This window comes from Aristolochia californica, unplaced genomic scaffold (assembly GCF_029961685.1).
Source record: "Aristolochia californica isolate CCGP_79_NKW_82.1479 unplaced genomic scaffold, dmAriCali1.0.hap1 SCAF_9, whole genome shotgun sequence".
In the NCBI taxonomy this organism is placed as follows: domain Eukaryota; kingdom Viridiplantae; phylum Streptophyta; class Magnoliopsida; order Piperales; family Aristolochiaceae; genus Aristolochia; species Aristolochia californica.
Window position 1 is genome coordinate 1494298 of NW_027182290.1, and position 106204 is coordinate 1600501.

At 37.5% G+C, this 106204-nt stretch overlaps 11 protein-coding genes and 2 non-coding genes across 20 annotated transcripts; 5 read left to right on the plus strand and 8 right to left on the minus strand.

Annotated features, from left to right (window-relative positions):
* Window positions 1-17619: 17619 nt before the first annotated feature.
* LOC137941673 (uncharacterized) lies at window positions 17620-21314 on the minus strand. Its single transcript, XM_068787179.1, has 5 exons — window positions 21116-21314; window positions 20948-21021; window positions 19415-19550; window positions 18932-19240; window positions 17620-18199 (listed from the first exon to the last, which is right to left on the minus strand). The coding sequence occupies exons 1-5, from the start codon at window positions 21251-21253 to the stop codon at window positions 17927-17929; spliced, it is 930 nt and encodes a 309-aa protein (XP_068643280.1). The 5' UTR covers window positions 21254-21314; the 3' UTR covers window positions 17620-17926.
* Window positions 21315-23475: 2161 nt separating this feature from the next.
* TRNAV-AAC (transfer RNA valine (anticodon AAC)) lies at window positions 23476-23549 on the minus strand. The gene has a single exon. It is a non-coding gene; the product is annotated as a tRNA-Val (tRNA).
* A 173-nt stretch (window positions 23550-23722) lies between these two features.
* Window positions 23723-23795, minus strand: TRNAK-CUU (transfer RNA lysine (anticodon CUU)). The gene has a single exon. It is a non-coding gene; the product is annotated as a tRNA-Lys (tRNA).
* A 505-nt stretch (window positions 23796-24300) lies between these two features.
* Window positions 24301-25035, minus strand: LOC137940133 (uncharacterized). The gene has a single exon (XM_068785065.1). The coding sequence runs from the start codon at window positions 25033-25035 to the stop codon at window positions 24301-24303; it is 735 nt and encodes a 244-aa protein (XP_068641166.1).
* A 1373-nt stretch (window positions 25036-26408) lies between these two features.
* LOC137942075 (uncharacterized) lies at window positions 26409-32943 on the minus strand. Of its 4 annotated transcripts, none has more exons than XM_068787754.1 (4): window positions 32741-32943; window positions 30583-31620; window positions 27420-28305; window positions 26409-26946 (listed from the first exon to the last, which is right to left on the minus strand). In XM_068787754.1, the coding sequence occupies exons 2-4, from the start codon at window positions 31549-31551 to the stop codon at window positions 26900-26902; spliced, it is 1902 nt and encodes a 633-aa protein (XP_068643855.1). In that variant the 5' UTR covers window positions 31552-31620; window positions 32741-32943; the 3' UTR covers window positions 26409-26899. The 4 variants fall into 4 exon arrangements, with proteins under 4 accessions (XP_068643855.1, XP_068643852.1, XP_068643854.1 ...); XM_068787751.1 differs by having other exon boundaries at window positions 30583-31631; XM_068787753.1 differs by having other exon boundaries at window positions 32587-32943.
* Window positions 32944-38077: 5134 nt separating this feature from the next.
* LOC137941274 (uncharacterized) lies at window positions 38078-40385 on the minus strand. Its single transcript, XM_068786607.1, has one exon. It carries the CDS (start codon window positions 40064-40066, stop codon window positions 38267-38269), a length of 1800 nt encoding a protein of 599 aa, XP_068642708.1. The 5' UTR covers window positions 40067-40385; the 3' UTR covers window positions 38078-38266.
* A 2718-nt stretch (window positions 40386-43103) lies between these two features.
* Window positions 43104-44357, plus strand: LOC137940135 (uncharacterized). The gene is made up of 3 exons (XM_068785074.1): window positions 43104-43211; window positions 43428-43631; window positions 43707-44357. The coding sequence occupies exons 1-3, from the start codon at window positions 43104-43106 to the stop codon at window positions 44355-44357; spliced, it is 963 nt and encodes a 320-aa protein (XP_068641175.1).
* Window positions 44358-47049: 2692 nt separating this feature from the next.
* On the plus strand, window positions 47050-52439 carry LOC137940138 (uncharacterized methyltransferase At1g78140, chloroplastic-like). The gene is made up of 8 exons (XM_068785077.1): window positions 47050-47202; window positions 47756-47856; window positions 48670-48789; window positions 49276-49357; window positions 49618-49808; window positions 51135-51246; window positions 51493-51600; window positions 52150-52439. Exons 1-8 carry the CDS (start codon window positions 47050-47052, stop codon window positions 52288-52290), a joined length of 1008 nt encoding a protein of 335 aa, XP_068641178.1. The 3' UTR covers window positions 52291-52439.
* Window positions 52440-52541: 102 nt separating this feature from the next.
* LOC137941785 (uncharacterized) lies at window positions 52542-55710 on the minus strand. The gene is made up of 3 exons (XM_068787366.1): window positions 55240-55710; window positions 53496-54247; window positions 52542-53222 (listed from the first exon to the last, which is right to left on the minus strand). Exons 1-3 carry the CDS (start codon window positions 55525-55527, stop codon window positions 52700-52702), a joined length of 1563 nt encoding a protein of 520 aa, XP_068643467.1. The 5' UTR covers window positions 55528-55710; the 3' UTR covers window positions 52542-52699.
* A 10391-nt stretch (window positions 55711-66101) lies between these two features.
* On the plus strand, window positions 66102-68920 carry LOC137941529 (uncharacterized). The gene is made up of 5 exons (XM_068786982.1): window positions 66102-66524; window positions 67250-67374; window positions 67465-67779; window positions 67889-68058; window positions 68441-68920. Exons 1-5 carry the CDS (start codon window positions 66258-66260, stop codon window positions 68842-68844), a joined length of 1281 nt encoding a protein of 426 aa, XP_068643083.1. The 5' UTR covers window positions 66102-66257; the 3' UTR covers window positions 68845-68920.
* Window positions 68921-74714: 5794 nt separating this feature from the next.
* LOC137940365 (uncharacterized WD repeat-containing protein C2A9.03-like) lies at window positions 74715-81221 on the plus strand. Of its 4 annotated transcripts, XM_068785393.1 has the most exons (10): window positions 74715-74903; window positions 75648-75809; window positions 75901-76068; window positions 76647-76733; window positions 79487-79621; window positions 79724-79834; window positions 79935-80026; window positions 80101-80206; window positions 80288-80374; window positions 80460-81221. In XM_068785393.1, the coding sequence occupies exons 2-10, from the start codon at window positions 75660-75662 to the stop codon at window positions 80871-80873; spliced, it is 1350 nt and encodes a 449-aa protein (XP_068641494.1). In that variant the 5' UTR covers window positions 74715-74903; window positions 75648-75659; the 3' UTR covers window positions 80874-81221. The 4 variants fall into 4 exon arrangements, with proteins under 4 accessions (XP_068641494.1, XP_068641497.1, XP_068641496.1 ...); XM_068785396.1 differs by lacking the exons at window positions 74715-74903; window positions 75648-75809; window positions 75901-76068 and adding an exon at window positions 77759-77806 and having other exon boundaries at window positions 76700-76733; window positions 80460-81220; XM_068785395.1 differs by lacking the exons at window positions 74715-74903; window positions 75648-75809; window positions 75901-76068 and adding an exon at window positions 77747-77806 and having other exon boundaries at window positions 76707-76733; window positions 80460-81220.
* A 3287-nt stretch (window positions 81222-84508) lies between these two features.
* LOC137941344 (ethylene-responsive transcription factor RAP2-4-like) lies at window positions 84509-86553 on the plus strand. The gene has a single exon (XM_068786708.1). The coding sequence runs from the start codon at window positions 85107-85109 to the stop codon at window positions 86229-86231; it is 1125 nt and encodes a 374-aa protein (XP_068642809.1). The 5' UTR covers window positions 84509-85106; the 3' UTR covers window positions 86232-86553.
* A 2378-nt stretch (window positions 86554-88931) lies between these two features.
* On the minus strand, window positions 88932-102406 carry LOC137940974 (uncharacterized). 2 transcript variants are annotated; one of them, XM_068786128.1, is made up of 13 exons: window positions 102083-102406; window positions 95621-95694; window positions 94924-95007; window positions 94738-94818; window positions 92143-92223; window positions 91056-91148; window positions 90773-90952; window positions 90566-90633; window positions 90398-90449; window positions 90255-90308; window positions 90074-90166; window positions 89639-89705; window positions 88932-89282 (listed from the first exon to the last, which is right to left on the minus strand). In XM_068786128.1, the coding sequence occupies exons 1-13, from the start codon at window positions 102222-102224 to the stop codon at window positions 89191-89193; spliced, it is 1161 nt and encodes a 386-aa protein (XP_068642229.1). In that variant the 5' UTR covers window positions 102225-102406; the 3' UTR covers window positions 88932-89190. The 2 variants fall into 2 exon arrangements, with proteins under 2 accessions (XP_068642229.1, XP_068642230.1); XM_068786129.1 differs by lacking the exons at window positions 94738-94818; window positions 94924-95007.
* Between the last annotated feature and the right edge of the window lie 3798 nt (window positions 102407-106204).

A 106204-nucleotide genomic window follows, 5' to 3' on the forward strand; every position in this document is an offset into this window, starting at 1 on the left:
CAAACACTCAAAACCATCAAGACACAATCATCTATAAAGTTGAAACAATAATGCTTCAAAAGATACTTAAAACAAGCAAATACAAGAGTTGCATTATGCTTAGGGCGAGCTGCAATCTGAAGGAACAACAAGGAAACCCTAAAGGCACATCTTGGACATTCTTAGAAACCTAGCAAAGTAGGATAATACAAAAGATACCAAATGCATGAATTAATTCATTTTCTCCATAAATAAACTAAATTTTTTTATCTTAAATATTTTATTTTTGTCCCAATTGACAATGTAGTATGCTCAGTAGTGGATCTATGAGATAGATTCCATTTTCCTAAAATGATAAACTAATAGGCTACAATGAGTTACTAAAGTTCGTATAAAGAAATTACCCAAAAGGATATTATGCAAGGAGATGTCCATTTGTAGAAATTTCTGAAATCAACTTTTCTCGATATTCTCCAGTTGAATGAGCAATGCAGTGCTGTAGAACACATATGTGTCGATGAGTTGCTATATCAACACAATACTTTGCTGCTACATAAAATTTGAACTGAACAAAAAAATTTAAACAAGTTTGGCTAAAAGAATGATGGGTTCCATTCTTGTTTGCAAGGAGGAAATACACCACATGCAAGCCAATTGCTTTCAGTTGGTAAAACACAAAAAATCAATCCATCATTAAGGGAGATAAACTAGACAAAGAATATTAAACGAGTTAATACTTGCACATATTACTATCATCATGTAAACTCAAAACCTACCTGTGGTGTTTTTGTCAATAAGAGATAACCTAAAAAGCAAAAGAATACAAAAGATGTCTTACAGTGTAAAGGTACATCAGAGGGAAAATACTTTTACAGACATGTAACAGAATGCTATAAGCAAACCCTAACTATGCCATAGTTACTAGTCTAGATGACCAAAAGAAAACAGGAAACACAATAGGACAAAATATGGAAGGAAAAATAACATTGCAATAATAGTTGGTCAAGTTCATTCACTACCAAGAAAAACACTTATACTAAAAATAATAAGACTGAAATAGGCATAGTATCAAGGACATATCAACTAGTTTTTTATTAAAACGGAGAATATATCCATTACTAGTCAACACCAAAACGAGATTAGAGAATTTGTTTTTATTTTTAACCCAAATTTTTTTAGCTAAATTTAAAAATAAATGAAACAATTGTTAGAAAAAGTGAACGATGAATAATAGTACATATTTGAGAACTAAAAGAGAGTGGAAGAATACATGCCATATTTTAGTTTTGGTGGCATTTTGAAGAAATTATTACAATCATCGAATAGAATAATTATCATTATTTTGATACAAAATACAACAAATAATTACAAAATAGACCTGAAAGTGAAGAAGTGATGCCTATTGTCTTCACTGCTAAGACATTGCAAGCAAAGTTGCACCATGTGATTACTGTTGAGGTCCATAATCAAATAAAAAAACCAAGTTCCAAGGCAGAGATAACTAATGAAATTTGTTGGCGGGGCTTAAGAGTCTCTATCAACTTCTGCACTGCTCATGCCCTATACAGAAATAACAAGAAAATAAGATTTTAGACATTAAATAAAAAAATAAAAGGAAAAAAAAAAAAAAAGATCTATACAAAGTTTACCCATGAGTATTTAAAGTGATGTTGACAAGCTCCCCTTGAACTCGTGTTACAATATGTAGAATTTGCATTCTTTGATCTTCATTACACATTTCCAACAATTTCTGCATAAGATAATTACCAAATATTTTCATTAAGTATTATTTTACATCTTGTGGAGTCCTTTCATCAAATTTCCTTAGCAAGAATCAACATCCATGCAGATCTTTTGCTATAAAATATATACATCCTTGACTCTTTGCCAATGAATTACATTTTATTGGAAGAACATGAGCACCATAGATCCTAGGACTATGGTGAACTTAAGAATTCAACTAAAATTTCCTGCTAACAATTTTCTTGTTCTACCGTGGCAAGGAAAACCGCTTCTCTATCTATCCATGATGTCATCCAAGTCCCCACCTTGTAGGATGAAGCTCCCCTCACAATAGTAGCCACATAGATTTTTTGGCACTTGAACTAGTGCATGAGATTGGGAAGACTAGCCACTAGGATAAGATTGAAAACCATAATGTAGCAAACTCCCCTTAGAATTTGTTGATTTTTCGGACTCCATGAATTTAGGTCATGGAGAAAAATGAGAGAGACACCATTGGAAGAAAACTGGAGGAGAAGAGGTTATGAACTTTTTTTCCTAACCCTCCCCCTGAAGCTCTATTTGTATATTAATAAAACTACTATATTACAATATTACCCCTAAACTTAGGGTTTAGTGTTTTAACCCTGGAACTTTAACTTAATTATATCAATGTCATCTCTATGAGATAACCCTTTATTTACCATCCTGCCATAATTGTATGGCGGCCTATGGGTCTTCTCCTTGATTAGTGGGCCTTGAACCCGTCTTCTATATCTCTTGGATGCATGGGTCTTCCTTGATCTTATGGGTTTGGGCCCATCTTCCAACACACTTGGATATGTGGGCCTTCCTTAGTCGTGTGGGCTTGGGCCCTATCTCCAACACTCCCCCTCAATCTGGGGGTGAGAGAACAACATCTCTCAGCTTGCTGCAGATGATGTATAAAATCTTTTTGTATAAAATGACACATCTTCCAACATTTCCCCTCAAGCTGGGGGTGAGAGAACAATATGAATTCTCAGCTTGCTATAAATGATGTATAAATTCTTTTTTGTATAAAATGACACATTTTCCAACACTTCCCCTCGTGCTTGTGCTCTCGTTCATGAGACCTAGTTGGCATAAGAAAAGTAGGAGTAAATCACTTCAAGTCGTATGACATTGCTCCATAATCCAGTACTCATGTTGGATGATCGGCACACTCCTATCTTCTGTAGGTAGTGTCACTCCTATTAATGTAGGTAGTGGGTCTATACACTGTTTGAAAGCGTAATAAAAACCTCCTCCATCACTGTGTCCCTCCACAGGACAACGACTCTCAAGTGGTAGGAATAATAAATTTTAATTCATGGGGGTAGTGAGTCCTTAGATACTGAGGCAATCTTTTCTTCCATAATAATGTCTCATCCATAGAGACATAATAGTAGTAGCTGTAATGGGCCCGGGCCCGTAGAACATGAACCAAAATAATCCTTGTAAAAATGACCCATGAAAATAAAATCCAATGCAAGTATTTGTACTAAATAATATGCTGACGAAGGAATAAACTGCCAATATTTTAAAATAATAATCCAACCATAGAAAAAAGACCAAGTTGCACCAAGTCAAATAGTAAACATATATATCCTAGTCGTGGAAGAAATATGTATAAAACTTGGGTACGTAAAACGAGGCAAAAAGTGAGTGGGACATGTTTGAGTTGACTCACTGAGTTGGCTTGAGTTAACTCGGTGGAATGGTGCTGGACAGTAGTAAGAAGAGCAGCCCGGTTCGTTGGCTTGACCCGGCAAGGTCTGGTCCAGATTGGGCTAGCAATCAATTAAAACCAGTTTCCTAAGTTAGGAAACATAAAATTTTCGAGTTGTCTTCTTCATGTGGCCGAAGGACTTAGTGGTTCAATAATTTTTTTTTTGGACTATGGACTCTTTCCCAATATCCTCGGCAATAGTAAAGATCGGGAAAACGCCTCCTTCTTCACCACGACGCTGAATAGCTCGGGACAGTAGAGTCATCCCGCGCAACCAAGCAGATCATTTTTTTTACGGCACCGAAGGACTCTCGACGGAAACAGTCCAAAAACTTACAACATCGAAGGACTCTTAGAATGCCTTCGTCTTCCTCATGACACTGAACAACGAGTCATCTTCCTCACGGAGCAAAAACTGGACTCTGCAGTCTCACAGCAGAGTCGTCTTCTCCAGTTCTGAACAAAGTGGAAAACCAGAGAGAGCAGAGACGTATTGTCGCGTCGTGGTAACTAGTGAGACTTCCTCGCAGTGAGAAGTTGTCATCTCCGATGCTATTTTCGGATCCTAGCCAATTATTTTTTGAAGGTAAGAAAAAAATGTTTCGATTGGATTTTGATATCTCAGAAAGTTACCGGAAAGATACCAACCAGCCAGCAAAAATCTTCCCACGAGATCAAGTCCTTCAATGCGACGCAGGCATAACTGAATAAGTAGCAACATAGTAGTCGAGTCGTCAACTTTGGACGACAACTTTCCAGTCAAGCAACAATACAAACACGCAACAGCAGAGACGATGAAGACCGAGAAGAAACAATAGTAGATTCAAAGCAGAAGGTTGATTCACTCATTTTTTCTTAGGCTCGTACTTTCCTCAATGGCGTTACTAGGTCTTGGGCCACCTTGGATAAAGGAAAACAGAAACTTCCCCAAAATAAATCATATTGGAACGAAAATCTTTTGATTAATCTCATAGATAGAGATGGCCAGAAATCAAAGAAAAATGGAAAAATAACTCAAGGAAATACTTATCTCCTCCATCGTCGTCTCCGTTAGCAGCAAAATATTGAGATTATTTTGAGGCTAGACAACCAGAGTAACAATATAAAAAAATAAAATGTAGTTCCCGCAATGACAAAAATAAAACGCAAAAGAAAAAATGTTTCTGGAATTCTAAAAAAAGCATACCCGAGTCCTGAAAATCAAGCTTTGATACTATGTTGATTTTCAAGACTCCATGAATTTAGGTCATAGAGAAAAATGAAAGAGACACCATTGGGAGAAAACTGGAGGAGAAGAGGTTATGAACTTTTTTTTCCTAACCCTCCCCCTGAAGCACTATTTATAGATTAATGAAACTACTGTTTAACAATAATATCCTTAAACTTAGGGTTTAGTGTTTAGGGTTTTAACCTTGAAACTTTAACTTAATTACATCAATGTCATCTCTATGAGATGACCCTTTATTACCATCTTGTCATCATTGTATGTAGGCCTATGGGCCTTCTCCTTGATCAGTAGGCTTTGAGCTCGTCTTCTATATGTATGGGTCTTCCTTGGTTTTATGGGTTTGGGCCTATCTTACAATACACTTGGATATATGGGTTTTCCTTAGTCGTGTGGGCTTGGGACCTATCTTCCAACAGAATCAATCCCTAGAGATGGTTTTGGATGCCTCAAGACTGAAGTATAACTACGTCTTATAGAATCTAAACCATTTTGATGTAAACGAAAATAATCATCAGTGGGGTAAGGACCATACCCAGACGATGTTAATTCAGGTGTCTCAACTCTCGGATGATAACGAGTCCCACCAATCATGTTCCCCATGGATAAGTGAAAAATACTTAATGTACTTGTACCTAGTTGCTCATTTCGTTGCTTCCACAGAGAATTCATAACAGAGTTGTGATTCTTACATGAGAAGAATCCATTCGATTGAAGGAAACCAAGTAAAGTGCACATTTGATAATGTTGTTGTAATTATCTATCTTCATTTGAAATTGCAAAATTCGGTACACAACATCGAGATTTACTATATAGACTAGAATAATCTTTCCAATAATCCTCGAGAGATCCATTACTAGTAACATTGACATGGTTAGCCCCAAGCAAAGATGCATAAGAGTCCAGCGGGTAATGTTCTTCTCCTTTGTCAAAAATTCCCATTTCCAAAAATTTATCAAACAACCCTGGCTCATCAATCAGTTATCTAAAATTTTTGGGTGTTGAGAGATGATTTAAACACACGACCTCAACTTGAATTTAAGACCTCAGACCAAGTTGGCCTTTTCAATGCGAGTGTTATAATTGAAACATTTAATCCATATATGTATAACAGGGAAATAGTATATTTTTTTTTCATGTTTTTTTCATCTTAAGCATATGAATTAGAAAGTTGTACATGCATATATGACTGTTTAATAATGCATATGTTAGTCAATTTTTATCAGTGAAAAATTTATCTAGGTTTTATGCAAACTTAATCTTCTATTCAGATTATGATTGGCCTAAATATTAGAAATTAATTATTGGCATAAATTTTAGTCAATTATTTTTATATCATATTTTTGTTTACATTTGCGTAATTAAGTAATAGTCACATCAGTTTTAATTATGAAAAATGTCTAGTGGCTTAGTCACATAAAGTTAATGACATAAAAAATCATAATTAATCATGAAAATATAATAATTTAAGCCCAGAGTGTAATTTTTATATTTAAGTGATTAATTAGGATGGGATGGAAACATTTAAAAAAAAATTCTAGTTATCCATAGGCCTATAAAATTATTTTAGAGATAAATTTATGATCCCGTCATAAAGTGATATAAATTGCTTATGTGTTATAATCTAAGCCGACACAAAAGATTATAATGATATGTTGATTTATTAGTTTGAATTTATTTACATGGGTAAATATTCAATATTTGGCTTCATTGCATGTCTTAATAAGCATTATTGTTTATTGTGCAGTCGTTCAAACTTTACATATTCCATAGTTTGATTCCTCCAACATTATTCCTCTGAATGGTAATAATTATGCTAAAATTCTCCTTGCATTGGGTTACATGGGCCTTGATTTGGCACTTTGAGTGGATGAACCTCCAAGGTCCACGGAATCAAGTACCCAAGTTGAGAAAATATCATATGATGTTTGGGAGTGATCTGATTGCTTAAATTTGATGTTTATAAAGCCTCACATTAGGAAAAGAATGTTGGATCCATCCCTGATTGTGCCTGAGCAAAATAATTTTTTCAAACTATTAATGATCAGTTTAAGCACCCTGATGATGAAAATGTGTGCCATAAAATTTAATGGCACCAAAAGTGTGCATGAGCACATCATGTAGATGTGGGACATAACTAATAGAGTGAAATCATTGGAGATTAAGATGTTCGTGTCACTTATGGTTCACTTCATCCTTTACTCGGTTCCATCTAAATACAATCCTTCAAGATCTCTTACAACATACATAAAGAAAAATGGTCAATTAATGATCTTTTGTCCATGTGTGTACAAGAGGAAGGGAGGCTGAATCAGGAGAGGATTGAAAGTGCATATTTGACTACTCGTGGCAAGAAACCATTTAAGAAAGGGAAAGAAAAAGTGCCTCTTAATCAAGTTAATAAGGGCAATGTTAAATGCTTATTTTATAAGAAGAAATGACATATAAAGAAGACCCATCCCAAATTCATACATTGGCTTGAAAAGAAAAGTAAATCATCTCTTTAGTGTGTTTTGAATCTAATATGGTTAATGTGTCTTATATCAGTTAGTGGATTAATTCTGGTACTATAATCCATCTTGCAAACATCACTATTTAGGAAACAAGATGTATTCACTTATTAAACCAACGAAAATCGATGAAAAGTGAATGTTTTATCTATTTAGGAAACAAGATGTGTTCACATATGGAGGTGGTTGGACCTCTAGACTTGTCTTTAATTCTAATTTTTTTAGACCTTTTATATTCCATCCTTTTCAAGAAACCTTATTTTAGTTTCTAGACTTTTACATTGTAGTTTTAGTTTCAATTTCCTTGGTGATTCCCTTCATTTGTATAAAGGAAATATTCTTGTTGGAAAACGTATTTTGGATGATGGGTTATGTAAACTTCTTTTAAATTCTACCATTGATTGTAATCTTACAACTATGCATGGTTCTAATGTTATAGTTAAGCGTGGTGTTATAAATGAGAAATCCTCCTTGGTTTGGCATAAGAGATTAATTCATATCTCTATTGATAGAATTGTGAAATTATTAAGTGATGGAGTCCTTTAGGCTCTTGACTTTACTGATTTTGGTACTTGTGTGGATTACATTAAAGGAAGACAAACTTACAACTACAAGAAAAGTGCCAAGAGGAATTCTGATGTTTTAGATATTATACATACTGATATTTCAGGTCCTTATGATGCATTTTTAAATGGTCAAAAATATTTTATTACCTTTATTGATGATTATACACGATAATGATAAAAGTGAAACACTAGATGCTTTTAAAGTCTATAAAACAGAAGTAGAGAAACAATTGAAAAGATATATTGAGATCATGAAGTAAAATAGAAGTGGTGAATATTATGCCAGGTACACTAAAAAGGGACAATTGTCAGGTTCATTTGCAAGGTGTTTCGAGGAACAAGGTATTGTGAGACAATATACAATGTCAGGTACACTATCTTAAAATGGTGTGACTGAAAGAAGATCCCGAACATTAATGGACATATTGAGGAATATAATTAGTAACTCTGATCTCCCATTGTCTTTGTGGAGTGTAGCTCTAAAAACTCCAGTATATGTACTATATAGGTTCCAACCAAGGCAGGTCACAAAACGTTGTTTGAGTTTTGGAAATGTTGGAAACCAAGTCTAAGACATGTACATATTTGGGCTAGTTGAAGTTAGACTCTAGAACAGTCAGTGGATTTTTCATTGGCTATGTAGAAAAGTCTACGAGATATAAATTTTATTGTCCATCTCGTGCGATGAGAATTGTGGAATTTAAGAATGCAAGTTCCTTGAAAATGATGAGATTAGTGGGAGTAGCTAACCTCGAAACTTAGTTTTTAAGGAGCATAATTGTTATTAACTTCTATATCTTCAAATAGATTGGTTGTGTTTCAAGATAATTATTAGGATTCAATTACTCGATTACAACTAATAGTTGAATAGCCACAACTTCATAAGAATACTCTTGTAGATCTAGTTACTTCTCAACCTGAAATGTTAAAGTAATATTAAGAAGATTTTCAAGAGTTAGGAAACCTGCAATTTTTTTTCTTCAAATTAGGTTGTGTACCTTCAAGAATATGATGACATAGACATTGGTGTTGAAGATGATCTTATTACATTTTCACAAGTTGTGAGTGGAAATAAATCCGTATTATGGAATGATGTAATGAAGGAAGAGTTAGATTCAATGACTAATAATCAATTTTGAGATCTTGTTGAATATCCTATAGGGGGGGGAAGGTCTTTGGTTGTAAGTGGTTTTTTAAAAAAAAAAAACAAAATAGACTCTTTACACAATATTGAAAGATATAAAGAAAAACTTTTAGCCAAAAGATTCACTCAACTAGAAAGAATTGATTATCACGATACCTTCTATCTTGTTTCAAAGAAGGATTCATTTTGGATAATCATGACATTGGTAGTTCATTTTGATATTGAGTTACATCAAATAGATATCAAAACGGTTTTCCTTAATAGAGACCTCGAAGAAGAGGATTACATGAAACAACCTGAAGGTTTCATTTCAGAGAAGAATGATCATTTGGTTTGTAGGCTTAAGAAATTTATATATGGGCTAAAACAAACCTCTCATCAATGGTAATTAAAATTCCATGATGTTACTTCTCCATTTGGTTTTATGGAGGATACCATGGATCAAATCATATACGATAAGATCAACGGGAACAAATATTTTTCTTAGTCATATATGTTGATGATATTCTATTTGTTTCAAGTTTTTTATTTAGGTTTTTTTCATGAGGTTATGCGATTTCTCTCGATGCAATTTGAAATGAAAGATGTGGGTGAAAGTTCTTATGTCATAAGCATAAAGATTGGGAGTTAGAGATCCCAAGGGACATTAAGATTATCTTAAGAAAGCTATATCAATAAAGTTTTTGAAAGTTTTCGTATGAAGAATTATTCATTTGGTGTTGCACCTATTGTCAAAGGTGACAAGTTTAGATTGGAACAAGGTCGTAGAAATGATTTGAAGAGGGAACAAATGAAAATTATTCCTTATTCTTCTACGGTTGAGAATTTAATATATGTTCAGGTTTGCATAAGATCTAACATTGCATATACAGTTGGAATGTTGGACATATATCAAAGTAGCCCAGGTTTGGACCATTAGAGAGCTGCAAAGAAAGTCATGTGAAACCTTTAAGGGACTAAAGATTATAAACTTACATATAGGTAATTTGATCATATGGAGGTGATTAGATATTCAGACTCTGGTTTTATTGGATGCCTTGGATTGAGAAAGTCAATATCAGGATATATTTTCTTATTAGTTGGAGGGGATATGTTTTGGAAAAGTGCAAAACAATCTTTGATTGCTACTTCTACCTCAGAAGCATGGTTTGTACCAACATCACAGGCTATACGATTGAGAAGTTTATTTCTAAGCTTGAAATTGTTGATACTATTTCCTAGCCATTGAAGATTTATTGTGATAATTCCGCTGCAATGTTTTTTACCAAGAAGAATAAGAGCAAAAGTCGTAGTAAACACATCGATATTAAATATTTAACTATTCGAGAATGTGTCAAAGCAAACAAAGTGGTTGTGGAGCACATCATCACTGGATTGATGATTGTTGAACCGTTGACAAAAGATCTACCATTTATTGCTTATAAGGGACATGTTGAACATTGAGGACTCAGTTCTACTATGTAGTTTTTTTTGTGTGATTGAGATACTCTTTATGTTTGTATCGTATTTTGTCAAAATTGTAAAACCCCATTAATTTCATATTTATCTTCTCTTATTTAGTTTATATATATATATGAAGTTTAGAGAATGACAATGTATGTTTAAATTTTGGTGATACTAAATATAAGTTCCACATATGGTTCCCATTCAAAAGGGAAAGTTGCATTGTGATATGTAAAAGATAATATTTGCTCTAAAGAACTTACCGTAACGATTCATGCAAACAAATTCTTTTATTTGGGTATAAAGATATTATATCTATGGGAAAAATGTTTTGAGAATGTATAAAAATTGAATGGTATTTATTAAGTATTGAATGGGTCAAGTTAAAGAATGTTAGTTACATTATGTTTTAGGTAGTTTCCCTTAGATGTAGGGATAAAGGGTAGTTACAACTTCTTTCTTTTGACGGGAAAGAGAATTTTGAGAAATTGTATGTTAAAAGGGATCTGGTCTAGCAAAAAAGCATGTGTTTTCTCCATCGACATGACTTTGGATAGACTAGACATTTCTTTGTAAATTCCTAGAATTTTGTTTGCCATGGTTGGAGGTATGCATCGTCCCTATCACCTGCTCCCCTTATTGCAAAAGAAATTAAGAGAAAATGGGAGAATAAACAGTGGATAGAGAGAAAAATGATGACGAATAAATCATTTGGGAGAGGAATTCAGAGTTTATTGACGAGATTTTTTTGTTTTAGCATTTTCGATTTGGTAGTTCCTATGAATCAAGGCAGGGGAAAGAAAAATCAGGATATTGTTAGCATCAGTATTTTCACTAAGAATAGCTTCAAAATCCATTTTAATCTTTTTAGCATAATTAAATAAACTATATGGAGTGAAATTCATTATTGTATTTCATGAACTTCTCTTTGGTTATCTACAACAATGAATACATTTTTTTATTTACTAAACATGTACCGAGCACATAATATATCTTAAAAAATAGTGGTTATGCTTTCATGAAGAGAAAAAAAGCATACACACAATTTTAATATTAAAATAAATGTGTATAAGATTTATAATTATTAAATCTTTAATATTAGTTATCTATATACATTTACGAAAATAATTGTTTTGAATTCAAAAAGAAACTCTATTACTCTATGTTTCAATATGTAATCTATCATCTATTCCAAATTTGTGTTTGTTATATTTCTATGACACCAATGGGAAAAAAACTACATGTTGATATTTATATAGTTGTATAAACACATAATATAAAAATAATGGGTAATCGGTAAAATAATTAATACCTGCATTTATAAATAGGATTGATAATCTCACATTTTAAACACATCAAAGGTCTTCTTGTTTGAGAAAGTTCTTCATTGCAATGCAAGCACATCATAATTCAAAGTTGCCCATTTTGGGAAATTTTAAATATAAACCAATTAAAAGACAAAGTAGAAGCCTACAAAAAAAGTTAAGTTTTAATACAATATGTTTATTTGCAAGTATAAATATTTTTAGCATCATATTCATTTATTTGCACAACAATTGCTAGGCAAACTACTAGGTTTTTATTGATATACATAATAATTCAACATTTTCGAGGGCTACGTCACCCCATAATGCTAATGGACATACTGTTGACTTGCATAAATAAAATATAAATATTAATAAATAAAATAAAATATTAATAAATAATTATAAAATTTTATGTTATAAGTATAAGTGATATCTTTTATAAAAAATCTTCACATCTTGATAATACATTTCATTGGATTCCTTCTATGTTTTAATTGCATTTAAACAGAAGAAAGTGTGAATTTGGAAGTACTTGCAACAAATGTTCTTTCTTTGTGAAACAATGGTCAAGTATGGATTTGGATATTTGACACTTAAATTCTGGTTTTAAACGGAAGAACACTTGACAAGGTGCAAAATTTCTTCCTCCAAATATTTTTATTCCGCAATCATGTGAACCTCTTTGAAAAGATCCATTGTTGAACATTGCTATTTTGCAAATAATATACGGTGTTTGCTAGGAACTTTTATTGTAAGTAACTAAATAAATTTTTGTTGTCAACACATTGAATCTGAAAACCCTATAGGAATTTTTAATTAGAATATAAATCATTTTGAAGAAAATACAAATATTAATATTATAAAATATTTTAAAATAAAAATCAACTAGATATCAATAGTATTCTATTGACTACTTTTAAGTATTATTGGCTCCAATATTTCTATTACTTTGCTATGACAATAACTTTTTCTTATGTGACAATGTATTTTGTCAAATGTAATTGGCATTTGTCTCTCTAGGATAATAATTACATTATTTATATTTAAAAGTATAATAAAATATAATATTTGTTGTGTAATATGTAATAAAATGCCAACATCTAATGAAATATATTATTATTTAAAAATATAAATACACAAATACATGATAACTAAACTATAAACAAATATTGTGAAGTATAGTTTATTCCAAAATAATTGTACCATTACAAAAAAAATTACATTGAAATTCCAATTTTATTTTCTACTTCACTCAAAATTTATGTTTTAATGTCTCTTGAATTCTTCAAGATCAATACTTTCAATCTACTTCGTTAAGTAATACGTGGAACATTGACCTCCAACTAACTAAAACTGAACACCGGTTAGACCTTGTTTTTTATTAATTGTTAATGCAATGACTAATTTCATTGGGAACGATTTGTAAATCAGGATATTGTTAGCTCTTTGGGATTGACGGGATTGAGAGACAAGGATTGATGGGTTTCCGACGTCCAACCAAATCTTGCTTCTTCTCTCACATCTCGGATGGTACATTTCTCTCTACATCTGATAGTGATACACTCCATCCAACAAGCAAGAAATCCATTCTCATGGCGACAAAAACCCCCAGCCAGTTCGTGTGATCCCTCCCCACTAAATACTGTGAGTTCAGACTTGGTTAATCCAAAACGCTCCTGAACTCTAACCCCATCTCATCAAAGGAATTTTTATCTGTGACATTTTCTTGCTGGAATATCAAGAAGTCTAGACTACTAATTAATTATTGTGTTTTATGGATGTATGTTGAAGTGATTATGTCTTTTTGTTTTTCTCTTTTCTACTACGGTGTTCCTATTCTAGAGGCTAAGGGTGACACCAAACCAAACTGGCTCGCAAACTGTCTGAGCTTTGCTCGAAAAAAGCTCGGTTCAAATAAGTTTTTACTAGAGCTTGACTTGAACTCAAACTTGAAATAAGGTTTGTTAAGTATAACAAGTCAAACTCTAGATTTTCCAAGCTCGGCTTGTTAGCTCATGAGCTGATTCGTTAACATATATTTTTTACAAAAATATCCTTCTCTAATTGCTCTTGTCAATTCCTTATTTAGTTGGTTAATAGTGTTCTTATTTACCTCAAACGTCAAAGATGATCGATAGTTCAACCATTTTGGGTCCCGTAATATCTAATGTTGTTATTTGTTAATGGAATAAATACTATTGATAGATGTATTTGATATTTCTTTTAGGTCTATTCAGCTGGTTATTATACATTAATATGATCCATTGAAAAGTCCTGGACTTCTTTACGATAGCTTACAATTCAATAATACTAAGTTCATCACAATATTCTCTTTATTTATTTTTTAATTTTTTATAGTTTTAAATGTAAGTTAAATCTCAAACCTGGTTTGAGCTGAAACTCAAACTCAATTAAAAATTTTGGGCTCAAACATTCAAACTCGATTCCAATTTTAATCTTGAGACTAAGATTGAACTTGGCATAACCCCTACTTGAGGCCAAGGGAAGTCGATAAAGGGACCGGTAATTTTTTTTGGGGAGCAGGTACGGTTCAAAGTTCTTTTTTTACTCCTGATGCACCTTGTAGGGCATAAATCAGCCATCATCCTCAACATTGAGTAAGATCCCGAATTCAAAATTTAGACATGTATGGGTCTCTTAACAACATTTAATTTCATTTAAGATAAGAATGAAAATACACCTTATTGTTTTCCTAGTACCTTGGCAGGAAGAAAGCTACCTGCTTTCTCACATCCCTCGAATCTGCCGGAGCATCGTCTAATGTCCTCATATGCCCTAGTCCTTCCAAGTAAGGGTGGCATCGAGCCGAACTGAGCCCGAACTTGCTTATGTTCGAGTCGAGTTTGATTTAAATATTTCGAGCCGAGCTTCGAGCCGAGCCTCGTCTCGAGCCTAAAACTGTTATCGAGCTCGAGCCCAACGAGTTCGAGTCGAGCTCGAGCCTCAACATACATTTAAATTTTTTCAAAAAATATATATCGAATAAAATGTATATAAAATTATGCATACATTTTACATAAAATTGGGTATGACCTCTACATAAAATTGGGCATAACTTATATATATAATATGTGTATAAGATTGGGCATAACCTCTACTTAAAATTGAGCATAATCTATATATATAATATTTGTATAAAATTCGGCATGACCTCTACTTAAAATTGGGCATAATCAATATACATAATACCTGCATAAACACTCCATAAAATTGTATATACATTCCATAAACACTTCATGAAATTGTTTATACACTCCATAAAATAATCTAAACACTCCATACACTGCATAACATTATAAATAAACTTCATACAATAATCAAACACAACAAAATTAAATAAAATATCACTATCAATTTACAATCACCCAAATAAAAATTATAAATCCTTTAAATAAAATCCTATTACTATTACTAACTTACTACAAAATTACAAGAAATATTTTAAATTTTTGTTAGGAAAGTTAAATGGATCTCTTATTGCCTTTTCTAAGGAAATAAATAAAAATTAATAATTAATCTAATATATTATTATACTTATTGATAAATTTTTAATCACATAAAATGTCAAACACAAAATTGCTATGAAAATTGCCTCATGCTCAAAGTATTATATCATCAACTGTCAAATACTTCTTCAAAAATTTTCTATATGGTTTTCTAACCCATCTTGGTAAGAAAATCTTACTTGAAAAATTATATGATTTTTTAAAAAGAATTTATAATTAGAAAAATATTTTGAAAAAATATGAGGCACTAATGGTCCCTATATTTCTATTAAAAATTTCTTTTCAACATTTATTGAAAAAACCACTAATAGTCTCTAGAAACGTATTTCTACTAAAATATCTTTTCAATTTATTCAAGAGCTAAGAGGAAGGGACAAAGAGTTTTTTTTTTCCTTGTTTATGATCTCACACTTAGGGGTGGCTTTGAATAAATTATATATAAAATTATGCATATATTTTTAAAAAATATAATGATAGGGGAGGTTCAGGATTGAATTTCAATAATGGATTAAAATGCACCAATAGTAATATTTTTTACTCCAATTGTTGTCGAGCTTGTTTTGTAATTTTTGAATCTGGCCATAATTTATTATGGCCTCCTTAGTGCCCCTAGATAAAAATTTATATTCTAGGAAAAACTAAAAATATTTTTCCTATGATACATATTCCCAAAAAAACCTTTAAATAAAATCTTATTACTATTAGTGACTTATTAGAAAATTACAGAAAATATTTTAAAATTTTCTTAAGAAAGTTAAATGGACCTTTTATTGTCTCTTATAGGGAAATAAATAAAAATTAATAATCAATCTAATATATTATTATACTTATCGATAAATTTTTAATTAAATAAAATATCAAACACAAAATTGCAATGAAAATTGATTCATGCTAAAAGCATTACAGCATCAACTGTTAAATACTTATTCAAAAAATTTCTATACAGTTTTCTACCCCATCTTGGTACGAAAAATCTTACTTAGAAAATTATATGATTTTTAATAAAAAATTTTAATTAAAAAAATATTTTAAAAAAATGAGACACTAATAGTTTATAGAAAATTATTTCTATAAAATTTATTTTTAATTTTTTCCAGAGGAAAAAGTTTTTTTTTATTTTTTATTTTTATGATCTCGCACGTGCGAGATCATCTTCTCACGAGGAAGGGGGAGATTATTTCTCCCCTGTTCTGGTTTTCCGCTGAGACGACACGGAGGAAAGGGGGTTACGGCGCCGGGGAGGACCTATCGTCAGGGATGATGGCCATGACGGAGTTGGCGGCGACAGAAGCCGCGGTGACGGAAGCAGCGGCGACGGAAATAGAGGCGACGGCGAGGAGAGGAAGAAATCGAACGAACGGCCACAGAGGCGGCCGGCGAGCAGCTGCGACGGCGGTATAGACGCCGGCGAACAGCTACGACAGCGTTAGAGGCGGCGACAACAACCGATGGGAGGGGACGACGGAGACAAGGGGGGAGGAAAAAATTTTCGCCCCCTCGCTCTCGCTCCCGCTCATGCTCCCCTGCTTGCTCGCGATCCATTCCTATTCATACCGATCCGACTCATTTCGAGCCGGATCGCGAGCCGACGAACCGAATCTAGCTTCGGTCGAGCTTGGCTCGTTAAGGTAAATGAGCCGATTTTGGTGCTTGAGCTGGGCTCGAGCTCGATAAATGACGAGTTGAACCGAGCCGATACCGAGCCGGCTCGTGAACCGGCTCAGTTCGAAGCCACCCCTACTTCCAAGAATTTCTTCCCAATTAGCAGGTCAGCCCACTGTTCTTGGAATACGTATACCAATACAGTTCAACAGCTTATACTGAAAGAACGAAGAGGTCCACTAAAGTATGGGATGGAATAAAAATGGGGAATTGGTGGCAAAAATCCGAGCATGAAAGAGAGTCATCATTGCCGACAATGACGGAAAATGGGAATATGCTAGAATCGTAAGATGAAGAAACTTGGTGAGAGATGATTAAATGAAGTTATGGGTGCTATATGTGTCAATGAGATCTGGACATTATGATTCTCAATGCTGACCGGAATAGGATTTCTTTGTGGGGCAATTTTAGCTTGAAATGTAAGTTGTTTTCGGTGTGGACGCTGAAATATGGAGATAAGGAGTTGTAATTTTGATTTCAACATCGTCTAGGAGTAGGAAAAACAACTTCTGTCGGCATTTGTCGCCTACAGGCCACAGGCCTGGAATATATTGTCCCTCACTGTCAAAGCAGAGGTTTCGTCAATTTCTAAGTGCAGAAGGTCCAAGAGAGGTCAATGCGATAGATGAAAGGACGATACAGGTGAGTGGAATGTAATGGAAGATGGGCCACAGGCAAGATGAAACATCTGAGAAAACTTGACCAAAGCAGGAAGGTGCCCTGCGACTGGGTGTAGTTCGTTAATAAGAAGACACTAGCGTAAATGCACCATAGATGACCCTAATTTGATAAGCGTGCAGTTTCCCTTCGAATTGAAGACCTCACAAAATACAAACCCATTGTTTCGGACAGAGCGACGACAACCACTAAGTTAAAATCAATTAGCGACAAGTCCATTTCCCCGACTCAGAAGTTAAACCTGAGTAATATATCACAACACCTACTCTGGAAGATCAGGTCGCCAACAATACCATGGTAAGCAGTCATCAAGCATGCCAGAATGACCACCACCCCACAATACAGACAACATTCCTCCCCATTTAAACAGAGCAGCACAACAATACTGTGAAAGACAATAACGTTAGCTCAATTTAAACCAGGGCAATGCTGCTTTCACCGCCTGGGGGCTTCCGGACTCCACCCAAGTAGTCTCTGGAAGCACTCTTTCCATCAGCAAAGATGTCACTGCCGCTCATTTCCCTGAGCTTTGCCACACTCAAGGGCTTCTCGGCTGATCCAGGCTGAGCATCACCTCTGAAGATGTCATTGCCAGTAAGCTCAGCAAATTTCTGGTTGTGAATTTTTTTGGCAGTCTTAGTTGGTGTCTCTTCGCTAAACATGATATTACTTTGACCTCCCGCAGGCTACAAAAGTAAGAAGAAATGAGAGGAAGAACTAGTTTAAGCAAATTAAAGAGAATTGCAATAGCAAACACTTCAAAGAAGTTGGATAAAAGGCCCTGGAAGAAGTTTTAAAATAGGGTAAACATACATGAAGAAGTTTTAAAAACAAAAAGCAGTAGTTTCAACTGCTAAAAAAAAAAGAATATATATAGAAGCATGAAGCTTAAAAAGATATTCCCTAGTGCACTGTCCATTGCTTAAAAGTGAATATTCTTTAGCACATCAAAGACAAAATATTTGCTTATTCCTCGTGAGAATTTGATACAATATAGTAAAGGTCATGCATAGATAATGGTTGCATCTCCACTTGTATGGGAGAATCATACAAGAAAATTTGGCTTAGTACATTTGCAGAAAGCCACTGCCAGTAGTGAGGAGAAAAGAAGCAAACTTTGCCACTGTCAAGGTACAAAGCAATGGTAGTGAAGCATTATTTTATACACACTTGCATCCTACTAGTGCTGGTCTGATTATCAGACAGTCAGCCCAGCAAAATCAAATTTCATGTCCATTGATTTTTTTATTTTGAGAAAATGTCATGTCCGTTGTTTGGGAAACCAGTTCCAACTTCAGATCAGCAGGTAGATAGAAAGGGAAGGCATATGACATGAAATATGCAGTGGATATTTTGAAAATGGAACAAAAAAAGGTGACAAAGAATATAATAAACAAATACAACTAAACTTAACTCACATTAGAGACTTTCACAGATGTGCGTACGTTTCTTGGAGCGGGTTCACCCATATCTTTGCTTTCTTTCTCCAGGGACCGTGTTGCCAATGGCCTAGGTGGGATTTCTGGTGGAGGGCCAAAAATATCGTGTCCACTCAGCTCCTTGCACTTGGCATCAGAGAACTGCTTTTTCATCGTTGCATCTGATTCGCTCTCTAAGCTACCACTTAGCTCTCTCTGTTTTGCAACCTCAGCTATAGAGGTTGCCTTTTTTGGAGAAACACTCTCTTCTGCACTAAATGATATCTGACTCATAGCATTAACTGTTTGCTGTCATAAAAATTAAACACAGGCCAGTTTATCAATATTTCCTGCAAGCAACGAAACATGGTAGAAAAGTATCTGCACAATTATATATTCTAGCCCTAGGAGCCAATTTTTTCAAGTGCCCAAGTACCATTCTGAAACATAAACTACACAAGTCAACTCTGCCAGAAAGATTACCTGGTAAATCCGGAGTCCAGTTCTGTTGTTAGAATTAGACAATGAGCCACCAGATTCAGCTGCTCCGTTTTCACCATCTCCGACAAAGATGCCACTCCCGGTCATCTCTTTCATCTTGTAGTCTGAACATGGTTTCCTGGAATGTGGAAAGAAATCCAGATCATGCAGCAAAAATTACAAAGTACTTCCACATGGTAAGATAGAATTTTCTTTCAAAATGAGGTAACTAAAGGTGAGAATACACTAGCACTGAATACAAGGAGCACTTAATAAAAGAAACTATTGGCATCAAAATGAAAACAGACCATTTTCTTTTTCTCAAAAGAAAAATTGAAACCTGAATAAAATTGTTGAAAACAAGATCAACGAAGAAATCTGAACAAAGTTTTCATTGATATTATTGGTACACATGACAGTCCCACCAGTAAAGTATCACATCATTTTATCTGGTCTCAAGTAAAGCACCAACATAAACATGCTCCCATCCACATTCTCTGGTACAATGGAGGGAGTGGTCTGAGTGTGCCCCTTTTTTCCCGAACATATTACATAACTGATGCAGTAGAGGAACTTAAGTTTTTGTTACAAAGACATTAGGAATAGCAACAAATAAGTAGTCGAATGCGGGTAGCCAAACCTCTGAAATTTAACCAGATGAAACTAAGTGGCCAGATGAAACTAAGTGGACAACCGTATTTGAATGAAAATATGCAATCCAAGGAGATACTATTACTATGCTAGTTAAGATCTTCATGCAGAGACTAAAGATTATTGATCAAGCTATAGTCAAACATTTAGGCGAATGTTCTAGACACAGAGTTTAGCGACTATGTCAAGTTAATGAGAAGTGCATAATAAATACACAAGAAGGAAACAAGACAAATAGCCATTCTTCAAGAAAATTGATATTAAAGAGAACCATGCGTACTATGACTCGAGTGGATCTGATGCTAAAACATGATCAGCACAAGTCACGAGGACTGCAATTAGATCCAAAATGTAAACAATACTGACAAAAAATGAAGAATAGAAAAGTCAAAGAAGACAATGTACATTCAATGCAGTAAAACTACCAGAAAATACTAAAAAAATTTGCGGAACCAACACTCAGATCAAAGCTTATGCATTCATCTGACTTCTAATGCGCTAAATCAGTCTTTACCTGCAATAAAACATTCAAAAACTTTTAAGCTTCAGTATATCCTAAACAATAATTTAATCTGCACCTTGCCTCTACGGATCAACAACAATCAGCGAGAATTTTCATCAAAATCTAAACAAAACAATGAAAAGGCAAATAGCTGACAGATCAAAGCTCAAACTCATCTAAACCTCCCAATACGCAAATCTAAAGCACATTCGATCCAACAGTCCCTAAACCCTAACAAATACAGGAATTTAAGCAGACGAAATGAGTGTCCCACATCTAACACTTAGACTATCCCCAATATCCGACGTACTTGTAAGCAAGACTACCAGAAACGAAAATTCGTCACGAAAAAACTAGACAAAAAAATGAGTTCCAGATCTCACCTTTTCATCAAACTTTCAGCTTCTTCTTCGGTCATCTGTCCTCCAAACAGCACCTTACTGATCCCTCCAGTTGGCTGGAAAAGCATAAAATAAACAGAACTGAGTGTAAATCACGGAACTAGCAAAAACCGGAAAAAATTGTCCATTTCCGAGCGGAGAAAATTCTACCTGGTGCGTCCGGATAGTAGGACGCGATCCCGACGTTGCGGAGTCAGCTGCCGACGAATCGGCGGACGGATTCTCCGACCACGTGAGTAGATCTGCTGTGGACGTGTGTGGCTTCCTCACCGGAGTAGTTCTCTCCATTTCCGCTTCTCTTTTTCCCTGTTTCCTTCTTTCTTTCCAGACTAGAGAGAAATATATAGAGAGATATTTTGGTTTCTCTCTCTTCACGCTCAAAAAAGCTCTTACTCGGAAAATGCTGATGTGGCAGGCTCTGGCTTCTCTTCAAATCTCAGCTGGGGGGGGGGGGGGGGGGGTAGGGGGGTCCTTTAGTCTCGACTACTACTACTACAACTACTGATATTGGAGGGGGGGGGGGCGTAGGGGGGTCCTTTAGTCTCGACCACTACTACAACTACTGAGGTTTTCTATCGATGGCCGATATTTTTATGCCCTCCGGTTCGCTAGGCTTTCAATTTGAATTTTAATTTTACATGTCAAAGGGAGAGTGACCGCCACGTGGCGATAGTTAAGCGGGATTGACCGGCTCTACTGCGTTTCAAAAATTTTAACGGCGTTAGTTTGAGCACTGTTGTCCCCTGTCCATGTTTAACTTGACCGGTTTACCGTTTTCGCCGATAAGTTTGGGATTATACGAATTAAGGCATTAATGACTCAAAGGTGCAGCATGAGCAACAGGGGGAATACTCGGAATACGTCCGAGTTGACTGGGAAGTGGGGGAAGGAATCACTCCTGATCCTCCCTGGATACTGAGAATCGCGCGGATCGGATGCCTAACAGGGGCGGCTTGGCTACAGCAAATATAAAATTATTAATTGTTAATTCTTCACAATAAGTTAATAATCAATAATATTAAGTATATTTTATTTATTAATATGTTATTATTACAAATTATTAATGGACACCTTGCAGTAGAGACGATATGTGTGAAATATAGTTCTTATTAATAAAATTACCTACAAAGTGTCAAACATTTAGCCGATATAATTCAAATGACCGGTTTTTAAGTACAGAAAATCAAATACCTAACCCATCAGTAGTGGACGGAACCACCCAGTTCTGACACCCACCGTTCCTATTCCCTACCGTTTTTGTTGGGATTCGAATATAGAACGTAGTATCTAGCTCTGATACCATATAAAATACTTATCCAATACAATCCAAATGACCGGTCTTTAAAGTACGAAACGCCAGGTACCTAACCCATTAGTGGTAGACTGAACCACCCAGCTCTTACACAAAGAACAAAAAGAATTTTTTAACAACATAAATTTTTATTTATAATAAAGGCCTTAAGCCTTTACAATTGCTGCTTAACTCGTGTTATCGCAATAACCAATCAAAGCTAAACACTTGTCCTGCCGTGGACCCACTTACTAGTGGAAATCCTAGGATTCCCTTGATTCTTTTAAGGAATGTGATGATGGGAGTTTGAACGGGACTTTTAATCGGATTAGTCATCTAATCTTAGGAAAAGGATATCTTTTAGATATCTTAAGTTTGTTTAAGTAAGATTAGTGACTAAACCCCGTGCCAAATCGGAGTGGCCCCCATGCCACACGGATCAATGATGACACATAAGGTTCAAAGTTTATTTATTTATTTATTTATTTATGATAGTGGTTGGTGATCTACGTTTGTGCCCAACTACCGGACCTGAATTTTTTGGTGGCCTTGTAAAGAAACCTGGTCCGTATGTATCACGGTTGAGGGACCCTAGAATTCCCTAGAGATATATGTTTAGTATAGGTCGAATTATTTCAAGGGAAAATCTATAAATCGGGAGATGGGTCCACCCTCCAAACACCCAAAAGAAAGGGAGGGAAAGGGGGGCATACGTCCTATTCTTAGTTCATATGTCGAGTTGATTTTGATTTGGAGTTTAGAAGGAATTAAAGCCGTCCATTAATATGGAACAAATTAACATCGTCGATTTATATCGATTAACATGAATAAACGCAACTCTAATCCTATCGCCATGAATCAACTGAAAAGGAAAGCAGCGTCGCTTGGAGTTCCTGGAAGAAAATGCGGGGCCCACAGGAAAGATATCGTATGCTTCCTCTTCTGTCCTGGTGTTAAAACTTCATTATAGTGAGACGAGTTGGCGAGAGTAAAAGGCAGCCCTTCAGAAATGGAAAGAGAATGGGGCCCACTTTGGTCAATATGCTTGATGGAGAGTCTAATGATGGCCACGTGCAGGTTAGCTTGGGAAGTACGTACACAAAAGGAATAAGAAAAACAGCTCTGAAGTTTAGAATGATTCTGGGCGGTCTTGCATTTAAAACGTCAAAGCCTGTCGGTTTCCTTTCATATTTTTAGTATAACAAGTTAAAAATAAGAATGGCGTCGCCCGGACTCGAACCGGAGACCTTCAGTGTGTTAGACTGACGTGATAACCAACTACACCACGACACCAGTTCAGAGATTCTAATCATTCAATGAACAAAATAACAATGACTATGATAAATAATAAAAATAAAGAGAAATTAGATTACCGTGTATCATTTTTCTTTCCTTTGATACAAAGTAAGAGCGTAGACAAGTGACCAGATGGTTATACAAATACAACATAAAAATAAATATATATACGCCCACCGTGGGGCTCGAACCCACGACCACAAGGTTAAGAGCCTTGCGCTCTACCAACTGAGCTAGACGGGCTACCATGTTACATTGAGGTAACATTATATATTTTATTTAACTTTAGATTATGTTCCATAAATTAAGCTCATACTTTAAGCAGATTAACAATAAATAACATCCAAATGAGACAAGTAATTGCCCTCAAAAGCCATACTTCTCATTTCACCAAACTATTATATAATTGGCTCTTCCTTTCACAGAACAGGTAAAAAGAAAAACGAATGGATTTGACGTTTGAGTCGTAATTGACTATTTCGAGTATTCTGATTAGAAGATTAAGCTTGCCTTATCAGACAGCATTTGCAAAACCTGAGAGTATCCTTCCTACACTCTCACCTCACAGAACTCTGTTTTCTCTCTCTGTTATTCAACATTTCTAAAGCTCCAAATCAATCAAGAAACTGAAATCACCATAGCCGAAATCAATGTATAAAAAGAACAACTTAATTGTGTGTTATTCATATTTTCTTTTTTCAAATCAACCAATCCAATACCCAAAGTGAAATACAGATTCTATAGGAACTTAGAACACATCTACTGCAGCAAGAATGGTAAAAAGCTCTTCATCTCTTGCATTACATGAACCGTCTCTGCAACCACACTCGTTCCACTTGGCGGAACACCCCTGTCTTCTATTCACCTTCTGCACTTCTGCTGGTCGGTTCACTCTCATACCCAACTGCAGTGCAGGCGGCTTCAGTCCCACTGGTGAACAATTCTTGGTTCCAAGTGTGACCCATCTCACCATTGACATGTCTTCTGACTCCAACACGTCTCTCCATGAGACCTCAGCCCTTCCCAAGAGTGTAGAGCTCACTATTCGACCAACAAAGGGTGCAGAGCTTCTCCACCGGAGCTCCAACACAATTTTTTGCCGTCGGAGTTTGGCGACGGTTTCTGCAGCGCCGCGGCACTCGAAGGAGATGGACTCATTCCATTGTGGCTCGCATGTTGATGGGATTTCGCAGCTGGAAAAACGGATTTTTTCGCCACTGTCGGCGACAAGGTAGTATCTGACAAAGACTTTGCCTGGGGCTATGAAGTCAAGGTTTTTGGCTCTCATGATCTTTAACTCACAGTTGAGAGTGGAGGAAAGCTGCTTGCCTGTAGCTTCCATTTGGAAGAGTTGCAGAGAAGGGATTGTGTAGGGGATGAATGAAAGAGCTGGGTTTGTGCTTGGAGAAGGATAGTGGCTACTAAGTATATATATTGGTTGAAAGCTGTTACTTTTTGACAATCGCTTGGAAGGATCCTTCATTCATAATCAAAGGAAACAAATCGCCACCCGTATCTTTGTTTTATGCTTTAGGATCACGGGTTCTGCTCTGGACAGTCAATCTGACTAAACAACCCTTGACAGTCACCAAAGGTTGTTTAGCCTTTACTGCCTGAGATCTTGAGTTCTATGGATTTCATCCCTTTACTCATCCCAGCATGTAGGCCACTCAGTGGTCTTTTAGAGAGTGGAAAAGGTTTTTCTTTTACAGGAAATAGTCTTGATCATTATATGAAAATAATGAATGAATGGTTTATTACCATCTATGATTTCTATTTTTTTCCCTGTTTATTTTTTATTTAAAAAAAAAGTGAATGGTTGATGATCATATTAGGTTTTTAGTTCTGCATTTTTATGAATTTATCTATTTTGTTTATTGATTCTTTTGCACCAAAATGATCAACCCAATATGAATAAATGATTCATAAATATTTCATTCTCTACTAATCTCTGTTAAATTAGCAGTTGGTCCCTTTATCCTACAAAAGACCCAAGTTGTCACTGCAACACCCAGATTTCATAATAGGTTACCTCAAGTGGATGCGCTCACAAGGACAAGGGGCATCCCAGTCTTTCTTCAAGTGGGCAGAATCAAATTCTGTCTTAGAATCCCTAACCCACAAATTAAGCCCTGTTGTAATCTTTTGCTTGAGAGTAGGATTTTCTTTGATTTATTTTATCAGGGATTTGATCCCTTTGGGAGATCCTAAGAGGTAAGAGGATGCCACTTCAGGGCATATAATATATGATGAAATGAAGGAAGGATTGAGGTGGATGAATCTTAAGCTTATTGTAATAAAATTAAACCCTGCTTAGTGGGTTCTAGTTAGATTTGAGCAGTGATTAACACGTTGGAAGACGGGAAAAGAGAACTTCTCATACTTATCCACCATTGCTTTCTAGTCCTTCTCTAGAATCACATTCACCACATGCGCCAGCTCATATGAAGTCTAGAGCTCTTAGTGGGAGCGCCAATTACTCTGTAGAACAAATCAAATTGAGTTTGTTTAATGAATCACAGCAAATTTGCTGAATAGAAGGTTAAGTGGAAGAGAATAAACGTCAATGGGCAGGAAAAACTAGGAAAAATTCAATGACTCGGCTGTGTTCGAGTTGGGTCAAGTCTGGAAAGTAACTCGGACGGGTTGCCTGGTGTTTTGAGTTTCTGAGCTGAGTTGCAGTCAGGATTTCTTGTTGGAAATCAATATCAGGTCTGCAGCTGGGTATGTGCAAAAGCATCATTTTATACTAAGTGCTTTCAGACTAAGCTATACTATTCTGATATTGGTGAATTAAAATGATCAATTTCTGTGTTAGAGGATCCAGATGGCTGGAATCTCTGCTCGAGAAAGAAATAAACAAGAACCAAAAACCTTCATCCATTAAGCTCATAAATATAAGTTCCACAAGTACATAAGTTTCAGCTTTGAAAAAAATAAAATAATAAAAACAAGACCACACCCACAAAGAACAAAGATACAGTGACACTCAATTCCAAGTAGAATATATTACACATGCTTCTGGATCATATGATGCAGCAAGCCGGTTCTCCAAGCTATCATGGCTCCGCTTTCTTCATGTCTTATTCCCAGCTGAAAAAATAAATAATGCCAAAAAAGGAACTGCAACCACCTTCCTTATAATGGCAAGACTCCACTATTGATAGCCGATTCCAGTTATCTGGAAGTTCACTATAGATAGGTGGGCAAAAGGCTTTTTCTCATTATGCATGAAGAAGCTCGAGGAACCGCCAAGCTGCATCTGCCCGTTAAATTTTGACTCTGGGGATTCAGACAATCAAATCCAGTGAATAAGCAAAAGAGAGAGCTCAGATCATTCAACCTAATCATGTTTCATCTTCTGCTAGTTGAACGTTGTAACCATGCTTCATATCTGTAGAACAGATTAGAGAATAGAAATGAGCATTAGGTGGTTGCAACAAAAAATTTAGTATAATTTAATTATGTTTGTGTATGGTGAAGCTCAATGTAAATTATCTCCAAAATAAGAATAATACTTTGTGTGATCAAGACATCCTGGAGGACAGTGAAGAAAAAAATTCTAAATACAAGATACAGCAGATTTGAAATTGGAAAATGTTCAGAAATTAAAAGGCAAATGAGCAACAAGGATCACATCTAAGTACCGGAAACGACACTAGGCAACAGTCAAACACCATATGCACAAATGCATGCACGATAGAGCATTTGTTTTACATTTGTTATTTCAGGGGGCACACAAGCATATAAAAGAAAGTGTTCATAGGGATAGCAATCAATGGCATTGGTTTTATTAACTTGAAGCGGTAATACAGATTTTTCAGGAGAGAAATATCAGGGTAACAAACTAGATATCGAACTGAATACCTTTTATCAGAGACTTCTCATACTTTTCTTTCCTCTCATCATCCTTTTTCCACTCACTGTCATCATCATCGTCCTCATCATCATCACCCATTCCACGTCCTCCATCATTTCCAATATCACTTTCACTTGCTGTCTCCCATTCAGAGTCATCACCCGCCTGGCCACAGATCTCCCTGTTATCACCCTCACAGTGGACCCCACCATGTTTCACTGCTGCTTCTCGAAATAGCCAGGCTGCCCTCATTTGTTTTTTCACCAATCGCTCAGCATAATCTGGGATCTTGTTTTGTCTCAAAGAAAGGTCAGGATCAGTTGATTGTGAACACTCGTTTATAAAAAGAATTGCATCTAACAAGCTTTCCTTAGCCAAGCCTAGCATGTCATAAGCCTGAGCCCGCCTCCATAAGCTTTTGGCGTGACGATTAAGAGGGTTATGGAGGCACAAAGCACGTGTAGCATCACTTATAGCAGCTAAGGGTTGTTGCAGCAGAAGATGACATTGAGCCCTATTGCTGTACAATACTACTCTCTCTTTTTTAGATCTTAGAGGACATAAGGCCAACGCTTCTGAATATTTTGAGGCTGCACCAGATATATTTCCTGAGGAGAATAAAGAGTTCCCTTCAAGCTTGACAACAAGGGCAGCTGCTTGTTTGATATGGAGATCCTCTTTTGGCATGTTTTTCTCCCGTTTCAATCTTTGTTTACAACTAAACAGTTCATCAATCAGTTCTTTTGTACGAGTGCTAAGAGGATTGCGAGTACTTCCTTGTGATTGGCTGCATTCTTGCAGAACATTAACAATGGTGTCCCCAAGCTTTTTGTGATCACCCAGAGTTGTAATTTCAGCCAAGTCAAAGAGGGCTGGTACTGCCTTGTCTATAACCTAAGAGCCAAACATGAAGTCAGCAATCATTTATGAAAAACTTGAAAAAACAGTGCCTATCTCTGTTCTCAGTACATATCTCTGTTCTCAAGGTGTCATTTTTTTACAGTTACTAAGTTTTTCATATTGAGAATGGGTAAACTAACCATTACCATCTTTAAAACGCCCATTACTACCCAAAAATTAGAAAATAAACATTTCTAGAAGTGCTACATGTACACTGTCACTAATCATGAAACTCGTTTAATCTAGGAGAAGAAGATTCGTGTTTTTCATCTCAAAGCATACATACAACAAAAAGAAGTTAACGCTTCAGTGACTTAAATAGCATTACAATCACCCAGTTATAAATTGCTTCTGACAGGCAAAAAGAAAATGAAACCAAATCCAAAAGGAAAAGTGCAAAGACAAAGTAATCTACAGGTCGTCCCTTAAAGAGCATTCCTCCGACAACTTTGAAAAGTATAATTAATGGAAGAAAACGCTCAGTTATCTTCCAGGTGGAACTTTCTATGAATATTTATACGACTTATTAACAAATGAAGGGCATAGAAACAATGAGTGAATATCATTAGAAGCCCCTTCCTGGCTAGCCACAGACCAGATCATGTACCATATAGATTTATATTCGGCACTAGGAATTACATCCCTTCTTTTTTTTATGAAATACATCCCTTCTTCTGCTCAAGAAAAACAAAAAGATATATTTCATCTATGTCAAATAAAAACACAGAAGTTTCTTTTTCTGTACACACTAATTCTGATAAAAAGAAAAAGTCCCTGAGCCATTAATTATAGGTTTTGTTTTTAATGTAACCTATTTTTACTAAAGTTATTTCAGTTCAAAATAGTTACCATTATGTTACCCCTACTAAAGGGATACCGCATAGTTTCCTTTTTATTATATTACTTTACCATTACATCTTTCAATAAATGACACATAAGTCACTGAAAAGTGTATTCTTCTACTCATCTTTATGTACACAGAAAAGACTTTTATGCTGTTGTCAGTGTTTGGTCTAAGGCACTATCAGGTTTCCTAGAAAATAAAAATAGTTGTAATGGACACCAGTATCAATCTGTACTGGCTCATCTATTTGACAGGGAACTACGTCGGTGGGGTCAATCACAGTTTATACATATTCTTTTATGCCATACATTTGCAAACCAACTCCCGGAGTTAGTACTATGTTTGACATAAATTGACTTCTGGTAAGAGTTGTTTGTTCGTTATTACAAGTTTACCTTGTAATTCTTGATGTAGGAGACCGTTGTCTAAACTTTTAATTAATTACAGACAGATACTCACAGACATATCAAGATTTAATTTGAAAATCAACTCAGTATGCTGCCCAAATTGATAATAATTCCAAAATTCTAGATACACACTCACTGGTATTAACCTTAAAATCTCCAAGATCAAAACCATCCATATTAGTCAGTAATCTTGTCCACATCTATTTGATTACATAGACAAGGCCAAGTAATTCTCCTAGAACATTTAAGTTGAACCAATTCATATATGCACTCCTAGTGAGTTATGAGAGATTTTTTTGGTAACTGAGTTATGAGAGAGATGTTTCAATAAGAGTATGTGCAATTTGGCTAAGCAAGAACAAAACATATGAGAATCATCCTTTATAACAATAATTTTTTTTGAAAAAATTATATTTTGATTAGGAAAACATATGCCTCTTTATAATAATACCTAGTCATTTCACAAAGGTATTTTCAATATTTTGGATGTTTAACAAACAATTACAAGGGTTGTAAGATGTCGACTTCTTTTATCAATCAAGCAGCTAAACACAATAATTTTTTTTTTGTTAATTGATGTTTGTTATACCTACAATAACTTCATAAATAAATTAACCTGTAAGTCTGCAAGCAATTTTTACAATTACACCACTCACAAAATAACCGTTTTCACATTTTATTGTACTGTATTTTTATTGTTGATTAATTTGGTTTCAAGAAAAGCAGTCTCATAGTCATTATTTATTTGTTGCCTGGAGCTGAAAAATATATTATTTCATGTCAGTTGTGTTTTATAGACTCACAACTGCTTGCAAAAACTCCTCATAAGCAACAATGAAGAATCTACAAGTTCCTCTTTCATTCTTCTTTTCATTGCAGCAGTCTTCTTTGGGAAATACTTATTTTTGGAAGTGTCAATTAAATTACCATTAGGTGAACAATTAAAATAAACCACTCAACTTCAAAAAAAAAAAAAAAAAAAAAAAGAAGAAAAATAAAATTAAGATATAAATATCTTACTTTATGACAAGTATTCTGATCCTGAAGCAGCCACAGAAGACAGTCGATAGCCATATATTGCCAATCATCGGATGAACGAGCAATGTTACATAAGGAGTCAATAATACTAGGACAGTTAGCAGCTGGCCCCCTACCAAGCTTATGTTGGCAAATTGTTCGCAACAAACCAACTCCTGCTGGTGAATTCTCGTTGACAAGGCCACCCCACATGCCAGGCAGTCTAATTAAAAAGTCTGGCTTGCAGATACTAGGAAGGAACTCAGGTTTAAAAGCAAAGCAATTAATTAGCTGAAGGGACCAACACTGTAACTGACTGGCCCACTCTTCGGCCTTCCTGGACTCCATCTCAACACCACCCATCCCACGGGTTAGAAGATCACAGTGGTAGCCAAGCCTTCTATCCACATACTGGTAGAAATGAGAATACACAATTTCCAATGAGCTAATTGCAAGCTGTATTGAAAGCTCAAGAATTTCACCATGATTGGATACACCCAGAAATGTACTTGGATAAGTAGCCAAGTGTCCTAGAGCCCGCACTGCCACTCTCTGTTCCACCCAAGTTAGCCGGCCTCTCAGAAGCTCAACCAATGGAGGAATCACACCTGCATGCACAGCACTTTCAGCAAATTCTTCCATGTTCATGGTATATGATCCAATGATGTGAGCAGCATAGTATGGAATATAAATGTTTTGGTCATGAGATAGCCAGCGTCTATTCTTTAGGCCCTTCCATATAAGTGCAGCCATGCATTCAAATATTCCCAAATCAATGAATTCAGGGTCATTTGGATGTGCCATTGCAGTGTTCCACAGACCACTGATGGGAAGCACCTGACCGTCATCATCTTGAGAAGGAAGCTCCCGAAAGAACTTCAGTATACTTGTTTGGCGTTTGCTAGGGTTTGCCTCCTTCATGACACAAAAGAAGCAGCCTGGGTAGGGGCAATCTCCTGTGATCTTATCCATGAAGAGAGAATCACTTGTTGTTGCAATGAATTAATTAGACTTCTCCACAGGCGATTGCGATTCAAGTATCTGAGGACATTCTAGAGAAAGCAATAGTCATTAGAAACAAGACTATCAACTGCCAAGAGATATTATTTTAATCAATAAATGTCATAAAATTGCATGAACTGAAATCCAAAAGACTGTCAACCAAAATGTAGGCAATCAGTGTTTGCAGCTAAAGAACATATAGCCACTAAAAAATCAATCAAAACGAATGTAAATGTAAATATAAACATTTCATTTTATGCCCCACACACCAATCCAACCGGCCCAACAGAATGTTGCAGGACAAATTGGAACTAGAGCTTAGATAGGTACTGTTTATCAAGTCAAACAACCCAGCAGAAGATGCAGGAGAAAAAGGAATTGTGTCTTTAACTAGACTATTACTATTCATTAAAGAATTTAAAAAAATTCAGGTATGTGGCTATGCCATAAGGAGGCCAAGGAGCACAATCACATCAAACATGAGCATGACTAAAATACATAGAAGTACAGAAGAAGAAGAAAAACGTTACATGACTCAATTAATGAATAAAGCAAAAGGTATCAATATGGCATCTCACAACGGCAATACAATTGAGCTTGGCAAGAAAAAAAAAAAAACTTATATAAAGGAAGAAAGGAAATCGCTTGTTAAGGGCTACGATGATGAACACAGACCCAGCATGCTGGATCCACCATCCACCAACAACCATAAAGAGCATCATTTCTCCAACCACAACAAAGTTGACTGTATCTTCGGTCTCCACATTCATCAACACAATTCCAAAACCCACCAAAAATTAGGATCACCGAAATCAACAAAAAAACAGCATACAGAGGAAGACTGCATTGAAAAGTTATCAGAACACAGAATCCTAGCCATTTGTCAATCGCCATAAAACTTCAAAAAAGAAATTTCTTCCTACCCACCATCAATTCAGGATAGTTGTAGCAACGAACTAACAAGTTGTGTAAAAACAAAACCCTAAGTCATAAAGAGACTCAAACCTCAGAAACACCAACTATCTCCAGCCAATCGGAAGAGCGTCAACAACTAAACAAATAATGCACCACCGCTTCCATTTTGAAATAAAGTTAAAACACTCATCGTACACTGAAACCGATTTGAGGAGGGAACAAAGAGAGGCAGAGAGAGTGAGACCTCGAAGTTGGAAGAAAAGCTATTGAAAGCACCCGAAACCGAGACGCCCCTTGACTCGGGAAGAAAAGCGAGACAACGAAATAAAGCTGCCGAAATCGCGACAACGCTCACAACTTCCTTTAAAATGGAAAGAAAAAACAGAGGGAGAGATTGAAGAGACAGAGGTTCCAGAAGAGCAATCACAGCAGAGACTTGCGTGGGATTCTGACAGGCTGAGGAGATCTCGCTCTCGCTGTCCCGAGGAGGCAGAGCAAGTACTCGCAGGACCACCGTAAACGGAGCTGCTTCGTCGAGGTTCAATTCTTCTTGGTTACCACCAAAAAGGAAACTAAAGCGCTATAATTTTCATGGGTCCCACATGTTTTTTCAATATAATAAAATACCTTAACTACCACTTCTCCTTCCATCTCCTCTCCAGGATCAGAGGATTTAATGGTATTTTCATATCGTAACGGAAGCATCCTGTACCGTACGATACTACGGTCTAATTCAAAGGCGGGCCCACTAAAACGTACGACTCCTTAGACACTAGCACTAGCCGTTCATACTCTCGGATCGTATATTCGCTTTCAACGTGGAAACGTCTCTCGGTTGATTGGTCCTAGCGAGTAATATATGGAGTCAATGGACATGGAGAGTGGTGCAGAAAATCAACCTAGAGATGGACCCACATTCCGTGGGTCCAGTTCGAATGTAAGTATTCCATTAGGTTATTGAATGGAAGTATCCGTTGGATGGAAAAGTCTCTCCAATAGTTTGATGATCTGACACTTAATATTAAATGACATATTGATCGTGGGTTGACATGGCCGAGTGGTCTAAGGCGCCAGATTAAGGTTCGTGGGTTCAAATCCCACTCTCAACACACTTTATTAAGAACTTTTGGATGAAGCAGAAATGAGACATTAATTCGAAGATAAGAACAAAACTGCTGAGAGAAACCCCTATGTCTTCGGTGCAAGTAGGTAATTTTCCTTGTCCTTTTATCACACAGCTGGATGATGGCCAGTTAGTTCTGTTGGCTTCTTCCGTTCGCCTCACCGACGCCTCTCGTTGGTCATCTTTGCTCTATTGGGATTTAGTCATCCAAAGTTCAAGATCTGATATACTTTGCTTTCCGATATTGATAATTCAATGACAGCCTGAAAGAGGTGATACAAAAATATATCATATTTATTAAAAAATTAATGAATTAGAAAGATGAATAATAGATTTTCTAAGTAGCTAGTCATTATAGATACACGCCAAAGTAGGTAATCATATGGAATTTTAGTTTTTTTTTTCATTTCTTTTTTATGAAACCCTAAAGATGACAAGATTTAGAGATTTTTTTCATTGCGGTTTTGATAAATCCATGTCAATAATTTAGTGTTGTGTATTGTTTTGTGGTAAGTGGCGAGTCATCGAGGGATAGATTAGTATCAAAGTAAGTGATCACATGGAGTTTTGGTTTTTCCATTCTTTGTTATGAAACCCTAAAAACTTCTTCTCCCGTACTAGCAACTATGTCGTATCCTATTTCTTTAGGTTATGTTTCTATTTAGGGGGAGTATGATACTTCATCATAAACTTGAATTATTCAAACTTGGTACTCATTATCCCCTTGTCAAAAAAATTTAAATCTTCTCATTTGTTTACTAATTTTTGTGTTTTTGCTTCCTCTTTGTCATTTATATCTAATTATAAGTTTGTGTACAAAGCGATGGATTGTAACTAGGAAAACATGCAAATGATGAGGAGATAGTTGTTTTGATTTCTCTAGGTATGTGAGAGTTGTGCATATTATAATACAAATAGCTCTATTTCCTTAATCCAAGGCTTAGTTGGTTATGAAAGGTTATACTCAAATACATGGTATGGATTATACTAAGATTTTCTCTTTGGTTGGAAGACAGGGCCCAAGCTTACACGACCAAGGAAGACCCACATATCAAAGTGTATTAAAAGATGGGTCCAAACCCATAAGACCAAAGAAGACCCTTGGATCCAAGAGAGATTGTAGATGGGTTTAAGGCCCATAAATCAAGGAGAAAGCCCATAGGCCCACATACATTGATGACATGATGATAAATAAAAGATCATCTCATAGAGATGATATTAATATAATTATGTTAAAATTCTAGGGTTAAAATCCTAAACCTTAAACCCTATGTTCAGGGTATTATTGTAATATTATAATTTCGTAAATTTATAAATAGAGCATGGGGAAGGTATTAGAATTCTGATTTTCAGTACTCACATCTATGGTTTTTTGGGTTAAAAAAACTCATATTTTCTTTATTGTACCGTTGCTTAGTTTTTTTTTTTTTCATCATTTTCATGTTGTTAGTTTTTTATTGATTATTTGATTAGTTTTTTTCCCGTATCTTGTTAGGTGTGATTGGTTCTTTGATTAGTTTTTCTTTCACAAGACCTCCTTTGTGTCTTCGTTGCCTTCCTTTGTGTCCAACTTACCCAAAAAGTGGTAGAGTACATTCAGCAGAAGAAAAGAGCTTTTCTTCCTGTCCACAAGAAAGATTAGTTTGTCGTCTCAACGGAATTCTAGCCATGGAAATGTTTGTTCATGCGTATGCTCGTAAAGAGGACATGAGAAAAGTTCATCGTGGCCATGGCTACTCTGTTGTTTCGAAGTTCAGTCGGCCGCGCTGTTCAGCACCATGAAGAAGACGAAGGCATTCTGAGAGTCCTTCGGCGTCGTGCGTCTCTGGACGGTGTTCGCCGAGAGTCCGTCGGCACCGGAAAAAAAAACGATCACTTTTGTCGGAAAGTCTCCTCTCGAAGGGAAGGTTTTTTCGTCGTTCTCTTTTCGGCTGCGGGAGAAGACGACCAGCACTGGTGAGTTGACGAGCTCTGATTTTTTGCCACGAGGAAGAAAACTTTCAGTTGCCATTTCTGCTGTAGCCATCCGAAGATAAACGTGGTGATGATATTCCGATTCCGGTTCTTATCTCGGAAAGTCCTCTCTGTCCGGAATTTCTGTCGGAAAGTTTCTTCCCGAGCCGAGCTACATTGCCGTCGAGCTTCCCGAGCGCCAGCTATGCGTGGTTGTTTTTGGAAGTTGCCGTTGTCGATGTTCGGCTTAAGTCCCAATGATGTTTCTTATTTCGGAAAGTTTCCGTTTCGATTTCGTCTTCGATATTTCTCTGCGGGATCCTCCGACCGAACGTTGTTGTTATTCGGAAAGGAACGTTTCCCTCTGGGTTCCGCTAGCCGAGAGTGGAGAGGAAGAAGAAGATACGAAATAATATGTTTCCAAACTTATGAAACATAATTTATTAAAGTATGACCCGCTCTGTTCTGGCGCAACACAGACTCGCCCGAGTCAATTCAGCACCAGCCGAGACCCGGACTTGCTCGATGGCACTGTTTCAGCACCAGCACACGGAGTCAACCTGACTAGGGCCACTTAATTTCTTCCTCAGGATAAGTGCCCAAGATTTCGGCACGACTCGGTAAAAAAATTTTTTTGGCTGAATTATTATTTTTGAAGAATTAACAGATTATTCCTTCGTCAACATATCATTTGGTCTAGATATGTGCATTGGATTATTTCATGGGTGATATTACAAAGATTATTTTGTGTCGTGTTAAATGGACCCAAACCAAGTCCATTTAAGTTAATACTATTGTGTCTCTTTTGATGATATATTATTATTGAAGGAGAGATAGCCTCATACCATTATTTATTGTCAACCCCGTAAAAAATATCAAATTTATTTGTGATTGGGAGTCTATGAGGGAAAAACTTATTATTATATTTATTATCAACTTCGTAAAAAATATCAAATTTTTTTTGGTTGGGAGTCCGTGACGGAGGAACTTATTATTATATTTATTGTCAACCCCGTAAAAAATATATCAATTTGTTTTTTGGTTGGGAGTCCATGACGGACGAACTTCATCCCCGTAAAAAATATCAATTTTTTGTGGTTGAAAGTACATGACGAAGAAACTTCATCCCCGTAAAAAATATGAAATTTTTTGTGGTTGGAAGTCCATGACGGATGAACTTATTTTTATATTTATATTACCACCCCCCCTATTTAATATCATATTTTACTCTACCACTTGAGAATCGTTGTCCTATAGAGGGACACGGTGGTGGAGGTGGACACTTCAGAGCAATGTCTTAACGGCTAGGAGTAATTTACTCTCACTGATATTATACCAGTTAGGCCTTGTGAACGAGAGTACCAGCATGAGGGGGAGTATTGGAAGATGAAGACATATTATACAAGAAATATTTTATACATCATTTGCAATAATTTGGGACTTCATGCTGTTATCTCACCTCCAGCTTGAGGGGGAGTGTTGGAAGACAGGGCCCAAGCCCACATGACCAAGGAAGTCCCACATATCAAAGTGTATTAAAAGATGAGCCCAAGCCCATAAAACCAAGGAAGACCCACAGATCCAAGAGAGATCGAAGATGAGTTTAAGGCTTATAGATCAAGAAAAATGCCCATAAGCCCACATACATTGATGGCAGGATGGTAAATAAAGGGTCATCTCATTGAGATGGCATTGATGTAATTATGTTAAAGTTCCAGGGTTAAAACCCTAAACCCTATGTTCAGGGGTATTATTATAATATTATAATTTTATAAATCTATAAATATAGATTCAGGGGGAGGGTTAGGAATAATCAATTCCATAAACCCTCTTCCTCTAGTTTTCTTCCAATGGGTTTCTTCCCCTTTTTCTCCACGAGCTAAATTCATAGAGTCCTGAAAATCAACATATATATGATATGGATTATATTGAGATTTTCTCTTCAATAGGGTTTTACTTTATTTTTATTGATTAGAATTGGTCTTTTGTTTCAATTAGATGTCAAAAACTTATTTTTCTATGATGATTTTGCTTAGCTATGTGGTTCAGGGGGAGATAAGTAAGGTTTATTGGCTTCGGAAAGTTATTCAAAGTCTCAAGAAGAGTCTATGAGCTTGACTTGAAAAGTTTAGCTAGTTTGGTTTTTCAAGTAGTCATTAGGCCGCAGTTGGTTCCCAGTCACCTCAATCGAATAACCGGCTCGAGAGGCATGATTCATGCATCTCTGCTACCGTAAGAATCACCAAATTCTTCTCTGTTCTGCTGTCTTAAAGAACCTTTTCCTGAAACTGTAATATCATGAAAGCGAGATTTTTAGACTTTAACGAGCGATGTTTGCCCATTTGGGAGAATACCAATTAATTTCTGGCCCACAGAGCATTCGTTTCAGTAAGCAATTCCTGCTGTTATTCTTCTGGTTTCCCACAGCATCCATCATTTTCTTCTCGGTGATAGGAATTTCCATTCCTGTCTCCCACTATATTCATCCTTTTTCTTCTCTGTGATAATGAATTTCCATCTCCATTAAACTCAAATTCAGAACTGTTTAAGGCAATTTTGTAATAGGAGAAGAAGAAAACTCTAAATTTCTCTTTAGCACATTCATCTACAGAAGCGAAATTCTTCTTTCATCTTCTTAATTTACTTTATTTGCGAAAAATATGAAAATTCCAACTGCTTGTTCGATCTCTATTCTCAGTTCTGCTTTCCCTCTTCACCACCTTCCTGCAAATACGCCTTCTTCCGCCGCTCCGCTCTTGCGAGCAGACAGACGCCTGTAAAACACGCCGCGTAAATCGCGTGAACTTTCCAATTCGTCCGCGGCGGTTCTCTCAGAACCGCCCGGTGAGCCACCGACACGTAATAATGGATTCCGATTGCCAAGCCTACAACCATCTGGGCCAGGCTCACTAGCCTGGCTCCTGTTCCTCTCTCCTTCGTCGCGAACACCACTACCAGGCACATCACCTGCACCAGAAGGAAGAGCACGTATGCGAGTGTCTGGAGCATCTGCGTGTACACGTAGCTCGCTTTCGACGTCGCGTAATACACTTTCAGCGGCTCCATGCCAGTGACAAGATAGGAGAGGCAGAGAATGGAGAAGTAGATTGAGAGGTAGATCTGAGCGAAGATGAGAATTGTCTGTAGCGGGAGGAAGAAATTGCGAATGCGGCCGTAGATGAGAGGGAGGATGATTAAGGGGACTAAAAGAAAGATGTAGGGGGAAACAGAGGCAATGATGGAGGCATATTTGGAGCCTATCAGAGGTCTGAAGCTCTGGGAGATTTCGCGATTGGCATTGCTGAGGTAGACTTTGGAGGTGGTGGAGAATCGTTTGATGTCGCTCTGGAATTTCGAGGGGAGGTCTCTGAATTCCGTGATAAGATCTTCGTTGTCGTCGGAATGAAGACTTTGGGGCTTGGATTTCGATTTTGGGAGTTGGTTGACGTTGGTGGATTTTTTCTCTTGGGTGGTTTTAGATTGGGTTTTGGGAAGCTCAGCGGATTTCTTGGAGAGAGATAAACTGGATTTGGATGGGTTCGAGGTAGAATTGAGGCTCTTAGGATTTTTTTTCGATGCAGCTAAGGGGAATTTGGTTTGGTTTTTGCTATCTTTGATCGGTTTGATGAATTTGGTTTGGGCAGTACCTCCTGTGGTGATTTTCTTCTTCTTTCCTTGCTCTTCTACTTCTTCTGTTGAAGCTTTCTTCTTCTTTGGCTGCTCTTCTACTTCTTCGATGGGAGCTTTTTTCTTCTTCTTTGGCACATCGTGTACGTCTACTTCAGTTGATGTCTTCTTTTTCTTCTGAGTTTTGTCCTCTTCTGCTACAATGTTCCCTTTCTTCTTCTTGGGCAATTCATCTTCTTCCTCAAGGGTGGTTTTCTTCTTTTTTGGCACTCTGTCCTCTTCTTCCGAGATCTTGGCTTTCTTCTTCTTTGGCACTTTGTCTTCATCTTCTTCCAAAATGGTGGATTTCTTCTTCGTGGGTAGTTCCACTTCTAATTCATCAGAGTTAACCTGCTTCTTCTTCCGCTTCTGTTCTACTAGTTCTTCAGTAGTAGTTTTCTTCTTCTCGAATTTTAGATCTTCCGACTTTTCAGCTGGCGTCTTCTTCTTTTTCGGTTTTTCCTCCATTTCATCTAAAAAATATTTTTTCTTCCTAGGTAGCTGCTCTGCTTCCTCATCAACGACAGAATTCTTCTTCTTGGGCTTTTTCTCATCCAATTCTCCAGTGGAGACTACTTTCTTCTTCAGCTGCGTCTCCTCTGTCTCTTTTGCTACAGTAGGTTTCTTCTTTTTGGGTTGTATTTCTTCAAATTCATCATCCAAGACCAACAATGCTCTTCTCCCACCCAAAGAATCTCTCCTTTCCAGTTGAGCTTCCGCTTCTCTGCAAGCAAAAAGAGAAGCATAGACGCACACAACAACCAAAAATAGAAGACATTTCTTTAAACTGAAGTACTGAACTGGGAAGGAAGAGGAAGAGGAAGCCATTTGGTGAAGTGGGTCTTCTTCCTCGACAGATCTGAGACGCGTTTTATAGCTCCTCTGGAGTGTGAAAGGTGTACAGATTGGATCTGAGACTCCAGTTCAACCGAGGAAAAGAGATAGAGAAGAGGGAACTTTTATTAAAGAGATAAATTTCGAAGTCTACCGTGTCTGTCAGGAGATAAAAGATGATGAGCCCTCACTCACAAGTAGGTGCTAGGAGACGAAGCCAAAGTGTTGCAGACGCGCTTTGTTAACAAAGGGGGCCAGCGTTTCCGTGCAGTATCCACCTCTGTTTCAGCAGTAATCACAGTGGCGAAGAAAATTATTCCCATGAAAATTTTCTTCTGAGCAACTGTGTCCTTCCATTGCCATTAAATGGTAACCTGGTTTTCAGAGGAATATAGAATACTGCTACAGTTTGAATCCTGTCTGGTTTTATGAGCACAAGTCAAAAAAAAAAGTCTGATCCTCACTCGATGCCGTAGTGTTTAAAAACTTGTTTATAGCCATCAGGCACCGCATGTTTCTCGGTAAATTATTTTGTTCATTGACTAAAGAGCAAATCTGGGTCTTAATATAATCTCCAAACTGTATAAAATCTCCATCGTCTTTCTCCGCCATTGAAAGAAAATTGACTTCCAGATTTGAGAGACCAGGATTAAATCTAACTGTAATTTGTGTATATAAATATGGATGTAAATAGATAAAACGAATTGAATAAAAAAATAAAAATTTATGGTATCAATCAAATACTCATATGTGAGTCTCCACCCAAATTATCCACTTGTGGAGGAAAAAAAAAAGGGCCTACACATAAGGACAAGTATTAACGAATAGTTCCACTTGGTAGTAAGTATAAAGATCTTGAGTTTATTAAAAAATATTTCATAAGTTGGCTAGTCATTTTGGAATGGGTCTTGGACCTAACTTCACAAACCCAACTTCACAAGGTATCAGAACACGGGAATAACCTGTTCAGCGATGACCGCAAGAGAAAAACTCTTACATTTGGTGACTACGCAGGGAGAAAATTCTGATTATTTCTCCCTGCATCGTGCTTCTTGTTGCGGACCTGATTTTGGAAGCTCCCATCGTTTAGTCAACATCAGATGCCGCATCGATTATGTTACTGATTGACGCTATGCCTTTCTCCATTGCCTGTGCCTCATCGGCCGACCGATATGTCTCACCCGCGAACCACTCCCGAATCTTGTTATCTAGCACGATGCTTAATCTGTTCAACGTCTCCGCCCACGAGAAGTCTTTGTGGACCTCCACTATGGGCATCGGTCCGGGGATAACTCCAAGACAACCACAACCACTCCAAGGACAAAGAACGTTACGGTGTTGACGGCGTAGACGATGCGAGGGAGGAGCTTCTCCTTCATGGAGATCTTCCCTTGGGACTAGACCAGACAAGACTCGACATGGACCAAGTTCGGACCAGACTCAACTTGGACTAAACTTGAACCAGATTCGGACCTATCCCAAGTTGTCAAGATGTATATCTCAGGCAAAGACAAGTTGAGGTATTTGAACGGTGATCTCCTTCGATTTCCTCTACTTGTGGTTGAGTTGATCACAAGAATGATTGAAGCTTTGAGCAAAGCTTTAGCTTTGACCCAAACCATCGACATTACTACTATGTATGTTGATGACATGACACCTCCAAGGTGTATGATCTCCGACGACATGTGACACCGGTGACTATCTTCAAAAAATACAATAATCTCGAGGGCCTCTAGTATGAAATAGACTTACGTCGATCGGACCTGATGGAGCGCTCAAGAAGAGCGGATATATGGCCTAAACCATATCCGACCATTGAGAAAAACATTTGAAGCCAAAATAGTTCGATTCCCATTTGTTAAATCTGAAGACCAGTTGGTAGATATACTTACAAAAACATTATGTAACAAGAACTTCAACTCGCTTGGCAAGTTGGACTTGAGGGGGTTGTTGGCGTGAAATTCTCCATAGAAGGACTGATGGGAGAGACTGTTGAGAATCAACACCAACGGGCCCAGCCCGTATGGGCCCACCTTTTTGTGTTTTAGTGTTGACGCACAATGCATCGGGTATAAGTGATAGAGTAGGTTAAAAAAAATAAAATGTGAGGGAGAAATAGAAAGGAGGTTTCTTTTTCTCTCAAGTTTAATTTCTGTTTAATACAATATCTGTGGACCCTATTTGTGTATTTATGTTTTATGGATGTGTATTCTGCTATGAGAATGTGTATGTCTCAAACATTATGATTTGTATTCAGTACGTGGACTGAATAAATTAGTAGGTTTGTGGTTGTGGTTGTGAAATTAATTCAGCAATTGGTATCAGAACGGGATGGTCAGGGACCGTTATTTTGTTTGGTGAAGGTATCTTGAGTTGTAAGCAGTAAGGTACTCTACAAGGTTGCTGTTATCTGAGGTTGTTGGGTAGAGTAAAGTTGTGACAACATGATGAATGACTTTCATGTGGGTGGAGGAGTCAAGAAGCTCAACCATGAAAACTATAATACGTGGTCAACGTGTATTGAGTCTTACTTACAAGGTCAAGACCTGTGGGAGGTTGTTGGTGGCAGTGAAACTACACAACCAGTGGCAGAGGATGACAATGGGACCCTGCAAAAATGGAAAATTCAAGCAATCAAAGCAATGTTTGCTTTAAAGACCACAGTTGAAGAAGAAATGTTGGAGCACATTCGCGATACAAAAACACCAAAGGAAGCATGAGACATCTTTGTTGTGCTGTTCTCAAAGAAGAATGATGTAAGATTGCAACTGCTTGAGAACGAGCTGTTATCAATGGCACAATGCGACATGACCATTGCTTAGTATTTCCACAAGATGAAGTTGATATTTTGGGAAATTTCAGATTTAAACCCAAAAGCTCCCATTGGGGAAACTAGGATAAAAAGGATAATTACCCATGGTCTAAGACCCAATATTGAGGGTTCATTGCTGTTATACAAGGATAGCCGTCTCTACCATCACTTGTTGAGTTTGAAAATTTACTTGTTGGTCAAGAAGCCTAGGCTAAGAAAATGGGAGAAGTCTCACTGAAAAGTGAGGAGAAAACACTCTACACTAGCAAGAGCAGAGGTAATATCAAGCGAAACACTGGCAGTGGGTCTAGAAAGGATGGTGACAAGGTGAAAAATCACCAAGAAGAGAGAAGCTCTTATCAGAAAAATCACCAAGAAGAGGGAAGCTCTTATCAGAAAAATCACCAAGAAGAGGGAATCTCTTGTCAAGGGGGAACTTCGAAGAATCGTGAAAATAATAGAAGGTTACAACTGTGGGAGGATGGGCCACATAGCAAGAAATTGTTGGTCCCAGAAACAGTCTGTTGAAGGTAACACTGCCAGGAGAAGATTGAAGAGGAGTGGGATGTTAAAGCACATTTTGTTATGGGGGAAGAAGAATTAGCTCTCACTATAACAACACCTGAACAGATAAGTGATGATATGTTGAAGAAAAGGGAAAAAGAAGAGGAATTTGAGAGAGATAATGAAAGTTTCTTCACAACTGTAGATTTTGTTGAAACTTATGAAGATGATGAGGAGAGTGATGTGAATACTATCATGGATTAGATTCTTGTGAAGGGATTTGACAGAGTTCGAATTTCTGTTTTTTTGGTGAATGAGTGGGACAGTCTGGGGGATCATGAAGATAAGTTAGAAAATAAAGAAAATGTTGAGTTCAGAGTTATTGACTCTCTATCAATTGCCCAAGAGATGCCTTTAGTCATGGTAATTGAAACACTGAAGCCTACAACTATTGAGGATGAACTGAAGCTAGAGATGCAACAATCTGATACTTCTGCATGTTCCCAAGGTGTTTACCTTAGTGGAAAGGTTGATGACATTTTAAATGGTGATATAGCCCTTGCTGAAGCTACTAGGGCATTGGATAATCATGAGAATGGTGGTGTCAATACTGAAGCTATTCCTGCTTCTGTCAGTATGTGTGAATTGGCAGATGTTGCAGCTGTCAGTGTCGAAAATAACGATGAGATAGGAAACTTGATTGAGGTTGCTGAGCAAGAGTATGAAGGAGAGAAACTCAATGAAAGAATTGCTAAACTCTCTAGGGGTGTTTCTGTCATTCAGGTAGGACCACAAACAGAAACAAAGTTGAAAGAAAAGAAACTAAGAGTTGAGCGGCCTAGTCCTGAGTATGGCCGTGGTCCCAGCCCATACAGAAGGTCTGAGCCTAGAGGCACTCATGATGTTGAGAGAGATGAAAGGCCAAAAGATGAGGAGGTCAAGATGCGTGACCGTGTTGATGACACGTGATCTAGGCATGAGGGCTGGTGTTGAGGAGGAGTGTTGAGAATCAACACCAGTGGGCCCACCTTTTTGTGTTTAAGTGTTGACGCACAGTGCGTCGGGTATAAGCGATAGAGTAGGTTAAAAAAAATAAAATGTGAGGGAGAAACAGAAAGAGGAAACAACGGCGGTGTGAGAGAGAAGAAACAGAAAAGGTGAAATCCGGAAAAAGGAGAGTGAGCTCGGGAGGTTCTATTGACATAAGAGAGAGTGTTGGGGAGGTTCTCGTTGTAGCCGGAAAAGAGAGAGTTGGGGTGGTTCTCGTTGTAGCCGGAAAAGAGAGAGTTGGAGAAACTCTCGCCATTGACGGAAGAGGAGTCCGAGAGGCTCTTGTTGTTGTTGTCGGAGCCGGAGCTCGGGACTCGGGATTGTTGTCGGAAGAGGCGCTGTCATTGTTGGATAGAGAGCGTGAGAAGCGACGCTGCTGCTCCGACAACAACAACAAGAGCCTCCCAGACGGCGAGAGTTTCTCCAACTCTCCCTCTTCCGTCTACAACGAAAACCTCCCCAACATTCTCTCTTTCGTCAACAGAAGCCTCCCGAGCAATACATCCCAAAAGACCGGTCTGTTAGGAATGGAAGACTAGCATACTTAACCCAGGATGGGCCTAGCGTGAAATCTCAACACGCCCCTTCACGCGAGGCACACGGACCCACCCTCCACGCCCGCCTCCTCTTCCCTCCCGCGGAGCGCCCACTTTGCCTCTAGCGGGATTCGAAGGCGTGAAGTGCCTAGCTCTAATACCAAATGTTGAAGTACCTAACCAATACATCCCAAAAGACCGGCCTGTTAGGAGCGGAAGACTAACGTACTTAACCCGGATGGGCCTAGCGTGAAATCTCAACAAAGACCTCTAACTGTATTTTTTGTATATAAATACTGATATAAGTTTATGAAATGAATTGAATAAAATTAGAAAAAATTACTGAAAGTTAACACTAATAATGCCTTTACTTTCTGAAAATTCCTAAACATGGAGTTAATATCTTTCCGAGACAATGTCTGACAATCAACCTTTTGAGATTTCTCTTTCGTATTACTCTTCGTTTTTGGAACTGCGTGAAAATGGTGATTCACTACAATAGGTAGTTTATGCCCTGTTCATCTTCCAATCTCTATCGGCTTAAATAGTCCGTTCTTACTGTTTCTTTATCGTCTACCCTTTTCTTTTCAAAATCCCCATGACAGTAATACCATGAGTTCCTATGTGAAGTAACTATACATAAAGATCTAACCATGAAGATTTTCTGAACGAGAGCATGAGAGAACGAAGACGCCTTAAGGCGTGATGGCGATGGGGCTGTATAGAGACACGATGTGAGACTACGAGTTACAGAAGCTGAAGAATGGAGTTGGATTCTCATCAAGATAACTTGCGAGGAATATGATGCCATGGCGGGCTAAGAGGCTTCTAGTTGTCGGTGCAAGAGCGAGAATTTCAGCATCATGTGGAGTTATGGGGGAATCACGATCAAGATGGGGCCATGGATGGAGATTCTTAACTGTCCGCCTACAAGGAAGAACTGCATTAAATTCACGACTGGTTGCTGCTTGGTTTGATAAATCTAAAAAAGCTCTCGGTGCCGACGAGGGTCTGCATTGATGGTCATTGTGATGACAATCCAAGATCGATACACCGACAATTTTCGATTGAGAGTTCAATCTCCGTTTTCGTCGCAAAATGATGAAATCTTCAGAACGTTTATCCATTAACCAAAAGAACAGATGTGGGCTCAAGATCTCTTTTCAAGATCTTGAGCTGTGGAATCTCTTTGTTTCCTTGACAAAATGAAAAGAGATTCCACAGCTCAAGATCTTGACTTCGGGAATTATTATTGGGGAGTTGGGGAGGCCTCACTTGAAGCAATGTGAAAAAGAAGGAGATCGAAGAACAGTAGAGAGGCAAAAGACCAGTCAAGGAGTAATCAAATGTCAAATGGATGGAGAAATGGCCCTCCTTCTCTCCCTCTACGGCCTCCACCTTTGGTAGTTGCCATGCAAACAGAAAAAAAAGAAAAGAAAAAAAAAGAAGATTATCAAGAATCAAAATCTCATCACTTGTAAACAAAAAACTGAAGGAAAGAAAGGGAATGATCCCTTTACCATTTGAGGGTGATATTTCAGAACAAGAAGCAGAACAAAGCTGAAATTGAAGAAAATCGGAGAGTCAGATTGCTAATACTCCACCAAATTCTTGTTTTGGAGTCGTAACAAGCAGATCGTCTCTGTCGTCATTTATCGCAACTCAAATTCACCATTTGTAAGCCCGAGAGAGAAATTCTCATCCAAAATGTATATTACTTAAAGAATCAAATCTGAACTGACTGACTTCTTTTGCCAATGTCTTTTGAATTTGTCGTAGATATTGAATTAGAAGATCACTAGAGATAGGACCCAAATCCACATGGTGGTTGTAGTGCTGGGCTGTCTCACTGCCACCCTTACATGAAACGCAAGAAGTTTCAACCCATTGCCTATGTTTAAAATGGTCTATAAAAAGAATAAGCGGGCCCGTGTTAAGCCCAAAAAATGGTGATATGGGCCATTAAATCAGCCCGGAACCTCGGTGCTGTTTTTATTTCCAAAATTGAGTTCCTTCCATTCTAGACTTTGGTGCTCGTTATAAATAACCGATTGCGGGAGGAATATGATACAAAGATGTCTGTGTCTCTCAGCAACGTGGGCGTTTCATTTCCAAGTTCTTCCAGAGTTTCAACGTTTAGTAGTCCCAGGAAGCAGAAGCTTACTGTCAGATGCTTCTGCGCTCCCCATATTCGGCGGGCTGCTACTGTCTCCGTCGAAGCTACGGCGGTACTCTTCTTTCTCCAGCTTCAGCAGAAGCATTTAATGCCGTCTTTTTTTTTTTTTTTTTGTTCTGATTTATCTGTCCTCCTTTTGTCCTTGTTTCATGGCTGCAATATTGGATGCTCAGTTCCTAATGATTCGATTTTATTTGGCTTTTCTTTTTGAGTTTTATTTATATAGTACTGAAAAAGTTTTCTGGAGAACCTACATGGTAGGTCATTCGTCGTTCCTGGTAATTCTTCCATTTATCCGTAGTAGTTCCACAGCACTGGAATAGCGTAGCCAGGCTATATTTTTCGAAAGATTAGAAGTTCATTAGCAAATTCGTGGTTTTGATTCGTTTGAATATTTTCTATTTGAATTTCTATGTGGTATTTGTGTTTAGTGAGGTTATTAGATTATTTCAGGTGTAGTTTATTCATATCCGTTCAAATTAATCTGCTTTTGATTGAGTTAACGAAGTCTGGTTTTCTACCCTTGTAAGACAATGTGTTCATGTTTTACAAGTTTGTGCTCACGAGGCACTGTTCTTATTCACGTATTACCTTCTTCGGTTTAGGAACTTGGTTCGGATGAGAAGATCAACAACAGCACAGCCATCCTCGCATGTCCAATTTGTTATGATCCATTGATTTGGAACACGGAAATGGGATCAACAGCGTAAGTTATTTTGATCCCATATTTATAACTCAAACATCACATGATTGCATTGGATTTTTTATATTTTTAGTATTAAAAAAATTAGTTCATCAGTGGTGTTTCAGAATTGAGTATTTTTAAACTAAATGAGTGGGGCGTCAATAGGTAATACAGGGAAGATGTCACTAGAGGTCATATTGGGAATGCAAGATTATGCCGTTGACATTATTATGGACTGTACAAGTGCTATAGAGAAGGGAGGTTCGTGGTAGATGTGTCAAGACTCATTTATGCGCTTAACAGTGACTTGAGGCCTCCATGGAAGTTTATGGACAGGAAATGAAGCAAGCAACTCAAAAGCTATATGAGTTTATGAGAAGCATATTTACAGTGTCACCAAGCAGCTGATTGTATGGCCAACCTGGGGTGTGTTTGCAACTCAAATGCATAACACTCAAACATTCCTGATGCTGCCATGCATTTCAAGAGATTCTTAGATTGTGCGGGACAGGAAACCCAGGTGAATGAGTCAATCTATAGGGGACCTAACTGTATAGGTGGATGGGATACTGGCTGCTTTATCTCTGAGTTACCAAACTCCCTACTCTTACAATATGGTCTCTTCTGCTCATAAAGAAAAAGCTGAAGTATATTGAAGATGTTAACACATCAAAAGCATTATTTGGTGAAAATGGCTCAAAATGAATTACCTTGAAGTTCTCCATCCACTTCAGTAATCATATACTATTCAATAGGTCTCTATTACTGTTGGAGCTTGATGACTCTTAATATCTGATAATTGGAACTAATTCTTTCCTTGTACCCATTGTTTAGGTTTCAGTGCCCAACTTGCAAGAAATGTTACTCCAAAAAAGAGGTATTTCAAGATTTTACTATAGCTACTGGTGCTTCGACATATGGTGAAGTAAAACCACTTTCTACTGAACTGTTTAGGTATGACTTGTCTTCTTTACATTCGGTGAACTGAGTTTTTGGCATTTGCGCACTTGACTTGCTATGGAAAATTCTATTTTTAATACTTATTTGCTCAGGCTTGTGATGTCTCATTGTTTCCTGGTAGATATGTTTATAAAATACTCTTATGTACTGTTCAAATTCAGTTCTGTGAATAAAAAGATTTTCAAACCTCAGTTGGGATTTTAAAAAACTGAGAGCATCTCTTTGGTTACATCATTCACTTCAAGTAGGAGTTAGTAAGATTTAAATTAAAAAGAATGAGCTTTATGCAATAGTTATTTACTCATAATTGTATATACAACTGTTCGTCTGCTGTAATTTGGTTTTGTGTAAGTCTGATGCAGTACAATTATTATGTAAATGACAGTTTACACCAATAAAAGAGAGTTTGTGTATCTTTTCTCTTTTTTTTTCATTCATCCAACTGCTGTATTCCTCATGAAAATGGTTTATTTGGAGCAGGTTTTCTCTAGTGTCATTCCTTTATGAGAGAGGCTGGCGTCAGAGTTTTATATGGGGTGGTTTTCCAGGTCCAGATAAAGAGGTGCAAAGATATTCTTTTGGTTATTTTGCTCATTAACGGAATTGAAAAGTAATAATTTTCTGGCTTATATACATTATCCCTCTAGTCCATCAGAGGGAACTGTTGCTTAACTACAAGTTCACAGATTAACTAGGTGTTTCAGATTCTTGTGATTGTTAAAGAATAATATGAACTTAACAATTGGGGATTAGGTTTCCCAAATAACAACAATAAGAGTTGGGGATGAGAATGAATCAACTAATATCTCATGCTTCCTTCAGTTTGAGATGGCTCAAACCTACCTCAAGCCCACTAGAGGTGGAATCCTTGTTGATGCCAGCTGTGGAAGTGGACTGTTTGCAAGACGTTTTGCTAAGAGTGAAACGTATTCTCAAGTTATTGCAATGGACTTCTCAGAGAATATGTTGAAACAATGCTATGAGTTCATTGAGCAGAATGCAGTGCCAAAAGAGTACTACCTCGTTACTTTACCATGTTTGTCAAATCATTTGGGTTTCATGCAATAAGTTTTTAACTAGACTTCATATATCAATGATTTTGCATAATAATATCTGTCTAAATGTTTGGTGGCCCTTCTTGGTCTGGTAATGCACCTTTTAAAGTGCCAGTACAAACCTCATAAAATATGGTTAATCTCCATAAATGAAATGAAGTTATGTAATCGAAATATTAAAATAATTGTTTACTATCTAGAGGAAACCTTAATAACCTTAATATTGGGACGTGAAGAGTGAGCCAATTTTATAATGATGAGCTAGTAGTAATCATATGAGTTGAAATATAACATTTTTTGACGTGCTTAATGCAATAAAATGTCATGATGCACAATTCATAATGAAATGATAAAAAAATTGAGATAATAAGTTCACAATTTTCCATATGGAATGTTTAACTAAAATTTCAAGAGTGATGCTCATTTGTAGACTCAAACTACTTGACAGATGTTGTGTGGGCTAGATCTAGTTGGTCTCCTAGTGCTGAAATAAAAGAAAATAGATTGTGTTAAATTAGAGAAAATGTGGAGAAACAAAGGAAAAAATGAAATAAGGAAAAAAATCTAAAATTGATGATTTAAAATGAAAATTTAGTTGAGTTTGCTATTCTAAGGTTAGACTTATTGCATTTTGAGAAGGCTATAAGAGTTCAAGAAATAGAAAAAAAATAAAAAAAAATCCAAGAGAATATTTGAATATTGTGATATATGGTGAGATATGGATTTTAAGAAAATCTTTCACTTTAACAAACTACCACACTATTTCAAATGCACGTATTTGATGAGATTTTACATTTTTTTGTTTCTAAAAATCTAAAAGTTTACCTGAATGTGTGGATTTTGAGAAATTCAGTTTGACTGCATTTAGAACTCAGTAATCATGGTTGGAATTGATTGAGAGGGCATTTTGTTGTCCATACTCTAGTTATGAAATTTGTTATCAAAATGTGCATCGTTTACTTGTCAGTATTGCTATGTTAGATGACTTTTGAGTTTTTTTATAAATTCCAAGAACCACCTTTCATCTCTTTGCCTAACATCTTACTCTATTATTTATTGTCTAATAGAAAATTTACTTTTTCAGAAATTCCCCTTGTGTTTAACAAGATAATTTCCATGGTATACGACTTTTTAAGTGTATTTCTTTTAAACATTCATATGGTGGTCTTGACAAAGTCTTGCTGAAGCACTACTATTCGGTGTGTGTTATTGGGTTACTAAAATGCAGCATTTTAGTGTTTTTTTCTGCTGACTGATGTAATAAATGTGTTTGAATTTCATTAGGAACCTGATATTAGTCAGAGCCGATATCTCTAGACTGCCATTTACTTCAAAATCTATTGACGCTGTGCATGCTGGTGCTGCTCTACATTGTTGGCCATCGCCTTCAACTGCTGTAAGTGGAGTTCAATACATTGCTCATACTAAGCACATTCATTTCGTCCTTCACAAATGTTAATCAGTGAACCAACCTTTTACAAAATATAACAAAAGTAATTTGTTGCAGCCAAAAATGGAAAAAGAATATCGTACTTTAGTTAATCATTAAAAAAAGTGCTGCATGATAAGATCCTTCATGATATGTCCCAAGAAAGTAGAATCATCTATAATCTTTACTTATTCTTTACCTATTGTTTTTCAGGTAGCAGAGATTTGCCGAGTTCTAAGGCCTGGTGGGGTGTTCGTTGCCACAACCTTTGTTCTCGATGGCATTCCAGTGCTACCTCCTGTTTTGAAGGCATCACGACAGGTAGAATGTCTTAAGATTTTGAAATTTGTAATGATTACTATTTACCCTCTCAATTTGGCACTATCGGCGTTTTGAAAACAATAACTAGATGCAAACCTTACTGAGCTACTTAAAATGAGTTCCTCACTAATGAAGCAAGTTTTCTTTTAGCTTCTAAGCACTGAGCAAGGGCAGGTGTATCGGCAATATGCCACACATATCACCCAATATGTCTCGGATTTTGAGGCCAATAAGAGACATGGGATGATATGTGTCATATTTTTATTTTTTAATTATTTTGTTCCAGGCCAATACGGTCAGATACACATCATGTTATTTGCTGATATATATGGATACCAAGATGCCCAATGCAAGAGGTTTATCCAGCTGAGATTAAAGATATTCAGAGTAAATTCTGCGAAAGAGTTGGATTCACTCTTAAGTCTTATTAGCAATTGAATTTCCAGTAGCAGATGTCTTTTGTTCTTGTTTCTTGTGTTTTTTGCCAGGCTTCTACACATTGTAACTCCCTGGCTCAACATTTGTTATTGCTTTTGTCGCTTCTTGTAGTATCTTGCACAGATTTCAAGTTACCATTACTTCTTCACACGTGAGCTAGAAGATCTTTGTGAAGCATGTGGATTGGTTGGTTTCAAGTCCGTGAGGAATGGATTCTTTATCATGATCTCTGCAACCAAACCCAGCATTTGATTGATCTATCTTCCTTGTGTTGTTGTTCCTTGGTGTGTTTCTGCCTGTTAATACACAAAAACCAAACATGGTAGAAGCTCTTAGTTTGGTGCAATTGTATAATCTTCTCCTTCCCAGGCTACAGATCTTTTAGTTTATGGAATATTTACATTTAATTGAGCTTCCAGTAACACTTTCATTTATATTTTTACACATATTTCCTTTAGGCACGGGAGTATCACTAGGGTAGTTCTTGAAGACCTCGCTCCTGTCCCATGAAAGAACTCAGATCCTGGATACATCAGAGATATAAACGAATTTTCCTGTAATCATACAACAGACAAATCCATCACTTCCGTGGTACATCAAGAAATTTGATCATTTTTGAGTTCTGGTTCATTCAACCAAAATTGTCATGGGGTTTTCCCACTCACTCTCCCAAGTTGGAAAATGTCAATTGGTGCTTAAGTAATGCCCTGTTATCATCTTCATTTATTTCACTGCCATCATCCGTATAATCTATTTCAATTACAGTCCTCTCCTTCACATTGAACTCATCCGATTCTGAGAAGCGAAGAGTGGAAAATTCTCCTGCAGGTGGGCTTTCAGATTCAATCTGCAGCATCTCTGATTCTATTAACACATGCATCCGTGCTCGCTCTCTGTCTCTAGGGTAGGTACAATAGAGGAAAGAATAGATGAAGCAGCAAAGGGTCATGGGAATTCCTATTGCAGTGTAAAGTGCCTTGGCTAGAGATGCCGCATTTTCACGATCTGTTTCAACTTCAACTCGATCAGTAGTTCCCTTGGGAGGCGGTATATAACCATAAACATGTTGAGCTAGGATGCCCACTACAGGTGGAGCAAATGAGGCAAGTATTGATTCAAATGATCGGTCTAGAGCATAGATGCTCGTCCTGGATTTTTCTGGGACTATCTCAGCAAATATTGGACTGCATACAATCAAATACTGTGGATAAGTAACTGAGAGAAGAAAAGAAATCCTTCAGATAACAGATTTTTAGTTTGTCATCTCAGTGACAGTAGAAATGCTTGTAGCTTTTAATATCAGTAGGAGTCTTGAGTATTTTCTTATTTTCTTCTCTGGGTATTTGAGGGAATGTTAGCATGTTGAAGATTAGAACTGTGTTTCATTTTAAGTTCAGCTAAACTAGGATTTTATAGCAAGATCAAAGAAAGAGTTTGACAGGGTGAAAGAACCATACTTGTTAGTAGCTGGAGCATTCCATGATATGCACAAGCCCATGATGGATAGCATCAAACCATGCATAAATCCTGTGGAGGGGTCATCAGGAAGAACTAACAACAAAACCGCGGCAAGAGGTATTGCCGAACCTGAACTAATTTGAGATAAGACAATCCTCCCTGAGTTAGGAAACCTCCTAGAAAGTGTGTCCCCCATCTTACCTCCAAACAAGCCCCCCAGTGATCCCGCAATAACAAACAAGCTCATAAGAAATGCAGTTTCTTTGTGAGAGAATCCCATCAGCTCTAACCACATAGGAGCAAATGACAAGGCAGACCATGGAAAAGAACCAGTAACTCCCTGTGCAACAATAATTTGAAAAGAAGGAATTTTCATAACCAATTTAGCCTCTTCAATGAGTTCCTTAACTTCCACAGAGAACGGTTTGTGTGAAACTTGACTGTTGGATTTATCACCACTATTACTAAACCGTGGGTCATTGGCAAAGAGCCGGACTAAAATTCCTACAATAACACTTACTATAGCAACAAGATGAAAAGCTACTCTCCATCCAGCAACTCCCATAACAGAGGTGGAAGCTAAAAGAACAGACAAAAGGCCTCCTAGTATAGAGCCAAAGTTCCCAGTTAGTTGCAGCCATCCAAAAGCGATGCCACGATTGCTGTCATCGGTTGAGTCAGCCACAAGGGATTGGATGGCAGGAATCACTATGGCAAGTCCCACCCCATTTAGAGCTCTAGAGATTGCAACCTGTCGAATAAACATAGAAGTACAGCACAAAGAAATTAGCTTGAATCAGGCTTTCTGGCCAAATCAGTCAACATTACAAGGTTTACTTAATGCTGTTCTGAAGCCAAGATACAGTTAGCTCAACTATGAAATCCACTGTCATTAATTTTTAAAATCTTTTTCAAACTGGCTAACTTCAATCACCCACTTTAGAGAATGTTTCCTCCAATTCATTCAACAGCATTCTCAAATCAAATTGATTTGTTCATAAATCAGTAAACCGCTTAGCTGCTAAAAATGAGTTGAAAAGACGAGTTGTGTCTGATTGAAGAGATGCTAGGGACATTACAATGACATGCCCTGCACTCAAGAAGTAATATAGAGAATGTTTCCTTCAATTCACTCAACAGCAATCTCCAATCAAATTGAATTTTTCATAAATCAACCGCTTAGCAGCTAAAAATGAATTGAAAGTCGGGGTGTCTGATTGAAGAGATGCCAGGGACATTACAAAGACATGCTCTGAAATCAAGAAGTAATACAAAGCAAACACTAGCATCCACTGAGGCAGAACTTTTCCCTTTAACGAGCAGAAGTAAGAAAGTAATCGTTAAGCATTTCCCTGAACTATACAAACACCTCCAAGACATAATGTGAAGAGGAAAGACCCAGATGAATAAACGACAACAAATCCTGACACAAAAGGAAGAATCGACAGTTTCCCAAAACCACTAATTACCAAATATAACAAGAGAGCTCCACAAGAAGAAAAAGAAAAGTTTTCCTGACCCACACGAAGTTCTTTTGAGCTTCACAACCAACGATTTAGATGTTCATACCAGTCAAATCAAAATTTCTTTATGAAAACTAGAGACTCATTCTACCCACAACGGATAATAGTTTAAAATCTGAAAGAAAAAAAAACGTCTTCCTGATTCAAGACTAGATCTGACCACAGCCCAAACAAGAAAAGAACCAAACCCAAAAAAGAATATCGGAATAGAGAGAAGAACCTGGAGGAAAGTGGAAGAGATGCCGACGAGGAAGGTGGCAAATGCCCAGAGGAAAGCTCCCAACGCAATAACATGAGCTCTGTTATGCCGGACGCCGAGATAGGTAGCGATTGGATAGCAGGAGGCCTGGACGAGGGAGCGGAAGAGAGTCAGGGAGCCAAGGTGGGTTGGGTCTGCGTGGAGAGCCGCACCCACCTCTTTGTACACCCCGGGGAGGAGCGCTTCATCCGCTCGCTCCATGATTCCCGCCAGATTGACCAATATTAGCGTCAGCTGCTCTTCCTTCATTTTCTTCTTTCCTTTGCGTCCGTCCTCCTCTCCCTCCCCCTTCCGCAATCGAGGAATGGCGATCTCTTCTTCGTCTCTGCTGTTGCGTTGCTTTTGGTCGACGTTGACTAGAATCTTAGAGAGAGAAAACAGAGAAAGAGAGAGAGAGAGGGGAGGGGGTAGAAGGAGTTGGTCTGCATCCGATCTGTTAGGATGTAAACTGTCAAGTGGTGACGATGCGTCAAGCGCAGATTCACTAATGGAGCCCTCTAAGAACATCTGGGCCATCAATGCCTTTTGTGGTCCCATCTGATGATTTAGCATCTTCCGATTTAGAACTTTTTGGATTAGGCTTGAACCACTGCGTTCGTGGATCCCACTTGGGACATCCCGACCGTTGATTGACGGAGGACTGCATTCGTTTACAATTAATCGACGTACATTTCCGCATACGACACGCGGAGATGCAAAAGCAGACTCGTGGCGGGAAATGGTTTCCTGACGCGATATGACGAGGACCGATAATCTCTCCCTTTGAATTAACGGATAAGTGTCTCCTGGTCCGACCGACCGTCCGGCCGAGTTTAAAGCGCTTTGCATTGGAATCTTCCATTGGTTGCGGTTTCGGTCGTTTCGGGGACGCCGACAGTTGCCGGGTGCTTCGCGTTCTGAGGGCTCATTGTTACAAGACACAAAATGTCAAAGCCTGTGTTATTCGGATCTCGGATCTCGGATCCGGACCGGTACCGGGCTATTGTTTACCAACCCGAGCCCAAGGCTAGATTCAGGGTGGGTCAAGTGAACTCCCTAAAACACTTTGGCCTAACTTGACCCCTTTAAAATTCAGGTCTAGTAAGGGGTCGCATCAAACCAAACCAACTCCCAAACTATTCATATCGAAAAAAACTCAGTTCAATTCAAGTTTTACAATCGAGCTCAAACTTGAAATACGGCTCGTTTAATATGACAAAACAAGATCAAGGACTGACGGAACAGTCCAAACATCCACAAGAGAGAGCGTAGCTCTGGTTTCAAGGCGAAACGAAACACACGAAGAAATCCAAAATTCTGTCCGTTGGAGATTTTTCCCCTTTCATTAAGTATAAATCCTTTAGGTTTTCCTGTTACAAAATGGCCCATGGGCCCAAGACAATACCCCCTCATCCCATTAAGCCTAATCAAATAACCCTATATACATATCCCAAATTATACAACAATTATGAATATAAATTACATTGAATATATATTTTAACATATCGTAACATCCCCCCTCAAATTGATGATGGTGAGTCAACCAGCAACAATTTGCCAACCAAAAAATTATGTCGGGATTGAGACAATGCTTTGGTGAAGAGATCGGCCACTTGAAGATCCGAAGAAATGTACGGTAGAGATATTACCCGGCGCTCCAAAGTATCACGGATGGAGTGACAGTCAACCTCAATATGCTTGGTACGCTCATGAAAAACCGGATTGGCTGCAATCTGTATAGCACTTGTATTATTTGCATGAAGCGGTGTAGAGGAGGGCTGAGAAAACTGGAGCTCAGCAAGAAGACCACGGAGCCAAATAACTTCTGAACACGCAGTAGACATAGCACGATACTCGGCCTCGGTAGATGACTTGGACACTCGATCTTGTTTCTTATATTTCCAAGAAATCAGTGCATCGCCTAAAAACATACACCAGCCTATAGTAGATCGACGGGTATCGGGGCACCCTGCCCAATCAGCATCACTGTAGGCAACCATATGTAGCGCGAAGCCAGTAGGAAAGAATAAACCACGAGCAGGGGAGCCGCGCAGATAGCGGATGATGCGTTGAACGGCCGTAAGATGAAGATGTCGAGGAAATGCCATAAACTGACTGACCTTATGAACAACATAGGAAATGTCCGGGCGAGTAGTAGTCAAGTAGATGAGACTCCCGACTAGTCGTCGATAGATAGTCGGATCATCAAGGAGAGTCCCTTCATCTTTCCGATATTTGACATTGACCTCCATAGGGGTAGCCACCGAAGATGTGTCCTCCAACCAGCGAGTGTGATAAGATCTTGAATATACTTATGTTGGTTTAAGAAAATACCTTTAAGTGTGTGATGGACCTCCAACCCTAAGAAGTAGGTGAGGCGTCCAAGATCCTTCATATGAAAAGTGGCATGCAACACCTTCTGAAGCGTGGGAATCAGTCCAGAGTCAGTGCCAGTAATAATGATATCATCCACATAAACCAAGAGAATGACCATGCCTGCAACAGACTTATGATAAAAGAGGGAGGAATCATACTGACTCTAGGTAAACCGGTGGAGAATAAGAGTGCTACGAAATTTCTCAAACCAAGCCCGGGGGGCTTGTTTAAGCCCATACAAAGGACGTCGTAGCTTGCAGACGAGATCAGGAGAGGATGTAGACATACCCGAGGGAAGCTTCATATAGACATCTTCCTGCAGATCACCGTGGAGAAAAGCATTCTTCACATCCATCTGATGCAATGGCCAAGATTGAGAGGCTGTAATGGCTAAGATAGTACGGACTGTGGTCATCTTGGCAACTGGGGCAAAAGTTTCCTCATAATCAATCCCATATTCCTTCCTGTTCCCCAGGGCCACGAGGCGGGCTTTGTACCGATCCAATGATCCATCGGAACGCAGCTTGACAGAGAAGACCCACTTACTTCCAAGAGGCCGAATAGTGGGAGGGCAAGCCACAATGTCCCAGGTGTGATTCTCCTCTAGCGCTTGTAGTTCAGTTTGGATGGCCTTTTGCCAACACGCATGTGCTATAGCCTGTTTATATCCAGAAGGAATGGAAATAGAAGACAAAGTAGCTACCAGAGATACAGGGGAGGGAAAACCATACCGGTCAGGAGGGTGAGAACTACGTGTGGATCGACGAAGATGGAGGGGAGCAGAAGCAGAGGGAGGATCACGAGTAAGCGCTAGGTCAGAAGGGGAAGAGGGCAGCGAAGCAGTGGATTGAGGCTCATCAAAGCTCGGTAAACTAGACAAAGAGGTAGACGGAAGTGTAACTTGAGAGGGAAAGAAATATTGGTTTTCAAAGAAGACCACATTCCGAGAAACACGGACTCGACATGCCTGAGGATCATAGCAAACATAGCCCTTTTGAGAACCGGCATACCCAAGAAATGCACACATGACGGATTGAGCTGTAAGTTTATGTCGTTTAGGTAAATGCACAAAACAAGATCAAGGGACTGACGGAACAGTCCAAACATCCACAAGAGAAAGCGTAGCTCTTTGGTTTCACGGCGAAACGAAACACACGAAAAAATCCAAAATTCTGTCCGTTGGAGATTTTCCCCCTTTCATTAAGTATATATCCTTTAGGTTTTCTTGTTACAAAATGGCTCATGGGCCCAAGACAATACCCCTCATCCCATTAACCTTAATCAAATAACCCTATATACATATCCCAAATTATACAACAATTATGAATATAAATTACATTGAATATACATTTTAACATATCGTAACATAATATAACAAGCCAAACTCAATATTTTCCAAGTTTGGCTTGTTAGTTCGTGAGTCAACTCTTTAGCATAGATTTTTTTTTTATGAAAATACCCTTTATTCTAATTGCTCTCGTCAATTCCCTCTTTAGTTGGTTAATAGTTAATCTTATTTACCTCATACCTCAAAGACGATCAACTATTCAACCCTTGTAGGTTCCTCAACATCTAATGTTGTTGTTTGCCAATGATAAAAATACTATTAGTGGAGGTGTTTATTATATATATTAGGTCTATTAAACTTGTTATTCTATATTAGTATGTTCCATTACAAAGTCTTGGACTGTTCTGTGATAGCTTGCCGTTTAATGACATTGAGTTCATCACAATATTTGGACTCAGTTTGATTCCAATTTTAGGCTCGAGGCTAACTTTGAGTTCAAAGTATTCAGATCAAACCAAATTCAAATTTAGCCCTAAACCCTAAACTTAACCTAACTTGAACATATACATGTTTGAGCTTGGCTTCGAGTAGATTGAGTTTGAGTTTAAAGTATTCACATCAAACCAAACTCAAACTTATCCCTAAACCATAAACTTAGCTATGCTTGAACATATACATGAGCTTGGCTTAGAGTTTGGAGTACGTTGTTGTTAAATTGGTGTTATTTTTGTGAAATGATTAATCCATTTTATCTTGGTGTTAATTTCCGGCCAGACAAATGATATAATTTGGGGTGGTTAGTCAACTTGAAGCAGGAGATGACTTTCAATCGCATTACTCAGTTCATTTTTTTATGTCGTTAGTGGAGCACCAGACTTCAAGTCATCTAGATGACTAAGATGAATCCGAACATCATCTCCACGTTTTAAATTAAGGAATCTGGTTTCCGCCCCAAATTGCCAATCATCTAGATGAAGTAAACCCCGGGGTTCAAACCCTCGACGTTTTTTTTTCTTTCCCCTCTCTCTCCCGCATCCCCTCTCTCGGTTTCTTCTCATTTTCAATTTTTTTTCGCACTCTCTCCCGCACCCCCTCTCTCGTTTCCCTGTGCCCCCGAGCTCTCTACTCCCTCTCTTCTCTCAGAGTCGCTCTCCAGTCTCCGTCTCTCTAAGGCCTCCCTATCCCTTATTCCTCTCGCTGCGAAATTCCTCTCCGCGTCCTTCTCTCTATCTCAGACTCACTCTCCCTCTAAACCTCCTGCTCGCTTCTCCCTCTCTCTTATCCCTCTCGGCCTCCCTCTCTTCTCTCTCTCTTCTCCCTCTCTTCTCCTTTTCGGCCTCCCATTCCCTTCTCCCTTTCGGCCTCCCATTCCCTTCTCCCTCCCGCTATTCTCTTTTCCCCTAAGATACCTTTTGATTTTATTCGATTTCCCCCATTTTAATTTTGATTTTCTTCGATTTTGACATTTGGGCATCGATTACTTAATTTCTACTTCGATTCGGCATCGATTTCACCATTTGGCTTCGGTTTTCTCCAAATTTCAGATGGTATGACTAAACCCTATTTTTTCGATTAAATTAGTGTTGTATTTGATTTAATTTTAGTTCCAGTGCCTAATTTGGGGTTATTTGTGCATAATTATGGGATTTAGGGTATAAATTCTTGATTAGGATTAGGGTTAGGGTTAGGGGCTTTTTGGGTTTGGTGCTCGATATTTAAGGGTTAAGGATTTATGGTATTTTTAGGGTTTAGGTTCTGGAATTAGGTTTTTTTTTCAATTTTTTTTAGGGTTTAGGTTTATTGGGTGATAGGGTTTAGGGTTTAGGGTTAGGGGCTTTTTGGGTTTTTAAGGTTAGGCTTTTTTGTTTAGGTTATGGAATTAGGGTTTAGGGTTTAGGGCTTTTAAGGTTTAGGGTTTTCAGTTATGGAATTAGTGTTTAGGGTTTACAAGGTGAAAGGGTTTAGGGTTTATTAGAGTTTTTTTTAGTCCAGTTCAAATAAGGTTGAGTCGCCTACATGGGCATCCATTAACCAACGAAACCCGACCCCCATCACTGACGAGGTACAATTCGAAGTGACTACGAAGTCATATGGGGCTCTACTAGGGTATCGGTGAATTTGGACTTGATGTATGTGTTTTTGCATTGTTTAGTGCATCTGCAGTAGTGAAAATAGTTTGATTAATTTTGAAATGTTTTAGAATGCTGTTTAGAATTTTTGAAGTGTTATGGAATGTTTTTGCCATGTGGTGAGGAAATTCGGGTGTTATACATATCCACCACATGGTATTCTATTTTTTGTGGTTTGTGTTTTCATGACAGGTAAAGTTGTATGATAAAGTTTTTTCCATGAGAACCATCTTGGATTTAGATTATAAATGGTTGTAAGAAGACAACAAACTGCTCGACCATATGACATTTGGACCTTCGTTGATGACAACAAAATGCTCGATCTTTTGGTTGAGCAGGTCAATATAGGGATGATACAGACAACGAATATAGCGATGGTCTTGAGGATGAGGGTAGTCAAGTAACAAACTTTCGGAGGCAACGTGCATTAGAATCCACAAGAGTCGCACAATTTTGAGATGCCATAGCGACTTCCATGTGGAATGATAAATGATGCTTGTATCTTATTGCTTTTGAACATGTGTCGTTCATATATACTAAACTTATAACTTGATGATTTTAATATTAAAGGCACGAACTCATTATTTGAATAATTTTTCTTTTAGGTTATTAATAAAGTTGTATATGTATTTATTTAATATTTTCGTTAAATTTTATTACTATATTAAACTTGATATTTAGTCTAGTAAATAAAATATAGTTAAAGTATGCATTTGATTAATTAATTATTTTTAATTTTGTGGAAATATATTATTAATTAATACCATATCAAAAATCCATCTTATGTTATTAATAAAATATTTTTTTATTTATTAATCATATTTATTTTTTAATTACTCTATTGTATTAGTGATTTGATAGTGGTAATTAAAATATTGTTAACTCAAACACTTGGTTATATAACTCATTTTTATAATTAATAAAATCGATGGTTTTAAATTCAATGAAAAATATTATTAATTAATAATATGTAAAAATATATAGTGTGTTAAAGCTAGCATTTGATAGATTTTTCTTGTTTAATCATGATTTTTAATATTAAAGAATACCATATATTATCAATAAATTAATAACTAAATGTATTATATTCGTTTATGTTATTTTTAACGTTATTTATTTGTTTTTTATAATTAATCATGTGCATAGTTAATTAGCTAACGTAATTACTGTATTAATGTACAATACACAATAATCATTAACTAATATAATATAATTAATTACTATATTAATATATTTTAGTTATACATTAAATTAGTTATTTGTGTGGTAATAATGTTTGTTTTACCTAGTTTAATGTTTAAATATTATATTTTAATTAAATATACCATTACAAGTTACTAATTCTCTTATTTTCCATATTTTTCTTATTTGGGGGCACTAATATCGGAAACTGTTTTTCTGTGCACTTGAACTTGTCTATACTAATTTATTTCATTCGTTTACATGAACTTGTCTTTATCTTTGTGGGGGTTAGTCTACAATGAAGTGGAAATGAAATGGAAAATTGAATTGAAGTAAAATGAATTGATTCAACTTCAACTCATGTTTGGGTGTTAGTCAAGTTAAAGTGGCTGGAAAACAGATTCCAGTGTCCTTTTCTAAATAAAGAAGAGAACGAGTAACCTTTTATGATTATAGTTTATTATAAATTAAAAAAATAATTACGTGTGACTACAATAAATTATATAAAATTAATAAAAAATTAAAAAATAACATAAGGGAATATAATAAATAAACCTAATGGTTTAATTAATTATCTCAATTGGATAATTAAACCAATTAATGATTATATTTTATTATAAATTAAAACAATAATTATGTGTGACATGAATAAATTATATAAAATTAATTAAAAATAAAAAAATAACTTAAGGGAATATAATAAATAAAACTAATGGTTTAAAAATTATAGCAATTGGATAATTAACCAATTCATTATAAATTAATATACTAATTACGTGTGACTAGAATAAATTATATAAAATTAATAAAAATTAAAAAATAACATAAGGGAATATAATAAATAAACCTAATTGTTTAATTAATTATAGCAATTGCATAATTAAACCAATTAATGATTACAGTTTATTATAAATTAATATACTAATTACGTGTGACTAGAATAAATTATTTAAAGTACATAAAACAGTTAAAAATAACATAAATGAATATAATTAATAAATAATTTTTTTATAATATAATATATAGTATAAAAATAATAAATAAAATTAAAATACGTAACAAAAAGGTATAAAATGATAACAACGAATATAATTAGAGTAAATTATTTTTAACAATGAGTTTGTGCATTTAACATCATCAACTTACTAGTTTAGTAGATACGAACGACAACATACATGTTCAAAAACAATAAAATACAACCACTAATAATCATTCCACATACTAGTCGCTATGGCATATCGAAATTGTGCAGCTCTGGTGGATTCTGATGCACGACACGCCTCTGCATAGTTATTGATAGGTTGCCTTCATCTCGAAGATCATCACTATCATCGCTATTTTGTCATATGATCGAGGGGTTTGTGGTCTTCTTTCAACCATTTATAATCTAAATCCGAGATTGTCATCATGGAAATTTTTTTTATCAGACAACCATTACTTACCCGTCGTAGTAACTAGGGACACACAGAAACACAACCAACAAATAACAAAATACCATGTGGTAGACATTTATAATTACAAAATCTCCTCACTACATGGCAAATGCATTCCATAACACTTCAAACATATTCAAAAACATTCAAAAACATTTCAAAATCAATCCAACCAATTTCATTGTACATTACTAGAACAATGCAAACACTAACTCATCGAGTCCAAATTCACTCCGCACCCCTGGTAGAACCCCATATGGCTTCGCAGTTACTAAACCCCCCTAAACCCTAAACCCTAATCGAGAACCCTAACAAATTAAAATAAGCCCCAAACCCTAAACCCTAAACAAATTAAAATAAACCCTAAACCCTAAACCTTAAAACCCCTAAAAGCCCCAAACCATAAAACACTTTAAAACCCCTTAAAGCCCCAAACCATAAAACACCTTAAAACCCCTGAAAGCCCCAAACACTAAACCCTAAGCACTTAAAACACTATCACCCCAAAAACCGAGAACCCTATTTAAAAAAAAAAAAAACATAAACCCTAATTCCAGACCTAAAGACTATACCTTAAAAACCTAAAAGTCCCAAACCCCAACTCTAATCCCGAAACTAAACCCTATCAACACGAATTTGAACCCTAAATCCCATAAACCTTAACCCTAAATCCCACAATTAGGCCACAATCAAGATAAATTACGCACAAAAATTAAAATTAACTCAAATACAACACTAAATTAGTTGGAAAAAAATTAGAGTTTCAGCTTACCTTCTGAAATTTGGGAAAACCCACCGCCGAATGGGGAAATGTAAGCCCAATGGAAGAAATCGACGCCTAACTGTCGAAAATTGAAGAAGATAGAAGGAAATCGAAGGATATCGAAACCGGAATAGGTTAAATCAAAGGAAATCGGGGGAGGAGGAAACAAAAGAGCAAGAACGAGACGAGAGAGGGAGGCCGAGAGTGAGAAGAGATGGAGGCCTAGAGGGAAAAGAGAGGGAGAGGGAAGAGAAAAACCGAGAGAGGGAGATGGGGCAAAAACGAGAGATGACAAGAGAAAGTAGAGGGAGCAGAGAAAGCAGAGGGAGTAGAGAACGAATATGAGAGCCAACAGAGAGAGCGAAAACGAGAGAAGAAGCTCGGGAAAAAATTCGTCAGGAGACAAAGGCCGAGCGAGAGGAGAAGAGAAGAGGAAATGAGAGGAGATTTTTCGTTTTTTTTTTTGGGGTGGGGGGGGGGGGGGGGGGGGGTAAGTGAATGATTCGAAAAAAAGGACGGAATCAATTTTTCGTCGTTTTTGCCTAAGGAGATGAAATGTGTGATCTCGCTTCAATTCAAATTATTCTGTATTAACGCCTTATTTGTGATGACCTAAGTAATACGGGAAGAATTCATTCCCCTTCCCCCCCCCCCCCCCCACTCAAACTCCCCCCGGCAACGTCTCCTCATACACACACCCAGATGATAGTGAGGTCCGGTTCAAAGTACAAGATCCATTCCCATTCAAGGCCAATACCAAACTCGCGTAAATTATAAATTCGATTCGTCCTGTGCCAGCGTAGAACTGTAGACGTGGACAAGCCAGAGGCGCTAGACGAGAAATCGAGAAGCTCTGATTCTCTGAGGCGAGCGGAAGAGTAGAACGGCTTAGAGTGGTTCGAAAATTGAAGCTAAACTGAACTGTGATTAGTGTCGAACGGCTGCGACAGGTTAACATTTCAAGCAGGTAATTCGTACTGTTCGAGCTTCATATAAAACGTCGGTCACAAAACTTCATTTTACCTCGTTTGTTTCAGGATTTGAAAGGGAGGACGGAGAACAGTGAGCACTGCAAGGAAGGTTAAAAGATTTGACTAGCTGGGGGATCCCGCATTCGACGGTTCGTGTTTCAAATCGCGGCCTCGGATTCGGCGCCATTGGAGGAGAGTGGGAGGGACGCGAAAGCAGTCGGGCAGAGATCCGTCTCGTGATTCGTGATCACAGTCGGAGGTGGCAGCGCCCATGAGAAGTACCCCTCTGCTTCTCTTTCTTCTTTTTCATAAAGAGAGGAAACGCGTCGCTGTCTTACCAGGGTTTTTTTTAACTCAACTCAAACTTTAACTCGGGCATATAAAAATTTGAATTGGATTTTTTAGTCAATTTCAAAAAACTATTATGCAGATAAAATTTATTGTTGTCTTGAAGTCAATCAAAGTGCAATTTTTACACAGCAAAGTGCAATTTTTACCCTCGTCAGAGGACTCAGAACTCGGCACTATTCACCACACTCACCTTCTCAATAATGGGTTGTGGGCCAGGCCTGACCTGAAGTGGACTTAATTTGTAGGCCTGACAAATGTGGGCTGCATCTGAATCCTTACTGAGCGTTTTTGTACTATACGGTTCGTTTTCTTCTGCTACAGAATACAATCGTTAGCTAGCCCGAAGAGCATCGCAGTGTTTCCCTGACGTCTTCGTCATCTATACGTGTCCTTTGCCTTGAAAATAGAAGGCGATATTTCAATATTCAATCATCCACCGACCCTTTGTAGATTTTAGTGGTCGTGGTTAGTGTTTGCCCTCTCTGCGAATTTCGGGTTCGGAGCTTGATGGTTAACAACAAGAGCAATATGAGCAAAACTAAGAAGAAGAAGAATAGTAAGAAGAAGAAGATGACTGTGGAGCAGGCCGTCGCTCTGAAATATGTGCATGAATGGGTATATGTGGATTCCCCGGCCTCACAGCTGGATGATTTCTTGATACCGAATACTCAGAAATCTCCGGAGAATATGTTGTTCGAGATGCATTCTCATACGATTTGCAGTGATGGGTTTTTTTCGCCGTCGGCTCTCGTCAAGAGAGCACATATGAATGGGGTGAGTTGGGTTGCTGTTTGTTTGATTTGGTGTAGATGCCTGAGCTGAGATTTTCAGTTTTTGAAGTATTTCCATGTTTTGACTTGATTTTTCGTTGGTTATTTTACATGGCAATCAATTGTGAGGATTGAAAAAGTTTTTGGATCATCTGAAAAGTGTCTATGGCTCTTACTGTTTTTCTTTGGTTTTTCCATGTCGGTCGCGTTACTTTCTTTCGCTTCTCAGCTGTTTTCATTTTGGCGGAATGTCTTGTTCATGTTGCTTGCTCCCAGTGCTTGTCACAATTCCGTTTTTTCCCCCTTCTCATTTAGTCTTTCTTTAGGGATACCTGATTCGCTCTCGGCTCTTTCCTTTTCTGTTTTGATTTCTGATTTCCCAACTCAGGTCTTTCAAACAAATATTCCAACAAAGAGTCATGTTTTTCTTTTTCTCTGTCTTACATCAGGTTTTGAAGTTACAGCTGGATTTACGTGCTTTCTCTTGTACTTTTCACCTGCATTTTCCTATAATTGAAATGTTTCTATCTCAAATCCTTGCCATTTTATTTTCAGTTGGGTGGCATTTCCAATTGTAAACCTCATAACCTTATACTGAGCATAGCATGAAATTTGCTAATCTAGATGCTTTTGCTGAACGGTGTTTAATGTGCAAAATCTGTTTTTGTTTTTGTAATTTAATGAAATGGATGACCAAGTACGATTTTAATTACATTTTCTTCAGAGCAGGTGAAAGTGCTTGCTTTAACTGACCACGACACTATGGCTGGCATACCTGAAGCTCTTGATGCTGCTCATAAGTATGGTATTAGAATAATCCCTGGCGTTGAAATTAGCACTATATTTTCTCCAAGGTAAACTTTTCCATTGTAATTACTGCCATATTTTATCAGTGTCATAACTCTGGTTGCATAGTTTTGACTCCGTGAATCGGACTAACACAGAGGAGAGTCTGGGAACAAGGAACCAGTTCACATACTGGCATATTATGGTAGTTGTGGGCCTGCTAGAATTGAAGAATTGGATAATTGCCTGGCCAACATCAGAGATGGGCGCTACCTCCGTGCAAAGAACATGCTGTCAAAGCTAAAGATCCTCAAAATGCCTATCAAATGGGAGCATGTCACCCAGATTGCAGGCAACGGGGTTGCCCCTGGGCGGTTGCATGTGGCTCGTGCTATGGTTGAGGCAGGACATGTTGAGAATCTCAAACAAGCTTTTAATAGATATTTATATGATGGAGGGCCTGCATATGCAACGTAAGATTGTCAAACCTTCAATTTTTCTTTTGAAGAAAATGTTTTGGAACAATATAGAAAAGCATTATCTAAAGCAACAGTGATTAAAAATAGTTGATTATGTACACAGGGGTAGTGAGCCTTTGGCAGAAGAAGCAGTTGACTTAATATGCCGCACTGGGGGTGTGGCAGCTTTGGCTCATCCATGGGCTTTGAAGAATCCTGTTGCGGTTATAAGGAGTTTGAAGGCTGCAGGGCTCCATGCTATGGAGGTTTACAGAAGCGATGGCAAGGTGGCAGGTGATATTTTGAAAAGAATTTTATCAATGTTTTGACTATTTTCTTGAAAATTTATTTCACAGAAAGCACTATGAGGACATCATGTTTGAATTCCCTTGTGAATGATTTTAAAATACACACTTTTCTATCCAAAAGAATATAAGCATTTCCATTCCATGGGTGCTTTCATGTAAGTGCTGTTTTATACATTTAAAATAGTTAGGTGCTTTCATGTAAGTGATGTTTTATACAATTAAAATTGTTAGTGATTTCATCCCTTCAATTAATGGTGGTGTTTGCAATGGATCACACTTTCCTTTTGTGTGCGCAGAGGAACCTACGAGAATTGTTTTACTTGTCTTTATTTTTGTTGTTAAAGATAACTGATTGTTGGTTGATACAGGATTCAATGATCTGGCGGACACCTATGAGCTTGCTAAGCTTGGAGGATCGGATTATCATGGAAGAGGTGGCAATGATGAATCGGATTTGGGGAGTGTAAATCTTCCTATTTTATCCATTCGCGAGTTCCTTAGAGTTGGTCGACCAATTTGGTGCAAGGCCACAAAGGATATCTTACAAAGTTTTGCTGAAGAGCCATCTCACTCCAATATAGAGAAAATCATGAAATTCCTGAGAACTAGAAAAATCAATGGTAATATGTCCTTAGATTGTGGCAAAGACATTGCTGATATTTGCCAATCTTTGTGGTTGACCAGTGAGGAAAAGCAGGCTATTGAACTTGATTCCCTTATTGTGAAGCTTTCTGAAGTCGTAACTACTCAGGAGATTCCAAGATATCTGTAGAGAATTGTTAGATGTCTGGAAAATTACATTTTTCATCTTTGTCGATCCTTTTTCAATGGTACCACAATTTTCTTCATCATATATGGGATCATTGTTGGCACTTCTAGAGTAGATGTCTGCCTTATTACATTTCATTTTATTTTAACTTCGGGCCTTTGTAAGGTGAGAGTTGCATTTTGTCTACTTCTTGAGCTGCAAGTATTTGAATCAGGTGCTTCACATGATCCCTTTCTCTGGAAATTTAAATTTTTGTCAGTATCTTTTGCTACCTTCCTGGCAATTAAATTTCTTATCCATTTGAAGAAAGTAACATGCTTGATTAGTCACTCATATTTATTGTTCTTTCTCCTGCTATTTACTTCATAGGAGTGTAAATTGTGAGTGGAGAACCCCTGTGAACGAGTAAGTGTTGGTTGTACAAAGATGTTTTCATGTATCTTCTCATTTTACGTGGGGAGCTTTTACACCATCCTTATGTGAGGTTCTGGATCACTCTTTGACAAATTCTGAAGCATATAGTATTCTCTACCATTTTTAAGTTCGGTCATAAAAACAAGATGACTGAGTGGATGGATCGTTACAATTTCATTTCCAAGTATGTATTCTTTTTCGTTTTTATAGATATGTTAAACCTAAATCGAGATGACATTATGTGGCCTAAGACAGGTACATAACTATGTTTCTTTTCTTTTATGTATCCAACTCCGTGTGTTCTACGTAATGTTTATGTTTATAGTCACATTGATGCCTGGAAATAAATTGTCATAGTTATCTAAATTCCTGTGTCAGATATCAATTTTGCAGCTATGGCTATCAAAATTTCCTATAAAATTATTTGACAGCTTTATCCATGTGGTTTTAATCTGAGTATTGAGTAAAAACTTCTTACATATTAAGGATTCAGGTAAAAATATGCATATACTGTTTATGAAATAGAATGAATGTGGATGAAGAGCATTTTGTACCGAATTATTCTAATGATGGTGGTGATTTCTTGCTTAAACTGATATGGACATGCATGTTTCGAATAATAGTGATGGTTTGTAGCTTAAACTGATAAGAAAACTTCACCCTCTGCATCCTGTGCCATGAACTCAACAGAAGGATGGTTCTGTATACTCAATTTGCATACGATTTTGATGATTGTTAGAATTCCAAATACCCCATTTTAGAGAAAGCCTCTGAAGCTGAGAATTCATGAATGTATTCAGAAAGACTTGAGGATGGTTTATTTTGAGCAAATTGTTTGTTTATGATTCTTTAATTTTATGAACTTGTTAAGAGTGGAACAGACATGAAACTGACCACCGAGCAGCAGCCAGAAATATTTTTTTTGCAATTCTCAATTAGAAATATATGTTGAACATGGTGAAGGGTAATGTTGAACATCGAAACCCCCTTTGGTAGCTTATGTAAGGTTTAGTACTTTAATCCTAGGCTCTTTTTTGTATTCTAATGATGATGATGATGTGGATGGTGATCTTAAAGATGATATTTCTTTGACCTTTTTAACTTTTTCTCATAAATTTAAGCTTAAATAAAGCATCTTACCGTCATCATAATTGTTTTACATCAAATCGTAGGACCCCAGCATATACTAAAATGTGATGTTATCGTAGGCAATATTCAAAATTTGTATTCAGCAAAAGAAAAGAAAAGATGTGATTGTTTATCTGATATAGTCTGGAAGTCTCTTACCATCTGCAGGACCTCCTGAGCTGGTCATTCAAATGGCTTATCTGCCACGAAACAGATCAAGTGAAAATGTCATTTGAAAAGATATTCAAGAGACAAGTATACACCAGTCCAACTTCCCTGCAAGCAGAAAACCTATATAGGGAGGTAATCTTATCTGCTTGCAACTAGGGGTGGCGCCAAGTCAAGCTTGATTTGAAATAAGGTTTCTTAAGTATAATAAGTTAAACTCCAACTTGTTAACTTCTGAGCTGATTCATTAACATAGGTTTTTTTAACAAAAATATTATTTATTCTCATAACTCTTGTCAATTCCCTCTTTACTTGTTTGATAGTTATTTTTATTTACTTTAAAACTCAAAGATAATCGATAGTTCACCCTTAACAACTAATATTGTTGTTTGTCAAAAGAATAAATATTATTGATGGAGGTATTTGTTCTTTCTGTTAGGTTTATTAAATTGGTTATTATACATTAGTATGCTTCATTCAAAGTCTTAGACTTTGGACTTTTTTGTGATAGCTTGCAGTTCAATGGTATTAATTTCGTCATAATATTTTATTTATTTATTTTTATATTTTTAAATATAAGTTAAAACTCAAACTTGGCTTGAGTTCAAACTTAAACTCGATTAAAAATTTTAGGTTCAAACTCGATTCCAATTTTAGGTTTAAGGCTAAGCTTGAGCTTGATGTTACATCTACTAAGTTGTGGAGTTTGGTTCGACTTGATGCTACCCCTACTTGTAACTCACTCATCTTCCTCTCTTCAAGAACACTTTCGAGTGCTTCAAAACTAATTCTCTAAGTTCATCATCCATTTGCCTCCGGATTTGAACTCTTTCTATTTTGGACAAACCCATCTATCTAGGGCAATATGAACAATTTTTTAAAGCTGAATTTTTCTATTTATGTGGTACATTAAAGCAAGACCCATAAACCCACTTTAATTATAAAAAGGAACTAAGCTAGAAGCATTTTGTAGATAATTCAAAGCTCCACCAAATTCATAAATTTCCCTCATGAAAACTCCATCTATGACCATGACACAATGACCCATTTAGTCCCACATTTTCGTGGTCCATCTGCCCTTTTTTGTCACTCTTGAGAATCTCACCTTATCCTCTAACAAAATGATAAGATTCCCCCATCTTTATGCCTTTGAAGCAGACATCTATTGGATTTTTTCAAATCTCAAAACCAACTAGAGGCTTCCTTTTCCAATTTCCACACTTCAAATCATTCTTAATCGTGGTTGGCCACCTCTCATTTCTTAAATATCACAACCATTAATTAATTCCTGCTCACCTTGTGACTTCAAGCACAAATCTTAATTAAACCTATGACATCCATCTTTATTTGATTAATTTGACTTTTTTAAGTGTCTTCAATTATAATATGGGGTGAACCTCTTTTCTTATGTGTGACACGTGAAATGTAACCTTAATTTTTGATAGATTATTCGACATAAATCACGAGAGATAACCCTAGGATTCGATTTGGATTGTTGAGATTACTAAAAAAATTGATGAGTAAACTTTAAGATGTTACGGGAGGAAAAATTATTTATTATATTGCGGTTAGGATCGGAGTTTATTAACTAATTCTCAATAATCTAGCCCTGGATGATCCAACTATGTTTGAACACTTAAACTTAAAAATTATAGAAATTGATCCGTTCAAAGTTGTGAATGATTTCCAGTCAACAAGTCGGTCTAGTTTGAGTTTTATAATGTTGCTTAATTTACTCTATTTAGATAATTTTATTTATTTATTTTATCATATCAAGAGAAAAAAATCCTGATATAAAACTAACATTAAGCATAACTCTCAAGATAAATCTAATAATTAGTTAAAATTAAGTATGATGGGTAGGATGTGAAATATGAAGAAAGAGAGCAAAAATGGAAAAAAAAGGGTGAGAAACAAACTTATAATCATACAAAGAGCATTAGATCCATAAGAATAAAGTTCTAAAAGATAATAAAAGGGCTCCTTCACTAATCATATTTCATCTTCAACACCGTTCAAACTCTAAAGATCTTGAAGATATTTCATAAAGTGATTTTATCGATTTCTAATTAACGGACCAACAAGACGTAAAAGAAACTTGAAAACGATTACTTGATACAAGTTGTAAAGGACATAGAAAAGATCACATTAACTTTGCTATGACATATAAAAACAAACTGTATTGAACAAGTCCGTATAAACTAAACTCTAAACACTAAACCCTTTGTTGATAAGGTGGTTGTGATAATGATAAATTTAAAAATATATTTTCCTTCGCAACAAAGGTTTTTATGATAATCAATAAATACTAAGAAAATCCTCAAATAGAAAAAATCATAATGTAAATTAGATGAGGAATATGATTTACTTAAAATATATATATATATGAAAGGGCCAAGGCTAGTTTACCCCCAAACAACAAAGGCAAACAAATAAAAGATTAGGCGGCTAAATTGAGCTAAATTACAAACTTCCTAGCATTAGTGTATTAGTGTTTCAGTATAAATGGAAATTCGAGTTGTTCATTTATGTGACACCCATATGAATTGATGAACTCGATTTCATGGCACAGCTTAAAAAACCTCGAATATTTTTTACATTGATTCCATCCCAATTATTTAATTGAGATTGATTCCCTTTTTTAGCTTTTTATTATATTTAATTGAGAATTTTATCATGGGTTTCTTGATTGGAATATTTTAGAAGGGAGCTCAAGAAGACTCCATTTGTTTAATAATATATTAAGAACATAAAAAACAAACTAGAATCATTGACAACCCATAAAATAAAATAAAATAAAAAAGTTAGGCTAACATGTGCTTAAGTGGGTTAATAGGGGTGCAAAAGTGGGTTAATAGGGGAGATCCCACTTTAAACTTTTCATTTATCACCTTTCCAAATGCTTCTAACTAGGGTTCCATATTTTGGTCAATGTTGATGGTTGAAATTATCTATGCTTCCATGTCTGTCTCTATTATTTGCAACACATTTTTTTAAAGAGCATGCATTAAAAATCTTATCTTTTTCATATTTTTTTAAAAAATATTTTTTATAAAAGTTAAAAACCTGTTTGTGTGGCCATAGGAAAATAAAATAACAAAAAATTGACTAATTTTCTCATTAAAATATTTTTCTGTTGGAAAAAATTCCCTATGATTGGTTCTTGTGTCTGTGCCACCATTGGGGACAACTGGAAAATTAGTTATGATATTTGTATTTATATTAGAAATAAAACTTAGGCTAAAAATAATAAAACTTTAATCCTTCTTGGTTTATTTTATTTATAATTTCTTATTGGATCAATAGAAAACTCATTTTTATATATTTTAATATTTCTTAAAAGTAAAAAGAATCAATAAGAATAAAGAGAAAAAAGGTAAAATTGAAAATAAATTAATTATTATTCGATAATACATAAAGAATTTTCTTGCATATTTACTTTTAGCATCTCATTCACCACTCACATGCCAGGTTTCGAATAAGAGTAATTTGCCGGCCCAATTCAATTCCCCGACGTAAGACCCATCAACCGAAAAGCAAACCGAAAGGCGCCAAAAACCAAAAATTCGACATCTCCCCCGTTCGTCGTTTTCATCCGACGGCCCACAGGCTCCATCGGGCTATAATCAACCATTGTAAAAGCAGAAGACGACAAACCGCTTCTGCGACAAAACCATGGAGCCCACGGAAACCCCATACTTTGGACCCACCCCTGTAGTTGCCAAATGCCAAGCCTCAACTAACTCGAGTTAATAACCCGTTATCCACGTCGCTAAGTAACCAAGTTCGGTGAAGCGTGACGTGAAGATCTTGACACGTGTCGGTCGAAAGGGCCAACGTAGAAGGAGCGAGGACACGGCTGGTTATCTGAGCCTAACACGTGGACTACCGTATGGGACTTGGTGGAGAGTGGCTTGTGGGACCCATGAATTTAATGACGTTTCCAGGAGCGAGGACGTTCCGGTTGTTCGATACGATACTGTTGGACGGCGGCTACCAGGGACGCTTCAAGCCGTCAACAGCTACGGTATTTGCGGGACCCAACATCGCAGCCGACAGCCTAGATTCTTCGCACTAGTCTCTCACTTTTACCTCTCACTCACCTCCCGTTTCTATAAATACCAGTCCAGGCTGCCTCTTCCTTACTCTTAGCCGAACTCCTCTGCTGTTTCCCATTGTTTTCTTTCTCGCTGTCTAATCACCTCCTTTCGTGGACCTTCCAGATAAAATTATTTTCTTCTATTGTCTACCTCTGGAGCCTCGTGTGCTTCTGGTTTTCTGTTAGAGATCTCCTCATCGTGAGGATTGTTGTTGTTAAGCTCGTTATTTGGGAAGGTTTCTTCGGCATACGGGTACTTCCTCTGCCCTCAATTCCGTTATTTTTTACTGTTTTTGTATGTGGGTTATGATTTTGAAATGGTGGGACTGAAATTTTGGCGTTCTGATGATGGAAAGTGTCCTCTGATGTCTTTTGTTTCGATGTCCTTCTTCGCTTTTGAATTTTAGCCGAGTTTTTATTGTTTCTGTTTTGGTGTGTTCGGTTTGCGTCGCGTGCTTTGGTGGTTCCTCCCGTGGAGTCTGGATTTCTCTGGTTTATCGTATGAAGTTGGAAATCGTTTCTACTTCGTCCTGTACACTTGATTTTCTTTTAAAGGTACAAAACAGAGTATTAACAGTCTGTCTGATTTGTTCCCCATCTTCTGTAGGATAGATTCCCACCGTTAATTTCGATATGTTACTTGGCTTCAGAGAACCATGTGTTGATTTCTTTTCAGTTCGACTGTCTTCTTTCTAATACTTTTGAGAGTTGACTACGTGTGGACAAGACAACATAAGTGTTGCTTGATTTTTTTTTTTTTGTTAAATTACAAATGTCTGGTTATGTGCTTTTTCGTCCCTTGTATTACTCTCCTCACTGTGTTTCTCATTTAACCAAGCATTGGACGCAGGAACTTTTTTTTTTTTTCCAACAGAACCAAAATATTTGTTGACTTGATATTCTCTGTTCCTCTTCTTCGTTGCTTTCATTTTGTTTTGCTTATTCTTTCAGGGGGTAACTTCTTGTTATAAGATTCTCATTTGATTATTTTCTTCAGTTTATCTGGACAATGGAACACTATCTGAACGACCAGTTGGAATACGTTGTTGACGATTACTTTGACATGACTGATTTCGATGACGATCCTTTTGAAGACGAAAACTCCCACCAGAGAAATGACGGCGACTCGGATTTTGAGGGTGATGATGATGTGGATATGGTATGTTCAAAGAGAATTTATAACAAAAGGCTGACATAATACAATTCGTTCAATATTTGAGGAATTGATTCTAGTGTAGAATCTTTTATAGAACAAGCAGAAGACTGATACTTCAGCGTTCGAAGCACGAAACGGAAAGGATATTCAAGGAATCCCGTGGGAAAGGTTGAACTTTACAAGGGACAAATACCGGGAAACAAGGCTTAAGCAGTACAAGAACTACGAGAACTTGTCGCGCTCACGTGAAGCTCTGGGAAAGGTTCGTTCCTCGTATTTTGTATGCCACCCCAGATTCACTATTAGAGAATCATCTGTCGTATGTAATTCGCAAGTTCTTACTTCGCGGCCTAGTATTTGATCAATAGATGTTATCGACATGGAAGTGGAAAATTCTATAATGTTTATTATATGTGTTATGTTGCTGTGGATGGAAAGTGTACATGCATGAAATTCCTGTAATATTTTCCACTTATAAGATCAAGAGGGGGAAAGAATAATCATTTGGTACATTCGGCAGAACCCAATCTGCACGTTTCTGCTTCATCCCATTGTTCCTTGCATGTTTTCTTATAAGGTGGGGGTTTCTCATCTAATTCTCTTATAGTGTGAAGGTGGCTAAAATGGCAGAGCCAATAATATTGTCAAGATCTTTTTAATCTTATCATCTCATAAAGAAAATACAAAAGTTTAATTTTTTCCGTTTTTTTATCTCTTAGACCAAGCGCAGGATGAGTTGGTTTTCTAGTTCTTGAATTTTATTAATCATTCTCTATACGATCTTCATGTGGTCTTCTTACATTATCTCATCTTTCAACTGTTGTCACCTTCTTATTACAGGAATGCAAGCAGGTAGAGAAGGGGAATGTCTTCTATGACTTTCAATTCAATACCAGGCTTGTCAAGTCAACTATTGTGCATTTCCAGGTAGAGATCTCTCTCTTTCTTTACTCTTCAACTTTCTTTTCTCTGCCTTTAGAGGAAATTTATCTATTTCTCATACTTTAAAGCTGGAGTCAGTGATAAAATGCATCACCAGCCTTTTCATTACATATTACCCATGACTTTCGAATGGAAATTTGAAGTTTCTTTAAGTTGCTCATTTTGAGAGTTGTTGAAATAAATCAGATTTGCGTTTGTGTTTTTTCCTTTCTTTCTAACTAGTTAATACATTTGTGCATGTAGAGTTCTCTTACATTTTCAATTTATTTATTAGTGAAAACTTAAATTTGGGATCTGTTTGCATTCTTTATATTAAATACTTCCTCGGACGATTGCAAGAGGAGGCCTGTCGAGGTACATCGCATCTCCAATAGTATATTGTTGTCTGCTGACTTTACTAGCACGTCACATTTTATGAGTCTTGTAGTTTTGCAGGTCCTCCATGTTTTGTCTGTTAAGTTCATATGGATAATTAGCACCCACTGTTGTTCATCCCCTCAATGAAGTATCTATATCTTCATACATCCTTTGTTATTATAGGGAGGTAAGGGAAAATTATTTTCTAGCCTTCTTGTGAGGGATGCTACTGGTCTTTTTGGGAGGATCATGCTTCTTTAACTAATCAACAAACCTTAAGTCTCTTGTAAATTGTAATATGCATTCTATGGCATTTTGCTTGTGTCATTTAGTTTTGGAGCATGGTTCTTTGGAAAGGTCACTATATCTGTGCACTACATTGTGTATAAGCAACTTCTAACCCTGATTGCTACCCTGACCTTCTTTTCTGACAAGCATAAGCATTTTCCTACACGTATCCATTCAGATAGTGACCAGTTTTCTTAAATACTTATGTTATTGCTGCTCCATTGTGTTGTTTGTCTTACTTGAGGGATCAATATTTGGAAATGTGGTGGATTTTTTAATTATTGATGTGTTTTTAATCGACCTTATTACGTATTAGGGGAGAACTGCCATATAATCTACTACTATTTTGACAGCATTAATAGCAGGGTTGGAGTTCTTTGTGAGCAGGTGGAGGAAGGCGTCCCACCCATATGGTATGCTAGGATATTATCCATTTAAAAGAAGTTATATGTGGTATTCATGTTCCCATTTATTGGAATGTATGGAACATGAAGGGGAACTTTGTGACCATTACATTTCCATTTGCATGTTGTGGTTTCATCTTACACTTACCAATTCCCTGCATTGTCATAATGTGCATAATTCTTAGCTCTGGATTCTGCTTTGGTTCTTGTTGTTGTTGGGGCTTCAGTCATTTGTTTGTGCTAGTTTCGCTTCTTGATGCTGTTTTCAAAGTTTGTGTGGGCATGATGAGTTTGTAATTTATCTCTGATTGGCATTGCTAGTACAGTGAATCTAACATAAGTTGTCCATTCTATGCATGTTATCTGCTACTAGTCCAGGGTTCGTGTCTCTTTTTGGTCCTTAGGATCATGCTTTGCTCTAGTTACTTTTTTTTTCCCGTTTGATTGTACGATATTAACTGTGAGATTCTGAATGCCCAAAACAGACACCAACATGTGTGGGTAACAATATCCTGTGTGTGGTTAGAAGGGTCACTGTGAAGAACTAATTTTGCGTGATGGAGTAATTAGTCAATTGTTTGGCATTACCTTCTTCAGCATTTCCTCTTAGAACATGCCACAAGCATATCAGAGTGTTTGAGTGTCAAGGTTTCTGTTAATTACTTATGTCATGTGAAGGACTGTTCATCTATTTTGTGTGATGATGGAACTATCATTATCTTCTTCAATGTGCATCCTTATTAGTGTAGCTTGCCCTGAAATTAAAGGGTATCCTGAGCATTGATGGGATTATTTGATTGCTCAACTAACCAACTAACAGGAGGTTTTATTTTAAAGAATTTAACGAGGATGAAGATGAGAGAGGGTTCTGATGAGTGTGAGAGGTAGTAGTTTTCCAGTCTCGTCTTCCCCTCGATCTAGAGGGGGTATATTCCTCTTCGTATGAAATCTCATGAGTGGAGGTCTGTCTGATGTGGAAATTTTTTAAGCTTTATTTTGTTGCCATTTCCACTGTTTCTTGTTCTTTAAGCTTCAATTTTCTTCAGGGCATGTAGCACCTTGTGAGGTGGTTCTTTTCATTTCTGCTGCATTGGTGGCATGTGCTTATTTGAGTGCAAGTTGACATTGTATAAGGGTTTACTTGATGATATTGTTTAGGTTTTCATTAAGAGACGTGTCAGGGAGCAGTGGTTTTAGCATAGTAGCTTCAAATTCTTTAAAGTGCAGCCATGCGTTGCATCAAGTTCAGGAATCAGAACTATTTAGAAATAGCATTGCATTGGCGTCTCTTATATTGGGTAGCTGTCTTCTGCTCTCTGGGGCATCTGATCTCCCAATGTGTCTAATAATTTCTCTAAGATATGTCCTTGTAATGCTTATTTATGTTGAAGTGTTGCAATCTAGTTCGAATTGCAACTTTCTCTGGTTGTAGCTGGCTTTCTTACCCTCTCAAAATCAGGCTCAGGATTGTAATTCCTGTCCGTCAAACATCTTTACTAACATTGAATTCATTTAAGATTAATCAGAGTCTTCAGTACGCAGTGCTTCCCTCTCAGACACATCAAATCGTGTTTTGTTGTCTTTCTTTGGTTTGTGGTTCATTGTAGTCATGCTTTGTTGTTTTCGTGGATTGTTTTGTTATGTTTTGTTGCCCATATTGGTGCTTTAAACAAACTTTCTCTCTTGCAGCTGAGGAATTTGTTATGGGCAACATCAAAGCATGATGTTTACATGATGCAAAACTACTCTCTTATGCACTGGTCATCGATGCTCCGAAGAGGCAAAGAAGTTCTCAATGTTGCCGGAGCTGTTGTACCCACCCTGGTAAGGATAAAGTTGATGTTATCTATCGTCCTCAAAAAGAAAAATTTAGTGTTCGTCTTTCTGTAATTATGGGTGAGCAGCTAAACTTGTTTTCTATTGCAGAAACCCCGGGGTTCCCCCGCACAGTCCCTGTCCAGGGTGCAAGTAAGCACCATGTCTGTGAAAGACAATTTGATGGCCGCTGGTGGTTTTCAAGGAGAGCTCATTTGCAAGGTAGAATCTGCTTTTTAGTTTGTCATGATAGGATTGAGGCGATATTCTTGCTAAAATTTAAGAGGATCAACTGTAAGATAACTAGTTTGTAATTTGCCAGCATTTGAATCGACCTGGAGTAACCTTCAGCACCAAAATAACCACTGACGAGAATGCCATAACCAATGCAGTAGATATCTACAGAAGTTGCAAGTAAGGAATTTTAAGCCTCATTTCGCCGGGATTTACATTTAGAGTACAGTAGCTGACGAGTTCTTATACTGTAGTGGTTCCACCCGTTTGATGACTGCCAACAATGACTCCCAAGTGCGGGTTTTCGACATTGAAAATTTTGTTCTCCTCAACCATTTTAACTTTCCGTGGTCTGTTAATGTGAGTATTACCCCTTCTGACTCATGTTAACTCATAGAGGATGCATTTTTTCACGCAAAAACTAACTATTTTTCTGCGCAGAACACATCGGTAAGCCCAGACGGTAAGCTTCTTGCTGTTCTTGGAGATAGTGCAGACTGCCTGCTCGCCGATGCCCAGTCAGGAAGAGTAAGCAGTGCTTCTTAACGTAAGTTAGTCCTCTTAGTGGAGTGAAATGTTGTGGCAAAGTGCTGATTCCTAGTTTTATTCGCAGACCATCGGAGCTCTTAAAGGTCATCTGGACTATTCATTTGCCTCAGCTTGGCACCCTGAAGGGCGGATCCTTGCTACTGGTAACCAGGATACAACGTGCAGGCTTTGGGATGTGAGGAATCTTTCCACATCTCTGGCGGTTATCAAAGGCAGGATGGGAGCCATTCGTGCTGTCAAGTTCACCTCAGACGGTCAATTTATGGCTATGGCAGAGCCTGCCGACTTTGTTCATATCTTCAACACGAAGTCTGATTACTGCAAGGTACAGGAGATTGACCTGTTTGGCGAAATTGCTGGTATCTCCTTCAGCCCGGACACTGAAGCACTCTTTGTTGGGGTGGCTGACCGTACTTATGGCAGTCTCTTGGAGTTCAACAGGAAGGGTTGCAATCGGTATCTGGACTCTTTCTACTAAACGAGCTCGTCCCTGATAAGCTGGGGTCGAACATTGATTATTAGTTGGTTTTTCCTGATTTACGGAGGCCACTCAGAGGTGAATCTGCTCCTGCCTGACGGCCTGTTTGCTGCCACCGCCTACCTCTTCTTTGCAAGCTGCGCAAGGGTTGGCGGGAAGTTTTTTGTAGCGCAGTGTGCATATGGGTTGTATATCTAAAGGTTGTCGATAGAAAGAAACCCCATTTCTTGTCCTTTGTTAAAGATCATGACGATCGAACTGTGTATAAGCTTGCGTGAAGAAAAGGAATTGTTATTTGTTAGTCTTCCAAGGAGACTTTTTGCTTTTTGTGACACTTTTTGTTGAAGTAGCTACTGCCATTGCCATGGTCTTTGCGGTGAAAAGGCATTCCAGGAAGACAAGACGAAAGACAAGGTTTTTAGTCGTGGAGGATTGCAGCGTTTTTGTAAACGAAGAATAACAGAAAAAACCTCAAGCGTGAGGTTTCCAACCTCTAACCTCGAGTCCCCAGAACTAACTCTACGTGATTCTTGAAGAATCAGTCGCGGTCCCTCTGAGAGGGAAAGATAGATCTGAACAGTTTTAGAAAAAAACACGAAACAGAGTTGGGACATCCCGCTGCAACCGGAGGGATTAGAACTAGGACTAGGGGAAGGTTAATCGGGAATTATCCGGGAATAAAGGGTTTTCCCACCCTGGCGTAAATGCTTGAGCTCAAAAGAAATCCACCGTAAATGAATCCGATTCCATCCCAACAAAGTTCCAAACTTGTGGTTTTTGACCCATACAAGAAAATCAGAGTTTCATTCTGTTTAACAATATTGACCATTACCAGGTTGAACAGGCACTGAAAACGGCTCAGAGCTTCTTCGCTGCCGTGTTTGAAGAGACGCACAAGGCAGCTGTTGTCAAGACCAATGTCAAAGTGAAACCTGGTTACAATTCTTGTAATTATCGTCGTGTGGAAGCTGGTCATCTACTTCGCCATTTTCATCCTTAATTTCGCCTTCAAATATGTTTATTTTTTACTACAATCCACGTCGTTTTCTTCCTATCAGTTCCTCGGCAGCCGGATTCGCCATTCAAAAATGAATTTTTCTTCATATCGAAACCTCTGGATGCTTGTCATTAAATTTTATATGTAATTTTATGAAAAAATATTAATACTATCAAAATCCGATTTGGTCGAACAGATTGTCAAACCCAATCTAAACCCAATTAGATTAAATTTCCCGTCTTATCAGTACGAGTATCGTAGCTTATAACTTTGTCTGAGTGATAACCCTTCCAAATCAAAATTTCAAAGCATGCACAGATCGTTTCTTTATCATTCTTTTTTGGGGAATTTGGCCCCATGTTAGTCTCAAAGTCTCTACCAGAGACCGAATAGCCAGATTATTCAAAGTTTGACACCCCTTCAAACACGCAACAGATTAGAATTCCTTCCGAAGTCGGACACCAAATCTTCCCATCTCTGCAATCAGAATCTCCGCAAAGAAAGAAAAGGCAGGGTAGATGTGAATCCGATCTTTGGCTGTGGCTGACGCAGAAAGACGAAGAAGAAAGAACAAACACCCTTTTCATCACCAAACGAGAACAGTGACCCCTGTAGTCCTTCTCGGTCCTTCGTCACTGATGGATCACGCTGTGCAAAATTCCAGAGTAATTGGTAACTCTCGCATGTTATCATCATTCGCGGTATTTCGTATCTTAAAACGCGGTCCCGGATCTGGAATGTCACGTGCGGTTAGAAGCCCTTTTGCCGTGTCAGCATCCACTGCGCCGAGATTCCTTTTCCGCGTGAGGAAGCAGGAGCTGCATTGGACCATGCGACATCCACGTGGCTCCCACTCGCGAGAATTTGGGTCTGAGCCAATTTATCGTCTCGTCTGGCCCCACCGCCCGCATTTGGATTAACATTAATTGTTGTGATTATACTCATCAATTATTTTTAAGGGAATAGTACGATGAAACTATCCACTAATTGCGGCTCAATTTACTAGACACATCCGCACGTGACCACATGCAGCTGTCCCAGCCCGTGACACAACCCAAACCGGTTCAAACACGAAAAAACGCCGAGAAATTGGAAGAGAAACTAGAAAGAAATAGAAGGTGGCTACTGACGACTGTAGAGGTCAGAATGGCACTTACGGCACTTGGTACCAACATCGTGTTTCTGTGGGGACCATCAATCGCGTGGGTCCACCATCGCTATCGACTGCCGCTACTTTTTGACTTGGCCAGAGCCGGGTTTACACTTAGCCTTGGTTTAGTTACACCCGTGGTTAGCGCTTCCGACGTCCACATTCGTTGGTTTTGACTCGAGAAGTAACCGCGGTTAAGATCTACGCAACTTCCGCGAAAAGAGAGGAAGATAGAAGGTTTGGAGAGTGCAAAGCTTCCACGCGCCGCAATTGACGATGCTTTGTCGTCGTTACTTAACTCTGGTTAAGTGAAGCTGCAGTTGAACCGCCGCATTTATTCGTCAGCTGCTGAGTCTTTCGTCATTCTATTTTACTTAATTAAAATATTTAAAACATTTTTGTCATTGCTGCCGCTTTCCAACTAACCCGTACCTTCCAATAAATTACCCGCTTTTAATATTTAAAAAATATTTATTTTATTTTTAAAAAATATTAATTAAAACATTTATAAATCGGTAATGGTCTAACAACCAATCGTGGCCAACATTAGTGAAAAAAGTAATTAAAAAACACAGCCGTCTCTGTTTCAACTGTTAATCACCAACGGCCTCTTCATCCACTCAATTAATTAGCCTAATCTAACTCGAATAAATAAGTTTTTATTACTTAAAAAATGGTATAATCGTGGCTGTGATGAAAGCCTTATCTTCATTTGACAATATTATACAAAGCATTATGTGCCAAAATTGGGTTAATTTTTTATTATTAATTGACGTTAATGGCTCTTAATTATTTATTAATTCTCCCCTAATCACTCTAACGTAATTCTAGAATTTTAAATGGGAGAAACTTATCTGATTTTGTGGATGTCTCCAGAAGGTTCATAATGTGCTACAAAATGGTGGGCCCCTTTGTAGTTGTGCCCCACTATTTTAGTCTAATCGATTTCACTATTTTAAATCTTTAACCCCGTCCCTGGTTTTTTAACTTGGTCTGGCTATAGAAAAACCCGGTCTCAACCCTATCGAGTTGTGGGGCCGGTACGCGGTTTCATCCCTATATTACAAGATCATGTTGATTCAACGTTGGGATTTGTCTGATTGAGAAGATGGTGAAAAGTGGGGCCGGGGGTTAGATTGCTAGAGAGTGACAAAGCCGAGCCGGGGAGGAACCTGGTTAAGCTAACCGAAGTGGTAACTGGGGCGAATAAGTCAACTAGGAGAGGATCAGTATGAAGGTGACACGTGTAGAAGTAATGACACCTGGCGGTGTGTGACGGGCAGGTGGAGGTAACCGAAGAGATGAGGACTAACGTGTCAGCGTCCGATTGGAGGACGAGGTGGAATAGGAGGGGGGTGACATCAGAGCGAAGTTGACGGGGAGGTAAAGCGGTTTCGTGGTGATTAAGTGAAGGCGCTAGCGGGATTTAGATTAAGAAAATAGAGGAAAGAGGTTTATATAAACTGGAGTGACACGCCTGCTGGGAGAGACACATCAAAGCGAGAGGTCCTGAAACAAGAGAGCGATTTTTTTGAGAGAAATTTTTTTGCTTCTCATTCTCCTGTGATTTGATCTTCCTTCTTCCTCTTCCCCCCTCCCCCCCCCTCTGGAACATCCCGCTTCTCTGAATCCCTTTCTGTCTTCATCTGTCTTCTGCAAAATCTTTTTCAAAGAAATTTGAGTTTGTTTTTTTTAAAACAAAGAAAGGCAAACTTAGGAAGGTTTTTTTGGAAGCCAGGTGAATCAGAACAGAGATCCAGCTCTTGTTTTTTGTTGGGTTTTCGGTTTTTGTTTTTGGATTTTTAGTTTGGTCGGCCAAGAGGGTGTTTTTGCTGTCCCTCGGTTTTTAGGTGGTCTTGAAGAATTTTATCTTTGTTTTTGTGTAGAAAGATTTTCTGGGTTTGTTCTCTTTGCTATTGCAGGATAGCCTAAGTGGGTCTTTTAAATCCTTGCCTGTTCTTTGATTTTGATTAGAAACAGGTGTTGGGCATTTGCATAGTTTTCTCTTATTTTTTTTTTTAGCTTCATTTGCAGGTCTTTTTTTTCTCTGCCTGAAAATCTCTTTTCTCTGCTTGTGAGACTAATCATGGCCACGGCTGTCGACGTCTACAGTAGTAGCAGACCTGTTTTCTCAGATCCTTTCAGAGGCGAGCTCATGAACGCACTGAAACCTTTTATCAAAGGTGCTTCTGAGGACTCCTCTACATCCCCATCTCCTTTTTCTTCTTCTACTTCTTTTCCTCTTTCTTCTTCTCCTTCTTCTTCTCCTCCTTCTCCTTACACTATCTCTTCTTACTCCTCCCCCCTCTCTTCTCAAATTACCTTTCTTCCCAATCCTTGTTCCACATCGGCGACCCACATGGACTTCCAAGGGTTCTCGCAGGAACAGCATCCGACCCTCCCCCAGGTGGGCCAGATCGGGCTCAACCACTTGAGTCCTTCTCAAATCCAACAAATCCAGCTTCAAATCCAGCTCCAGCAACAACAGAAGCAGATGGCACTTGCCGCGGCCGCCGCTGGCGCCGGCAGCCACTGGAGGCAACAGCAACAGAAGCCCTTGAATTTCCTTGCTCCGAGGGCGCAACCCATGAAGCACATCGGCTCCCTACCGAAGCCCACGAAGCTGTATCGCGGGGTCCGACAGAGGCACTGGGGGAAATGGGTGGCGGAGATCCGCCTCCCGAAGAATCGCACCAGGCTTTGGCTCGGTACCTTCGACACCGCCGAGGAGGCTGCTCTCGCCTACGATAGGGCCGCCTACAAGCTCCGCGGAGATTTTGCCCGCCTGAATTTCCCGCATCTGAGGCACCAGGGGTCGCACCTTGCGGGCGAGTTCGGGAACTACCGGCCTCTTCCTTCCTCCGTTGACGCGAAGCTTCAAGCAATTTGTCAGAGCTTGGCTAATTCGCAGAAGCAGGGGAGTGCCGGTAGCCCAGCTACAGCGACTTCGACGACACCCACTTCGCCTCAGCCGACGGAAGAGGTTCTCTCAAATTCATCCACAGCATCAGGTGGTGAGATCGGCAGCGGCGACCTGAGTTCGGAATATTGTTGTAAAGCGGAAAGCGAAAGCGACGAGTCGGCTGGCTCTTCTCCGGCTTCGGATATCAAGTTTCCCGATTTCAACGAGCCCCCTTGGGAAGAGCCTGAGAGCTTTCTCTTGCAGAAGTTCCCGTCGTTTGAGATCGACTGGGAGGCGATTCTTTCTTAAGATGTGCTGTGTATTTTTTTCCTTTCAGGACATGTTTTTTTTCTTTTTTAAATTTTCTCTTTTCTTTTGAGGTCATAGGTCTAGGTCCCTTCTATTTGATGAGGGATGGATGTTAAAGTAGCTACTGCAATGGAGTTTTAAGCAGTTGCAGGGTTACTGTGGGGAAGAAAGAGTTTTAGTTTGTTTTCATCATCGTGTCTGTAATATGTATGTGAATGTTCCTGGCAGTGTCTAGTTTTTCTTGCATTTGCCTGGAACAGAATGTCCTTCTTGTATAATTTGCTTCAATCTTTATGCCCGTCTATGTTATTAGTGTTAATTATATTATTATGCCCTTCCGTTTCAAATCCTGAGCCTTGGCTTCTTGTTCATCTTTTTCTCTCCCTCGGCTTGCATATCTGAATGCCTTCCAGAATCCATATGTTGCTGTGGTTCCATTGTTTGGAATGGTGACGAGGGGAGTAATGATTTTGCGACGAAGAAGCACTGTGGGTTCTTGTGTATGTGTGTGGTAGAAGAGAGTGGAGGGACGAGAAAAAAAACCTGGAATTTCATAAGTTTGTTGAACTTCCCATGAAAACTCAGATGGGGAAGCTTGATATTTTTTTCGTAAGGGAAAGAAGGCCTCACAGTGAATCTTAAAAAAACTGAAACAGCTATAAAAAAATGTGTGCAAAGCTTATTCGTTCTCTCCACTTGCTCCTTTCCATTACAGAAACGATGGTAACGATTGAAGGCAGAATACAATCCCCTCTCTCCAGAGCTCTGAATCGGACGTCCGGCGAGGCCGACTTTCCAGCCATGTTAGAGGACGTCACGAACTCCTCATTCCCCGATTCATATAAAAATTTCTTATACCCGATTTCAATCCGAGTAATCTGATTGCCTAACTGGGTACAAAGGAGACCCAGTTGCAAATTCTTTACGGAAAAAAAAAAAAAAAAATGGGATCTCGAAGTCCAAATTTCACTGGAGTGCCTTCAACGTAAAGCCAAGCTACAGCTGCATATAATCATGGGATCCCCAACATGTGAAATTGTACAGTAAACATCACAAATCAGTATGAATTGATGACTTCCTTGTCCTGCGCAGAAAGCGACTCTCTCTCTCTCTCTCCCCCTCCCTCTTAGCTAAGCTCAAGAGTGATGGTTCCTCAGCCGAGCTTTTTCCAAAAAGCCAAAGAAGATAGAAAGCAGAGGAGATACCCACCACGCTTATCACGAACCTTTCAACTGTACTTCATTATTTTACATGAACAACTTGATTATCATATGCTGTCATGGGTTCCATCAATCCATCTGCACCGTCCATTTTTCCACCAAGAAGTCAAAAAGAGTGGATCCCGCCATTCCTTGGAGGCATCCACAAATTGTCTTGTTGAGAATTACTTTCTTGCAGAAAGTAAAATGAACAGCTTCCTAAGTTTAATGATATTCACATGAAAGTTAAGCTAGGTTACTTTCGTGACTGGTTGGCAAACCCAATAGAAAATCTTTCACAGATAAAGCAAGGGAGGTAGAGAAGTATCAGCAATCTCTCTTTTGCTTCTCAATTCAGAATTTCAAAAAAAAGAGTGGTTGGGTGACCCACCTAAGATGAGGTGGGAATGCTCAGGATAACCAGTGCAACCCTTTATTCTTTTATACCTCTTCCAGTCCAACACGTAAAAAGCTCCTCTCCTCGGCCAATGTCAGTACAGTCTGAAAAGCCAATTTGGGGAGCTTTCCCATTATCTCTGGTTATTGTATTTCCAATCCAGGCTTAGTGGGATCAGCTGCTTCTGTGCAGAGTTGAGATTTTTCAAGTGTGAAAGGAAGAAGGTGATATTCTGTTTTGGAGAAGCTGTGATGCTTTACACGTCGTTGGGTATATTCAGCTGCTGGAATCTGCTCTTTTTCTCAGAAAAGCCGAGCTTTTCTCTGCTGTGGAGTGTCTAGAAATGGAGGAAGAATCTCTCTCTCGAATCTGGAGATGGGTATAATATGATATTTGAAGAATGGAAGGAAGCCATAATTCAGTGGTGGACAGTTTCAAATGGGGTTTTCGGTGATGGAAGGGACACGGTGAAAGGAAGAAGAGAGGAGAAAAATTTGGAATGAATGTGTATGGTAATTGAAGGCATTTCTAGTGGGGATCAAATCTCCACTATATCAGTCCCATTATCACACTGTGAGGTTCATCATTTGATTTCCATTAGCAGAGCATGATTCTAGTAAACATATTCATCATTTGATCACAGTGTTTACTAGCTTCTTCCTTTATATTTAACATATTCAAATAAAAACTGAAAACGGAGGCAACAAAAAGAAATCAGGATCAAATTTTCCAACTTTTTATTTTTAATCGCCACTGAAAAGTTGTTTGCATCTCTACATAATCAAATCGAGGACCTAAACCTAAACCTGAGAAGAAGTCCGGTTTAAGCTTCTGAGTTTTGTTAGGCCTAATCCGTGTCTCACTTAATTTATATCATCGACTTATTTAGGCCTCTAGATATCAAAGCTGAGTGTTAGTGTTAATAGGAATTATTCTATCCTAATTTTTTTAAATTTTATAATTTTATCCTAATATGAACTAACCACTTCGAGATGAACCTGAACAGATATTTAATAAGGAAGAAACCAATCGGTTCTGTGCTTCTGTGTTTTTAGATGATGAGAAACATGCTCAAAAAGGGAAATTTTAGCTATGTTCTTAGGGGCCGTAAATAATTTTATTTTTTTAATTTGAATTTTCACTACTTTTTGACAGATATTAAAAGCCAAATGCCAATTTACAGGAACAAAGAAAAAAATAATGGATGTCTAAAGCTAGAAAAACTGACCCTACTAAATGAGCGAAATATTCTGACGGCAGGAAGCAGTGGCTTCAGTGGCAATGTTAAAGTTTCTCAGCTACTCCTCTTTCCAAGAGCCATTTCAAGGTCACACAGGAAGACAAGAGTCCTGTAGGGTTGATCTCAGCTGAATTTTCCTATTTCCATTTTCTTTTTGATCGCTTTTTGCCCGTGATATATGAAAGAATCTATAATGCCAGATACTGTGAAAATACCTGTACCAAAAAAAAAAAAAAAAAATCTCACGAGTCCTTACCAGAAGAAATAATATGAGCAGCCTGTTTGTAAATTAATCGCAAAATATCTCAAAACGAGTTGCAGACGAAAGATTAGGAAAGATGAAGTTCCTCAAGAGACGAGAGTGTTTTTTTTTTAATTGCATGAATAGATATTAAACAATTGGTGAACCAACTTCCAGTTCAAGAGATCAATTAATTTGTCACAGGCGAATGAATATCCAGGCAATTGAACTTAAAAAATAACACTAGTTCATTCATTGAAAAGGTACTGCTTAAAGAAGAATATGCCTATGCACCCACCGTAAGAGAATAAAGAGGAAGATGGACTTTACCTCCAACAATGGCACAAACATTTGTCAGGAAGTGCAAAAATGAGACATGTTGCTCAGTGAAAGTTACCTAGAAACAATTCATTCAAATGAAGTTTCTTCGTTAGAGAAAATCCCAAAGGCAAAATGACTCTGCTCCTAGAGACATATACTCAACAAATTGAAACAAATAATAAGTAGTAGAACCAAGATCTTGAAATCAAAAGTAGAATAAAAAGACATAAATTCGAACAAATAAAAACAAATGATAAGTAGTAGAACCAAGATCTTGAAACCAAACACAGAATAACAAGAAATAAATCCAAACAAATGGTAAGTAGTAGAACCAAAATCTTGAAACCAAACACGGAAGACAAGACATACATCCGAACTAATACAAACAAATGGTAAGTAGTAGAACCAAGATCTTGAAACCAAACATGGAATAAAATTTCATACCTTTATTGGAGAAAGGTCATAGAAGAAAAATACTCCAGGAAGTGCCTGAACTCTACCCAATTCAGTTCCCCTAAAGTGCTCAGTTACAGATAACTGCGTGACAGGGTAACAAAACATTATCACTTAATACTGACAATCACATGGAATAAGGCGGATAAAAGCAACTTGGATGTGTTCTCACCTGATTTGACTGGATTTTGTGCCCATTTATGATGGTGTAAACGGTTGGAACCACCTGAAATAAACAGAAAAAACCAATAACCATTTGAACTCAAAACATTACCAGACTCACCAAATTCATAACTTGGAAACAAGAAGGACAACCTTTATAAAATACTGATACATCCCATGAGCTGTCTGTTGTGTCCATTCCACCCTTAAATGCAGAAACAAAAATAAAGTCATTGTTCTACTTACAAAAGAAGAATCTTCTTGATGTTACAGTCTTCTCTAAAGAGAAAAGGTTTAAAAGGTAAGGAAGAGTCACACTACCCATCAAGAGGGTTGACAACACCAGGGAAATTATCTCCAAAAGCTAATCTATTGATTTTGTGGCTTACCTGGAACAGATACAAATATATTGAAAAATATTATTGCCAACAAAGAACATATAAGACAAAGGTCTAAGAATGCCCCAAGGATAATGTGAAAATTTTCTTAAAATACAAGGAATATCACATAATTGTGGATCAGTCATACATTAAAGCTATCCCTCTGGAATACCAGCAGATCATGTACATGAACATTTGACTGTTGGAAGCTTTTCCCAGGAGCAAAATGAAAATTCCCTGCCACCTTATTAACTTCCAAAAATCCATATATGTTGCATCCTTCTCCTTCTTCATCTTTAATCCTTTGGAGGAAACCCTCTCTTTTGCACTAAAGATATAAAAAAACAAGAATGTATGAATTATGCATATCCCCATATATGTCCTGGTGACTAAATAAAGAAAGGTAAAGGAAGGCCTTGATTGATAAATACCTGGTCAATCACGTCAGGATCTGAAAGTCCCCAACCTTTCTTCCTGTATGCTTCCCGAACTTCTTCACACGAGTTACAACAATCTTTATCAGACTGCAACAGGAGTCAGAAACTCAGATGCAGTAGTCAAATATGGAAAGCAAATGAAGGAAAACAGAGTTAAAATACTCAATTAGGGCTGACAATTCTACCTGATTCTGTTTATCCACCTGAGTACAGTTATGGTACAAAATTTCTTACCTGCTTCAGTAAGATTGCCTTTTTTACTGTTCATTAAATGGAAGAGACACAAATAAACTGCAGTCTACAACAATTATCAGATCACACATTTATTCTGAGGGTAATGTGGCACATAGTTAAAAATTAGTGAATGATACGTTTAATTAATTGTTCGAAAATGTAGCCCCAAGGGCATTTCACTTTTTTCTCATAGGGATACTTTAGTATTTATATCCCTCTCTCAGTTGGGAGATATTTGTGGTATTATGTTATAGTTTCTGCTTCACTTTTTATTTTTCCTGGTTCATGTATTGTGTGTGTGGGGGGCTGGGGGCTGTGTTTTGGTCGTATCAGTGTAACTCACTTAAGTTATTATAGGAGGATTAGGGTTGACCCTGACCCTTAATCTGGTTACTGTGACTTCAGTGGCAACTCCACTAAATCCCCAGTCTTCTCTGTTTCATTTTCTCTTCAACTTCCTTCCTTCTCTCATTGAAAAACACACAGTTCTACATTGACTTTCTTATATGTTCATAGATTTTTATTGATAATATAAAGATTTCACAAAGTTATCTCTTAACCTTTAGCTTTACGGATATATTTACTTATTTGCCCATCCACTTCGAGCATTCAAGTAAATAAAGAGATAAAGGAACACCCCTTATGGGGCTCAAAAGAACGATAGGTACAGGTATAGAGTAATTGCAATAGTCAACAGAATAACCCTTAACCATGCTTATCATTACCCAGTCACAGCCTTATTTGAAAAGGCCACAGTAAGTGCATGTTAGGTAAAAATTGCTCTGTAATATAAGTTCCAAAATCGCCTTACTTGGTTAGTAATTATGTGCTATTGCTGAATTCGTACCTCTTCTGAACCATAACAAGAACCACAGTATGTCTCATTGTGTTCAAGCCTCCCACCATGTCTCTGCAAGGGCTTTTCAATCTGCAGAAAATAGGAGATGGATATAAGCAAAAGGCTACAGAAGGAAAAAAGATCAGGAAGAAAGATGAATACAAGCAAAAGGCTACAGAAGAAGGAAAAAAGATCAAGAAGATAGACGAATACAAGCAAAAGGCTACAGAAGAAGAAGTAAAGATGAGAAAGATAGATACGTTAATCTCTCACTCTTTCTCTCTCTTCAAAAATAGAAACATATGTACGTGGAATGCAAGAAGAGGAGCAAAGACAAAGCTTAAAAGCTAGAACCACTATTCTTTAGGTAAAGCTTCTCATGTATATGGTATTTCAAGTACTTTAAATCTTAGTTGAAAGAAAGCATAGTGTTTTTTAAAAAAAATGGAGTGTAGCTTTTATTGCATAAACAGATTATAAATAAAACAATAATGGTCAATGCCTCGATATTACAAGGCAAAAGAGCTCCCAATAACTAGTAGTTGGTGGGAGACCCCAGCTTAGCAGGCCAGTCAGCAAGAGAATTTCCTATGGAGTGCTTCAATTCAATTCAATTCAATTCAATAACTTCCTCTGAGCACAAAAGGATATTACTTGGTAAGTATTCTTATGCTTCTATGGTGGCCTTTTCCCTCTCAACCCAAGAGATTATGACTGCTGAATCTCCTTAAAATATTGGTGGGATAGAAATTTTCTGAACCAAGAGTTGAACACCTAGCAACGCCAGAATTTCTGCATCTATTGAACTTCCAAACCCACCAGACCAGTGTATGGTAGGAGTGTTCCTGAGTGATCTCTTACTATGTCTCCCACGCCAGAAGATCCGGGATTGACCTGGAAGCTGAAGTAAATTTGAGCCAGCCCAAAGGAGGAGGGACCCAAGGTGGCAATTCTTGGGGAGGATCTTCATTAAATGAGAGAAAGGGGGCAGGTTCTTAAGCTCACTGAACCATTGTCATATATAGCGGAGGACTTCATGAATTAGAAAGTTTACTACAGCCCGATATGCTGCCTTTGAATTCAAAGTTTCTTCTACTATGTTCCTTCCAAATTTCCCATGGTACTGCAACCATAGCTAAACCCCAAATAGTATTTCCTACTTTGGAAAATGGTCTTTTTGTGAACTGGTTGATAAAGCTGAGGAAGTTACTTGGTAAACAAGCCTCAATTTTTTGCATTGAAAATTTCTTGCAAAAACACTAGCTACTTCTCTGGTATATCTGTCGCGTCGGTGGGAAATTCTCTTTCCTTTAAAACATTGTCACCCTTGGAGCAAGCTGGGTCCAGGTGGAGTAAGGTCTTAGAGATGTTATCTTGGTGGAGTTGAGGGCCTTATTATAAGGCATTAGACTCTATGCGGGAAGGTTCATGGCTCTCTTAATCATTGAAGGGGAGTCTGTGGTTGGCATCAGCTGGGCTATTGGGAAGAAATCCCCTCTTAGATAGTTTTTAATGTATTTTGATGAAATTGAGGACTTAAGTAAGAATAAAGATATATCTTGGCAGCACACCCCAAGCAGTGTCAACAACATTATTAACACTTTAGATTGGGAAAGAGTATCTTGGCAGCACCTCGCTGTAGGAACCTTGCTCCTCCTCTAACATCACTTTGAAGCCATTTGTTGTGGAATCGTGCTTTGTTTTGTTTGTTTTTCTTTTATCATGTATCTTCTCTTCATGTACTCATTCCTTACTCGGGAGTTACTCTTGATTCGAAAATAAAAACCGGCTTATTGTCTTCTCTCATCATTCTCAAAACAACATATTGTGTCATAAAATTTAAAACTGAGAGCTTTCCCTGGTACTGCAGCACAAGTAATGTCTGTTCTTTGTTTCTTGTTTTGGCCCAGAGGAGATTAAACAGGAATAAGAGATCTTGATTGCAAGGGTCTTGGCTACCTCTAGCTTCCCGGGGGGCTGGTCCCATGCTCAATAGACTCTTCACGGAACAGAATGAGAAACATTTGCTGGCATTCCAAGGAAGATGGTAATAGAATTGCTCAGGCACTAGCAAAATTTAGGACATGCAAAAGGCCTTTGCTAGACTCTCCTTCCTCGTCCCAGTGTGTATCCTTTGTCCATTGACTCAATTTGTAGCCCTGCCCTTCATTCTTTCATTTAGGTCCATGTAAAGGAAACAACATCATTAAGTGATTTCTCATCCTGTAATATTCATAAATGTAGGAATAGAGCTTAGTGGCCAACTAGGGGGTTCTCGAGAGAGTTACTATGGCCAAGTCTCACTGGGGTTAGGGGTGCATCATATGTGAAGTTGACAATAAGCTTTCAAATATTCTACTTCTTCAACCAAATAGTCTCAATTTTATTAGAGAAAGTAGTACGAAATTGCTATTACCTATAGAAGATTAGAAACATATTCCATCAAAAGAAAGTAACAAACAAGGTAAAAACTTTGAGTAGGAGAAAAAATTTAAACCTAGAATTTTTTATAAGAAAATGAAAGCCACGGCAAGATGTAGCAAAATACTACTTTGCAAAAACAAAAACAAAAAAACAAAAAAGATGATGTAGCAAGCTACTTGCCTTAGGTGAACCAATTCCATCTTGCCTAGTCTCAATCATACTCCCATGTGAATCAATCCTCTTTTTAATTATATCATGTCTCTGCAAGCAAACTAGATGCATTTACTATGCTTCCTCATATCCTAAAGAATCAATAGACCATATAAATTGAGCATAAAGTTCAAGTCTGCCCTTGGCTAAACTTACTACATCAAGATGTTGCTCTCCACTGACGTCCATGGCATCAAGACTGAGGATGGAACATGGAAGGGCTGGAAATGTGACATCAAACTGCACTTTCAAGAACAAAGGAGAGCCAAATTTCATCAATAATTATTAAACTGAACAGGGTACATTCTTTGCTTCTTTTAAGCACCCCAGAAATAGGGAAATTTTTCAGGTGAATATTGGGAATCATAGCTTAATGAAAAGCTAAATGACAGAGGAGATAGGCACATGTAGCATATTTAGACTCAGGGCTTCTTCGGAAGCATGGGGATGGTAACAGTGAACCTTCCTTGACATGCTACAACTGGCTCTGGGGTTTCAAGTTCAGAAGTGGAGATAGGATTTGGAGGGTGACTGAATTTTTCTATACATAGATCACAGAAAGACATAACATACACTATCTTAATCATTTCTTTATCAAACAATTAAAATAAACGATTCGTAAGGTTTAAAAGGAAACACAAATCTGAAAAAGAATTGAAGACAAACATTATAGTTCCACTTAAAGTAAAGGAGAACCAGCAGCAAAACTCTCCACCCACTATTGTCATCCCTACCTAAGCAATCTTCAATAGGTTGTACAGGACCTAAACACTTCTGATGCTGATGTAAGCAAGACTTTTAAAATGAATGGGTCAAGCATAGGAAATATTTCAGAACAGGATAGTTTTTGTACATTTATGCGTAGAGTTTCTCCTCTTGAAGTGTCCACAACAAGCTTTGTCTCTGTAACTGCATGAAGATATAAGCCTGAAATGAAAATAATAGCATGAGTTAATATTTAAGTAAAAAAAACTAAGCAGACCATGCTGTTAAGAATTAGGAAGAGAGGAGAGCAAAAAGACCATTCTCACTAACCTTTTTTGTCTAATAACAGCCATAATTCAACTAATATAAAAGAAAGATAGCTATCAGTGAAAAAACAATAAAAACCTCTTGAAGAGATTGTGATTGTTGAAAAGACCAAACACTTTGAACTGGGAAAAGCAGAAATGCCTAAAATATAGTGTTTCTCAATATGTACTTGGCAACTTGTTATAGTTGTGTCCAAGTCCATCCCAATATGACAAACCGAAGTTAGAAAAATTTTTCCCACCTTAACTACATAACTTTACCTATTATTAACCCATGGGATTATTCCCACTAATACTCTCCCTCGTGTCCTGACCTGTTCAAACAAACAAAGGGTCTAATATATGAACAACACAAACAGGGTACAAACTAAATGAGGCATACAATGAGCCCAACAAGGTAGATGTCTTACTCTGGTACCATGTTAAAGTTGGGTCCAGGTCTATGCCAACATAACTATCTGAAATTAGGAGAGATCTTTTCCCAACTAATTACCACATAGCTTTTCCTAATATCCAACCATGTAAGATTATTGCCACTAATACGTAAACCCACACAACATTTGAGATGAAATTGTTAAACGGAATTCAGTATAACCACTATTATAACAACTTTTAGCCACTCTGACGTGGCTAGGATGCCACATCAGACCAGATTGATGCCATAGCTTATTAGGCAATCCAAGTCATCTTAGCTAAAAACATAGTTGAAAATCATGATAGATAGGTTACAGAAAAGCCCAAGAAATTGTGTTTCTCGATATGTTCTGATCTTCAAATTATTTCAATTGTTCTTTTACCAATCTCGCCTGGAATCTCCATTCTTCATCTTATCAAAGGTTTTTTTTTTTTTTTATATCTTTCGTTCCATCCAGACTTTCCTGTGAATTTTGGCAAAGAGTATCTGGTCATTGCTGAATGTCAGTATTTGCTAGGTTCTATATTCTGGCAAGTTTTTGAGAACTTTTTTCCCCCAAAAATTTTATTTCTGTTGGAGGTCAGTGGCTTTGGTTTCGGTGGAGTCAGATATAACTTGTCTAGTTTCATCAAGACTTTGAGAATCATTTGAGGATTCTAGTACTGCTGGTCCAATCAGGGCTGGATTCATTAATTTCATTATGGTTCTAAGCAAAGAAACTCATGCCATCATTTAAAGTAGGAGAGCCTGTTGGGAAAATTCCCCTAAGTTACTGCTTGCTTCCACTTCTTTTCACAGCAGCCAGGGTGCTCTTCAGTTGTTGTGAATCTAGGATTGGGTGTTGAAAATCAACTGAGTTGGTCTTGTTTTGTGGTTCTTTCTGTCCTAGGTCTCTGGAAATCCTGTCTATAGGCATGGTTTCATGAAATTATTTCTAAATTACTAAAACTGAAATAAAGAGAAATTTAGCTTCAAAGTCCTTTCATATGGAAGTGACAAGATAATTTTGTTTTTCTTTTTGTTCTGCTTTAAAAAAAGAAAAGAAAGAAGAAGAATGCTCGATTCTTTCCTCGGAACAAAAACTGATGTGGTCCAATGTTGATGTGGTGGTTTGTTGATGTGAAAAATTGCCACATCAGCTAGTGAAATTTTTGGTGCTATTTCCTGGTCCCTCTAGCACGGTACATTTTGCAATGGAAACTTAATAGTCATTACTAGAGCAGATTAATTTTCGTGTTTAAATTACTCTCAAACACTGTATAGATTGATGTCTTCATGCCATCACTAGGAGTTCAGATTTACGACATGAATTCAAAGCCAATGCTGGTGTAAGTTCAAACAGAACTTCCCCTTAAAGTCGCTTCAAATTTCTCTTTTAGGATTTGAGTAGTGATACTTCATCACATAAATCACCAACAAACAAATAAATCACTCTATATCATCCATGGAGACTAAACAGTTTTAGTAGTAATAGTCCACATAAACAAATGTCAAGAAACATTATTGGTTTATAAAGCTGACTAATAGGCATCCTAAGTGGCTAGTCATTTTGGGATGGAACCGGCCCAATCCTATCACATAGGATGGTTCAAACTTGTCTATCCCACATAAAAGCACAAATAAATGACCTTACAGAACCTATCCCTCCTTCCTTCCCTCTCTCCATATTTCTGACAGGAGAACAAAACATCTGCCATTGGATTATGTACACCCACACCTTTTTAAATTACTCTCAAACACTGTATAGATTGATGTCTTCATGCCATCACTAGAAGTTCAGATTTATAACATGAATTCACAGCCAAAGCTGGTGTAAGTTCAAACAGAACTTCCCCTTAAACCCGCTTCAAATTTCTCTTTTAGGATTTGAGTAGTGATACTTCATCTCATAAATCACCAACAAACAAATAAATCACATCTATATCATCCATGGAGATTAAACGGTTTTAGAAGTCGTAAGAATAGTCTATATAAACAAATGAATGTTAAGAAAAATTATTGGCTTAAAAAGCTGAATAACAGGCTTCCTAAGTGGCTAGTCATTTTGGGATGGAACCGACCCAATCCTATCAAATAAAATGGCTCAAACTTGTCTATCCTACATAAAAGCACAAATAAATGACCTTACTAGACCTATCCCTCCTTCCTTCCCTCTCTCCATATTTCTGACAAGAGAACAAAACATCTGCGCCCCCCTCCTCCACCCCCCCCCCCCCCCCCCCCCCCCCCCCCCCCCCCCCCCCCCCTCTCTCTTTCTTTTCAATCTCTCATAGGAGAAAAATTTGATTGAACTACATCATTATAAGGTTTGGATGATGCCTAAACTTCAATCTCTCATACGAGACGACAAAAATGTGCCATTGAACTACATCATTATAAGGTCTGAGTGATGCCTAAAGCTTTTTTTAATATAATGTCAATAAAATAATTTTATTTCAGAAAAGCTGATATCTCTAGAGCAGAATTTTACATCCACCCGTTCCATTCTGTTTTATATTTAGTAAATTATTACCAACTCATTGACACCTCAGAAAGGAAAATTTTAACCAAAAGAATCAATACCACTGCTGGATGAACTGCATCATTATAAGGTCCAAGTGATGTCTAAATCCTCTTAATTAGATACAAGCAAGATGATTTTATTTAAAGAAAGCTGATACCATCTGCTGGAAGGTGCACTGCCATAAAGGTCAATCTGTCTCTCACAGGAGAGGAAACATTGCCATTGGACTGCATCATTATAAGCTCCATTGATACCTAAGCCTTTTATTCATGCACAATCAGCCTGATAATTTTGCTTCAGAAAAGCAGATACTATTATAACATCTCTAAAAGAAAATAATGCACTCAAAAGAAAAAAGAAAAAAAGCTGATTCAGAAAAGAAATAAAAAACATTCATACAGGACTTTTAGGTTCCAAATACATCAGGAATCGGGAATCAAATTCTGCAGTATCTATCTTAGTACTATTTTGGGTATCTACAAATTTGAGCCATAGCGACTTGTAAGACCAATTCACAATGCCAATTCACAGTATAGACTGCACTGGGAAGTTCCAAATACAGTAATTATTTTGAAAGCCCATGATATACATCAATCATTCTCCCACCATTCAGAGAACAATGATGTTTCAAATTGCAAGATACTAGTAATTTGACCAGAGATTACTTATACCTGATGTGACAACCTAGCTTCTAATCCATAGTTCCATACACTGTCTTGAATTGTCATTTATAAAATGATGACTATATCACTTTTCATAAAGAATTTGTCCTCAACACCTACAAGAGTTTCCCTTCTAGAGAGACAAATGCGGCTTAGCTGATGGTATTATTAAGAAGTCAACATCAACAAATGGGAATTGACTATATTTTAGTCCCTATATTAAGATATACGTATATTTTCAGAAATACACTGCCTGACAGCAATTGTTTTGGATGCACTCACAATAACTGTGAAGAATAAATACCGATTTAGACAAGTAAAAGTTATTTTACTATATGTATTTGAGTTGTGAATTCTCCAATTTCCTTTTATTAAAAATTTTAATTGCTTGGATTTTTATTTTTATTTTACTCGTGGAAGAGAGTTTTAAATAGTCAAATAACAAATTGTTGAGTGGGAAAAAGTCCCATGTTGAAAAATGAGAAGAAAATTTAAAGGGTTATAAGGTTGAGCAATAAGCCTCCTAAGTGACTAGTCATATTGGGATTGAATCGGGCTCAACACAAAAAACTCAACATGGTATAAGAGCAGGTTGTATATGTGAGCTAAAGACAAATATGTGCTCCCCATATTATATGAGTGTTGTTGGCTCTATAAGGTAGGAGTTTGTGTGGTATAGGCTCCATGAAGGAGTCTATGTGCCCCATTAGAGGTTAGTGCCCATATCTCAGGCCCATTATGTGTAAGCCTGGACATGAGGAATGTTGAGTGGGAAAAAGTCTCATATTGAAAAATAAGAAGAAAAGTTAATGGATTATCATTTTGGGATAGAATCGGGCTCAAACCACAAAACTCAACACAAATATTCACTTCAAAAGAATCTGAATAAGTTACCAAGCAGTATAGATAAAAACAATTTGCAACAGTCAGTCTAGTCCCGATGGAATTCTAGAAGTTCAAAACAGCAGTCATTGCTTGTGCCTCAATTGGACCTTTCTCAAACTGAAAGATGTTAATTTAACCAATTTGAGAACAATGACAAGACATAATAGATAAGATGAGATGAAGGACAGCTGAGAAGAGGTTGAATTGATCCTTTTATTTTATATTATGACTGCATTTACTAGCAGGATTTCTTGTGGCATATTAAAAACAAAAACTGGATATTGGTCAACTCATTATTTCATACACCTTTTAATCATATACTATATGTTCAACATCATCCATAGTAAGATATTTATCTCTGGTAACACAATATAGACTGCAATGAAAAGTTCCAAATTAAATACATTTTCACAAATGTGTAATACATATCACCCATTCTGAGAACAATAATGTTTCAAATCGCATGACATTGATCATGTGTCAAAATCACTTAAACTTGATGCGACAAGCCTAGTTTCTGATCCTGTGGTGAATTGTCATTTAAAAAATGAATGACCGTATCACATTCCATAAAGAATTTCTCCTCAATGCCTACAAGTCTTTCCTTTCTGGAGTGGTCAAATGCGGCATAAGCGATCATACTATTAAGAAGTCAACAAGAACAAATGGTACTTGATTATATTCTAGGACCTGTATTTAAATGTATGAAAATTTTCAGAAACAAACGGGCTGACAGTAATTGGTTTGGATGTACTCGAGAGAAAAATCACCAATTTAAATGACTAAAATTATTTTGGTACATGTATTGGAGATGTAAATTCTCCCATTTTCATCTATGAAATATTTTAAATAGCTTGTTTTTTTTTTTACTCATGGAAGTGTGTTTTAAATTGGCAAGTTGCAAATATTCATTTCAAAAGGATATGATTAAGTTACCGAAGCAGTACGGTTAGTAAAAATTTGCAACAGTCAGGCTAATTACTGAGTGGAAAGCAGAAGTTCAAAACAGCAGCTGTTGCATCTTCTTGGATTCATCCTTTCTCAAACTGAAAGATATTAAACTATTTGACCAATTTGAGAACAATAAGATGATGTAAGAACTACCAGGAAGGGGTCACATAGTTTTTTTTTTTTTATTATGAATATATTTACTAGAAGGATTCTAGTGGCATATTAAAAAACAAACACTGGATATTGGTCAACTCATTATTTCAGACACCTTTTGATCATACACTACAGTCCAACATCGTCTATAGAAAGATATCCATCTAATGCTTTGTTCGTCCTTAATTTCGCTAGTTGAACTTAGTTTTCACAGCAGAATTCTACTTTGCGCTCCAAAAGGACACTTTGAAATGACGTACCTCCAACAAAATACTGAACATACTTAAATATTATTATCAGATTTTTGTTCTAGTTTCCATTGCAGAAATTAAGTACAATACCAGCCTAGCAGTTTCCCACTTCTAGAAGGGACTGAAGCTTCGATGCTTTGTATGACTTTTTGACTACTAAGGGCCCAAATCCCTGCTTCATAGAACATTCAACGTCTAGGACGATACAATAACCATAAGACAACACCATAAGACGATTCCATCAACCAAATCTCTACTTCCTTTATAGGCTCATGCAGATCAATGTTCCCAAAGAAAAATATCCGACCGGGTTGTACCATATTGGCCAATTTATCAGCAAAAAAGGCATTTTCATGACATTATACTACTAAACGAACTTCACATAGACAAAGTAATCCAAATCGAAAAGAGAAATACAAAAATTCGAACAACAGAACGGAAACGTGGTGAACAAAGGGACATACGAAGCTCGGAGAGAAACAGCAAGAGCATCATGATGGAGGAGGCCACGGTGATTACCCCGCCAGAGAGGGTGCGGCTATAGAAATCTTTATTGATCTTCGGGTACGCGTCAAGAGTCCGAAGCTTCTTGAAGACGCCGTCCATGGCCTACAGCTGGAGAGAGAGTCAGAGCAAATTGGATTCACGCACAGGAAGAAGAAGAGAGGCACGCCGCTGAATCTGTACGGATATACAAATCTAGCTAATTCACGGCGACCAATCTGACTCTCTCGCCCCCTAAGGATTCCTCGTTCTTCCCTCGTCCTGGTCTTCGCCGTTTCCTTTTATTTTCCCTGACAGAAGCGAGTTTCTCACGGGCTCTCGGAGCTATTTACGTCATTTGTTTATTTTGAGAAGGTAGGGCCATTAATGCTACGATTGCAGCCGTTGATGTCGGAGTTGTTAATCCAATGTAAATCTACTGGGTCCATAAAAGAAGAGATCTGGCCCAGGCCCATAAACCACATATGATGATCCGTCATTTAGATACATCGGTGAGAATTTGAGTTCTTTTTGGATCATGGAACAATATTCTGATACACGATATGTATCAGGGATCTTCACCAAAATAACTATTTAAAACAACTTATTTTGAAAAATAATGATGACATCAAATTATTTTGAAAAATACCTAACTTTGACCGGTCCATTGTACATGTGTATAATCAAAGGTGACACGTAAACTTTGATTGCTTACATGTCACCATGTCATCAGTGTAGTGAAGTTAGATGAACACGTCGTCTGCTACGTCATTAAATAAAAAATTGAATATTTTTTTAAATAAAAAAATCAAATATCTTTTATTTCCCACTCATCTCGCCCCCTCTCCTCTCGCCCTCTCATCGCCACTCGGCCTCAACCTCCTTTGGCCTCTCCCTCTCTCCTCTCGCTGTCGCCACTCCCTTGCTACCGCCGCTCGGCCTCGCCCTCGACGCCCCCCTCTCAATTAAAAAATTAAAAAATATTTTAAATTGATAATAAAATATGTTAAATTGGTTAGAGTAAGATTTTTTAATTAATTAGTATATTTATTTTATTTTCAATTATTTTAAATATTAGGTAATAAAAAGTCTATCGATAAACTTGAAAAAAATGTATTGAAAAATATGATTTTTTAAAACTCAAAACTAAAATTTTCAAAAAATTTAATTAAAATATTTTTTAAATCGATAATAAAAAGGTGTTAAATAGGTAAGAGTAAGATTTTTTATAACTTATTATTTTAAATATAAGGTAATAAAAAGTGTACCTGTACATTTATTTTTTAAACTCAAGTAAATTTTTCATATTTTTCAGTTAATAAATATTTATAATTGATAAAAAAAGGTGTTGTACGAGTTTTAATTAAATAATATATTTTTTAATAATTTATTATTTTTTAAATAATGTGATAAAAAATATACAAATAAATTGTATTTTTAAACTCTAAAATATTTTTTTGTATATTTTTTCAATTTATAAATATTTTAAATTTTTAAATATTTTAATTTTCTAAATATTGTAAATCTAATTAGTATACTTATTTTATTTTTATTTTTAAAATTATCAAGTAATAAAAAGTGTAACGATAAAAAAATTTAATTAATAAATACATTTTATTGATATTAAATGGTGTTAAATAAGTAAGAGTTAATTTTTTAATTTTTTTATTAGATTTTTTTAATAATTTATTATTTTAGATATAAGGTAATAAAAAGTGTATTTGATTTTTTATGTTTTTAAAAAAAAATGATTCAAATTTTTATCATTTAATGACAGCAGACGACGTGTTCATCTAACTTCATTGCACTGATAACGTGGTGATATGTAAGCAGTCAAAGCTTACATGTCACCTTTGACTGTACACATGTGCAGTGGATCAGACAAAGTTGGGTATTTTTCAAAATAATTTGATGACATCGATATTTTTCAAAATAAGTTATTTTAAATGATTATTTTGGTGATATTCCTTATGTATTATAAACCGCATAACTAAATCCACGTTTAATGCCAGGGATGGATTGGACCTATTAAATTTGTGTGGGCTAGTGTTAGTGAACAATTGGAGTAAACCAATCTCACGACCATGGCAAGTCCTAGGTACTATGTCTATCAAACTTGGATCCAACCAAGTCGGAAAGACCTTTTTTTGGGCCAATGTAAATTAAGGCCCGAAAACGAGTCAAAACTTATAAAAGTTGGTGCGAAACGGTTATCTTAGTTGTTCGATCATGATCCATGATCATAGCGGTTCGTATGTTTCACACCAAATAATTTTTTATATTGGATAAACCGTGGGAGAAAATTCCCCATGTAAAAGAGGGGTTTACCCCCTTTCCTCTGATTTAGCTTCATGGAGTCTCCTCCCCTTTAGAAGATGTAGTCTTCCCCTCCCCAAATAGAGGGAAGGAAAGGGGAAAGAGAGAGAGGGTTACTCGTCGCAAGGGAAAATTCTCTTGTGCAACCAAAACAAGGGACCCCCACCGCTATGCTCTTTCCATGGAAAGGGTTAATCGAATTGGGCTGTAGCCCACAATCAGTCATAAGTTCACTGCACTCTAGTTTCAAACTGCATCTCGGATAAGCTCCAGAATTCCCCGCGATTGTTTCCTTTTGTGGGAAGCAGAAACCAGTAAAAAGGATGAGCGAGTGGAATCAATTTGCTGGCTGAAACGTCAAATCTCCAGATTTGAAAGGGCTCCAGCCTTACCCAGTTTAGTCCAAAACTGTAACAGTGGAGAAAATGATTGGCTACTCTCACACCCTGTTGTAGCATCGCCGTTTTCTGTTGAAAAGCTTGTCGGTAAGGATCATCCAAAACCTCAGCCAAGTTACAGGGAAAAGAAGAAGAAAAGCAAAACAAAGATAACCCAATCCATTCCAATCTACAAAGCAAACGGATAACACCGTTAACCTTTTCCATTGAATATGTTAACTCATCATTTCTGATCAATAACTTCAGCTTACCAGACAACTTCACTTTTATCTGATTCATCCTGGTTTATCCTTAAAACCATACTTCCACAGGGTAAAAGATACCAAAATCCAGCAGATTCTGGCATATAAAACAAACAGCAACAGTAGCAGTTTGTCTGACTAACACTTGTTTCTTCTTAATCCAATTACTTTGAGAGGATATGAGCTTAGAAGCTTTATGTGGCCGACATTGAGGGGTTAGCACTAATCTGAAGTTCATTTGAGGTGAGCTGATATGATCCATTTGTCGTAATCGAGGAGGTGGTGATGACGATAATTTGTCCCGTTTCAACTAATTATCAATCTGCCCCACAGCCAATATGTGCACGGATGGAATGGAGAGTTGTCGACTGGATCACCCAGGTTGCTGATTCTTGATAGTAAAGCGGGTCAAGTCGGCACCCTTCACTTCACAATTCTCCTGTTGTTTTACAGGGTTCGCTTTTGCTGAATCAATTACATTGACATAAAATGATTTGGTTGAGTGGGGACATAACCTTTATCACTCTCCTTGGATTCACTAGGCACATCAATTTGATAGTTTAATGGAGCACAGTAGCTTATTATGATCGACTAATACACAGTTCTTTCCTTCATACATGCTTCTGGGATTGTCAGTCTGAATGGATAAACATCCAACTGCACCGACTTGGGGAGATTCTTGAGAAGGGGCATTAAGTAACAGAAGGGCCGACTTTTTTTGTTCTTTCTCTTCTTTGCTATCTACTTTCCCCAGTAATGCTGGTGGACCAGTTGATAGTTAGGTTCTCTTCACCTTTTTTAACTTTGACTGGTGACTGAAGGCAGATTGCAGTCTCCAGCACATATGCTGTTTCCTCTGATCAGTCTCATCTATACCACCCACAAGTCAAGACACTAGAGATTTTGGCCTGCATTGACGAGGGAAGGAATCATAGAGCACAAGCTGGTTTTCTGGCAAAGTATGGGAATTATTGTCCCGATTGAAAGATCCAAGAAACAGTTCAGTTACCCTTTTGGTGGAAGATACTAATTAGTGGATGACTGACTCACTCTAAGCTAGAAAGCAGAACAAATGACCAGGCCACCGGGCCAAACCTGCTTTTGCCTCAAGTTTGATGAGCAGCAGCCAAGTGCCACAATTGAGTGA

Bases quoted from the DNA above. Each gene is read 5' to 3' on its own strand.
- LOC137941673 (XM_068787179.1), bottom strand. From the start codon at position 21,253: ATGGAGAGAACTACTCCGGTGAGGAAGCCACACACGTCCACAGCAGAT. The intron at 19,241-19,414 runs GTAATCTTTCTG...TTTTTATGACAG, and splicing joins CTGGACTCCGGATTTACCAG to CAAACAGTTAATGCTATGAG. The intron at 18,200-18,931 runs GTGAGTTAAGTT...TTACTTTTGTAG, and splicing joins CATCTGTGAAAGTCTCTAAT to CCTGCGGGAGGTCAAAGTAA.
- LOC137940133 (XM_068785065.1), bottom strand. From the start codon at position 25,035: ATGAAGGATCCTTCCAAGCGATTGTCAAAAAGTAACAGCTTTCAACCA.
- LOC137942075 (XM_068787754.1), bottom strand. From the start codon at position 31,551: ATGGATAAGATCACAGGAGATTGCCCCTACCCAGGCTGCTTCTTTTGT. The intron at 28,306-30,582 runs GTAAGATATTTA...TTTGGCTCTTAG, and splicing joins ATCAGAATACTTGTCATAAA to GTTATAGACAAGGCAGTACC. The intron at 26,947-27,419 runs GTATTCAGTTCG...TCTGTTCTACAG, and splicing joins TGAGAAGTCTCTGATAAAAG to ATATGAAGCATGGTTACAAC.
- LOC137941274 (XM_068786607.1), bottom strand. From the start codon at position 40,066: ATGGCTTCCTCTTCCTCTTCCTTCCCAGTTCAGTACTTCAGTTTAAAG.
- LOC137940135 (XM_068785074.1), top strand. From the start codon at position 43,104: ATGGGAGAAGTCTCACTGAAAAGTGAGGAGAAAACACTCTACACTAGC. The intron at 43,212-43,427 runs GTGAAAAATCAC...TAACACTGCCAG, and splicing joins CTAGAAAGGATGGTGACAAG to GAGAAGATTGAAGAGGAGTG. The intron at 43,632-43,706 runs GTGAATACTATC...TTGGTGAATGAG, and splicing joins AAGATGATGAGGAGAGTGAT to TGGGACAGTCTGGGGGATCA.
- LOC137940138 (XM_068785077.1), top strand. From the start codon at position 47,050: ATGTCTGTGTCTCTCAGCAACGTGGGCGTTTCATTTCCAAGTTCTTCC. The intron at 47,857-48,669 runs GTAAGTTATTTT...CCCATTGTTTAG, and splicing joins ACGGAAATGGGATCAACAGC to GTTTCAGTGCCCAACTTGCA. The intron at 51,247-51,492 runs GTAAGTGGAGTT...ATTGTTTTTCAG, and splicing joins GGCCATCGCCTTCAACTGCT to GTAGCAGAGATTTGCCGAGT.
- LOC137941785 (XM_068787366.1), bottom strand. From the start codon at position 55,527: ATGAAGGAAGAGCAGCTGACGCTAATATTGGTCAATCTGGCGGGAATC. The intron at 54,248-55,239 runs GTTCTTCTCTCT...TTTATTCGACAG, and splicing joins TCTCTTCCACTTTCCTCCAG to GTTGCAATCTCTAGAGCTCT. The intron at 53,223-53,495 runs GTATGGTTCTTT...GATTGTATGCAG, and splicing joins AATGCTCCAGCTACTAACAA to TCCAATATTTGCTGAGATAG.
- LOC137941529 (XM_068786982.1), top strand. From the start codon at position 66,258: ATGGTTAACAACAAGAGCAATATGAGCAAAACTAAGAAGAAGAAGAAT. The intron at 66,525-67,249 runs GTGAGTTGGGTT...TCTTCAGAGCAG, and splicing joins AGAGAGCACATATGAATGGG to GTGAAAGTGCTTGCTTTAAC. The intron at 68,059-68,440 runs GTGATATTTTGA...TGGTTGATACAG, and splicing joins AAGCGATGGCAAGGTGGCAG to GATTCAATGATCTGGCGGAC.
- LOC137940365 (XM_068785393.1), top strand. From the start codon at position 75,660: ATGGAACACTATCTGAACGACCAGTTGGAATACGTTGTTGACGATTAC. The intron at 76,069-76,646 runs GTTCGTTCCTCG...TTCTTATTACAG, and splicing joins CACGTGAAGCTCTGGGAAAG to GAATGCAAGCAGGTAGAGAA. The intron at 80,207-80,287 runs GTGAGTATTACC...TTTTCTGCGCAG, and splicing joins ACTTTCCGTGGTCTGTTAAT to AACACATCGGTAAGCCCAGA.
- LOC137941344 (XM_068786708.1), top strand. From the start codon at position 85,107: ATGGCCACGGCTGTCGACGTCTACAGTAGTAGCAGACCTGTTTTCTCA.
- LOC137940974 (XM_068786128.1), bottom strand. From the start codon at position 102,224: ATGGACGGCGTCTTCAAGAAGCTTCGGACTCTTGACGCGTACCCGAAG. The intron at 90,634-90,772 runs GTATGACTGATC...TATCTGTTCCAG, and splicing joins TCCAGAGGGATAGCTTTAAT to GTAAGCCACAAAATCAATAG. The intron at 90,167-90,254 runs GTGAGAACACAT...CCTGTCACGCAG, and splicing joins ACAAAATCCAGTCAAATCAG to TTATCTGTAACTGAGCACTT.